Genomic DNA, 135,987 nt, shown 5'->3' on the forward strand with positions numbered 1-135,987 from the left:
ACTTACACTTGGTTTTGACTTTAATAGTTAATCCAAAAATAATGGTTTTTGTGTACTATAGTGTCATATCTGACAATGTTTTAAGTCCTTATACTTTTTCTTTCAGGTTGGGGCGCACATAAAATAAATTATCCCTGCCCATATATCACTGCAGGTGCATCAATAGGAATTACAAAATCTGACATTGACTTTTTTGTACAAAAGTTAGATAAAGTAATTTCCAGATTAAAAAAAACACCAATTTCTAATATAGAAACTCCATCGTCTTCTGAAGGAAACGATTCTACTTCGATACGGCGAAAGGCCACAATTGCATCTAGTTACCGTAGTGCTGTGAATGGAGTCAATTCGATAGAAGACGGTAGCTCGTCCACATCTCGCACGTCTAGTGTTGACAATTTACGTAAATAACACTGAAGTTTTTGTTAAGACACCATTTTAATTTAACTATATAAGTTTGTAAAGTAAGTTAATAAATTTATTTCTAGTCAATTTTTGCTTGTAGGGCATAAAAAAAAGATCTCGAGTAGGTAATTTGTATTATTTTCATTATTGAACTGTTTATAGACTGTTAACTTATTAATATCCAACTATAATAATACAATTTCTCCTCGAACTTTGGTAAAACGTATTATAATTTTGTTTTTATACTTTAAGACTATTAATGAAAAACCGTGATTAAAAATTAAAGTTGTGAAGTTTTTTTCGCTAAAGCCTAACCAGACATTTTTACTAATGAGAACCTAGTTTACAAAGCTTCAAAATAGTAAATTTTGAGATTTTTTTTATACAAAATATTTTTCTATATTTTTGAAAATTTCATAGAAGTATGAAGCACAAATTGTATACATACAATTTGTAGTCGAACATTTTTTGTTTTAAATAATCATTTTCATTAAAGTTCTAGGTATATAAATATAAGTATTATAATCATCTATTTTGCTAAGTGTAGATATTATGTAACAGCTTCCAATTTTTGAATGAAAAATTAAATATGTGTTTTTTTTCTTTTAAGTTATAACATATTTTATTAGGTAAACTGGAAAACAAATTAAGTATATATAAGATTCTGACAAAGAAAAATAAATGTTAACACATTTATTTAAAAAAAATAATAATTAAATATTACCAATATAAAAATTAAAAAATAATATTATAAACTTCATTTTTCCATTTTTTTAATGCAGATTTTTACACTTTTAAAAAAAATACCAAAAACGGATTGAATGTTCTATGGTGCAATAATAAAAATAAAAACAAATTGAAAATGTAGACTTTGTAAACGAGGTTCCTTCCTATGTCCAGTTGCATTATTAAGACGAAAGCAATAGAAGTAATTTTTTTAGAGTGTTTTTTCCCTACAATTTGTATGAAATGACATTACATTCTAGGTTATAATTTCAATGTAATATGATATAATCATATTGTGTAATATCTTTTAAAAGTGTAAAGGATAGAAAATATGAAAGGGAAAGAAACTCATTTTATCTTTGATACAAAGAGAAGATACTTTTGGTAAATTTTTCAAAACACCTCTAAGCTTAAATCACAATATGTTTTATTATTGTTATTTTGAAACTTAGAATTTATTTATTTCTTCTACTTAGACGATGATCCTCATCAAATAAGTATATGGAGGGGGGGCACATGAATGAACTTTAAAGTATGTACAATTTACATTACTGAATTGTAATAATTCTTTTAAAAGTGTGCTTTTAGTATTATATTTGAATATGAAAGTAATTTTATAATAAAAACAGGGTGACCAAGGCTTAACAGTTGAAATTACTCAGTAAAATTAACATTTTTATGATAGCCATAATACAATGTTGTAATTTCGTCCACGTTGTTAAAAAAACAAATTGATACTTTTCTTTAAGCGTTGTTGTAATAATGACATTAAAACTGATAATATGGTTTTTAAAAATATTGAGATAAACTCCATGTTATAAATATATATTAGCTTTAATGCAATGCATATGGTGTATTTGTTTAATTGAATCTACCAGTTTTAAATGTAGTCGACCTATTTTTAGCCAAAATCAGTGTCTAACATTTATTGTTAAGCCAAGATTTTAAACATTTTTAAAAAATTGTTTATGGACTTAATAACTTTGGTAATATTTGACGCGATAGTATGCTGAAATATTTTTAAAATAATTTACGCATTAATTCAATAATTACTTATGCATTCATTTATTTATTAACTCAAAGTTGCAACAACTCAAAACGTTTAAAAATGTTATGTACTCCTTTCTGGATGCATACATATTATATATGATTATATCGTATTATTAAAATCTCATACACCCCATTCCCTTACCCAAGTATGCAGAGCTTGCCTGTGACAGAAAATAATTTTTTTGAATTTTTTAGAATCGAACTATAACACTAGTACTTCACTAACACACATTAATTTCGAAAAATTTATTTTTAAGTTATGTTGAAATTTATCTTTAACCAATAATAATAACTGAACACTTTTTAGTCTCTATCACTGTATTAAAAATGTTAAAATTTTTGTAGTTTTGAACGGGGAAATAAAAAATTACACATATTTGCGCCTAAGATTAAATTATAAATATGGTTTTTTATAACAATGTGCATAATATTTATTGATATTTTTTGAAATTATTATTATGATATTTGGCATTAAAATGATTTTTGTAATAAAACTTTTCTAATATATAAATAGAAATTCTTAAAAAAGAAAAACATTAAAAAAAATCTAGTTTATTTTAGTGTATAACATGTGAAAATTAATTGATCATATGCAAACAATTTTGTTGTTATAATGCTACAATTACTATATAATTATTAATGGTGCTTTAAGATTTTTTAGAATATTAAGTCTTATTTTTAGAGAATTTTAGTTAACTAATTTATTTTAGTTGATTGCTCAATGATAATAATGTCATCACCTAACTGATTCGGAAACGAAAAGAACTGATTCCAAAAACAATAGTACTTTTTAAATGTTTAAAATAGAGGTCTTTATTTCATGTGAAATTAAAAATACAGTCACTCGCACATACTCGTATGTGTACAGAACACGTGCATCATTGTAATAATATTCGTGCGCCCGTATATTAATATACACATACAATTATTAAAATATTGTATAAAATAACTATTTTTAAAATTTTAAATAAATTGATTAAGTCTGTCCTTAATTATTGTCTAGTTCAATAAACATAACATATATTAAAAAACCATGTTTTCCAAGATCTTAATCCTATTTGGATTAGTATTTAATTTGGTTACATACAATAAAAAACATCAGTTAAATGTTAAAAAAAATTTCAGTTTGTGTTCTTCATACGAGACTTAAATGTGCCACTATGCTATTTTGCTATAGCAGAGTGAGCCGTGGCTAGGAAATAGGCTTCTATCAAATTTTACAATGGTAATTAATAGCTATATAGCTCTGCAGAGTTGGACATAATGAGGATTTTCAGAAATTTGAAAAACTTATACCCGAATGCGTTAAAATAACAGTTTTAGGTTATAATATAAATTTAGGTTTTCAATATCCTCTTTAAAACATTTTAGGATTATTAAAATGTATGAATCCGGATTTTACTCAACTCTGTAGCTTTTCTAAAGTACACATTTTAAAACGCAAGCTATAAATATAAAATATTAAGTTGTCAAAACAAAATTTTTTTGGCTTTTGTATTTTTTATATTAGATTTTGTTAAAATGTTAAAATGATTTTAATAAATCCCTAGTAAGTTTAAGCATTTTTTAGACATGTTCTATCGCCATTTTTCTAATTATCATTTAAGTTGCATAATTTGTAAAAAATTTATGTTTTAATCTTATAAAATATGTACTCGCTGATCAGTAGGTACAATGATCATTGAAATAGAAACCAGGCGGAAAATATTAACTTTCACAATTAGTTTAATCAAGTATTACTTGTTGTAAGTTTTTTTGATGTGATGGAATACTGACTTGTTTCATTTAACTATGTTATTATTATTGTTGTTACTATTAGCACACTTTTTTTTATATATATAAAATATATCATGAAATCCATTACTATGTTGTGTGATACATTTTTGTTAATTAATTATTATAACATAGTAAAATTTAGTTTCTGCGTATTATCAATATTGGCTCAAGTTAATGCTTAATGTGTAACATTATATTAAACAACTATTATTTCCTTTATTATAGTATGTAATTTTTATAAGTTCAATTGGTTTGGACAATCAATGATTTTTATTTTTATGATTTAGGAAAGCAATGTTTTATTAAAACCAACAATTACTAAAATTTAGAGATTGCTTGTAATACATTTTTAATACATAATGTGCATTAATTTGTATTGATATAGTCTTTGTTCATTTATTTACAATTTCTCACTGATTTTTATAAAAAAAATATTATTTTTCTGCTTAAAAACTAAGCATAGAAATAATGTAAAAATTATTTTATGATTGATAATTTATTTACAATAAACAAAATGAGTATAACTAGAAGTAGTATAATCGAATATTATTTCCGGAAGGCGATACAACCTTTAGTCCCCATCTCCAAAAAATGTTGATTAATAACCTATGATGGAATGAGACTCAAAAGTCAGATAAATGGAAAATATTAAAGGATTTTATTTATAAATTAGACACGGCTTAAGCATGATATTAAATTGGTTTATTAAACGAATAATATTTATTTTAAATAATAATTTAATGAATATAAAGCATACATTATGCATTAGATAAATACATAGACATGGTTTTATTTATAATTTAAATATATGAAAATTTCTAGTGATAAATAATAATATATTATAATTGGTTTTTAAATTTATATTACATGCATAAAGTTTTTTTGTAGTTGTTAATTTTTATTTCTACTTACTTTACCATAGGGAGAACTTGGATTTGTATTTAAGAAATAATTACCTTCTTTCCTGTAAACAATTAAACAGTTTATATGGTATAAAAAATTTCATGTAAGTTTCCGTAAACAAACTGTTCTATAATAAAAAAAATTCTATCTATATATACAACATAAGAGGGTAAGTTAATATAATCATTCCTAAAAAATCGCATTTAACAAGGTAATTAAATTTAAATGTAAAATATTTAAATGCATTAAAAAAAAAAATAACGAAAAAGAGACATAAGTGTGCATAATTATTAAAACTAAGTATTATTTAAGCGACTTTTTTTAACTATCAATAAATAATTCAGGTAATACACGAATCACGATGGTAATATTCAAAATATTTCCTATAATAATTTTATATATTATGTCGGTTAAATGATTTATACTTACGACTTATCGTAGGGCGATTTTCCTAACTGAACCGCAAGATCTGTATTGTTTGAACACAACCCTTTATTGTAATCTTCGTAAGAGGCACATGGAATAGCAGTAAACGCATCTCCCTTGTTTATAGCTTCGCTATAGTAATAATAAGCTCTTCGATGACTGCAAACCGCTGTTAAAACGAAAAATAGTAGCATTTGTATATATTTATGAACACCTACAACTAAAATCGTAAGCATTGTACATGCGTAATCAATAACACAGCCAGGTTGAGGCCAATCGCCGCCGTTTGGATAGAAATCTCGGTGTCCTAAATTTTTTTTAAACCCAAGAAACCCTCCAGAGGTATGTACCACTTCAACTAGTTTGGCATGACTATAATCAAGACGTTCGTCGGGACCTGAATTCGAAAATAAAACCTCTGCTGGGTCGAGTCCTAAAAAAAAAAAAAAAATTTGTATTTGTTCATTGCTGATTAATGTTGTGACAATTAAGAATGTTTATTAAGCTACCGGTTATGTGCTTGACTTTTCCATACTTCATTTCATTATTTGTTAGGCTAACAACATGAGCTCCTAGCGAAAATCCAACTAAATGAAAATCTTCTGCGCGAGCACCCGTGGATGATGTCATATGATCAATAAATAAAGCCAAATGTTTAGATACATGTTTGGTATTTTTTGCTGCCGAGTTGTACCACGGAACAGCAGCTAGTTCTGACCAATCCACGGTAAATACATTATAATCGTTGTAACCCAAAAATGCTGCATTAAAACAATTCAACTTCATACGTCATAATATGAATACAGGACACATTAAATTCATTTTTTTTACCAAAAAGTACTTATATGTAATCCCTTAAAAAGTAATGTGTGGTCTTTGAAAGGCAGAAAGGGCTGCTTTGTCAAATATACACGTGCCAGTAAAGTAGTATTTTACTTTGGGGAAGGGGCTGAATATTTATGAATCCAGCAAAGTAAAAACTATAGGTTTTCTTCTCATCAGTTAGTACTTGGGTGTTGGGAATAAAACTAAAAAGTAAATGTAGGTAATTCACATGAATTTCTTTTTTTTTCCTTTCTAATTAACAGTATTTTTCTTATTGATTAATTAATCATACAGTAATGTTTTATAATTTGTTTTTAGTACCACCTGAATAGCTAAAATAACATTTTTTTGTAAAATACATTTAGTGAATAATCTAAAAATACATTTTTTTTCACTGAAAAGAAAAGATCGGTTATAAATTTAACAGTTGTGAGTTGGGTAAATATGTATTGTATCTAAACATTGACTGTCTCGCTCTATCTTCTGACCTATCTTTAAAACGATAGACAAACTTTTTTTTTTAACTTTCGCTATCAATTGTAATAAAATATGAAAATATTGTCTTCGGTCAATAATTAATATATAATCTCCTGACGCTTTCCAATGGCCAACGTATACTCTTCTTAAATAATACGTCTAGTGTAAAAGTAGAAAAAAATATATTATAGTAACATTATCTACTAATTATTTCATACTCATTATCGCCAATCGAAGGTTTTTTTAATAAAATACAGTTCATTATATAATACATGTTTGTTTTATTTAAAATAATGATTACCTATTGTTTTAGGTGAATTAAATACACCAAAATTGGATGTGCAACCCTACTCTCTTTTGTTGGAATGAATGGGGTTTATTTAGTCAATTCATAAATTATAAAAATTATTTTTTGAAACCAAATATGTATAACATATATGTATACATATAACTATTTATGAGACATTATGCATATTTAGATGCATAATCGTATAATCACGTATTTAAATCATTTTTATTTTTTAGATACTTTCTGGAATACCGCATAAATCTGCTATGTTGATTGTATTTGTATCTCAAAACAGTTAACTTGGAAAATATATTTGTTGATATGCTAACATGGTAACACATTCATTCGTATTTAAACAACATTGTATTCAACTTATCATTATTCATATTTACACAATATATTGTTATTTCAGTATTTTTATATACTTGTATGATACAAGTTGTTTCTACTCTAGGTACCTTACTTTACTCAAAATAATTATCTACCGCGGTCTTATGTGTTTCAAAAGGCCTAAAATTAAAACTTAACCGGATGAAATCTCATCAAAGTCAGACTATGAAAATTTAGTGGACATTAGGCCTAACGAGAATAGCTTGAAAACTCGTTGTATCCTAATAGTTGCAGCTGACGACAACGATGAACAGAGCAATCATTTTTCAGTAGTAAATCGAAGATATTGAAAAATCGATTTTAGCGTTACCAGGTATACAAGAGGATTTCCTACAAAAAACCTTGAAACGCCTTGAAGATGGAGCCAAGTTCCAATGGACACAATGGACAGAATTTCGACAAATGTCTGATTGTCGATTAGAGTATATATTATATTTATACATATCTTATTGGTATCGACTACGCTACAAAGTTGTGCTGAGTAGAGTAAAGAGTTATCATAACGACGCCATTGAAAAAGTTAGTAAAAGTTGCTATATTCCTACCAGAATAAGTACGGTTAAAATGTCTTTAATAGCTTTCAACGTAAACCCGATATCGGTATCGAATCTAATTGATTGAAAATATCAATCAACCATTTACCATCTACCATTTTTATGAACTCCAAAGTTTATGAATACATAAAATTGTTACTCCAAATTACAAATGATAATCTAGTAATTTAATATTAGACCACACTTTAACACACGATTTACCTATAGTTTACTGAATTAGTCCTTAAATGATAAGTCAAAATTTAGATCCTTTCAACTCGGTATTAAAAAAAACAAAATCTTTATTTTATATTTTTTTATTTTTTATTTGTGTGTAGAATCTTAAAATAAGCGAATTTTAAGGTTTGCAAATTGTGTAGTTCTTTGTAACACATATCATTTTCAAATTTTTTTAAGCATAATTGAAAAATAGATGTAAAAAAAATGCGTATTTAACTTATAAAAAAAAATAGCTAAAATTTCACAGAGAAGTCGAAAACAGAAAATTATCTTATATTTACACATTATTATTTCAACTGCTTAGATTACCGTGGTCGTTTTTTCGACTTTTCTATGAATTTTACCTCTTTTTTTTTTTTTTTTGTTATTATGGAGAACCCAGTTTGAAATTTGAACATTTTATGTAAAATTTCCTCAGCTTTCAATTCCCTTCATGGGAAAATTTATATTCATTTAAATTTTTTTAGGCATGCCGGTTTGCCAATTTTAGGCTGTAATTTGAAAGTTGTATTTACCGTACATCAGGTACAGTAGTTTTTCCAATGGGGTTAAACTTTAAATTCTTAAAGATAAAAAAGTTTCCCCGCCATTTTTTTAAAGGATTGATTTAAATTGCCCCCTACTGATTCTTATTATTATCGTGGCTTTTCAGTTATTTAAGTAATAGTTATGACATACCATCTCTAAGTAAAGGAAACATAATAGAATCCGTAGCACTGTCGCCAAATCCATGCACCAAAACTTTAGATTTTCTCTCTGGTCGAAAATACTTAAATACTGGTAAACATTTTTTATCCATTAATTGTTCTTCTGCCTTTATTGGATTATCTCTGTACATATAAACATGTATCAATCAAAATAATGTTAGGTACCTATATTTATTTTGGGTTTAAACTGTACCGACGTATATGCTTGAAGTATAATATGTATTATAGTATAACATATCTACTATGTCCTTACTATTGTGTACTATATAGATCAAGTTAACTGTTATTCCAACTATACGTCGTTTTTAATTTTATGTTAAAACATCCAAATATCTAATATAAATACCTCGTATACAAATAAAATTTAATGTTTTCAATTAATGGTTCTTGTTCGGAATTGCGTTCCAACCCAGACAGAATAGCCAATTGTGGATCACCTCGACCATTGGGCAATAACATCCATTTAATATCCTCGTTGTCTTTATCATCAACTTGGTCCTCCGTTACCAAATACTTTTTCTTGTAATTTTTCTACAAACATAAATAAATATACTTTATTAAATATTGTATTTAACAATTACAATTTGATATACCAATTCAACATAATTTGGAAGTAATATCAAACAAATTAAGAAGTACATTTTAATTGACATGTTATTAGTGTTGTATACAAGTTGAAGTTTAAATAAATATAAACCGAAGACATAATGTTCTTAGGAACCGTTTTTTTATTGTATGCAAATTTCCTAAGGAGATATGACAACCCTCTTTTTTTTTACAGGCGTATACATATTTGAATAAAATAAAAATTAGTCTTTGTTGTGAAGAGTTATAGATAATATAATTACTATTTTAAACAGGCTTTGAATTTAATATATACAGTGTCCTATATTATAATATTAATCGTATACTTTATAGTTTATTTCATTAATCACGAAATAAAGTACTTATTCCAACTTATAAGTGTAAAACTCAAACAGATGAGATATATTTTTAAATCAAAATTAACTTCTGTAACAATTAAAACTTTAAGTAAAACATAGCTTAGAGTTATCACAGTAAAATCTAATATGTATTATATATATATATATATATATATATATATATATATATAATAGTTGGATGATGTATAGCTGAGACATAATCGTTTTTACTTTATTTTACATACGAGGAAACATTTTATCGCTTGAATTACAGTTCGCAACTGTTTATTGTTGTATTATCATTGAAGTATACCATTCGCATTTTAATGTTTATTTTTAAATATATAGCTATACTACTAAATACATAATATAATCATTGTATAATCTACATATTTATTTGATGTCCCTTACAAAAAAAACCTTTTGTAAGTTTTTTATGATTACAATTTACATATTTTATGCTATTCTTATAAATTTGTAAAGTTCGGCGCCGCCAGAATTAATATCAATATTTGATAAATTAAGAAATTGGTATTTACCATAACTCACTTTACACAAAATTCCACTTTTCAAACGTTTAGCTATTATTATTTGACTACTACGAATGTAAAGATATTACGAATGCATGTAGTCTGTTTTTAAGGAGTTTTATACAGGTAATGTTTAAGAAAAAAGAGGTTTTTATAAATTTCGACCATGTTAATTAATTTATTATTTTTTTTATTGATACTTCAAATCCATTAATTTGATGTTATTTATTTAAATTGTCAATAGCTATGTATTTAAATATAATAAATATTGTATCGGTTGTAGAAAAACTGCCGTCAAAGCAAAGTGAATTCTATTTGTCGGAAATACGGAAATCTTGTATATAATCAAGCTGCAGAGAATGCGGCATGTAAAACTGCTGCAACTGTAGTCTGTATCGGCACTATCTACAGCTGCTATAATACCTTCGGCGATCATTAAAATTATTTTCGCCATCGGATATCAATTAATTTATTTAGCCAACGCCAGATAATTTCTATAACTGGGTATGTCATGCACTAATGTCTAATACATATAAAGACTATAATATTTTATAGGTGTTCGGCCTGTTCCCTATATCGCCTGCATTCCACATGGCACATTGTGTCGAACAAAGTTGCAATTTTCAGTTCGACCGACGACCATAGCCATAAAAAACAAACTGTACGTTTAAAAATTATGTTTTGACAACCTGCTTCCATAATTTAAATGTGATATTACTCTATATATTCATCACATTAAAAATGTATTTTTCCGTTTGTTATCATTGCATAAATTACATGTATAATATATAGATAAGACTGTGACATAGATAACATTGCAATTGATAGAGTGAATAATATTTCATTGGTAAATAGGTACCTAGCAGTAATTAGATATTAATTTGATTTTGGTATGATCGTCATTACGTAGTGCATAGGTCAATTAATCAATGAAGGGTTTTCTATGCTAGATATTTTGCTCTATTGCCGATCCATCTACATTAAATAACGAAGGATTATCAATTAAATTTGTAAAAATGGTTAAATATTTTGAGAATCAAAGTCTATTTCCTTTTAAATGGGAACAAGTGGTTCACGGTTTTTGGCAGAGGTACCCAAATCCTGAAAGGTAATATATTTTTTTGAATAAAATAGAGCATAATTAAATAACACTGACTTTGCTGTATTTAATTTTTTAGCAAGCATGTACTGTCAGAAGATGTGTTGCATAGGGAGGTCAAAGACAAAAAGTTACATTCAATAAGAATGTTCACAAAAACAAACAAATTACCAAAATGGGGTGAACGGTTTATACACAGCAATGTAGTTCGAATCGTGGAAGAATCGATAGTCGATCCAGCAAAAAAGACTTTAGTAACGTACACAAGGAATATAGGTTATACCAGTGTTATGGTGTGTTCTGTTTTGTCCAAATAACTGTGGTACTCCGTACTTTAATTAATATTTGTAATAACACATGCTTTGTTAGGGTGTCACTGAAAAAGTTATATATAAAGTAAATGAAGAAAATCCTAGTACAACAGTTGCCGAACGATCGGTATGGATTGAATCCAATGTGTTTGGCATGTCAAAAGCAATTAAAGCATTTGGCCTACAAAGGTTTAAAGTAAATAGTGCCAAAGCAGTCAAGGGATTTAATTATGTGCTCAATAGTATGTATGGAACAAATGTTGCCAATCCTACTGCTGGTGGATTAATGCATCAGAAAGAAAAGTTTAAGGACGCTTTGAAGCAAACTAATTACAAACCAGGATCTTATTATGTTCAGTAAGTTAAATATTATTTTTAAATTAACCATTTTTTTTTTACATTTCTGCAGTATGTACAAGTAGAAGTGTACATTTGCATGATTTCAATGAGTAACGATGAGCAGTGGTTCTGATGTTCCAACGTTAAGGTAACCTTATGACTAAATTTGTCGAAACATCAACAATTGTATAATTTTTCTTATTAAGTGGTTGTTACTTATGCTATATTGCCTAAGTAGTAGTTATCCAGCACATAAGCACCACTGATAACTCCATATTGGCTATTCATATTTTTTGTCACAGGATTCTAAAATTATTTCTCGCTGATTATCAAATTTGCCTGGCCCAAATTACCAATAAATACTTCACTCATACTTAAATATTATACTATATCTTTATGTAACCCAATTTACAAAATGTATAATAAATAAAAATGTTTTATTGTGGTAATGCCTCAATATGTGATGGTAAATTAAGTTATACATTTGTAATGAACATTTTTTTTAAAATTTATTTGTTTCAGTTGAGTATCTGATCAGATTCTTCCTTAAGACTTTCAACGTAGTTTATGATCAACATTAAAAGGTAGACAATTAAGTAATTTTAAGCTGATACTTGTTGTATGTAGTATAAGTGTTATTGTGGTATACATTTTTTTCATAATTTATTATTTTAATTTGTGTACAGTTTTTAAATAATAATTTTTGTGATCGCCTCTATTAACTTGTCACTACTTGTTTTGGGTAAGAGTGTATACCAGTTACATTGTGATTAGGGTAATAAATGCACGCCAATCACACTTTAATCAAGTGTGACCAAACATAACGTGAATAGTAACAGATTAATCTTAAGCTGTTTGAAGACATTAGGCGTTTAATGACAAACTTCTCAATTTAAATGCTTTAATTAAGAGGACGCTAGCTAAACAAACTTAATTTTAAGTGTATAACTAATTGTTTTTTAAACCATTTTATTTTTTTTGCAGTAGGTTTAAATTTTTGAAATTTTGCAAACATAGAAAACAATATTATACATTTTATGCATTGGTTAGGTTATGTTATTTCTAATAGCTTCATCTTTATCCATTGCTTAAAATTCACCTTTTTCCTGTCTTTAATTTATTTTAATTAAAACTTATTTAATTGCAGGATCAAATAAAGACCTACGATGTACATTGTAAATTATTGTTTTCAAGTGTTATAAAATGTTTGGGATTCTATGACCACTATGGACTAAATATGATGGTTTATAACTAATTATAATGAAGAAACACAATCATTCGATTTTATAATGGTTTTTACTCTAAAACCATCATGCACCGAATAAAACACAATCTGCTTAGCTATGTTCTAGTACAAAAAAAAATTAAAACTGTGGCAATAAATATGGTGAAGGTGTCATAAAATAAAATAACTAACAATAAAGAATCCTAATTATACTGTAGAATTATTTTACAGTAGTATTAATTTTTACTTAAAATTTCTCGAAAAATTGCTTATGCCAAACACTAAAAATTAAAGCAAAGAAATGATATAATGTACTATTTAAATAAACCCTTAACCATAAAATATAATAATACACTTTAGCGCGTCTCATTTCTTAGTATGTTGTATGTGCTGATTGGTGGTAACTTAGCTGCCGAAATACGTATACGCTTTAGAGTATTATTTTTGTTATGGATTTATTTAAATGTTTTATTATTTTATTTCTTTACTATATATTCCACAAGTGTACTTAAGTTTTTCTCTTAAAAATTGTTGGTTTAACGTCCTTTCTTAACAAATACAATTAAATATTAAAACTAAAGTATTTATTACTGATTTATCAATAAAAATTTAAAACTGCTTATCAGTTAACTCCAATTTAATAGTATTTTAAGCTTATATTAATTAATATTAATCTAATGCAATTTGTTGATAAGTGGTATTAGACAAGTTATACTTTTAATAGAACATTATCATTTTATTGAGAAAATTAAATATGTTTAGAATATTTACATATTTTTCTTTTAAATTTATAAAGACAAAAATATTGGATAGTTCTATAGTAGAAAGTTTGTTTTGTAGGAAACTAGTTTTATGTTAAATTGGCTAGCATAATTTGTATTATTAATTTTGTAATTCTATTATATGGTTTTTATGTTTGTAGACCTCAAGTTAAATCAAGAACGAACATCCATCGTTTTCAAATGTAATTTTTTTAGTTTAGTGTATATACATTTTGTTTATTTGGTTTAATTTCTGTTGGATAAACATTTGTTGTATAATTTATTAATTAATGTATGTTTATATTTATTAATATGTTTTCCATTTTCATTGTATTTCAATTAAGTATAATAATTTGAAACATTACAACTTGTTTTTTAAGATAAGTACAATTTAATTAAATGGTTATGAAAGCCATTATTTTGTTTTAATGTATATTTTTTTTGTATGCATACATTTGTATGGAAAACTAAATACATTTCCTGTCAACATTTCTGCCAGAAAATTATATGTAGAAAACATTGTCGTTAAATAAACTGTTATCATTATGTTTGAATTATATTAGTTTAAATAAATTTAAAACAATTCTGCACCTACAATGCTTCCAAAAAACCAGTGTATAATTGTTGAAAAAAATTATGTATAGCAAATTCAAAATAATATATTAATCTCTAAAAAGTCTTAATCAAGTCATTATATATATAAGATTTAAATTTTCAGATTTTGTTTTATAGGGTACCTACTATTCCACAATCAACATTAGGACATGCATACAAATTGTTGTACATGAGATCTTTTCAAAGTATTTAATCGTTTTATTTGTAATATTTTCGTCTAAACCAAAAAAATATCTCTTAATTGTAATGTGGTATTTAATGTGCACTTATCCTGTTTAAGTGTTGAGCTGTGTGCTTATATTGTATACATATATTCATATAAATAGATAAATTATTTACCGTTAACTATTTTATAACGAAAAATTATTTATATAGGTGCTTGTAAAATCAAACGAGTAGTGCGCTTATACAATATACAGCGTGATCAACTATCGTGAACCACTCAATATCTCGGTGGGTTTAATACTATGCGTTACCGTTTAAGTTTCAAAAGTTGCTATCGAAAAAACTTAACTAAGTTGGAAGGGGGGTAAAAACAAAAGAATTGTGAACAATTGAGATCACATTGCATAAAAACACTATGTATTGTATGTAAAGACAAAATTTAATTTCTCATCAAACCCAGTGAGATATTAAGTGGTTCACGATAAGTTGATCACCTTGTATACAAATATTATCTCGTAACATTATTTATTTTTTAAAAAACAGTCAACTGTTTTGTCTTCTCTATAAATAAAAGTGTTTTTAGTAGTAAATAGTTATAGAACAATAATATATACTTAGCATAGCATAAACACCATATCTACTAGCTGGTATTTTATCACGAGAAAAAAACCTTGACATTTTTAAAGGAATTACCATTTTTTTAATGTTAAGATATATTGTTTATTATATATATTTTAATTTTTTATGCATGCATTAAGTGTTTGAAATGAGGTTTATACCGAAGTGCTCGTTTTGATTATAAAATCATTAAAAACCACGAAAACATACATATTTAAACTTTTACGGACTAATAATTTAATATAATGTAACTTATTAGTTATTTGTTTTTAAGTACCTACGTAAAACCCGTATTGTTTTCTGTATTCTGTTTTGGAGTATAGTTTTTGTCAATTGAACTAGGTTATTTGTAATCGTTATTTTTAACTTTGTACGAGGAAAGTGAAAATATTCTTAGTTGGTAAATATTTTTTCTTTCAGAATTCATTCGCAGAATAAATCACTATAACGTTCATTATTGCGACGTAATTTTTTTTTTTTACCGTTAACTCAAAACGTATTAAATACTTGTCTTTGTCATAATACGCAAAGATTATCCTCTTGACAATAATAGCATTCGTCGCAAGTTCAAAATTCTATGTACCGCAAAAACTATGTTGACACAGTTCCAAATTTAAGGCTATTTATAAATTACTTTTTTTTCCTGTTCATCATCACATTCAATCGCAACTGTTTAAGTCTAGAGCTACTACTTATATATCATTTGTAAACAAATCGAACGTGTATGATGTTCTAAGCAGCGAGGTAGTTTTAAAATCAGCGGTACTTAATATAAAATCTTCCTAAATCCAAGTTCTAAAAAAAAGGAAAATAATGTGTTTATTAATGGTTTGAAAATTATAAACCAATTATATCGGAAAGTTCAAAAAGACAAAATTAATAACATTAAGATTAGAACAATTGAATTGGTCATTAATAATATGGTAAATTACCTTAGAATGTTTTTTTTACATATTATTACTAGATGATAGACTCAATAATACTATTATTAATGAATGTAATTGACGCCGAATAAATCAGTGACTACAGAAAAATGAATGATATAAATTTTTAAATAAATTTATATAAATATTTATGAAGATACTAATTATTATCTTTATACCTATTATCATAAACTAACATTTAATCTCTGGTCTATGAATAAAATTTATATAAAATTGATTTTGGTTAACTATCTTTAATAAAACAACTCTAAATTACTCCGATTTGGAAAACCGTCAGAATACTTTTAGAAACAACCAACAGACCAAACAAACAAAATAGTCACTCGAAATTTCCACAATAAACATATTTTTAGTAGGTAAATTAGAAAATAAAGTATAATATATGTGTATTGTATTTCAATTATTTCATTACGCCGCTTTAGAATCTAGATAATTAATTGTAAATTAACGTTGTGCGCGTTATCGCACAAAGTTAATTGGTGTATTAAAATTTAAGAAAATCGGAGAACGAATTAAAATTACAAAAGAGGTCAATCCGACTATCAGACAAGTGAACATAATTTTCAATTCTTCGCAACTGTATTGTTCTGAAGAACTTTCTCAATAACTAGTAGTACCTACCTACAAGTATAATTTAGTATGGCGAATTCTTAAATACCCCTTTTCAAAGTTAACGGTTAATAAATATTATTTGTTTGTTAGTGATTGGAAGTCATAAGGTCATAGTATTTATACATTTTCACCATATAACATATTGTTTAAACTTTAACGTAACTGACGTCAGATTATTCGTTATTACCGTCGTCATTCAAAATATATAATGTGTTTTATCTGCTGTCAATAACATTCAAACATTTAATAAAAATGTTCCATTGCACGAACAATTATTGCATAATGTGTGTTAACTATATTATAATGGTCAAGTATATTATTAAATAGGTATGTTGAGGGCACAACATACGTACATACTATGTACGTACATACTGTTATTCCGATATTTAATGGTCTCTACAAAATTATAAACAGTTTATGAAAATAATATACTTATTATCTGCATTTAGATTCTATATTAAATATAATAAAAATTGAAAAAATATATACGCGTCTCGTTATAAATAAAAAAGAATTTGACATACTGGATTTTTTGCAAGTTCCACTTATTACAAATTCATGTTTTATACTTTATACGTTTCTTTAATCAAGTAAATGGGAAAGAGCATTATTTGCTCAATTTTATTGTGTAGGTATGACTTCTGATCTAAATAAATATGTTCTATTTCATAGACCGTACACTGTATTATAATGCTAAGCTAGAGGCATATTTAAGAATAATGGGGCCTGCGGGGGGGGGGGGGGTGAAACAGTGTTCGCCCCCTGTTTTTTTGTTTGAAGAGTAGGACGTTCATAGGTATATATATGTACAGCGTATATTGTATAATATATATATATGTACATACAAATTGTACAAAGCCGTAGCTGGTAGTTATAAATTATTCATAAGGAAAATGTGGCGTGATATTACAGTTAATGTAATAAACACAATTCACAATCTCGGCGTTATTGCAAATCATCGCTAACCTAACTAATACAATTTTTATTAGAGTTCCTATAAGATATAAGTATACATAGGTAATAATATAACTTACACGTACTTGCTGGTAATTATTAATTGATCACATACAAATATACTTGTACTCGGATGCGGGGGTTGGACGTGTAATTTCAAGTTTTATATAGCGGGCAAAATCGAAACGGTTCATATTTTTTTTAAATCATGATTTAAATAAATATTTATAATTTAAACGAATGTTTATGTACAAGAAATAAAAAAGTTCAGTATTAAAATGTATAATAAATAATAAGTAATAATAATAATAAGTTGGTATACTGTCTAAAGAACAGCGGAATATTTAATATTATTACTGTTTGATTTAAAATTGTTGAGGGTTTTTCAAACTAAAACATAAAGATATTACAATTTTATTAATAACTCGTTATACGTTAACACTAAAAAGTAATTCTTAACTCAGTTTTTTTGGAATTTAATATAAATTTTAATCTAAGTTCCAAGCATGACTTTGGGTCATTTATAAAGTATCAAATCAATCCAATATTAACATCATAAGAATTTCAATAAAAGTATTTAATAAATGACGTTTTGGACTGTTGAAGCACCTAACAATATAATAAATACCTATTTTAATTATAATAGGTATTTGTGCCTACGTATTTTTACACATAATTAATAATTATGTGTATCTAATATTTATATACACGAGATTCTCGAGAACCTCAATTGAACGGAGTTCTAATTTTAAATTTACAGTTATAACTGTTCGTTTAAAATCGCGATACAGTTGTGTAAATTAATGTCATTAATAATTAATCTCATATACAGCGCTTTTCTTCATAGATTAATAAATAATTAGACTTAATAGGTATGCTCTTTGTCTAAATGTTATACATTTATACTATGATATATATTACCAATAGAAGCTACGCAACACATTAAGTATAAGAAGATAGGACGTAATTCAGTCTTAAAGAAAATTATTGGAGAAACATTAGCTGCATACTATGGCGTACCTAGGCTTATTTACACAATTATTAGCTGTAAACATTCTAATAATTAAACATGTGTAGGACGTACATCGCTATACCCACGACTTATGAGGTCTAAAACAAATCAGGTAGATAACTTGATAGGCTGAAGTCATATATTGTCATCTATACTTAACTGCTTTATTTTCACAACTGCTAAGTTAGCGGAGTCATAGGCGAACATTTTATAAATCTTAGGCACCCCTTAACATATGTTAATAGTCCTAAAGAAAATGATTATTTAAGTACAATAACTAATTTTAATTTTAGCATTGGTAAGGAGTTGTAGCATGCAGTGGCGGATTTACGGGGGGGTGGGGGGGGGTCCATGGGGTCTGGACCCCCCCCCCCCCCCCGTAAACGCTGATATAATGTTTTATTTGAAATTAAGTATATATTTAATGTAATAAAATAACATGTTGAAGTATAATTTTTTGATATTTTAAAATGTTTTCAATTATCTTATCTATTCTTGTGTAGGCAAACGGAAGAGTACCTACTAACTGCCCCTATCGAAAGCTGGTATGTGTATTAGCCATTCGCATTAAATTGCTGATATTATGTTAAATTATTGACGATTATTATAGCTACAATATCTGTATTTCCAGTAATCGATTATGTTGCGATAGTGAATTTATACGTATTTTTCCTTTTAACAGTTCTTTTAGAAGGGACGATTATATTACTATTTTATACTGAAATACTAGTATTGACATTTGACTGACGCGGACTTACGGTAATGCAATACGAGTAGTCGAACTCGGGAAATTACAAATTGTCTAAGCTTAATTAGTGAAATTCGAGATTTCTTCATATTTCCCAAACGAAAAAACGTTTTATCACAGAAAATCCTAGATTCTTCTTATGACACTACAAAAAAAAACCCTGAAACGTAGTTGTGAAACGAGGTGGATTGAACGATACCACGCAGTGCATGATTTTTATGAGGTTTTCGAATTTGTTGAAGAGTCTTTCGGTGAAATATCGGAATGGAATGATAGTGATACTAGTGGAAAGGCACAACGATTGCAAAAATCCATGTTAGATGGAGAATTCATTATTGCATTATTAATTTAAAAAAAGGATTTGGATTTGGGTTACCTCTATCAAAACAATTGCAAAAAGTAAACATTGATTTGAGATTAGCAACTAAATTAGCTGCTGAAACTCTAGAAGAAATGAAGATATTTAGAAATACTGCTCAAAAAACATTTCAACAAATATATACAGCTGCACTTGATTTAGCTGGAAAATTTCAAGTAGATATAACAATGCCTAGAATTACAGGAAGACAAGTATAGAACGAACATTCAAACAAAATCCACCGAAGAATACTACCGTATATCTATATTTATTCCATACATGTTTATTCTTACATTAATGAACTTGAACAAAGATTTGTCCATCATAAAAGTACACTTTATAATTTTCAGTCATTATTTGAATCCGAAGAAAATGAAGATAACTTCATAAAATTAGCCGATTATTACAAAGATGATTTGGAGTCCATAAACCATTCGTTATTATCAACGGAGTACAAGTTATGGCGAAGAAGATTAAAAAACATGACGGAAAACGCACTCCAAGCTATGACTGTTTGTAACAAAGAAATATACCCAAGTGTCTTGAAATTATTCCAGATCCTTGCTACTTTACCAGTCTCCACTGCATCAAATGAGCGCACCTTTTCAAATTTGAAGCGAATCAAAACGTATCTAAGAAATACCTTGACTTAAGTAAGGATAAATTATTATGTCAAATTTAAAAAAAAATGATTTGTAAAATTAATTAATAAAAATATTATTTTTAATTAAATTTCAGGCTCGATTGAACGGCTTGGCAATGATGTCGATTCACAGGGATGAAAGCTGTTTAACAGTTGATTCAGTATTAACCGAACTTTGTAAAAAAAAAAAAAGAAGAGTCGATTTTGTTTTGTAAAATAAATATAATATAATATTTAACATTAAACTTTATGTGTGAATGACGATATATTTTATAATATATAAATAAAAATACAGGCAACACTTTTTTAATAGAAATAATGTCTTTGAAATATACATCATTTTTCAGGACCCCCCCCAAGAAAATGTTGAAAATCCGCCACTGGTAGTATGCAGGTTGCATATTTTGAGACCTCGACTCTTTGAATTTTCGTTCGAATGGTACCTACTCCATTTTAATTAAAATGGTTTTATAGCGTGTTTCTCGTTAATTAACCGACGGAGGCCACGGTATGTTTGATTTGTATGATAATAGAGTTCGAACGACGTCCTTGGCATTTGCTTCGGGTGTTTGAAATCAAAAGAACAGATAATTATTTTTGGAAACACCACGTGGATGATTGAAAGCACTCAGCCAGTCTACTTTTTGTTTATTGTCTCGTCAATGAAATAATTAAATCTGTTATTTGAACGACATATGGTGAACTCAAGTTTAGTTTAAACTCAAGTCCAACGTCGGGCAATCATTTTGAAGAAGACCGTTCAATATTAGGCACTTTTTTATCGGGGCGCAATTTCAATTTTTAACTCGGGGGAGGGCTGGACATTTTTTTTAAATGTATATATATATATAAGTAAATATATTTTTGTATTTTAAAATTGTATGCATAACCTAATTTTTTTGGTGGGGCTATGTCTAGCATTGGATGGGATAAGCCCACCCTAGCCCCTCCGTATTTGCGCCTATGATTAGGAGAGCATTATCGACGTGAGACGTCTCACATCGGTGACGGCGGACCGCGGACGTCGTGTCGACTGTCGTCATAGGATGGAAATCGCGCCACTGTGCTGTGCCGGTGAACCGTGAAAAGTACAAAAACGTGTTTACCCGGTACCGACAACAACAACAGCGATCGGTGGAAATGGAAAACGCACGATGAATCACGATAAATTAAATTATTATAATATTTTGTTTGTCATGGTTAGTGATCCCCGCCGTCCGTGTGCTGGACGTTAGTTTGTTTCGCGGACCAATGGTAAACGGCAAGCGCAGTCGCACGCGCCGCACACGGACCACCGCCGTCCACCGCACTTGTTTGTGCGCCGAACCCAACAGCTGTTTTGTCAACAACAACAAAGACTCGCGTGCGACTCGGCCGTGCGTATTACACTTGTGTGCGCGTTTATGTGTGTGTGCACGGCACTGTTCGCCGATTGTTGGCTGATGCGGTTGTTGTCTGGTCTCTTTTAACCCGTTCTTGTTGTTGCGGTCGTCGATACACTGCGACTTCTCAATAGCAATTAACACCCGTTAGTTATTCTCTCCGAATCTCATATGCGACGAATAAAGTGTTCGTTTCGTCGTGTTAGCCCTGCCGTAGCGTTTCAGTAGTAGTGTTCCAGCAGTAGAGCGCCTATCCCTTGTGTTAACCCCCGGGAATCGTCGCGGTCGGCACACAATGAACCGCTGCGACAGTGGACGTCCAGTCGACGACGACGACGACGATGACGGCGACGTCCAGCGGTCCCGCGAGTGCTGGTGGTCCAAGAGAATGGTGCTGATGCCCGAAAAACGCGAACAGCAAGACCCCATGGAGCCGTATACCTGTGAGCGAATCGTCGTCATGCTTATCCAACTTAAGGAATATTTAGGCCCATACTGGTTGACTCCTTGGTTTTTGGCCTATATCTATCCCACCATACTGGTGTACGAGTAAGTATTATTATGTTTTCAAATTCTGGATGAATACTCGCCCAATAGAGATATTTATAAATTAATTTAGCCAGGGGTATTGTATCGATAATTAATATCCCTTTTGGAAAAATGTTATCTAAAGATTCATTGCAAAAGTAATCATAAACCTATTAAGCTTAACTAACATTTATAAATAAGTGGTTAATTAAATTCAAATTAAACATTATTCTGCAAATAAACATGTATATAACAAGTTGCAATAACTAGTTTAAAAATAAAAACATTATTTGCATTAAAATAGTCTGTTTTAAATTATTTTTTACAACTTCATTTACATAAATTATTAAAAAATACAAATTGTTACGAGTTAGTCATGTTGTTATCTAGTTTGCTTAATTACCATAATTTTGAATTAAACATTTTTAATTTTAGGTAGATAGTTAAATTTGATAAATTCTCAAAAACATTATCAACATCCGATATTGTGTCGTATAGTTTGTTCTAGTTTGTACACCGTATATACCTAAGAAATAAAACATAAAAATAATTGGAAAAAACTGTTTGAAAAATAATTATATAATTTGTACTTTTTTTAAGCAAATCAATTTAAAATTATTAAATGTCAACTGATTTTTTGTTTGTTAATAAAATAACTTATGTTGTTTATACATATAAAGGTATCATGTGGGACAATAATTTAAGCCCAATATTTGGTCAAGGTCATAGGCCGAATGTTGGCATTAGTTAATAACACAGCATGGCTATTGTTTTTTAATTTTTTTTTGAAAAAATTATTTTATTTTAAATAAACATTTAATAGCGGCAATTAAAAACTAAAAATTAAAATTTTAAACAGACATTACTATTAAAAGTTCAAACTTTAAATAGGAAAAAAAGATGACGCAACAATTAGATTTATCCCTATATTTATATTTGGCCAAGATAAGACTATGATAAAATGTTCAATCATTGCGAGACATGTAAATAAATCTATAAGAAATAAAAATATCAATAAAAGCATTGTAATGACAATAATATGTTAAAAAATGTATTTTTAGTATTAAGGGTATCCATCTCGATTAAGGTTGATTTTCTGTCTATAACGATGGATTGCCATAGTTCCCCATATATCATAATTAACAATACAATAAAAGTATTTTCAAATACATATTCATTAATGATTCACACCTAGCCATCTAGAAATGTACTACAGTAAAAGTGTAGTTTTCTCTTATTTTTTGGGTTTTTCTTAATAAAAAAAAATAGTTACAGATTTTTAAAAAAATTGGCACTAAAAGTGTACTACAGGATAAACTATAATAAAAAAACAGCTTCTCATGAGAAAAGGGTTAATGATATTTTTTTGGTTTGTGAAAGTTTATCAATATTAAAAATTTGGAACTAATTTAACTGTATTTAGAAAATTAATAGAGCGACGTAATTTTAATTTGAAAAATATGTAAATCTGTTAGGTATTTTCTCGATATTAAAATGGAAGTGGTGAACTTTTTAAATTATTGGCCCAATAAAGTATCTGAGGTACGAATTCTGATCTATAGAGTAGCTACACGAAAAATTTGGTTCATGGTATAAAAAGGTATTATGGGTCCAGAGAAAAACCCTAGCTATTTTTTTTTTGTTCCATGAAAACGCATTGAATCATGGATATTTTTTTGAAAAGTGAGTCACCATATCCAGATAAAATTCTCCCCTCCATATGTCACATTTTACAAAGTTGTCGATTTTTTTATATTACATATTGTCTTATTTGGTATCGCAGTCAAATTTTTTAATGTGACCAGACAGCGTTGCATATTTGATGATAGGACACTAATTTGGAATGACTTGACCCCCCAGCCCAAAATAAATTGTTTAAAAAATGCAAAAGGTTTAGGTTCACAGCCGTGGATTGAACTGTAGAGTGGTCGCGCAAAACACACCACATTCAGCCAATGAACCTGTGTCAATGACTCGATTTTATCCCTGGAAATAATCGTTGTACCCACCACAAAACATATTCATGTAAAAAAAAACACATCGTAAAACAATACAATACCTATAAAATAATAATAATAAATAATATATCTAAATAAAAATAATAATTTATTTTTGAAAACTTGACTGGAGCCTAAAGAATGTACTTAATCTTTACTGCAATTTTCAGATCTCATGGTATTTCTGGAGCTTTTGTGTATTGTAATATTATGCAAATAATATTTTTTGTTGGCTTTGAGTTTTGGGATGAAAGTTTTAAATGGACACCTTTACATTACACGTAATTATCTTTTTGCTATTAATTAATATTGTTTTTTATGTATAATTTTAGTTTTTTTTTTTTTTTTTAGTATAAGGTCATATATTTTGCACGTTTTGGATCTACAACAACTAACAAAGAATATTGATGAATTGGTAATTGTTACAACTCAGATTTTTTAAATAACCCTACATAATTAATATTGTTATTTATATGATTTAGATAATGTTCTGTTTTTGGGTTCTTTCTTGGGCTGCAGTCCCTATTGTATGTTTCCTATGTGGACATATAGTTGAACTACCTTCAGGACGTCTTGAACGGATGACTTCATACACAACAATGATGACTGTTACATTTGTAATAGGTAATATCAGTTGTAAATACTTGATAATCAAGAAATAAGTATAAACTATAATTCTTAACCTATGTAGTAATGAAACTTTTAGGGAAAAAATATTTTTCAACTTGAAAATTTTACCCTTGATGTTACCAACTTGGATGACAATCGTGGTTTTTTTTTTGGTTCTATTTAGCTTTACCGATTTTCCGTGCTTTCCAAACATTTACCCTTTCCTTTTTCAATACAATTTTTACAAATTGTTTCAAGAAATATAAAAAAATAAGTATAATTTTTTTCAGCTTACATTGTTCTGATGTTGTGGGTCGAAAAAAATTTGATGGAAATTGAAACAGATATAATTATGCCGTCATCATTACAACGAGATCATATTGAAGATTCTATGTTACCCGGTAATTTGAAATTAGCATTAATACATGATTACAATTATTGTAGGCATAACATTTTGATATTACATTTTAGATATACCCGATTTGGAAACGGTTTACGAAGATATTTCTATACCTAAAGAATTTAAAATAGATCACATTTGGCAAGGGTTATTGGAACATGAATGCAACAGAAGTATTTAAAACATTTTCAAACTAAACATTGCTAGAATATGTATAATATGTAAATTATTGTTTCATTTTAGGTGATACTGTAAAAGAAGTATCATTAAACCAAATTGAACAAGGAGAAGAGGCTAAAGAACTAGAAATGGATGTGATATCTTTATCGTCCAGCACACTAAGTGATTTTGACATAATATCTGACGAGGAAATTAATCTTCTACAATAAACATTTTATCAACATAAAAATACTGCTAGTTTTAATGTGCAAAAAAAAAATGATTTGTAGTTTGTCAACTATTTAAGAAACTTTCGTCTTTTTACACTTATGTTTGTTTAATGTAAAATGTGAACTTTCAATTAGCTGTATCTTTATGTAGATTTATTTGTCAGGATTAGTTGTTTTTATTATAAATTGTTAAAATTGTTAAATTATAGGTACCCAATACAATTAAATATTTTAAAGTTTACATTTAAAAATGAGATACGATAAAATGTTGTATAATATTGTTTTGAATATTATGTTAGGTTTTACTTTTCAGAAAATTGTTTGCAACTAATTATGTTAGAAATTACAGAACATCGCCGTACATTTTTATTATGATCTCATGTACACAAATAATAATAGTGCCATTTTTTAACATTTTTTTTTTTTTTTGATTGACCTAATTGATGACAGAACACAAGTCTAGATTCGGTGTTGACATTTTAAAGATATAAACATTTCTCTGATACAAAATTTTATATTATACTGTAGAATATATATTATTGTCTTAAATTATCTTTACATGGTTTATAAACAATCATAACGCTAAATTTACTTTTATAACTCGCTAAAATGTATTGCACTTGTATTTTTTTTTTATAGTTTAAAAACTATAACATAAAATCATACTATTTGTTCATAAATAATAACTGTTATTAGTATTATCATCTATATTAATGATTAAAAGTAATGTTTTAACTTAACAAGTAATCTGGCATTTTGAAATTTGGCATTTTTATTATTTTATTTTACTGTGATCTAAAAATTTCTGAACACTTGCTTCTGTCTTGGTTACATTTGAGTATATATTTTTTTTTTTTTTTGGAAATTACTAAAATTATTTTTATAGAAGAAAAAAGTACATTTTAATATTGTAGTAAAGATTTTAGGTTACTTAAAAAACAATTCATGTGCAGTCTTCCTATGTCTGCCTGATTAAGTATTTGTGTTATGGTGCTTTTAAAGTATTATTATTATTATTATTATTATTATAATTACAGTTATTATTTTGTAGTGAAAAATTCTAATATCAAGTGTGATTATTATCTTTATTACATAATTGTAGCTTCCTGTGTTTTAGGATGAAAAAGAGCTTTTTTGTGAATATATATATATACATACATACTATTGTTTTTATAGAATTTTGTTTTTCCTATTTCAAACAAGCATACACTTAATAATTATAGTCTTAATTTTAACATTAAGATTGTTAAACCATCATGAAAAACAACTGAATAACTTTTGGCCCATTTGGGAAGTAATGTATTTAATAATCTTCAATACTTGCATAATATTTTCTATTAAAATCAAGCTAAATAAGCCAGAGTATTTGCTCAGTTTGTAATATATAGTGTATGGTTTTTGATAAATGTATCCACATAATGTGAAATCCTGTGCAATATCTGAAAGTGAAGGGACTTTGACGGCATAAAAGTAAGTATTAAATCGAGCAAAAGCCACTTTCCGAAAAAACCATCCTGTTTAATGATGGTAGAAAAAATCCCATCTGTGATTCGAAAATTCAAAATAATAAATTTCACTGTTAATTCACAAAACTCGATTACTAATTAATTTAAATTACCCCCGACTCGTATTTAAATGAATTGAAATAAGTTTACTAAAAAAAATATGTTTAAAAACAGAAGAAAAAGTTTTTTTTCGATCAAATACTGTTTATACTATTTTCGGTGCCATGTAGATTTATTATGTATACAATTTGATATTACTAAAACATTTATAAAACAAACATACACGGCGCGTTCATAATGAAAATTTGAAATCATATATGGACGGAAAAGTGTTTATACAATATATACCGTACATAGTACTAGGTCATATAAACAAATTCGATGTGTTATTTTTTACTTCTTCGAATACAAAGCTACAGTTCTTTAGAAATTTTATTTTTGCGTCCCTGGACAGAAGTAAGACCAATATGTGTTCTTACTGAAAATAATCCGACCTGGCAGTTAATGTCAAGCATATTGTGTGTTTTCGTCTGTTATACTACGTGTCTATTTAATTATTAATTTATATTTAACATAAATAATAATCAAATTATGGTTTATAGAAATACTCTACAAGTTGTAACGAAACTAATATAACAGGGTTGAAACGTATAATACGGTAAAGTATAAAACACATAATTATAAACGTTTTATACCGTATAAAAACAAAATTTTAAGTACATTTATATTTTATATATTATGATATTATATCTTATCTTATCGCGGTAGTATTATTCATTGTACTCGTGATATTTATAACATTTTTAGTGTATACTGTGTAGTGTACAGTATACAATATACTTAAAACAAATGACAACTGTACATGAGTATATTATGTTTATAATTTTTTAAATATAATTAATTAAATATATATAATTTATGACTACCTAATTATATTTGTACTAAGTATAAAAAATAAAAATCTAAATAATATCTGAAGTAAGAAGTATTTTTAATTTTTTTAGAAAGAATTTCAAAACAAAAACATATTCTACGTTATATACGTTTTATACGTGTATATTATAAACCCTGTAATATAATGTTTTAACAAAAAAATGAAAAAATTAAATAACCATTATTCAATTATTGATTATCACAAATATATTATATAATATATAGATCTATGTTGATTATTTATCTAATCTGTGATATTATCAGTGTCACAAATAATCACACAACACCACGACATCGGTTACAGTGTAGCCAGTCACTTTGAAATAATTAAACGGTTTTCAGTTGGTACGTAGTGTGATAAGCGGCGTAAACAAGTCTCAACTCTTAAGCGAAATCGTTCATTTCCATGCCTTGTGCAAGTAACACTTTATTCAGTTTGATATTAACGTAACAAAACGTTGAAATTAAGAAATTAATTATTAACCCGAAATTGTGAAATGACAATCGTTTATGTGCTAAAATTTTGAAGAAAAATAAAAGTCAGAACGATTATTATTTGTGTAAAAATAAATTAAACAATGGCTGATGCGGCTGCCCGGCAGCTTCAGTATGAATATAAAGCGGTAAGTTGAAAAATGTTTTGTATATACCTCATTACCTAATATTTAAAATAAATATGGTGTGTATTTACTTTAGAATTCCAACTTAGTCCTACAAGCTGATGTACGTCTTATTGATCGGCGTAACAGAGATGAGGCTACGGGTGAAGTATGTTCACTTGTGGGCAAGTTGGATGGTACCAAAATGGGTGATAGATTTCAAAGAACCAAACCAGTAAAAGCCGAAGAAAGAAAAGCCAAGTTAATATCTTTCTTATATTAATTGCTCAGTTATTTTGTATAATGATTATTTTTAATGTTTTTAGGAGACAAAAGCGTGACGAAGCACAGTATGATTTTGCCCGAATGAAAGGCACTACCCTATTGTCAGATGGTGTTGATGATATGGTTGGAATTATGTACAGACCAAAGACTCAAGAAACTAGACAAACATATGAAGTATTATTAAGTTTTATACAAGAAGCACTTGGAGATCAGGTATATAAATGTTTTGTTCCGTATTAATCTGTTAATATTTTTTTATAATTCTTAATAATATACTCCAATTATCTGTCTTAAGCCTCGAGATATTCTTTGTGGAGCAGCCGATGAAGTTTTAGCTGTATTAAAAAATGATCGTCTGAAGGACAAAGAAAAGAAATCGGATACCGAGGGTCTGTTGGGTTCTCTAGCTGATGAACGATTCGCTCTTTTGGTAAATTTGGGGAAAAAAATTACTGATTTTGGAACTGACGACAAAGGATTGGCTAGTACCGGTAAATGACCATACAGATAACTTATTCTATATACTTCACATTCTATATATTACATTTGTATTTTATATTTATTATGTACCTATTGTTAAACAAAATATTGTAAACTATTATTTAATCCATATAAATATGTAACATCTATTGTATATTAAAATATATTTATAATTTTTTAGAAGACAATATTGATGAAACCTATGGTATAAATGTTCAGTTTGAAGAAAGTGAAGAAGAAGACGATGAAGATGTGTACGGAGAAATTAGAGAAGGTGACGATCACGATGATGAAGGTGAAGAATCTAAATTGGATGCTACAATACACGCAGAGAATGTATGTATTTTAATAAAATTTCAATTTATACATAAAAAAATATTCAAGTTGAGTAATTTTCAATTTTAGTTGGACAAACGCACAGTGAAAAAGCCTGTTGAGCAAGCAAAAAAAGAAAAAAGTTTGCATGCATTGGACATTGATGCTTATTGGCTCCAGAGAAGTTTATCTAAATACTATAGTGACGCTATGGCTTCACAGGCCAAAGCAGCGGAAGTATTGGCTGTACTGAAAAACGCCGGTGATGATCGTGATTGTGAAAATCAACTAGTACTCTTACTTGGTTATGATTGTTTTGATTTTATTAAAGTATTGAAAAAAAACCGGCTTATGAGTAAGTAAATAACAATTTAAAAAATATATATAATAATAATCCTTATATTATTATCTGTCAATTTTTTGTTTTAGTACTATTTTGTACACTTTTGGCATCGTCACAAAGTGAAACTGAACGGGCTTCGTTGAGGAAAAAAATGGAAGCTGATCCATTTCTTGCACGTATCTTACGTCAAATGGACACTAAAGAAGTAGACGATGTTAAAGAAAATAGCGCTAGTGCTGGTAACAAAAAAAAGCGGATCGATGATGATTACGATGAAGACATGGATACAGGTGATCCAAAACAGCAAGTTGCGGGCAGTAGAAAAGTTTTGGATTTGGAAGACCTGGTTTTTGCTCAAGGCTCCCATTTTATGTCCAATAAGCGATGTCAGCTACCAGATGGATCTTTTAGAAAACAACGCAAAGGTCAATAAAATAGATAAAAACATATTTTTTTTCTTATTGACCTTGGTGACCGACTTGGGCACAAGTGTTGGTAATCGAATTGTCTGTAAACTGTATACTAATTCTCAGGTTTTTATTCCTCAGGTTACGAAGAAGTACATGTTCCTGCATTAAAACCAAAACCGTTCAATGAAGAAGAAGCGCTAGTGCCGATCGACAAGTTGCCTAAATATGTACAACCAGCTTTTGAAGATTTCAAAACTCTCAACAGGATTCAATCTCGTTTGTATAAAAGTACACTCGATTCCGATGAGAATTTATTAATTTGTGCACCTACGGTAATTGATCATCATTAAAATAAAATTACAACTGGGATATTATAATTTAGTAATAATCTAAACTATGTTTATGAACTAATTTCTTGATTTTACATTAAGGGTGCTGGTAAAACAAATGTAGCCCTATTGTGTATGCTCAGAGAAATCGGAAAACATATTAATAGCGACGGAACTATAAATGCTGACGAATTCAAAATAATTTATATCGCTCCCATGAGGTCTCTCGTACAGGAAATGGTTGGAAGTTTTGGAAAGGTAACATTGTATTAATAGCTGTAGTATAGATTTTTTTAAAACCATTCTTATTACAATTTATTTATTTGTTACTTTTTTTTTAACAGAGATTAAGTAGCTACAATTTAACAGTGTCTGAGTTAACCGGAGACCATCAATTGACACGCGAACAAATACAAGCAACTCAGATTATTGTTTGTACACCAGAAAAATGGGATATTATTACAAGGAAAGGAGGGGAAAAAACGTTTGTGTCACTCGTCCGGCTTATAATTATTGTAATTATTATTATCAGCTTTCAATGATCTAAATTTAATACTATGATAGTGGCAGAGTGGGTAAGGTGGCGGTGTGCAGTACTCATTGTCACCTGTTGTACACTCGGATCACGGAAGACCCTGTTTACTAGATGAGAAATTGTCTAAAGAGGCTTCTTCGGGATGGAATAACAACCCACCCCGGAATAAATTAGTAAAGGCAGCCTTGGGCACCCTACTCATAGGAGGCAGTCAGACTTTAATAATTTGATTTAAAATATATCTATACTTAAAAAAAAAATTATGATTTTTAAAAAGATTAATTTTTCTATCTATTTGTTGTAAAAATGAATCAAAACTTCAACATGTTTTTTAATAATTGATAATTTTTGGTATCCTAACAGGATGAAATACATTTATTGCACGACGAACGTGGTCCAGTACTCGAGGCCTTAGTTGCTAGGACTATTAGAAATATAGAAACAATTCAAGAGGAGGTTAGGTTAGTGGGGCTTAGTGCAACATTGCCTAATTATCAAGATGTAGCAACTCTTCTCAGAGTCAAGCCGGATACTGTGAGTGAAAATTGAAAGCTCTAATATGATTAAATAACCTGACAGGTTTGTTATATTTTAAATTTGTTGTTTCAAGGGTCTTTTTTATTTTGACAACTCGTTCAGACCTGTACCATTAGAGCAGCAATATATTGGTATTACAGAAAAAAAAGCTGTTAAACGTTTTCAAGTCATGAACGAAATTGTTTATGAAAAAATTATGGAACATGCTGGACGTAACCAAATTTTAGTTTTTGTACATTCAAGAAAAGAAACAGGTTTGTTGTATGCCACATAATCAAATATCTGGTGCTTGGCGTAAAGTTTTTTTACATTTTTCCCCAATACAAATTTTAAAGCTTATCGTACATACTATTTTGTCGCCCGTTAAGAATACTAAAGGTGATTCATGTTTTAGGCAAAACGGCTAGAGCAATAAGAGACATGTGTTTGGAAAAAGATACTCTTGGAAATTTCTTACGTGAAGGTTCTGCCTCTATGGAAGTATTACGTACTGAAGCTGAACAAGTAAAAGTAAGTAAAAAGTTTTTGAGTAATACTAAAAGAAACCACAATTTTTTTTTACATTTAATTATTTTATTTGTAGAACAGCGAACTTAGAGATTTACTGCCCTATGGATTTGCTATCCATCACGCTGGAATGACTCGCGTAGACAGAACTCTAGTCGAAGATCTTTTCGCCGATCGTCATATTCAAGTATTAATTTCTACAGCTACCTTAGCTTGGGGTGTAAATTTACCAGCCCATACTGTTATCATCAAAGGTACACAAGTCTATAGTCCGGAAAAAGGCCGTTGGGTAGAACTCGGAGCTTTAGACGTTTTGCAGGTAATTAAAGTTAACTCAATAGGCAAGAATGCATTTTTTTTATGTGGTTCACATACCTTATTATTATTTTACTGTATTAATAAAAGATATATTTAATAAAAGCTTTTTTCTAACTTCTAACCTGTTTGTATTTTCAGATGTTGGGTCGTGCAGGACGACCGCAATATGATACTAAAGGTGAAGGAATACTGATCACAAATCATAGTGAATTGCAGTATTATTTGTCGTTGTTAAACCAACAACTTCCTATCGAGTCACAATTAGTTTCCAAATTACCTGACATGTTGAACGCGGAAATTGTGCTTGGTAAGATTTGTTATGGTATAATTTCAATGACAACGAAGCGACAACAAAAACACATTTTACTTTGTGCAGGTACAATACAAAATGTGAAAGAAGCTGTTACGTGGTTGGGATACACATATTTATACATACGAATGTTACGTGCTCCGTCCTTATATACGATTACTCAAGAGAAGTTGGAAGTCGATCCGTTATTAGAAACGCACCGAGCAGATATCGTTCATACTGCAGCAATCCAGTTGGAGAGAAGTAATCTTATAAAATACGATCGAAAATCAGGATATTTTCAGGTACAATATATATTTATGACGTTTATGTTAATCGACGTTTCATGCATTAATGAACTTTTACTATAAAAGGTAACCGAACTTGGGCGGATCGCTAGTCATTACTATTGTACTCATGACACAATGGCCACATACAATCATTTATTGAAGCCGACCTTGAGCGAAATTGAGCTGTTTAGAGTGTTTTCACTATCTGGAGAATTCCGTCATATTGGAGTTAGAGATGAAGAAAAGTTAGAGCTCCAGAAATTGATGGAGCGAGTCCCGATTCCTATTAAAGAGGGAATTGAAGAACCGAGCGCTAAGGTAAGAGAGAAGTAAAACACGTTATTATATTTAAAATATTTAATTTTTTTTTGTATTTATCAGATAAACATATTGCTTCAAGCGTACATATCTCAGTTGAAGTTGGAAGGATTCGCTCTTATGTCCGATATGGTGTTTGTCACACAATCAGCTGCACGTTTAATGCGTGCTATTTTTGAAATTGTATTGCACCGAGGTTGGGCTCAACTGGCCGATAAAGCACTCAGCCTTTGTAAAATGATTGACAGACGTATGTGGCAAAGCATGTCGCCTCTTAGACAGTTCAAAAAAATGCCAGAGGAAATTGTTAGAAAAATAGAGAAAAAAAATTTCCCGTGGGAACGTTTATACGATCTTGGACCTAGTGAGATTGGTGAACTAATACGTGTTCCAAAACTTGGAAAGACCATTCATAGATATGTACATCAGTTTCCAAAACTGGAATTGGCAACTCACATTCAACCAGTTACAAGGTTATTATAAATATTTGGTTGTCCTTATTTTGTGTTTACTAGAGTTTTATAATAGACACCCACTAAGTTTCAAGGCTTATATTAGATGTTAACACCACATACTGCAAGTCACTTATCTAAAAAAATTGTGTTTTTGCTCATTTTTTTCCATAAATTTATTCTGTTAACAAAAAGGTATTTTCTTTATTGTATAAATTTCAAAACGGTTTTAATTTGGTACCTCCGTAGTAATGTAAAGTTTGTGGCTGGCAGTATGTGTTATCATAAAAATGAAAACATTTTTGTAGTCTATTTAATCTATTTCAGACTTTTTAAGAAAGGGGGTACTAATAAAAATTTCATTAAACACAAAATAAGGACCCTCTTAATTCAATGTAATGCATTTTACATTAGTTAATTCAATGTTTATTTAATTTCAGATCTACTTTAAGAGTTGAATTGACAATTACACCAGATTTTCAGTGGGATGAAAAACTACATGGTAATTCTGAAGGTTTTTGGGTGTTAGTAGAAGATGTCGACTCTGAAGTTATTTTACATCACGAGTTCTTTTTATTAAAAGCAAAGTATGCTACTGATGAGCATTTGCTTAAATTTTTCGTGCCCGTCTTCGAGCCTTTACCACCACAATATTTCCTCAGGTAAATAAATACATTCATTAAATTATAATTATTCATTTTATCCAATAACTAATGACATATTTCTTAACATATTTTATATAAATATAATATTTTGCTCGTTTTAGAATTGTGTCCGATCGCTGGATCGGTTCTGAAACTCAACTGCCAGTATCATTTAGGCACTTGCTGTTACCAGAAAAAAATGTACCTCCTACAGAACTTTTGGATTTGCAGCCATTGCCTGTAATTTCTTTACTGATTACAAAATGTATAGTAATATATTTAACTACTGTATATTTAATGTTTCAGGTGTCAGCTTTACGGAATAAAGTTTTTGAGGAACTATATGCCGAAAGATTTCATCAGTTCAATCCAATTCAAACTCAGGTTTTTAACGCTGTCTACAATAGTGATGAAAATGTGTTTATTGGTGCTCCGACTGGATCAGGGAAAACTACCATTGCTGAATTTGCACTATATCGTCTTCTCAGTCAAAACCCCGACAATCGTTGTGTGTACTTAGTGGCTAAAGAATCACAAGCCGAACTTATATATTCTAGTTGGCACGTAATATTCGGAATCGGTCTTGCTAGAAAAGTAGTGTTGTTGACCGGAGAAATCGGAACAGATTTAAAGGTTTGAAAAAATTCTCTATTCACAAAGTGTGTAATATATAAAATGTAAAATTTCGATTGGCATATAGTTGCTGGCTAAAGGACAGATTATCGTGACAACAGCAGAGAAATGGGACGTACTTTCTAGGAGATGGAAACAGAGAAAAAACGTTCAAAACATTAATCTTTTTATTGTTGACGAACTTCAGGTATACTCAATTCAAGCGCGTCGTGTGAAACGATTAATAATATTTTTGTGCTTCTTCCAGCTTATTGGAGGTGAAGACGGACCGGTACTAGAAGTTGTATGCTCGAGAATGCGGTATATTGCTTCTCAAACTGAAAAGCAAATGCGTGTAGTAGCTCTTTCAGCTCCGTTAGCAGATGCTAGAGATGTAGCCTTATGGTTGGGCGCTCCTGCAACGACTACATTTAATTTCCACCCTAGTGTCAGACCAGTTCCGTTAGAACTTCATGTGCAAGTAATACTTATTTTTGTTAAAATGAATTACGAGTCCGGGGTTAAGTTTAAAAATGTCATTAAGAGCACTTAAAAATGTTTAAATATGTATATAAGACAATTTCTTTTAAACAAATTGAGAAATTTAAATAAATAGGGTATAACTTCAAAAACTTAAATTTTTTTATTATTTTTTGGTATACATTATAATTGTACTGAAATTAAATATTTTTTTTGGGGATTTTTCCATTTTATGGGTGTTAAACGGGTATAAAGTAAGCCAAAAATGTAACATGCTTAAAAAAAATGGGAATTATTTAAAATCACGGACCTAGAATTTTTCATCGATAAATATTGATAATTTCTACTCAAAAAATTAAGAAATGAAATTTATTTTAGGGTTATAACATCACTCATAACGCAACTCGATTAGTGGCCATGGGAAAACCGATATACAATGCAATTCTTAAGTATAGTTTAGAAAAGCCGGTGATAATATTTGTTCCATCGAGAAAACAAGCTCGACTTACAGCTATTGATCTTTTGACGTACACTGCAGCCGATAACCAGCCCAATCGTTTTATACATGCCGAAGAAGAAGATATTAAGCCTTTTGTAGAAAAAATTACAGATAAAGTAATTTTCATTTTTGTTTGTAAAATATAAAACAATTACCTTAATCACTTGCTAAATATGTGGGCTACCATTGTTGTGTTTAGACTTTAAAAGAAACCCTGCTTCAAGGAGTAGCTTATTTACACGAAGGAGTTAGCGCTCAAGATCAACGGTGGGTACAACAACTTTTCTTTACCGGAGCTATTCAAGTCGTAGTCGTTACGAGAAGCCTTTGCTGGGCTCTTAGCATAAATTCTCACTTAGTAATAATAATGGACACTCAATTTTACGATGGAAAAACACACACGTAAGTAATAAGTGAACATTGGTGGAAACATAATGTTACTATTAAATAGTAATTTTGATTGATATTTTGTTTACTATTTTCATCGTAGATACGAAGATTATCCTATCACTGATGTTATTCAAATGGTGGGCAGAGCTAACAGGCCATTGGACGACGACGACTCTAAGTGTGTGTTAATGTGTCAGTCATCTAAGAAAGACTTTTTCAAAAAGTTCCTTAACGAACCGTTACCAGTTGAAGTAAATTGTCATTTATTATTTATAAATAAATTCAACATTGTATTACCTTTATAACTAAATGTTTTATTATTCGTTTACTAATAGAGCCATTTGGACCATCGACTCCATGATCATTTCAACGCCGAAATTGTAACCAAAACGGTTGAAAACAAACAAGACGCAGTTGACTATATGACCTGGACGTTCCTTTATAGACGATTAACGCAAAATCCAAATTACTTCAACTTACAGGGTGTTTCTCACAGGCATTTATCTGATTATTTATCAGAGCTGGTAGAGACCACATTAACTGATTTGAATCAGTCAAAAGTATGTTGAAACGTTTTTTTACAGACAACATAATGTAGTATTTTCATTTAAAATGGATTGCATACTTATTGTCATAACTTACGTATCATCGACCTTTCTAAGTTTTATAAAATAAGAGCTAGACTTTTGTATTTAAGGGACCTTTACACTAGCATTTCTAAAGGTGCATTGGTACAGACAATTTTTCTAGCTGTCTTGCAGGGAAAACATTCTTTTAGATAGGACGGGTGGTTATTTCATTGCTGGAGAGAGGGATGTTGAGGGTTCCTTTTTGTCAGGCAATTACATGCGCAGTAGACGAGGCACCTGTAGCGTAGAACAGCATTAATGAGTGCCAAACATTAAATATAAAATTTAAGCTATACAAAATAATTATTTCTCTAAATAAAATGAATAAACTAACTACTCTTTATTTGACTAATAATTTTTTTTTAATTTTTTTTTAGTGTATAAGTATTGAAGATGAGATCGATTGCATACCATTAAATTTGGGTATGATTGCTGCTTACTATTACATAAACTATACGACTATTGGTGAGTAATAGAATTTGTAACTATTTATCAAATTTTATGTATTTGATTAAAATTTACATTTAAAATAAATGTTTATTGTTATTTTTATTTAGAATTGTTTTCGTTGTCATTAAATAACAAGACCAAAATCCGAGGCTTGTTGGAAATTATTAGTTCGGCCGCGGAATATGAAAAAATTCCCGTAAGACATCGTGAAGACACTCTGTTAAAAAGTCTTGCTCAACGTTTGCCCAATAAACCCCAACCAGCCACGGGACAAGCTTCTGTTCGTTATAATGACCCGCACGTGAAAGTTAATTTGTTACTTCAAGCTCATCTATCACGTTTGCAACTCGGTGCCGAACTTCAAGGAGATACAGAAGTCATTTTGGCAAAAGTAATATATAATAAAATATTATATTATATTATATAAAAAAATTTAACAGTTTATTATTTTATTTTAAGGCCATACGATTAATTCAAGCATGTGTCGATGTTTTAAGTTCAAATGGCTGGTTGTCACCAGCTGTGGCCGCTATGGAATTAGCACAAATGATTACCCAAGCGATGTGGGCTAAAGACTCATATCTTAAGCAATTACCACATTTTACATCGGATATTATTAAGAGATGCACAGAAAAAGTAATTTTGGTTTTTTCCTGTAGTATGTAGACTAGAGTATGCTATAATGTAATGTCAGTGGGTCAGTAACAAAATTTAAATAGAATAATAAATTCAAATTATTATTCAGATTATAATATTATAAAACAATTTGTTTTATTTATTGCTTCATTTGTATAAAAATTAATACAAATAAGGCCCAATTTTGATTGTAATATATTTTATTTTTTAGGGCTTAGAAACCGTGTTTGACATTATGGAGTTGGAAGACGAAGACCGTACAAAACTATTACAACTCAACGACAGTGAGATGGCGGATGTGGCCAAATTTTGTAATCGTTATCCTAATATCGAGTTGAACTACGAAGTGGCAAACAAAAACCGTATATCTGCTGGGTCTAGTGTAAACGTTACGGTTAATCTAGAAAGAGAAGACGAAGTTGTTGGACCTGTTATTGCACCGTTTTTCCCACAAGTGAGTTTTACAATCTCGAGCTGATCCCGGCTCTATTTGGCCAACGTTGGCCACTTGTGATACTACGCTGTTTGTGCTACAGAGCTGTTCTGTACTGGTCGATTGTTGGTAAATTCGTCACATTTATGGCGATAGTAATGATTGGTATATACTAAAACTATATTAATTTCTTGTTTTTACCTAGAAACGCGAAGAAGGTTGGTGGCTTGTCATCGGTGATCCGAAAAATAATTCTTTGCTATCCATCAAAAGATTGACATTACAACAAAAAGCAAAAGTCAAGTTAGACTTTGTTGCGCCTAACCCGGGTAAGTTATTTGAGATGAAATTATTATATTTTGTAGAACTTTTAATTGTTTTATATATTAATAAAACACAATTTTTGCTTTGTAAAAATTTTAGGAAATTATTCATACACCTTATATTTTATGAGTGATGCCTACATGGGTTGCGATCAGGAGTACAAAATGAACATCGAAGTCGGTGATTACGAATCTGCAGGTAGTGAGTCGGATTAATTATATTTTTATTCATAACATTGACGGAGTAAGTTTTAGTGTAATTTCGAACTTTTGTGTTCAAAATGAAAACCTGTGTTTTGTATGTAATTTTGATAAGACATTATTTTTACTAATTTACTTATTATTATGTTAGAATATAATATATACACTGATGTTCTAATTATTATAATTCATTGTTTTCTACTTTGTACATTTTATTTTATAGAATAGAAAACAATATTGTACATTTACGTCTTGTTTATTTATTTACACAATTTTCTTTAGATTTTGAACAAATACACATAAAAAAAACATTAGTTATAAAAATTATAATATTTAATAAAACTATACTCGTTAGTCCTAAATGATGTAAACAAGAATACATTTTTTTCCGGTAATATACATATATTGCTGGACTTAAACATTTCCATTTGTTTGTTTCCATTAACAATAAAATCTGTAATAAGACTTGTTATGAATTGCATATATTTTATGTTAAAGCTTTTTATTTCTACCAAAATTCATTGTCCATCGGTTTTTGGTTTTCCATATCAGAAAACTAACAACCATAAACTTTTATGAAATAATTGAATTGTCTCTTTAATGCTCTTATATTATACTTATTGGTAGAATTTTGATTTTTGAGCTTATGCTTTACCCACCGGGCCATTGCTTAGTTATATAGTTTATTTATTGTTGACGTTTCATAATGCCGTACGGAAGTAAAAAAAAAAGTATACTAAATTATTTTAATATTTCTCGAGAAGCTGAAAACTGGCATTTTTATATTGTATTCACTATCTAGTTCTTTATAAATCTAGTTGACACAAATAGCAGCCATATGTTATCCTTTATATTATGTTACATTAAGTACAATAATTAGTGTTAAAAAAAATTACTTGCTATTGGTTTGTCATAGTTACGTATTCAATAACGCGATTTTCTATTTTATAATCCCACAAAAAATTAAAAACATATATACGATAAAGAATAAGGTTTAAAAACAAACTTGTATATTTATATAAAAAATATTAAACTATAGCAGTTCTTGAAATTTTATTGTATGAATACGCAGTTTGTATTTCAATAATTACTGTGTTTATTTTTTACAATGGGACATTTACATAGGTAATATTTGTTGCTTATAAATAAATAATATTCTCAATTAGTCGTAGATTGAAAACTTACAGCACCTTTTCCAAGAATGGCCGACTCTTTAAAACTGGATTTTGAAGATTGCCTATGCAAAATAATTACACACGAGTATTAAAAATAAGGTGGTGTATTGATAAGTGGAAATAGTTAAAGGTTTTTAACCTTGCTTTTGCCTAACATTTTATTCAAATATTTGAGGAGACTACCTTATCTATCTAGGTATGATATATTATATTATATGTTTTTTATTTTAATTTAGAATTTATTGACAGTTACAGGTTCAGCTGCGAAACTAAGTTTAAATAACTTGCGTATGAGATTCAAGTATTTTTAGGGGTACTCGACTTACGATTTACTGTAAAGCCTTTCGGCTGTTCCAGGTTTTTGGTCGTCCGGTGGATCTATTTCTGGTTCCATTGGTCTGTGACTTAATGGTTTGGCTATGATTCGTTTGAAACGGTTTATTCGGTCCACGTCTTCCCAAAGAATAACATTGGTGTATAACTCCACTGTCTGCAGAATATTCGTATGTAATAAATTACTGTGATTATCGCGAAACTCGATCAGAATCCGAAAAGGTATTTGTTATTGTCATATTTAACAGTGGTGCCTAGTTAGGTAAGTGAAGGTAGTAGGTACTCTTTTGATTTATGGATAATATTTATAAGTACCTACAAGTTTTTCCTAATTATGTAAAACTTATTTATTAAGATTAAACAAATAGATAGATATTGTTCTCAGAAAATAAACCATGTACTCATTAATGAAACCTAAAAATATCTATCGAGGAGTCGCAACGGAAAGTAGCATTGTCTTTCTGGGAAAATTGGAATTGTTTTATTTCTGAAAACTACCCTCTGATACCTACGCACGTGTACTAAAAATGTTAAATATAGCCAAAAACCATTTTTGAAAAGTAATCCTTTGGCCGGCACAAGCGGGCTGCGGGGGCTCGATTTCCAAGAAACAAGTGGGACGTGCTCGAGACACTGGGCATATTAGAAAGTACCATTCTATCTTTACTACAGGGTTATACAGGGTGGTCGCGTTACTGACTTTTTCGTATTCGGCCGTCACCACGCTGTTGACGATAACTGCGTACACGTTCAATACGCCGTGTGGCCATTCGAAAAACGCTTCGCAAGAACAGGCGTCGTCGAGCGGGCACACCTTTTTGCCGGGCGGCGCCATCGCGTAGAACAAACGATGCTTCCTGACCTTGAGCACGTCCAGGCTGTTCGCCAGTTGTCTGCCCAACAGTCTGGGCTGCGTTACGCTCAACCGTTGCGTGCAGTGCACATGGATCGCGTCGATGCCGTTTAACAGTTCTAAAACCGTGACTTGCACGTCTCTGGACTTCATTTTTGTTGGCAGCAGCAGTTCCTTATTGTTACAATAATATATAAAAAATGTTATAAAAAATTAAGACCATTATGTCTGTTTAGTATCTATGAACACAAACATATTATAATATTATAATGTTTTTTGAACCGTGTAAAAAAAAAATGAAAAATTCAATTGAACAACAACTGAAACAAACTGAAATAATAATATTATTCCAATAAAAAATCGATTATTTTTTTTTCAATCGAATAATGCTCTTTAACTCGGATTGTAAATCTAAAAAACCAATATTGTTTTCATTTTTCGCCAAAGCGGTCATTCGAAATTGAACTGTCAAACTGTAATAACGTGTTTGTTAAAAAATAAAATATATATTATATTATGCAGTGGTGTATTCGTGAACACGGCACGTAAGTGGGTAGAATATATGTGTTTTAATAGAAAACAAAATGTAAGTAAAAATAAATGGATATTTTTTGTTTAAACTATTTTCTATAGTCGATTGTCGAAATACTTTATTTTAAGTTATTTCCATAATATTTTACCAATGACATTTTGTCAATTTTTTCAGTACAAAATAAAATATGTAGTTGGCGTATAATTTATGACTTGAAAATTAGAATAATTCTCAAACGAATATATTTTTTTAGGTGTACACGCGAGAAGTGTGCTGAAACTGTTTCAATTATTATAAAATACAACAAGACATATTTAATTGCATAGTTAAATAAGGCTTGATTTGCCTTGTTTGTTTGTCTGCTGGATAATAAGTTAAACGTTTCGAATTACACGAGATAAAAAACGTCTCTGTGATCAAAATCTCAAAGATCTCATTATTTATATTTCCCTCCCAAAACAAAACCCTATATGAGACAGCTCTCCGAATTATACCGCTTTTGATTGCAAAACGCATGCATACATTCTTTTAAATAAAACAGTCCCCATTTCGGATACACGATAGCATTGTGAACAATATACATATAATATCTTTTTGTTGTAATAAAAAATAGACAATATATTATATAATAATAAAAGCTGTCCAGACCCGGCGTTGCCTGAGATTTAGTCTGCCGGGGCTGAGTACAAAAATTCCCATTCCCCCATTCCCACCCCCATCCCCACTTTCATCTCCATTCGTCATCTCTAATCTCTTATCTCTTATCAGATAACAGCGTGACTGTGTTTTTGTGACACTTTTCCAGTTATTATGTCCTCCTCTCATTCAAGGGTCTCAGTCCCAGATCCCGTTCCAACAGTTAAAAGCTTGCCCGGGAATCGTGGTACATAGAATCGGCCAGTTCCTTTAATCATCACCTACCATTTGCTCGAGTACCGTGGTTACTATGGTTACAAACCAAGTGTTTATTTTGGGTTACCATGGATACAAACATTTAATTTATTTACATTTCGTATTTAAAGTACAAAGTTCATGTTTGAGGCCACACTTAGGGGTGGAATTTTCGAAAAGTACTATGTCAGTTAGGTTCGCGGGTGTGTACTCAACAACTTCCCCAAGTTTCATGGCGATCGGATGAATGGTGTACTAATGCATAAAGGACAGACAAACAGACAGTATTCATTTTTATATATATATTTTATACTACAGTTTACAATTCTGTCGTTGTCAGGTTCATTAAAATAACAGCAGACTATACCGTAGCGTATCAGCTAAAAAAATTAATAGGTAGGTAAGATGATCTCTAAAGATATTCACTATTCTTATACAATAAGATTTGTATTTATACCAACCCTGTAAGAGGAATAAAATCGAACAACGATAAAAGCAAGGCTGTGCCAAAACCAATGCGTTGCTTTACTGTGTGTTTAGCGTGTGCGGATAAGCGTAAGATTTAAGTCTTAACAACAACATGTTCCTTTATTCTTTAACTTTCTTTTCACTCTCAGCCGCATTTCTCGATCTTTTGTTAAAATATAGTTCCTTCTATAACAATATGTTATACTGTATTATTTCCCCCCTTTTCTTCAATATTAATATTGTGTTTTTTTTATGTATTCAAATCTTAATGGAAAAAAATTTAAACGAATATTAATTTTCACTCCAGATTGCCCCAAAATACCACGGACACTTAAAACAGAATTTGACGCAGCTTTTAAAATTACTTCTCACGATCTGACAATGCTGGAGATCGTCCAGTAGATTATTTGGTGTTATAATTGAACCAATTTAAAAAAAAAATTGTCAATAACTGTTGAACTTCTATTAAGTAAGTTGACGTGAAATTTCCCGGTTGGAGAGCCCAATTTCCTTGAACGCCATAATTTTTTTCATCAGCCTTTCTTCATGTGTTATTGGTTTTCCTCGACCCATAGTAATTTTTTCACAAGAAAATTATATTATTATTTATTATATGTTTCCAGTATTTTACAGAATAATATTTTATTATTATATGTATATACTTTATTTTATATATATTTTATCTTTTTGTCGTGCATTGCACCTTTGCCCGTATCATTTTCAGTAAATAAAAGTAAAACCAGACGTTTTAATATAAATTGATGTATTTCTTTTAATAACTTAAACACCGTACATTTATAATATCATTGGATTTAAAATTGTCTTCTTCCGTAAATCACAATACTTATGTTGTAATATTTATTATTTGTAACCAGGCAACGTTCAATAAAACATTACCATTATTTGGTTTTCTATTTAAAAGTAAACATATTATATTTCATATTCATTATGATGGACAACTCTAAAGAAGTAATCAATGCACCTGGGAATTCGGATACTCGGGTAACGGCAGGGAAGAGTGCGGACGCAGGCTCAACCCGGTCGACATTCAGCGACTGCAGCGTAACCTTCGGGGTGGAGAAACAGGCTTCGGAGGCTAGCAATGCTACTGGTGATGGGTGTGAAAAGCAGGCACCCACTAGTGGTCATATGGCCATTGATACTACTGCACTTAGTGGGATAAGGGAGGAGATAGAAGTGGTCGAATCAAATGACTGGTATGTCAAGCAAGAGCCAACCATTGAACATCCATGGCCCGGTTTTCAGGACACGTTGGAACCCAGTGTTCTTGATGGGATTAAGGAGGAGATAGAAGTGGTCGAATCAAAAGACTGGTATGTAAAGCAAGAGCCAACCATTGAACATCCATGGACCGGTTTTCAGGACACGTTGGAACCCAGTGTTCTTGATGGGATTAAGGAGGAGATAGAAGTGGTCGAATCACAAGACTGGTATGTAAAGCAAGAGCCAACCATTGAACATCCATGGTCCGGTTTTCAGGACACGTTGGAACCCAGTGTTCTTAATGGGATTAAGGAGGAGATAGAAGTGGTCGAATCAAAAGACTGGTATGTCAAGCAAGAGCCAACCATTGAACATCCATGGCCCGGTTTTCAGGACACGTTGGAACCTAGTGTTCTTGATGGGATTAAGGAGGAGATAGAAGTGGTTGAATCAAAAGACTGGTATGTAAAGCAAGAGCCAACCATTGAACATCCATGGCCCGGTTATCAAGACACGTTGGAACTCAGTGTCCTTGATGGGATTAAGGAGGAGATAGAAGTGGTCGAATCACAAGACTGGTATGTAAAGCAAGAGCCAACCATTGAACATCCATGGTCCGGTTTTCAGGACACGTTGGAACCCAGTGTTCTTAATGGGATTAAGGAGGAGATAGAAGTGGTCGAATCAAAAGACTGGTATGTCAAGCAAGAGCCAACCATTGAACATCCATGGCCCGGTTTTCAGGACACGTTGGAACCCAGTGTTCTTGATGGGATTAAGGAGGAGATAGAAGTGGTCGAATCAAAAGACTGGTATGTAAAGCAAGAGCCAACCATTGAACATCCATGGCCCGGTTATCAAGACACGTTGGAACTCAGTGTCCTTGGTGAGATTAAGGAGGAGATAGAAGTGGTCGAATCAAAAGACTGGTATGTTAAGCAAGAGCCAACCATTGAACATCCATGGCCCGGTTATCAAGACACGTTGGAACTCAGTGTCCTTGGTGAGATTAAGAAGGAGATAGAAGTGATCGAATCAAAAGACTGGTATGTCAAGCAAGAGCCAACCATAGACACGCCGAAACCCAGTGTTTGGTCAACTGGCTATTCTAAAACTGAAGGTCAAATCAAATATTGCCTTCGAGACATGGGGCTTGTGAGCGTTAAAAGACCTCCAAGAGACGATCATTTCGACCAGCCACCGATGAAAAAATCCAAGTAAACAAACAACTACAAAAAAAAAAAAAAAACCAAAAAAATAGTATGCATTATTTATATATTAAAACAATTGCATAATTTTATAGAAAGCCCTCCAAAAATCCCGTCGGACTCGAAGGCTTTGACTACGTCGGTTTTGATGTTCCGGACTTAGATGGTGACTCAACGTTCATTATGCACAACCAATCTGATCTATCAACTTGTTCATGTGGATATTGCCGGTTTAGGTACGTTTATTTCTATAATTACTTCCTAAAAATTAAAACTATAACGGATGTATCGGTTTAAAAAAAACGAAGCTAGTGTGATCTCATTAAACAGTTTATCTCTGCGTTGTTTTTAATGAACTCATACTGCTCTATTATCTAATATTTACAAATTTACTAGGATCCTCCAAACTAGAGCTATCGCTTCTTTTTTGGTTTCTCTTACTCATTTTGTAATGTGGAAAATTCGCTGTAGTACAACTTTCACATTAAAAAAATAATAATAAATAAAGCCGTAAATTCAACACATATTCTGAATTCTGTGTGTTCTTTTAGCGTTTTTTAAATATTCTATATATGTTGCTCAGTAATTAAATATTTCCATTTTAAGTACATTTAATTACAACAAAAACAAATATATTTCACGTCTTATTAGACGTTTTTACTTCTAGTGAAGAATTTAATTAATTTTTAAGTGTAGTTAAAATTTAAACATCTATTATAATTAACATTTCATTTATTGGACAATACTTTTATTTAAATATTGTTTTGTAATATTAATTTCTAACGATTTTTTTAAAAAATATGTTCTTATAGTTTAACAGACGAAGAGGAAGATGAGGGGAAAATTCAAAATACCACGAGCACTTAAAACAGAATTTGACGCAGCTCTTAAAATTACTCTTTTCTCACGATCTGAAAATATGTGTATTTTATCTGAAATATTACCAAAGTTTCAACGACGGTGTAGAACAGTATTTTTCTACGATTTATTTTTATATTCCAACAGTAGCGCTATAAATTATTATTTTATTACGCACTTATTAAGTACAAAGGAACTCCGAACTACGAACTAAAGTGTTGGGATTGTAATAAAAACCATTTTCTCGAATTACATTTTTAAACTTTCAAAACTAATTTTTGGATTAATTGTGTTTACAGTCTGTATACTATGAATTTCACTATAGAGAACATTGTTTTTACCGTTGGGAAAATATGATAAAAATCTTTAACTAGCAAAATCGTTTATAAAACGGAGTTTGTAGTTAAATAGGTCAAAACCGCAGTTATCAAGCAAAAACGAGGATTAATCGTTTCTTAATATATGGTAAATTATCAAGTTTTTTGGTGTTATAGAAAGCTTATTTAATTTTTTATTTTTTTTCAATTGGGGTTTTAAAACTATGAAATATTTAAATATAAAATTATTAAGCTACATGAAAAAATTAAAAAAAACGCATTCAGGCTTTTAGGGTTACGGCACAATGTCATTTTACAAATAAAATTATTATTTAAAAAAAAACCCCTTATTTGATGAGAAGATTTAAACTTTTAAATAAGTGTTAAAACTTGTCCTTAGCTCGTTTTGGTGTTATTAGTGCTTTTCAATATTTTCCTTTTCTGGATTTTGGGTAAGTTATATATAAATTTATAAATGCATGTTTTTTATTGCTTTCGATGGAGAGGGGGTACAGATGCAATAACCTAGTATGTTTAAGCCATAGATGTAACTATTTTTGTAACCATCTGTTCAATGATAATCAGTTGATGTTAGGATCTAACAACCCTAAAATGTTTACACAACAGTAGGTCTTAACAGTGGGCCATAACTGAAAGATACCAGTTTAATTAGTTTGCATTAAATCATAGTCGTAATCTTCTACTTCAGAAAGAGACAGTATAGTTAATTACCTTGGAAATAGTAATATTATCTCCTAAGTTTCCTATAAACTTGCAACTATTTACGAAAAAAAAAAACTTGAATGTCTCGATTTGTCCTTTCCAGTTTATGTGGCGCCTCTTAAATTTAATTGTAATTTCGGTTCCGGTTTAGGGTAATAATATATCTATCGCCACACACTAAATTGTATATTACTACACAGACAAACATGAAGTTTATTTGTTTTATGATTCATAACTCGGAATTCAACTAAGACCTACATAAGACAGTAGAGGTTTTTCTTTCCTGGCTCACCTCTGGTTTAAATTCGTTTAGCATACTGATCATGTAAAATTTTCACGGTCTTGTATTGTATTAGCATATTATTAATTTGAATGTAAAGTGAGTGTGCTGGGCTACATAATTATTCGGTTCGGACGTTGTCCCAGGTTAATTGATAATTAAATGAAAATAAGCTAGAGGACTGATATATTCGTAGGTTTAACAATTAACTTACATTTAGGAATTCCTGTAGATATCTTCTGGGAATTAATTTATCTTACTACAGTTTTGGACTCTTAAACTCGAGTAGAATTTGCTGTTTTAACACTTGCGACTGATGATGCTTTTAGAATTTAAGTGGAAGATATTATATAGAATATTAATTTTTGTTTGTTTGTGTGGATTTTTAAAATAAGCACAGCTACCATCAGAAATCATGTGCAAGTGGTCAAATCATATCATGTATTTATAAGAATTTTTCAGTCGAAAAAGTTCAAGTCTACATTGTGCAAATATGATATATTTATTTTGAAATTCGTGAATGATTAAAAAAAGAAGTTTTCATGTTTAATCCAAGACTATAGCAATATAATTTTACATAATGACAATCACATAAAAGTATATTCTTCATTGATAATTCTCTTTGAAAAATATGATATGTTTGATGTGGTTTAAATTTTAATTAAGAAAATGAATTAGCAGACGAAAGCCATTTGCTGTCTTTTGCTGAACTTTACACACTAACAAATAAAGGTATCTTTATTAAATATTTAGGACTTCCGTATTGTGTAACTTCAAAAACACTCAAATAACTGAAATAAACATTGAAATATAATACTTGATACAATTTATAAAAGAAGATATTATAATAAATCTTAACACCGTTTTTACTTGTATAGCGGTGCTATTTTAAATCATTAATATGAATTAAATTACTTCAAAGTTGCAAAGAAAAAAGGATATAAGAAAACCTATTTGAAAATTTCAAAAGAAGACTTAAAGATTAAGAACTTTGCAGTGTCTGATATGACAGGATTTGTATGCAATTATTGAATACTTATGTAAATTAGTTTTTTAAACTTATTTTATTTAGAACTCATTTATATTAAGTAATAAATATAATGCAACAGCAAACGAGATGTTTTTTAGAACTATGTAAACGGAATTTCCCGGCTTGAAATGTCCAATCCTAATCTAAGGGATTTGTATTATATACATTATTGTCTTTTCAATCATGGCAATTTATAGGTAATATGTGCGTAAAGCATTAGCTAAGAGAAGCCTAGAAATCACTACACGTAGCTTATAACAACTCACAAATTGACAAAGATGTGGTTAACTAAAAAATATATAACATATTTATATTCTTTATTGTTTAAAAACATTGTTAAAATAAAACAATTATTCTAACATCTGAACTATCTGTGTATGTTTTTTAAATCTCAAAATGAATTACTTTCACAACTGGCATACTCTCGTCCTTTTCATTTACGTGATCAATAATTAATTTTATGGGACATTTAAACTTTACAATTAAGTTGACAAAACGTAGTTGTAATTATATATTTCTTTTTATTAAGGAAAAACATAAGGGTAGAATATACTTAGGTTTGTTTTGACCGTAGTCAATTTCAAGGTTGCCATAGATTTTATTGAAGTTAATCAACAGGTATCCGAAAATAGTTTCATTATGTTGTTGATAAAAGATATAATAATGAACAACGGCAACAAATTGTCGAAAGTCGATCAACGTTAATACAATTGAAAAATACAATTTTAAGCAAATTTTTCAATTATTTTATTACCTCCTTTTTTCCCTCTACCATCTACGGATACGCATCGAAGTGCGTTTGTTCGTCAATGATTTTATCACGTCAGTTATGATGCCTATTTGCCGGAAACCCGTAACATCCCCAGTCCATTATGCTCCGTCCCCACTGTGTTTCCAACTCATCGTGCTGGCTTTTTTATTTTTATTGTTCAACAGAGCGTAAATTTGTTTAAAAGTACATTAAAGGATCATCGTCAAATATTACACAGCGGCGCGAGGATATCGCCGGTGGTGTAACGTCGTCGTGTACAGAATAATGTTTTAAAAAGGCTTTTTTACCACTGAGGTTTAATACTTCTAATCTCGATGCAAAAATATACATACATATACACGTGGGGCTGTTTCGAGGACTTCTGGCCTTGTGCTTTTGTTTGGGGTTCGCTTTTAAGATCACGGATGTACAACGAGACAGCGCTATACACGTCGGGATATAACCGATCCGGCTGGCGGTGTTTAAGGGCGGTGCGTGGTGGTAGTCTTCCGGCAGTCGGCACAGCACAACTGTTGTTGGCAGCGCATCGTTCGTACCGCGTTTATAAGTGGCGGCCACCGGGCGTGTGCGTTTTTCGGTTAAATTATAACGTTGTAAAAATTCAAATAAAAAATAGTTAAAAAATTGCATTGTGCACGTACGACTATAGGTAAGTGTTATCATCCGGAGTGAAAAAAAAATATAGTTTAAAAATTGTATTTATCATAATACACATTATTACATGTTCATGTGTATAAAATTATATATATATATATATATATATTATAATTTATATATAAATATAGCAATAGGATATACCTGGAAATTATTAAAAGAAAAGCCAGCTATAAAATTATGATTAAGGGGAACGAAAATCGCCGATTTTTTTACAAATAAAGACTATAACGAGAAGTGACTACCGAACAGGTTTCAAAACATTTTTGTTTTTTTGTAATTAAATTTAACATCTTCTCTATAGGGGGCGATTATTTATTTTTGTTTTCAACATTTTATTATAAGCGTTTATATTTTTACTTTTTTAGAGTTTTTTTACTCCGATATATCTAACTAATTTCCTAAGAACTAAATAAAAAATCAGCTTTTTAGCTCTCATGGAGAAAATAGTAAGCTTCACATACAAAAAAAAAAATTGAAATCCGTCCAATAGTTACGCCAGAAAATGTTTTCTATGTAAGTCATTTTTTTATTAAACTTTCGCCATAACTCGAAGAAAAACTTGAAATGGTTTAACTAGAAATTTTTAATATTTTTTTCTTCTTAAAATTAGTAGGCATATTTGAAATGGCTACTAGATCAATTTGTACGAATTGCTAAAATGTGTCTACTTCTTATTGCGAAATAACGACGGTACGTCATTTTAGACGGTAAAAGTGAAAAATAAAAAATTAACAATAAGTTTAAATAAATTAAAAAAATCGTTATTTTAACAAGAATGTTTGATAATTAAATTGATAAAACGATTCTTCGTTGTTATCATAGTTAAAAAAAACTGACTGTTTTCAATATACTTCAATACTGTTAATATTCTTATTTTCATTGCGGTACAAAAAGATTAAAGAACGACCATTTTTGTTTAAGACTTACACTAGCGGTTAGTTTTAATTTATATGAAAAATAGTTAATATATATCATGTTGCTACTATTTAAACAGATTCTGAACAATTCCAACATTATAATTAATAGTTAAACTCAGACGGCACTTGGGTTATGCAATTTTGATACACAAAATTATGGTTGCATGCAATATAATTTATTTGTAATGAATCAACAATTTTCAATAAATTTTGGCACTATCATTTTACAAATTAGTTAAAAACCAAATTGAAACCGATTCGTTAGTTATTACTTATTACCAAACTGATGGAAGATTATAAATAATAATTTAAAATTTTATATATAATATGGATACTGCAAGTCTTTTTTTGCTTGAACTAGTAAAATTTAATAACGTTCATCACTGCGTCAGAGTTAAAAAGAGTGTCAAAAAAATTATGTAAATTGAAAAAAAATGCAAAAATTACATGCGATGGCCGGGAATCGAACCCGGATCAACTGCTTGGAAGGCAACTATGCTGACCATTACACCACCATCGCAGATGGTAACACTGCATCTTTTCGATTTCATTTTAACTCAATCTTATTTTCTAGAAAAAAAAATCGTCAAAATATAATAGTATATTTTGTAAACTTCGGGTATTATTTTAAGAAAATCAAAGATTTTGAAATTTCTTGAAATTCTAAGAGTACAAAATAATATAATCATTGTAAAACATTTTTGGTTGAAAATTACTTCTGAGAAACCACCCGAGCAAGTTTAAACAATTGCATCTCATAGACCATTAACCCTTTATTTTTTAGTATTAGAATTAAGATACTTAAAAAAATGAATAGAAAAGGCGACAGCCTCTTCACTTCTCCGTGTCTCCACGCCTTTGTGATCTTTTGAGAACATAAAGAAAGTGTTGTAATTGCCTGTATAAACACACTGTTTCGTTTTAGTAGCAACGAACAAGGCTTGTAAGGGAGACCCAGGTGAAGAGCAACAGCTGTTTTTGGGGATAGTCCGTTGGATAGGTATATTTAATTTAGGTACCTTTTCTGTTCTCGGCGATGGGCATGACAGTAATTTTACGGTATTTTAGTGTATGCTAAAAAAAGAAAAAGAAAGATTTACAACCGTTGAAATAATTCGATTAATCGTGTACTTTTGTAGACGTGATTAATGGAACATTAATTTTGTACAACTACAAAAAAAAAAAAAACGCTATAAAAACTCTTTTAGTGTTTTTTTTAAAACACGAAATTGTTAAATAAAAACTACAAATTGTTTTAACGCAACATATAAATATATAATATATTAAACCTAAATTATAAACGTATCTTCGTTCTCGTAGATCTAAGGGATTTAATCTTTAATTTCTTTTGTAAAAAATGTACAAAAGAAACACATTTGTTTTACACTTCATTATTCAAACCGCTATACTTGTAATTATGATTTATAAAATATATTGTTACTGTTAGGGAAGCATACTTTCTTTTGAAAAATGTAAGTATAAATAATAGCATTTCAGTTATTATGACTTTATTATGTTTTCTTAATTCTTACGCTCAGTTACTTTTTTGAACGACGTCGTCCGTGTACTGTGTTTAATTTGTTTTGCTCACAACTTACAAGTCAAACTCAACAAATACAATAAAAAGTTAAGACTTATAATAAATAATTTACAATGTTGTAGTAAATAAAATCAATTTTTACAAGTTGGGAAATGTAGAAACAAAGATTGGATTGTTAGAATCGTACTGAGAAGAAGCAAACGAGATAAAAAAAAAACAACAACAGAATAACGGGTGTGACGTGTTGGGATATGAAAGTTTATTAGGGATAAAAGAGTAGGGAAGTTAATCCTGTCGGTTAGCACGTTGAAAAAGAGGAAACGTTCCATGATTAGAAAAAGTACTAAGAAAAAAGGCTGGGTGTAATCGTGCAAGGGACAAGGGATTTTTTTTTTTGTGTGTAGAGATGAATGAATTTCCTCAAGATACTTTCAACCATAGTACTGTCAGCATCAGTGAGATGGTCCCCGAGGACCATGGTATATTTAAGCAAAGGGCAAAAGGAGGGTACAGTCACTTGATTGGGTTGACTACACGAAATACGTTGGATAAGTCCGTAAGGATTTTCCAGACTTACAACACGTGCTTGTTTGGACACATCCTACGAGTCAAGTCATTGTGAAAGCGACGGTCGTGAAAAATCTCCTGCAAAGACAACGGGGAGACTGTTAATACTTAATGTGGTATGAGGAGCAAGTCGGACATCGTTGTCGTGAACACAACATTTAAGCTAAAGCCAAGGGATTTACCTCGCACGTCATTTTGGTGTAGTAACAATCGTTAATAATACACACAGCACTGTAATTGTTATTTATGCTTAATATTTTACTAACAATTATTTATAGAAATAAAAGGCGAGTTTACATTCAGTATATCCAGTTGTAGCCAATTGCACAAATATCTGTTTTATTCCAAAACTTTTTGGGATTTGGGGGTCGTCTCAAATCCATGTTATATTTCTAATTTAATCCAAACAACATTGGTATTATATTTTGTTGTAATATCTTCTCTTATCTGTCTGTAAAATCTTCTTCAAATAAAAGGTTCATGGTAATTTTGCTTTTTATCCATCTTCATTTGTATATTGCAAATAGTACCCACAAAATTTCAAATATTTTGTCGGCTTTTTTTAAAATTTATTATAGCTAGTAAACAATAAATAACATAGTATACATAGCTGAAATGTGGTTTTTCTTTTACCACAATAGAATCATTTCCACTCGTATGCTGTATAATTTTCGATCGGTGTGTTATACTAAAAGGTTTTTGAGCTCCACGAAAATCGATTCGGATCGCTGGTCGTCGCGTTTATTTTACCCCAAAAGAGGATTACCGAAATTATACTATTTCTCAGACTTCAGGTGGCGAGAATCGAATAAAATACTAGTCCCTATTACAAGGACTTGCATCGGTGCACGGACACACGTACTTTATTTTAACCCTATCGTTTTTCCTGATCTGCGTAGTACATTCCATTAACTTTCTAAACCGATAATCGTATTAGAGGTATTTGATTTTTGGTAAGGTGTACCAATTGTTGTAAAATAAATTTAAGTTGTACAATTGATAACCCCCCCCCCCCGCCACACACACACATAAAAATTATGGTTTTATTAAATTATTGTACATTTTTTTTTCAGTTTAGTGCAAACCTTTTTAATATATTAGAACATTCATCACATAATATAATACCTTAAAACGTATAATATTTTTATCTCGGCCAATGGTATACAAATGACTATGCAACTGTAATAAAATTACAAGTATAAACATTTCTAATATGGAATATTAACATTTTGACATAATATATTGTAAGTATATATTTTTGCATGTGTAGACACTTGTATATTATTATATTTGATGTAATATTGAAGTTACGGGATTTCGTTTACGAAATGCTAACTAAATGTGAAAATAAAAATAAACATGGGTAGTAATTGTATTTAAAGAAAATAGGTATGCACCTACGTGATATCAACTGAGTATTGAAAGTTACAACATATTTTACCGGGTAGTTTTAAATTGCTTTCTCGACAACAACTGAATAAAATCGGTAAAGCTAAAAATGTATGATTGGGGTTTCAATAACACAATTTATTAGCATCCACAGGGAGCTCAAAAAGGTTTCATTGGCATATTCGGGGAGGAGAGAAGGAAATAGGGCAAAAACCCACAACCAATACTCTCATAAGCCGCACTTTCGAATTACTATACCGTGAAAAACACATTATTAAATAATATGTACACGTAATTTATTGTTTTCATTCAACGCTCTTCCATAAATGCAACCATACACCACCAACAGGTATCATTAAACATCATAAAAACTAATATTTCTATGTATTTTATACTTTTTACAAATTATTTGTATATTATTTATATTTATATGTTATTGATTACCAAAGTGTGAAAATAATATTTGACGAAACTTATTTTAGTGAACATTTTAACTATGTCGACTTGTTTAAGAGTAAATCAAAGGATTTTGTTATAAAAAAATAAACAAAATGTGAAACAAATTATTCCATCAGCGCCATTACATAAAATGGTAGGATTTGTTTTGTTAAATTATGAAATCCTAAACCGGGTCAGTTTGAGCTCCAATTTACATTGAATACCGTATTGGGACCGTTAAAAAAAAAGAAATTTATTGAAGTATCAGCACTATAAAATATAAAAAATATTAGGAAAACGAGTTTATATGAAATAGTAATAATTAAACAATTAAATAAACATGCATTGCATTAATTATTATTATTATTTCATATGGTGTTTATGGCCGGGAATATGCCTATTCTTTGGTGTATTAAATATCAGATTTATATAAAAAAAATGTATATTTGTTCCTCTTCTCTTTTCACTGCAATAAATTGTGTCGGATGCTACAGTCTCCACTAGAAGATTTATCGTGTCATTACGGCTGATATCATTATTCAGTTGTTATAATCTCTGAACCAAACTTATTCATCATAGTTTATGACATAAAATGAAGTTAAAATTGTTTTTATTTTTAATAACTCAACCGCCACATATGGGCTTTACAGTTGGATTATTAATGAAAGCGAAAGCGTACGATCGGGGTCTTCTTCTATCCTCTGCGTTTTTAAATATTATAATACTACAACGCTTCAAAATGAATTTTATATCTTTGTCCCGAGGAAAAAAATCCATCGGGGTAAAATCTATACACTATGAAAATTGTTTATGAACGGATTGATCCGCCGGGAAATCCCAAAATTCTCAATAAGCCGATGGTTTATGATGCCGGTTATGTTATTGCTTTACAGGATATTATTTAGCATTACAGATCACGCATACATTTAATTTTGATTCGGATCTAATAGCAAAAATTGATCTTATTAAGCGTTAATTAATGTCAAAAATATAGTACTCAACTATACATATTATTTATTAATTATCATACAATTTAATTCTGTTATTGAAAAAACAAAATATGAATTTGTTACAGAAGGTTATTTGGAATGGAAAAAAATGTTTAAGTATGGAAAAAAGTGAATGTTGAAGAATTACTTTACACGAAATAAAAAACAGGTAAAGATCATAATGTTTAGTTATTGAAAGTAAAACAAACCAGGAAATTAAAAAATTATCAATTTCCGCTTTTCCAATATATATTGTGCATACAAAAATGACGATTATATTACAGTAGTTGTAATTGCGATTGGAAAATATTATTACAGATGATGAATACATACTTTATTGAGTAGATAATAACAATAGCCTATAGGGTATCCAGATGTTATCCAAAGGAGAGTAAAATTTAAAAAAACGTCTTAAATCAGATATCCGTCAATAGTGGAAAAAGTAAAAACATGTTAATTAAATAGATTTTTTCATTCGTTATTCTTGGTTATCGAGAGGTTTATGAAAAATAATACTTTTTGACAAGATTTTTAAATATTTTAAGTTTCTTGATTGTTTAGGTTTAGGCTTTTTCTATATATTCCGGAATCCGACGTTTAACCGACCTTGACCCCACAGAGAAATCTCGAATCTTTTTACAATTTATATCAATGTTCTAAAAAGTGTAATTTTGCATTTTAGACAATATTCAACAGAATTCATAATATGTTTGACAAACAGGCTATCTATTTTTGAATTAAAGTCCAAACTGGTTAACAAGAAAATCATTTTCTTTTATGCAAAGATACCTAGTATTTTTTAGCTTCAAAAAATCAATACTTCCTAAGATTTGCATCGAATCTTCACAAAAATATGATTAATATCATATTTTATAAACGGCCAATTTTATATTTATCAGTTTATGATATAAATTTAATTATGTACAGTTTATTTATTTAACAAAAGGTTATAACTGTAAATCGGTAGAATACTTGAATGTTTTACGGTATAAAATAATGATTGACAAGCTCTTATAATCAAAAACCGTTACAATAACCTAACGAAATATTACTGACATTGATGTACTAGCCGTCTACTAAAAAGTTAAAAGCAACGTTTAGAAATAAAACTTCTTATATGTATTTATTAACGGTTTTTCTCGTCACTATTCTTTAATCGTTTACAATTAATAGTTATGAAGTTACTAATTATGTTTATTACATTATTTACGACACAAAAAAAACCATGTCTTTTAATGAAATTATTATGACTTTTCAAACATGACGTTTTAAAGTACATGCATACGTCCTACATCATTACCACCAGTGTTAATTTGATGAGCCTAAGAAGGTGCGGTTTGGGCAAAGTTAATTTTAGGGGAATTAACTGAATTCAAAACCTTTTTAGTACTAAAGCTAATTCGAATACACATATTATATAGGACTAGTTAATTACCATTATTTAGTAGGTTGCTATATTTTACTGAATAGTGGCAGATTATATTATTAAAAACATTTAAGTAGTTTAGATTTTTTTGTTTTAATACGATATTAAATTGTTAAAGTCATGTGTTCTTAAACTTTAGAAATTCGTATATATATATTGTTTTACTCTCTACCCTTAAAGGTGTTTAAAATTTAAAATAAACAAAGAAGAATATTAATATTTAATGAATGTATTTGCTCCGTTTACCTACTCTCCGAAATAACATTGTTTATTGGTATTAACAAAGAGGGGATACATATTTTAATAATAATTTGAAAACATTACTCCGGGTATTTTAAATATGTTTTTATATATTATTTATTTGCATTTTGATATATTTAGCAGTTTATTGCTTCAAGTTATAACCTATATTTTATTTTATAGTGTAAGTTTCGCTTTTTGAGCTCAAGGCGGTTAACGCAATATTTTGATTGTATAAAGAGCGACCATTTTACTGACGGGAAAATGTATCCCATTAATTGGTTTTTGCTACTATAGTTAATTGTAAACGGTTATTAAACGTCAGTCTCACATAAACCAGTAAACAAAATATTCGACAGCCAATACATAGTCATATTTATAAATTATTATCAATATAAAATTATAAGTCGGTCAATTTTAGATAGGTCGATGGTTGTGAGCAATAAAAAAGTTTACACATCAAAAATAGTTATTAAAATTATTTGTGTTTGCCACAGATGTTTCCCAGTTCGGCGAATACAATTAAAAGCTATGAATAAAATGTATGCTGATTTGTTTTTAATATTTCTTTTGGATAAAGACGAGTACTATATGGATACAACCAGATATGGATGGTCAGTATAATAACTATACTAACTACAGTGATTGAGTTTAACAACAGTGTAGTTTTCCCTCCTATACTATATCGTATTCAATGAACACTAACACCCATAAATCGGCCTGCAATATATTATTATTATTTAACCATTCTATTTCCTCTATTTGGTATATAAACCGAAGAATTCTAGCTGAGTCAACAAAATTCTAAGTTTAACGACCCAAAGATTTAGCGTTTGAGCCGATAAAATATATATTTGGATTTCTGTGGTGGTAAAATGACAAAAGATGATAAATCATTATTTGTTGCTGTTACATTTTTTGGTTTATCGTGTAAAATTGGTATCAAACTTTTTCCAGTACCCACATAACGACACAATAATCTGAAAAGTGTCAATGTTTGCCATTTGTAAATATAAGTCAATTCGGCAAATCATATTTCATTATTCTGATTTTTAACCAATTCTGCTTTAATACGGGAATTTATATTTTTGATTTACAAACTGTGGGTATTGAAATAATAATACAATGACTTATTGACATTGTTATTGAACCAACATAGAGATGTATTTTACTTTTAACAACATTTGTTAGTTTTACACTTGTAGTTTGTCGTCCTAAGTAAACACGAATGGCAGGGGTCGATCAGCGTCAATTTATCCTGTTACACGAAATAGTCGCCGATGTTCAATATATTATTTATAATAAGTAAATATCGGCCAGACGGATTGTCTGATGAGTGTGAACAACTAATATCGATTCGACTAGTAAATTGTTCGGATTTCCAACTCGGCGTAGACGTACACGGGCTCTAAACAAATAGGGGTAGCTTACAATACAATAAAATAATATATTATACGAATGAATGTAAAACATTATAATTTTACATTTAACCACTGTTACCATTTGGGTCGGAGACAATCAAATGTCCTTTGCGGATTGATAAAACGTTTAATCGCAGCTCAGTCGCTAATTAATGGTAGGAATTTCGGTAATTACGGACCCGTGAGATCAACTATCGCCCAGTTTGATAAATCACATTGATAATAGTTGGTTGGATTTGAAATTACTACGGGTAAGTACGGTGACAAGCACGATTTAGAAGCATTGGACAAAAATTATAGTGTGTGTGACCAATAATGTATTACACTTTTAACTCATAAATATGAATGTGTAAAAAAACATTGTCCTACAATTACAGAAACGGGGTGATCCGTTTGACGGAAAACACTTGATATCTCTGGAGATAAAAATAATACTACACTCGTGTTTTGAATTTGAAACTTCAATAATTATTCAGAACTGATTATCGCAACAGTCATATTTTTTGGTAAATTATTCTAAATTAAAAAGTTAATCAAATATATACTTTACCATTTATCTCCAACACCCCCCCCCCCGTTTGTTCATATATTTTTTTTAAATAATTTTTCTTAGATTTATTTTTAAGTTAAATATATAGACTACTTATTTGCACCAAGGATTAGTTTTTTTTACATTCACAATGCTAAATAATCGTTTTTTTTTTTAAGTTAATTTTAAACGGTGTTGAATAATAAGATCACCGTGGTTGAGGTTTTTTTTAAATACTTAATTTTTTACTCCTTACTATATACAACAACAACTGTTGCTTAAGTTTTATTGAGATCAAACTGAGTAATTTGTAATACGCTTTGAATTTTTTATTTATTTTTCCTAGATTTTTAAAATATTTTTTTGTCATTTAAGCTAATACATTAAATCTATAATAATTTTAAAAACATTAAAACAATTATCGTGTGATTTATTACTATAAATAATTATAATAACCGTAAATAAATTGCATACACGATATTAATGTACGTGTTTTTTTCGAATGAGCGAACCATTTATCTCTTTTGTTATTTGGTTCTGTCTTCGAGAACATATTAATATATATACAGCTTAGGCTACGGGGATTTGATAGATTTATATACAATGCATGTATGCAAATCTGTCAAATCCTCGTGACCCACGCTGTGTTATGTAATAAATAACGTATGCAATGAAGTGAATGGTTTATAATACCTATTATCCGTAGATTCGCATCGAAGTGTTGTCACGAAAGTAAATTTACCACTTTCAAGTTTTGTAACTCGGTATTATAGTTATATATTAAATGTTGTAATGTAAAGAAAACGTGGTTAACAATTTTGACAGCTTCTCAGTCTTGAATTATTATTATTATTATTATATTTTATAGTGTTACTATTTTTGAAATAAAAACCATCTTTACTTAGCGTCTTAATGAGTAGTCTGTTCGTTTTAAATATTAAAACAACGATAAAATTGTTAACAATTTTTTATGTTCCTATACCTATACATAGAAAACCTAAGTAGATAGCAACATTATAATACTACTACCTTATATTATAATATACGAGTACGGGTTCTACCTTAATAAAGCAAACTATAAAAACATTTTTATATTATAATTATAACTTTTTCATCACTATTATAATATGTTTAGATTGGGTTGGTAAAAAAAAAAATTCTTGTATATTTTCCTTCGGAATTACAATCCTGTACGTATCTCCATTTGAAAATAAATCTTGTTTGTGCTACTGCTAGACAGTTTTTTTGCTTGGGTTTAAGAGAATAATATTCATACTCCCATATAGATATAAAAAGGATGCGATTGCAAAACTGATAAAATAGGAATTGCTAAACTGAACATTATTTTTCTGAGAAGTTGTGTTATTAAGTTAGAGTTATATTAAGGTCTGAGTAAAATGGAACTTTTCAATTTTAAGTTAGTTGTAATACTAGGGGAAAACAACTTTTGAATTATATATGGTAATGAGTTACGTCTCAAGGTGACATATATTTTTTTTCAAACGTGCATGTAAATTTTAAATTAAAATATAAGTTCTTAACTTTTATGGTACACAGCAATTACAATAAAGACCATTAAAACTAATCTAAGTAGACAAAAAGTTAATTAAATTGGAAAATATTTAGAAAAAAATTGTTTTCCTGTAAAAAAAGTAATAAAACATTATGAATAGGTGTATAAGTAATAGAAAGAAGTATACAAAATGCTTATAGGATTAAATGTTTATGATTTTTATTTAACACAAGAAAATGTTTTAAAGTTTCTTTTGTTTGATTTGTTAAAGTTATGAAATCGTGAAATACTTCTGTAACATTTTTAGTTTAGCTTTTAATCAACTAGTATTAACCATTGAAATTAATGACGGCAGTTTGCAAAAACTCTACTTAAAATTTAGCTAGAGTTAAATTTATAGTTCGAGTAGTCTTAAACTACTCTTAAAATTGTAAGTATATGTATATTTTATGGAAATCGTACTTATGGTGGGGTCAGAATTTAAGTTTTAACTGGGTTTGTAAATTATACAATTTCAGATTTGTTGGTATTCATTTTTTATTACATAGGTATGCGAATTAAAAAAACAATAAAATATACTTCCTAAACGATAGTCCGTGTTCAACGGTGCTAAATAATAGTTTAAAAAGAAACGTTAGCTTCTGATAACTTTGAAAATAATATATTAAAAAATATATAACTAAATATTTTCGTAGGTTTACTATATTATGTTATCAATTAAAAACAAATATTTCAGTAAACATTATTAAGAAAGTTGTTGTTATAGTAGGCACACGAAAAAACTGTTTTCACAAGATTTGTAGTTTTACTTTTAAAAAAAAAAACCCTTTTTTTCACGGAAAATAATTAATGCTGTTCACGTTTTTCACTATACTACCTCGACTTGTGTACGGTGTGGCATTAAATTATATCAGAACGTGTCTACACTAGCGAAATAAATGATACCAGTACATGTTATCCATTCATATATAAAACAAATAGTACCTATACAGCATATGAAATAACGCTGAGCAAAATTATATCGCTAATAACTTAATAAAGTACTTAGTAGTAATTGCAAGTCCTACCAAATATTCTCATACTTAATTAATGTATAATCTGAGCGTACGATTTTGCATTGGGTCGAATAGGGCAAATGTATTATATGAATGTAAAAACAAATAAGTGCAATTTCTTATTTACAAAAAAAAAACGACAACGTTTGTGTTTTTGTACGGTATCATGTAATTAGTTAAAAGCAGTTATTTGGAACTAAAACAGCCAAGATCTTTAGAACCATAGTAATATGTTTACTTAAATAATTGAAAAGCGCAACGGCACCGCTTACATTATGGAATCTGGTAACAAGTTGGAGAAGTACTTACGGTTTCAAAATTCGTCTGGTAGCTTAATTTGTACTGCGTCTTAACGCAAGTTGTTAGTTTATGCTAGAGGTGGTAGTTGTGTTGTGCTTAAGCTCATGTCCGGCTATCGAATATCTTTGCGTTCAGTGGAAAATATATACTCGGGGGTAAAGGTTGTTAGCAGGTAGTTATAACCTCTACTAATCAAGGAATTCGGTATTGACAACGTTTCGCACAAACTTAATTTACTACTAAAATTATTGCCTACAGTACTTAAAAGTCTTTCTTAGGTAATTCTTACCTAAGGTAGCACTATCTTTACTTTTTAGCTTCGATGCAAAGCGAGAAGGTATTGGTTTTACTCTGATGTATGTTTTTTTTTTATCTGTATACACTGTAACTTCTTTAATACTGGACCAATTCCTTCGAATAGCAACTCTATAAATCGCAATTTTCATCTAGTTGGTACTTTGGGGGGTAAAAGTTGAAAAAGTTTAACTCTTCACAGGCGAAAGTTGAAAAAACAAAAAAAAAAACCGTACGAGTTTTTAAGTTAGAACTTTTACTGGCTATAGCTTCGAGAAAAAGAGTCGGATCGAGTTGAAATTTATAAGAAATATTTATTTAGTATGCCCGCGCACGTCAGTTATATCAAATTTGAATTTAACCCAATGCCCACCCCCCTAGGGGGGGTACAGGTTTTTTTATTTTTCGGGGTTTTTAGCCGTAATTTTAAGACCTTTGGGTTGAAAATTTGCCAGTAGTTGGAACTCATATGTATCCATAACATATTAAACGGAAAAATAATTCGGCACTACAGTTTTTTTTTAATAGCCGGAAAACTGTGTTTTCGCAGATTGCGTATATTTTAACAAAAAACACTTAAAATCTTAAAAAAATTGTTATCAAATCATTAAAACAATTTTATGTAGATCTATGCAGAATGATACTATTGAGTTTTGTGCTCAAGTAACACTTTTGACTTTAAGTTGACACAAAGTTCAATTTTTTTTTTTTTTTACTTAAGTTCTTTCTGGCTGATTAAAATTGAGAACTGATAACAAATTCGTAATCACCGACCCCAAAAACATATAATTTGACCCCTTTTAATGCCTTTTTCACAAAAATCCAGAAAAATGTTTTAGCTTCGATGCAAAGCGAGAAGGTATTGGTTTTACTCTGATGTATGTTTTTTTTTTATCTGTATACACTGTAACTTCTTTAATACTGGACCAATTCTTTCGAATAGCAACTCGAAAATCGCTTTCAAATAAACGCTTTGATGCTTCTATTTTGTAATTTTATCAGTCATTTAAAAAACGACACAAGTCACAAATTTGAAATATTACACTAGCCACAAGAAACTTCATAAATATATTTTGCAGTGATTCAAATTTCTTGTACTCAATATTTGTATTAAATATGAGTCTGACAAATTGAGTTTTCACACAGAATACGTAGCTAAGTATATAATTATTACATTTGATAAAAAGACAGTTTTGAAAAATCGGTGACCTAAGTCGTTTTTGAAATGGCCGATTCAATTTATTACTTTCTAACTTTCCTAGCTTACACTGTGCTTGGTTTAGATTGTACTGCCTTGAAAATACTAACTACCGATTTGCATCGAAGCGTTTTTTCGAAAGTGATTTTATCACTTTCAGATTTGAAAATTCCTATAAACCTGTGACCTCCCCGTCCCCACTATGCCCCGACCCCACTGTACTGGTTTTTTTATATATAACTACGGGCATACGTAAACTGCGCCCCAATTATAACTTGGTTCAAAAAGGGTATATGTAAACTGCGCCTGAGTTTTTATCAAATGGAAAAAGGTTACATGTAAACTGCGCCCAGCTTCTTATCATCGATATGAAATGCAAACAGCGCCCGAATCAATAAAATTACAGAAATATTAATATTTTGAAGTTGCTACCACTCTTACCAAATTGCATAAATTATCAATGTCCATGCTGTTTAGCCTTAAAGAAACTAAAGACACACGGATGTCGCTTTCATCTAACACAATCGTGGAATAGAAATATCCAACAAAATGGCTTGAGTATTGACTATAAAAATAAGATCAGTGATATTAGAAGGGTGTTAGTTCATGCTACGGTATACTATTTTTAAGCCCAGAAAGTTTATCTGAGTATTTTGTAAATTATTTAATGAAATCTAAGCCCGACGATGAAAGAGTGACACGATTTGCGGATTATTTAGTAGATATATGTATAAGTGAAGAGCTCAGTATCCACCTGAAATATAGGCTCAAACATCAGCAGAGCCAACTTAAACCACCAATGCATGCGAGTCATTCCATTCCCACTTTAACTCTAGCTTTTATACAACTCATCCAAATATTTTTATGCTTATAGAAAAGTTAAAAGAAATTCAAATAGAAACGTACATTAAATTAAATAATTTAAATGAACCTTTTTAATTTTAAAGTTCTAAAACAAAACAAGAACATGAAAAATTACAAAGTTTTCATATCACCTTTTTCCACTTAATAAAAACTCGGGCGCAGTTTACATATATGATTTTGTGTTTACCTGTGCCTTGGGCGCAGTTTACAATCGCCGATAACTACGGTCGGTTATCAATCGCCTAACCATGTTCGTAGTGGTCATGTTGATGGTACCTATTTGACAACAATGAGGTTGGCGAATGGGGGTTGGCACTTGTTTAATTCTATGCTGGTCCATGGCTAGATAAGGATACCAAACTCAGTAACGGCCGAGACGGCCAGTTAAGGAAGATAGAATTTACTATTACCTTTGACGAAGCCGAACATTTTAAGTGCTTTTGCTGCGCAGTTAAGTCAACATCACGATAAAACTAAGCCATTTAGAAGAGTAATAGATGCCAAAGGCATCTTTATCTTAGTTACACGAGTCAAAGGTAAGTTATTAAGGATTTATTAGCTCTATAATAGAACACTATTGTCCATACTAGTCGGATACAGCGTAATCACACATCCATACTGAAGTGACACTTGACAGGATCTCCGATCAAGGATAGTAGGGCTCAGTTGGCCGTCCACCTACTAATGATGTGATTAATGTTATCGCATAAACCTCCCACGTTTGTCAGATGCTGTCGACGAACTTAATTTCCGTTCAATTGTCATTTCCTACCATATTTTTTTTAAGTTGTGTATAAAGAATTTTCCCCGTCTTCGTGCAGAAAGAATTAACGACGTGAAGAATTGTACAAACTTCTAACTTACAATATAAAGCTTTTGACTTCGTTTATTTGACTAATTTATGAAAATGTCCAAAATTTAACTATTGTTTTATTAGACCTTATAAATATTAATAATAATATATAATGAGTAGCGTCCCTAAAATAATGTACGCTTTAAGAATAATTATGGTAATTCCATTCCAGACTTCCGCTAAACTACATAAAGGTACCGTCCCAACATCTAATGATTAAATACCCTCATAAAACTACTATTGTTACACGGCACATACCTACGTAATTATATAACAGTGCACATACTACCTAATGTTGGAATACTTGTATTATACCTATGTGTAGTAATTACATTGGGGGGGTGTATAAATATTTTTATTCGGGTCCCCTTCGTAAATTCGCTAAAATAAGTAGGGGTGGAGTTTAAAAATTAGAAATATTATAAATGATCTCATTTATAATACATCAATTTTGTTGGGTGCAGCAACCCCGGGTGCTTTTTTCAAATTAGCATTTACTAATTTTAAAGTGAGAACTGCTGGCAAATTAAAATATTTTTGGCTAAAATGTGTTTATTGTAAGTATAATTTAGTGAAAAATAGAGAGAGGTTTTTTTTTGCTGTAAAAAAAATGGTAAATAAAAAAGTTCATATTATTTTAACAGCTAGAAAGCGTAAAAAACGCGTTAAGTACTGTAAATAAACTTTAAAGTGCTCTTCTATGTAAAATTATAATCTTATTCAAACAACATTTTGTATCGATCAAATGTGCGCACATGTTGTATTTTATAATGCGTTTTTATTGTTTTAACAATTTGTATGGGCTTCCTCGATAAATACAAAAAAAAAGACTACATTTTTAATAGATTTTTTCGTCATAGATTTATTAACTTATCTTTAATCTAGTTTTTAGTTCCTGAACTGCGTCTAATTTCATCTTTTTTAAATTTTAGATGTTTTATTTTTAAAATGTACAAACTTTTTGCTATACTTATAATCTATATGGCAAATTAGGAATAACATGAGATCATTAGGTTTTTTTAAAAAGCATGTCGCTTGGCTCTAACGTAATACTTTATTATGAAGTGCACGCATGATACATCGTTATGTTTTTGATGATATTTGTATTCAATTCGGTCAGGAAATATTATTGTTTATTATTTGGTAGCGCTTGATCAAAATACGTGTGTCATGTGTGTGTTAACATGTAGTTGCTTTAATACTTAGTGTATCTGTTATCTTAGTATATCTTACTTCTTAGTGTATATCTTTAAATCAGAAACACATGTGGCATTGTTAATTAGGTAATAGTCTTAGATGAAGTAGAATAGTAAAGGTCAACGATGGGTAATATCATTGCTCAGCTTGATGTAGTATCAGTATCACAAGTTTATGGCGCTAAAACAATAAACAATAAAAATAAATGATGCGAATGCTTTTTATGTTATTGTTTTTAATATTTTTTTATAGTTTTGTTTTTACACGAAGCAAAGCGATGGGTTTTGTTGTCTCTTGTGTTGCAGCTTTCCCGTTACATTGGAACAACGCGAGTGTTATGTCATACGTTATCGTGAGAAGGCTACATTTGAGTTTATTAGGAAATCGAAACCACTCAACTCTTAGTCTTCGACAAAAATTGAGGTGTACAATTCGTGAGGTATATATTCATTTATGGGTAACACGTCATTTGAACCGGTAAATAATATACGGTGTTAATTGATCCGTGTCCAAATAATATGGTATCAAAATTTCCCGTGGCACAAACATCCGGAATCCAGGATATCGTCTGTATCGATGTAACATATTTATTGTTTATAATGGAAAGTCAATCGGCAGCGTTTTAACAGGCAGTTCATTAAAAAAAAAAAATAATAACATACACATTTGCATGCTAAGCCAACCCGGAACTGTAGATGTAAATCAGTGATGATAAAATTCGTACGACTTGTATAAGCCAACACATTGAACTCTAATTGAACATTTCCGTATTTTCGTTTAATATTTGTGCGGTTTTTATATAGTAAATAATTACAATTACGCCAAATGGAAAAGCAAATAAACTTTCGAAAATACGAATATGTGACTTGGTACTTAATAATTTTGATAAAAATGTATTATATGCAACATTTTGATAATTATGATTTTGATTTCAAAAATCTGAAAGGAAATCGAAGAATTAGCATTTATAAAAAAAAAAAAATTCAATAATCACATAATTGGTTTTTCAAGTAAATGCTGTTTGATAACTAATTTTAAAAGCCAAAACGCTCTCTCTTTTCTCTGCTTTTATAGGAAGGCTGTAGATAATTCAACAAATAAAATAACGTTTATTTTATGTTCAGGTTAAAAATATATATGTATATTAATATATATCTTTAATAACTCATTATTAATATAAGTACCCGTAAAAACTCATTAGGGATTGTTCATCGTGAACCGTACATTATTATTTATATTACGATTAATTTTTATTTGGTATGATAACTTTATAATCGAAATTAAAGTAAAAAATGAGAAAACAATTCCTTTAAAATACATATTATATTTTCGATACAAATAATATGTTTGGGTCATCTAATTCAAAACTATATTTTGTTTTGCATTATACAAGTCAGTTGGATTTATTTTCTAATGAGCTCATTATTCATTTCCATAAACGATAACTTTCCAGTTTCCAAGTGTAACAAATTTCATGCCATACATAATTACCTTTGTTTAAAGTGTGAACATATTATCAATTTTAACTTTTGAGTATGTGTCGTTACAAATATTTTATCGTTTTAAAGTTTTGTTTACATACGGTTTGTCCTAAGTTAGGGTACCGCGTCATTACTTCGTTCCATAAGTGTAACACGTATACTGTATAGTTTTGGGGTTAGTGCGGTGTAGTGAAGTATGGTGAATAATATTTTGTTCAAATTTCAAATTTATTTTGTTTATTAAAAGTCTACTTTTGCTGATTTTTAAACATATCTCACCGGGAAATGAACTGAAAAAACAAAACTGTATTTTTTCGATTGTATTTTAGAAAGTTTTAAAAGTTTTGTAGTCAAAATTATATTATAAAAAATGTTGTTAACTTTTGATTGGTTTTTCATACTTTGTAACTAATATTTCAAACAAATAAAATGACATCAGATCATTAAAAAAAAAACCAAAAGACTTGGAATTCTACCCGAATAAAAGAAAAATAATAAAAACCTTAAGAAATGTTTTCAAAAATTACATGCGATGGCCGGGAATCGAACCCGGATCAACTGCTTGGAAGGCAACTATGCTGACCATTACACCACCAACGCAGTTGGAGAAGAGGAAGAAAAACAACTTTGAAATGGTTAAACTAGAAATTCTTAATATTTTTTTTCTTCTTAAAACTTGTTGGCATATTTGAAATGACTACTAGATAAATTTGTACGTCGAGTCGAACCTCCTAGTCAGAACTTAGCGAGACTAGTAATTATTTTCATATACTTTAAAATGTGTATACTATTTATATTTACCTAACGCACATTAGCGTGTGACATTAATGTTTTCTAAAAAAAATATATGTTTGTATTATAGAAAATTCTCTCAATTAGTATTTAAAAAAGGAATAAACTCTTAAGCTTATTATTAGCTAAAAACTTCACTGTGATTAAAAATTAACGAAATTTTAGTTGCATGCAATAAAACTTGTTTGTAATGAATCAACAATTTTCAATAAACTTTGGCACTATCATTTTACAAATTAGTTAAAAACCAAATTGAAACCGATTCGTTAATTATTAGTTATTACCAATCTGACGGCAGATTATAAATAATAATCGTAAATTTTATAATATAGATACTACATGTCTATTTTTGTTTGAATAAATAAATAGTAAAATTTAATAACGTTCATCTCTGCGTCAGAGTTAATAAGAGCGACATAAAAATTATGTAAATTGGAAAAAAAAATGCAAAAATTACATGCGATGGCCGGGAATCGAACCCGGATCAACTGCTTGGAAGGCAACTATGCTGACCATTACACCACCAACGCAGTTGGAGAGAGGGTAGATTTAAAGGTTATTTGATTGCAATATTTTAAAAAATGGTTTACAGAACTACCATCACATTATAACGCTGCTCTCCTAAATAACAGCTACCTGCGAAGTTAATTATTATTTATTTAAATTACATAATTCTTAATATTATTTTGTCTTTTCCCGCCTAAACAATATTTAACCTTTTATTCGTTAAAAACCAACCAATTTACTATACAATTTTTTTAGATGTTTAATTTAATATATTTAAAATCATACTATTTGAAATTTATGTACTTACCTGATTGTTGTTATACTGTACATATTGGGTAACCCGTATAATTTACATTTTATAATTTTTTTTTCTTTTATTTTAGTTATTGTGTACCATTAAAATTTATGTAGTGAGACTTTTATTAATTGATGCGTTGTTCAACGCTGTATTTCCGCAAGTATACAATATTCCAAGTCGAGGAATATGGATGAAATCACACAGGTATAAGACACAAACCTACAGTTCGAGCATTATTTTTATTATTATTTGATAATTTTAGTGCACAATAAACAATCGTAACGTATACATTATGAGCCCGGAGGTTTTGTGGAATAATACAGTGGTAGGTAGAAAAGCAAAATATTCAATAATATAAACATTATATTTAGTTGATTAATATTCAACGCTTTTGAGAATTTCTCGATAATTATGGTAGGTACCAAATAATTATACCCAATTATGATCAATGAAGATGCATTTTAAAATCCAGGAATTCTGAACAATAAATCTCATCAACTTGGATGGTTATTTCAAATTATAAGTTTTTGGTTTACATGGTATCGTCGTCATTAGCATCGTCGAATGCAGATCGTGATCATTTCCTAGTGTTGATCAAACGCGCGCAGTGTATGTGTACAAAGGTTGTGACTTATGTATGTAGGTATGTTCCATACTTTTGGCATAAATAAGATTTTTTTTTTGGTTCTAATCACATTATTCAGTAAAACTGTATGGAATATGAACAGTTTTTTATTTTATGTCTTGCGATATTGCTAAATGAGGGGAGTAAAGAAAGAGGGGAGGGGAGGGAGTGGATATCTTTTAAATTGAAGCTGGTTTGATTACGCGTGTGGTGGAGTAATAAGCCACATTTTAAATTATGAACGACTATTTTATTTTTGGCTGTAGGTGAGTTGCGGCGCGGCAGTTTTCGATAGACGTATGAGTTGCGGCCCGTGCAACCTTTTTTATCTTAAAACTTTTATCGCCAATTTAGTGTTACAGATGATTTTTTTAAAGAGATCCACTCAATATCTAATAGGATTTAATTAGTTTAACCACATTTCACCAGACACGACGTTCCCCCCAACATTTGGGCATAGTTTACTGCCAGCTACAACCGTACCACAAACAGCTGTGAAAGTTTTCATTCAAAATTAAACGGTTCATTCTATATTAGCCATCCAAATATTTATAACTTCGTTGATGTGCTACTTGAAATTCAATCTGAAACGTATATAAAATTTAGAAGTAAATTATTAAGAAAATGTGCGAGAAAGAAGCGTTTATTAGAAAACAAATGACAAAACTAGAAAACAAAGAGATCGGACAGTTTGAATAAGTCAAAATTTTAAGTTTAAAATTCTCTTAATAATATAAAAAAAAACTAAAATGACAACGACGGAACGCTCATTGGCAAATAAAATGACCAAACTTGACCAAAAAACCAATTTTTGGGAGACAACTCAGCCAACCTCCCCGTGGTGTCTCCCGAGTAACGCTAATAGGCTAATATAAAGTGGTAATTATTATGTGGCCGCAACTCATACGTCTCTCTCCTAAACCCGGGCCGCAACTCATACGTTTGTCTCATAAACCCGGGCCGCAACTCGTACTTGATTTAGGGATTGGGCCGCAACTCACCAACACCGTTATTTTTAACGCCATTCATTATTATAGTATTCTTATTTTAATTTGTAGTTAATTTAACATATTTTTTTAAATTTATATTTACACATAAAACGTATGTATTTGAATAATTACCTAGTTTAAAATATCGTCAATTTTTCATAGCACGTTTTGATGTTGTATAATATTCATTTTTCGATGTGTACCGAAAAAAAAATTACATCTGGATCCCTACATTAGTATAACCATTGAAACCATTAGTATAACATTAGTATATATGCCTACAATGTATAATATCATTTCTTATACACTAATGCACCTAATTTAAAAATACAGGTACAATAAAACGTAGCGTATGTAAATGTTTTCCTATATACTGTATACAGAATATCCTACTAAGACATTTCTGGAGTTAAATACGATTTCGCTGAAATGTTCAAAAAAATATATAATATGATTTTATTTTATTTTGTCGTACAACGTTATGTAGTATGTAGTTGTCAGTAGACTGACGTTGAAGGGTTTGACAGAGATTTTATCACTTATAAATTTATTACCAAAATCCAAACCCAGTGGTCGCCATAAACAGCTCTGTGGTAACTTTTTGCGAATTAATAATTTTATCAATATAATATGATGCTGACAAAAACGGCTCGGCCCGCGGTAGTAGAATAAAATATACCTACCTATCGAACAAACTAATTTTGATGTTAATGGAATCGTGGAAACTAAGCGACAGTTTTTGATTAATTACCTATACTTAACGTCCAAACATAATGAAGCTCTTAACAACGCGTCTTACTTGGTTTGTATATAAGAATAAAAATCATGTTATTATAAAAATTCATCGACTATGTCCTTTAACGATCGGCGCCGCCTCATTCAATGGGTTTTCTCTCGATGTTTTCTTCGAGACTGAAAAGTACAGTTACGTCGAGTGCACGATTGAGGCACTGCGTCTCTCTTGAAAAGTCTTCTTAATAATAATAAAAAAAAACAATAATTTAAGCAATTTAAAATGTATGTATTTACGTTTAAAAATCATCGTATAGTTCATAACAATAAGGAATTGGTTTTATTGTAATACAGCTTTTGATTATTTTAACCGCTTGTGGCCCATTTTTTTTATGTGGACAAAATATATATATTTTATCGCGTGCATGACAATTGAATGCTGATGTGAGATGTCTTATAATATTATTATGTACATGTACTATTCAAAGATCTTTTTTAGAAAGCCCGGGCTTTTTTCATATTTCCTACAATTGGCAGGGTACAACAATATAAAACTTGAAAATATATATTATAATAATTCAATTATTTAAATGCGTAATATAAATTCGTAAATCGTTATTTATTCGACCAACGTAAATCATTGTGCAAATACATTTTTTGATGAGAAAATAGTATGTAATTTAACTGATTGAGAAAATATCTTTTTTCTTTTTAATCTATAAAATTATCCTGGAAAGAACTATTTTGAAAGCATATTTTTCTGAATTTCCTTTTTGCGTTTAAAGATACAACCTTTTTGGTTTACAACGCGCTAACTTGAAAATAAATTAAAACTTGGTAAATTAAAATTTGCATATGAAATCTGACGGCAGGGTCAGAGACAACAGGGGCAAGCCGTGTTTAAAAACAAATTAATATTTATTGACGGTTTATGTACAAAATAAATTAAAACAAATGGGATTTTAAGTATCAGCTACTAAAACTATGTGTATGGTAACCTAACTAGAACGACGTACTTTTTGCAATACAATAAGTCAATGTGTGGCGAGTGCAGTAGGTATATTCATTGTGTATGAAAAAGCTAGGCCGTAGAAACATTCTTTTTAAATTATTCCAATTTTTCTTGGTATAAATTTATAGTTTTAAACTTTTACTTGATAAAAAATACACATATAATGAATCATCTCTGATCTAAAAAAATGTGTATACTCTACAGAAAACGGACCGATGATTAAAACAATTCTCGTGGGTCTAACTATACAAATAAATCACAACATTGTAGATCCATAACCTACTCCCGCCGCTCCTCAATGGAGCCAACATATAATAATATACAGCAAAAAATGTAACAGTACGTATAATGGAAGTTGGAAATAAATATTTATCAATAAACTTGCTTTCTAGACGGACCACGGGGTAGGGGGTCTAGCAGAGACACCCTCGGGACTGGTTGTAGGATATTTTTCCAGTGTGTAGCACAAAAAAAATTATATTTTTTTTTACTAACCATTGAAATATAAAATACAAACGTATTTACATTAATAATTATTGTACTTTTTCAAATAATATATGTAGTCAAAGTTTATTAGATTCCTTGGGTCGTTCATAATAAGGTTTATGATTTTATGTAACTATCGATTTGGCTGAAATAGGTTGAAAATATTAATTTATTAAAAAAAACTCTGTACGTGAGAAATTTATCGCATTGATTCGAAAATCATAATTATCAACTCTCTCTCTCTCTGCTGATTTCAGTCGGATAAATAAATGAAAGATTGATTCTGGCAAATCAACAAAATAGTTCATAAAATAAAATTATACCATCCACAGCCGGATTTCCGTAGTCTTATCCGAAACTAAAATTGTTGAAAGTCGTTGAAACAAAAATCGATTACTTTTCTCTGATTATTTGCACCAAGAATTATTTTAATTGAAAGATTCAATGTTAAAATAAAACAAGGCACGCGTAACGCGTTTAACACCAAACTCCTGTTCGCACATACAACTGCATTCGAGATTAGGATATTAATGGTTTTTGTGGGGGGCTATAAAAAAGCCGAAAATATTTTAGCCGACAGTATTTTAGCCGAAAATATTTGGTCCGACCATAATTTTACCGAAAACTATTATAGCCGAAAATAATAATTCCGAAAATATTTACGCCGACCGTATTTTAGCCGACACTTCTGTTATCGGATTCATTGTGTCTGCGCAGGCGCTGAGTAACTCATTTTGGTTTCTGCGCATTCGCGCTATTTTGCCGCCTGGTGTCCGACACTCAGTACCCGTTGCAGGCTGCGGTCGGCGCCCGGCGGTACTTTTGGATTTTTAACGTATAAAAAACTTAAAACACGTTAAAAATCTAAAAAGTACTGTTAATAGAATCGAAAATTTAGTAAGGTTATGGTGAACAATTATATTGTTTACTTTTTTTTATCAAATTGTAAAAAAGGTTCTAAAAAACATGTGATGCCCGAAATAATATTTTATTTTTATTTGGGTTACGTTACCTATGGTTAGGTTATTAATGGTGGGAGAGTCTATCAACTAATCGGGATATTAAAAAACAAAAACGTCTTGATATGTTCGTTTATTGAAAATGCTCTGATATGTTTTTTCTTGTCTTATCTTTTGCAAATAGAGTAGATCAGCTAAATTCCTAACAAATCATTATTGACTTTACATTCATATTTGTTAATGGTTATTTACTATAAATCAAATTTCAAAATTTTAAACATCGGTGTTCTCTAGAGCAAAATCAGTTTTTAAAAAATAAATTATATAAACATAAGATACATAAAATATATCGATTTCTTAAAATTAAAAATAATACTTTAGATTTTAAACTATGGTTCTATTGATTCCTTTGAACTAATTTATCTTTATGATATTTTTATTCTTAACTGTCGAATATTGTCATTATATTTATTTAATTATTGTATTGTGTATCCTAACTGTGTAAAAATTGTCTCTAGTTAATTGTGATATGTTATTTTAAATTGATGTCTTAAGTATTTTAATATTGATTATTAATTATTATGCTGTATTGATTGGCAACCCAAATTGTGGGCTAAAAAAGTTAGTATCTCTCTATACTTGTAAAATGTAATCGAGTAATGAGTTATACAGCGATACGAATTCTTTATCAGTTTATTTTTAAATACATTTTTCCCCGTTAAATTAATTGTAAGCAAATCTAACCCGTGTCTAGGAATTATTGTAAAATAACCTTATTTTCACAGTAAATATAGTCTTGCTATAATCTGTGCTTAAGAGTTTTTCAATTTGCAATAATTAATTTCACTAAATGTCTATACAAATTTGGTGAATTTAGTATTAAATCACTGTATGTATTCACGCAAATCCGGTTTTTACGTTACAAATTACAGGGCAGTAGCAATACTATATGATGTAGACAACCCATAATACAACAACAAAAAAAATGATTATACCAACACATTACATACAGAACATTATAACCCTATAGTTGAAAATAGTAACGTAATATTCCAAAAATACATATTTCTATAAAATTCTATGACCAAATTTCATTATTTTTCAAAGGGCAAATCATTGTAAAACTTACACCTACTAACTACCCCTTCAGCTTTGTATCAAAGCTACAATATGAAAACTTTTTTTGGTGTTTATATTATATATTTTGCCAGGTAGGTATCATTATACTTTGTGTATATACATTAACAAGGCTAACATCGTGACAAATTTATTTAAGTACCAATAACAAATGACAACTCTGTTGTGGTTTGTTAATACTAATAAAATATATTACAATTTTTATAAGACATTTTCAGTGTTGAGTGATGAGGGGATGGGTGTAAACTACAATTACTAATAATTCAAAATATCATGTTGCATAATTTTATTTATGAATATAAATAATATTTATAATCATGTCAAATTGAAATAATTAAATTATAGGTATATACTAATTTATATTATAAAATCAGTCACTAGTTATCATTGCAACGGTCAACTTGTTTATCCTCTTCATCCATACATAACTTTTTGTCTTAGATTTTTCGTTTGCAAAAGGTCGGATAATATCTACGAAGTCTAATGATTTTAAAAATTCACTTACGATGCTCAAAGTTCCAAGATTTTAGTATTTTAGTTTGGAGGTTATATTTTATTGATCTAAATATAATTGCAACACTATCATTATGTGGCATTAGGCATTGTTGGCAACTTTAATATGATTTTTATCTTTTTAACAATACTTTATTTTCTGCAAAGGTATTAAAATCGGAAACTGAATAGATATAACATAAAACTGGAATGCCGTTATTTAAGACCTTAACCTAGTCATGGTAGCCTTAAATACCGGTCTAGTAATTTGAACAGAATTTAATAAAGCAACATCTATTTTTAAAAGTTGCGTGTTTTCAATAAAGAAGTCACATTTAAAAATCATTTTCTTCGCTTTTTTTTTGCATGAAATAACTTGAGGCGGAGTCCAATACACTTGTTATGGCCCTTTTTTTATTTTTATAGTTTTGTTTAGTTGAATATTATCATTAAAAGTCAACACTAACTAAAAAAAAAAATGTTCTGTAACTTCTATTACTGTGATCTCCAATCTCTTGGTTTGATACCAAATTAATCATGAAATTTCTATTCAATATAGTAGAGGATTTTATTAAATATTTATTAAGATATATTCATTAAAAATTATATATTATATTATGTAGTATGACAATTGAATCGGTAGCAATAATTAATATTTCATAATATAAAATATTGGCTATACTGTAACGGACTAAGCTCACTGAGCACATGCGTGATTGACCTTCTGAAGTACTTGAGCTCGTGACATCTATTATTTCTAGATAATCTAACCAAAATGGCCTTTTTTTATGAATTTAGAGGGATTCATTGATATCTGAATCGATATTATATGCCAGTGGATACAAACTAATGCAGCGTACATAAACAGTGTTAATTAAATTAAAAAACAATGTTTTGCAATATCAGTTTTAGGTATTAGGTATATAGTTTATCAGATAATGATTAAAAAACTGATAAAAAAAATATGTGTCGGCTAAAATATTTTCGGCCGATTTATTTTCGACTTAAATATTGTCGGCTACAATACTGTTCTGTTAATTTATAGTTCGGTAGAAATACAGTTCTGTTAGTTTGTGTTTCTGATCATTTATTTTTCGGCAAAAATACGGTTCTGCCGATTTATTTTCGGTGTTTTTACGCGCCCCCGTTTTTGTAACATATTTATTTTCTTATTAGACACTGCCTCGAATGTGTCAATTGGACGGCACTTTATATTTCAATACTGCGTGACTAAATTTGTTTGTTTGCCGTATAAATTATTACCCTTCACGTAGATTTCACTGCGGTCCCTTTTGTTTAAGCATAAATTATTACGTTTTATAACTAAAAGTTTGTTGTGTATACTGTATAGTTCCTGTATACAGCCTCCCTCGAGTTCTCCAGCTAAGCACATGAAAAAAAAACACAAACACCGAGAATAGAAATAAAATAAATACCTACTATGTGTACATTCCGTTTAGCGTAAAATCAAATTAAGAACAATGAAATTTCTTGTATTTTGTCCTTTAGCCAATGTTCTGTATCATGGCTTACATAAAATTACACTTTTAATCACTGCACAATTTTAACGAATACTTGTAAGTAAAATAAAACTAAAATGGGAAATTGGTTTCCAGCTACGCGACCAAGCTAAAATACAGTGATAATTTGTTATGAATAAAGTGGTAATTTACGATAATACGGATTGTCGACATTTGCATACTGTTCACACTGTTTTTTTTTGGTTAAATATTTGATTTCTTTTGGAGGATTCAGAAATTGGAACGAACCAGGCACCAGCTGCGTGGCTTACATGTAAAATTGTATGCAAATATATTTTTGCAGCGTGGAGTGATAAATATACGACTATAACACTACAACAAGCCCTTAAAAAACACTATAAATTAAAAACGTCATCTACATTCAGCATCGAAAAAAAAAAAAAATAAACCCGCATGTTAAGTTGTCGCGGTTGTGTTCGGTGTGAAAACCATCACAACCGCATTGCACATTCATATTTTATTTTTTTGTCACAACATATAAAATGAGTATATTCGACCTGTGTTGTGCGAAAATGTTGTGTTGTTAATAATTAACAAATAGTTATTAAGTTAACAGTTTCAATTATGCCTAACGATTAATGCGTGTAATTTTACTAATTTAATCACTTTATTCAATTAGTAGTCTATATTATAATTGGCGATAACCAGTTTTGAAAAATTACTTTTAACTTTAAATTTGGTTAAAAATTTAGAGTAGGTGTACAATTTAGGATGGGAAGTCCTGAAAATATTTGATATAAGACAACAAATTATTTATGCTGGTCAATACCGTTTTGGGTACATAGTAATTTAACTGTTTGTAGTTACTATTATGTATATCTGTATAAACCATTTCAAACCAAAACAATATATTTGTATATAATTATTCACAAATTTGTACGCTAATGTGTTTTTAAAAAAACTATTTTCTATTGACTAATTATTAAAATGTCTTACCCGACTGCGGTTTTCTTATTCGCCATTTATTCAATCATTATCAATACAACTTGTCTACCAATACCAGCTGAGAACCTTTGTGATTCGAACACTCCTGCTGGAGTGGTCGACTCGCGCAACGACATCAAAGGGCTACATGTGTTGGATTATTTATTATATGGAATTTATGGATTTTTTATGATATACAACTTATACTACGTAATATGGTATATGTTTATCGTTGCTAAAAAATACCTATCCGGTGTGACTCCGAGTGCAAATCAAGAGCCAATTATCGCCCCGGAAAATGCGTTAGAACAAACAACCGATGTCGGCAAATGTCCAGAAACCCACATTAATATGGACCTGAAATGCGAGTCAGATAGCCCTTATCTACATGTCTAAGGTAGGCAAACAACTGTTAACAAACTGCTCACAGAAATTCACATTTTTTTTTTTACAGTTTGCAACAAAAACTATTAAAATATAAAATACCGGCGTGAAGTTCTTGATGACGCTTAAAAAAAATGTTGCTTACTAGGACTTAAAAAAAAAAAATACTATAGTTATTTGTTACATATTTTGATTGCTGTATTATTAAAATGCATTTAACAGGTTATTGGGACCAATGCTGTTTTTCCGGGTTGTATGCAAGACAATTTAGTTCGTCCAATATGCCAAATGTTGTTGTGTCAGAAAAAATTACAAAAATTAATTATTTGATTATTATTAACTGATAATTTATTATATTTAAATATATTGCAATTGCTGTATAAAAACAGTATTATGTATTATTAAATATTATGATAATTATACAATTTTTTTCGACGTTATTTTTTTAAGCTTTATTAAAGTTTAAACTTGTTACAACATTACTTGCATAATATTATGTATTTTAATCGTATGAGCTGTTATCAATATCTATTTGATTGTTATCGGAACCGATGTCTACCATAATACCAGAATTTGGACATGGGAATAAGCGACATGGCCTTGAATCATAATTATTCAAATAGAGGTATATCAAACATTTTGTTTTACTTTTAAAAAAAATATATTATTTATGATTAATTATGCATAAAACTTTCAGCTTGTATGATTGTAACTTTTTTGTTTCTATGGTTACCACAGTGTTCTGAATTGTAATTTTGTAATCTAATCAGGACTAAAATCTTAGTCTGTGATTCGTGTAGTAGTATTATAAAAATAGGCTAGACATAAACAATTACCAACTAACTACTGTTTTTTAAATAGAACAGTGTAATTATCACTTTAGTAGTCAAATATTTTTCGCTATATAGATCAGGTACCTGGCACTATGTCATTCGAATAAATTGAATTAATGCTCTATTCGTATTTGGAATTCTATACAGATTCACGGGTCATAGAAAATGTTGAAAGTATAAAATCAAAATTTATTACAATGAAGATTTTTTCCATACATGAAGCAATATAAATTTATAAAATATTTTAATACTATGTACTATTATTGTGAATTCAATTCAATTGGCACCTATATCAACACATCCTATTTTCATATCTTTCCTCATGTGTATCAATATAAATTGCATGTAATATAATTCCTCTGATTTATTCCTTTTTATAGTTATAAGTTAATAATATAAAAAATAAATAATATCAATAAACTTAAAGAAGGCTTAGGACAAGGGTGGCTGGCCCCAAATAGTTAGGATGGAAGTGAAGGACAAAAAGATAAATGAACAGCTGTAATATGATTTAATATGTAGATACTCAACAGTTTGTGACTTGAGTTAATCTTTAATTGCGATTCCAATTAAAGATTTGTATTTTATTTTTTAGTCGGTGATTAAATTTAATCAATTTAAATAGAAATCAAATATTTACATTATTTAAGTCTTCTTGACTTTAAGCTAAGATCGTTTTATAATGATGCGTTTTTTTTTTACAATTATTATTGTAATTTTTGTGCTTGTCCTAACTTCCTAACACCAAACCGATTTCTTTGATCAGTGTCCCAATTGACTTTCCTTAATTGTCTTCTCTTTATAAATCAGAAAACCACAAAAACTGAATGACTTTCCAAGTTTTAACATGGTTTGCACGACCAAATCCAAATGTTTTCGAATACTTGAAAATAAGACAAGACAAATTAACATAACATGTGCGTGTGTATATTTAATTTATTTATACATAAACTTATTTATTTCGCAAAACAGAAACAAATCGTTTAACAGGTAATTTACTAAATTATAAAATATCACCCCCATGCAGTATAAATTATTATGATTTATGATACATATGCAAATAAATTATGAGGTTTTATGAGATAGTAATAAATTAAGCAGTGATACTCTATTAGGTACCTACGATACTAATATTAGACTGTTGGTTTCCTTTTTAACTGTATATTTTTTTATTATATTAAAATTTGAGCTATAACTTATCACCCTTCAGAGCCAAGAGCCCAATGCCTAAAATCACAATAGTTAATAATAATTGTACTTTTGCGCTTAAAATGTAACTGTTTAGTTTTTAATGAATGTTTTTTGTACTTGATTAATAAGGAAGGATTTTATAACCGACATAATGTGTATAATATTATGATAATTTTTTTTTTTAATAAAAAAAAATATTAATATTACGAGTTTTTTGTTTTGGTTTAAATTATTTTTCAAGTGTTCAACGTATTTTAATTTATAAAAAAAAATGAGCTAAAACTTAAAACCATAAAGTCGGATTAGGAAACCCTATTTATTTCTGCTGCAACAGTGAGATTTTCTGTAAAAATATACTCTTGTTAATATTATTATCATTTATCTACATCACATTTAGTCGTAAAAACTGAAATGTTTATTTTGAAGTGTGTAGTTAAATAAACAATGATTGTAGTTAGTCTAATAGCATGCGGTTTATGATTTAATATTAAGTTGAATAAAACTATATGAATTTGTTATATATAAATTACTCCTAACATTTTTTCTCGTGTTTTGACTAATAAAATATTATATTCCAAACAAATTTCAAATTTGTCCGACCGTTTTTTTTAATCAAATGCATACCTGCCAAAAATACATTAAGATTAATGTAAGATTTTTTGTCGGTATTTCTGTTTGAATAATGACCGATGTGCTGCTCGAGAGAATTGGTTTCGACTTTATCGGGTTGAAAAGTTACAATGTAAACAGACAAACGCAAAAAAATCATCTTTGTAAAATCAATTTGTATCGAAACGAAAAGTGGAAAAGTTGTTTCTAAGAAGAGTCGATGTATTATAATGATTTAATTTAAATATACGTTTAGATAAAAATATTTGTAAATAATATGAAACCATTTTATTTTTTTGTTATTGTAAAAGGTATAATAAAAATTGAAGTTACATATTTTAAACATTACATTTGAATCATAAACATAATTCAATAACTTTGGGTAGTTTTATAATCGCATAAATACACAGTTGTACGAGTATGTTTTTTTAGTACTTAAATATTAAAACACGAGAGACTATGTAATATTAAAATGTTTTTTACATTAGGTACATTGTTTTTTTTCTGGAACATATTGTAATATTAAATTTGACTTGTAAGCAGGATAATAGATAACATTCTGGGTAAAAGTATTTTTATGTTCTGTTTTAAGATGTTTTATAGCTCGATACGTCCTGTTGTTTCCCTGGATAATCGTTTAATAATTATCAGCTTACAGTTTACTCATGTTAAGTCGGGCAATAAAAAAAACATATACATGTATATATTATGTATACCTACATCTTATAAAGGTCCATTGTTTTGAAATATTAATTTAGTAAATTAATACAAATAGCTGTCATCAGATCCATATAAAGGTAAAATCAAAATTATATACATGAGTTAGGTCATTAATATAATTACCTAACTTATTATTATATTTTGTGATGATATACGATTTAATCAGGATTTTATATAATAATATTTAATCGTAAAACGGTAGGCATATAGGCGCCGACACATCTAATACAATTGCGATTATAGTTCAAACATAACTACACATAATCGAATGATTTACATTTCATATTATTTAACTAGATGAAATAAAAAAAACCATATTTGGTTTTGTATTTTAACTTGTTGTTGCTTAAATAACCCCTTAATACACATGTCGTGCATCTGCGATGGTGGTGTAATGGTCAGCATAGTTGCCTTCCAAGCAGTTGATCCGGGTTCGATTCCCGGCCATCGCATGTAATTTTTGCATTTTTTTTTAAAGGTTTTTATAATTTTGTATTATATTGGATAGAATTCCAAAACAATATTTTATTTTTGGATGTATTTTTTTTTAAATATTAGTTACAAAGTACTAATCCAGTCAAAACTTAACAGCATTTTTTTATACTATATTTTGACTACAAAACTTTTAAAACTTTCTGTAATATAACCAAAATTCTAGTTTTTTTTTTTTTTGAAGGGGGTTTTCAGTTCATTTCCTGGTGGAATATGTTTAAAAATCAGCAAAAGTAGACTTTTAATAAACAAAATAAATTTGAAATTTGAACAAAATATTTTTCACTATACCTATATAGGTACACCACACGTCTTATCCCAAAACTATATTATGTTATATTTATGAAATGAAGTAATGACGCGGTACTCTAACTTAGGACTAACCGTATGATTATTTACAAAATAAAAGAAGTTTTTTTCAAAAGGTAGGCGTGGCTGTGTGGAATAAGTTATTAGTTTCTTTTGTGCATGGTTTAGACGGCTTAGGTTAGGTTAGGTTTTTACTGATACCGAAGGGTGGAAAACTAAGGATAGGTTAGGTTAGATTAGGTTTTAACTGGGACTAAAAGGTAAAAACTAAGGATAGGTTAGGTTAGGTGAGAATGTAGACTACAACCTAACCTAACTACAACTTGTAGTTGTATAATTATATTATTAATATAATTATACATAAATATTATATATTAAATGTTAAATATTTATGCAATGTTATATGCATTGTTGGGTATATTATTTAATAAAGCCTACTAAAAAAAAAAAAAAATACAAATATTAATTATAAATTGGTTGAAGTTTGTAAAGGGTAAATATGTTTTTAAAATAGTACAATATACTTATTATTTATGAATATATATTTTTTTTATTCGCCATATACATATTATGTATTAATTACTATTTGTCCGAATGACTAAAAAATAGTAATAATAATAATGATACAATTGTTGATTTTATCTTAACTCGAAAAAACGTATTTAAGTTGAACCAAACTAAATGTTTTAGATCATTATTGTACACCATTGATTTAATATTCTTCACGGCCAAAGTTGAAATGCCATTGAAGTCGCAATAAATATTCATCAACCTGCGCCACAACATTGTTCAAACTTAAAAACGTGTGATATATTGTAACTGATCACAAGAAACCGTTGTGTGTCTTGTGTAAGACATGAATAATAATAATTGTTAACGCAATAAATATTCAAAATTAATACCCAGAAGTTATGTTTAATACGCAGTTGAACGAATTTTGAGAAATGCTGAAATCGATTAATCACAGCATTTAGCAAAACGTCGTTGTTTTAACAAACGAAATTTAATAATAGTAATTAGTCAAGTAATTATTATTTAATAAGTATTTATTACTATTGAATCTCGAACCAATTATTACTACTTTTTTTTTGTACAAATTGTCGAACTCGTTTGTCTTTATTTCGTTTTATGTTAGTAAAACATCTTCAATATGTGTGTTTTTTTATTATTATTTTTGAAGATGTGCCCGCGAGCGTCGTGGAGTAGTCTTATGGTCCAATAGGCGGTGTACTTAGCTTTCGGGGTGGTACCATATAAACAATTCAATACAACTCGGTGGTTGTTTTGCGAAAAAAAAAAAGAAAAACGTAACATTTGTAAGACAAAAAAAAAGCAGAAAAATGTCGAAACAACAGATGCTTTTCACACTATATACAATGCACTAGGCAACGTCGTGGTGGCGATAATCGACGTACAGAGCACACGTTTCGGATGACGTCATTGGTCAGAAGCTGGTAAACGCTCTCATCCAAAAGAAACGCTGTGCCCGGCCGTCGCCATTAAACGGTAACAGGAAATGACAGATTAAACGATAAATAATAGACTTACTGAGCCGAGTTGATCGCCCGAGTTGCGAACAAACCTATTATACAGCTTTGGATAATGTTTTGCACGGTCGACGGTTGTACATAATATAGTACAATAATTAAAATAATATACATATACATACTATAATATATACGACATATTGATATTCTGCAAAAGTCTAATAGCAATAATTGCAAGTGTTTGAAGAAAAAGTAAGTGTCTTATCCGCAATGAATCAATCTGTACGTATCCTGTACATACGATTTCATATCAACGCGAACCGTCAGCCAAAGAAAAATGTGAAGAAACGCGATTTCCTTATTTATATTATAAATAGTATAGTATAGACTATCGCGTGCTCGGACGATCAATCACACAATATAATAGGTATCATGTGTGCAGTGTGAATAGTCCTAGATTATTTCATAATATATTATATCATTGGTAGGATTTTGGATTGGATCTTTACCGTTCTAACCTGATGAACCGTGTATAGATATTTTTTTATAATTTGTTTGAACATCATAAAATGGTACATTGCAACCGACCAAATGGAATGACTACTATCTAGATTGGCCACGGAAGTATAAATATTATTTGCTTCTATAATAACCCCCCCGCCCCCACGCGCATTTCTGTATTTTAATAAAGCTCACAATAAATTTGAAAAGGTAAAAGCAAGATAAAAAAAAAAATCACTACATACTAGATTATGTTAACCGAGTTTTGGCCAATTCGATATAGTTGGGTGACATGGTAATATTGTTTTATGAGTAGACAAGTAGACGCTGTTGTTTCGAAAAATGTATGCGTTTGTGAACTATATTATAATATGTCTAATGTCGGATACCAACTTATAAAGTATAAGCTTGTCACTTTGATAAATTAATAAAAACAAATGTTGTCGCGTAAAATTTTATACCAAAAAACTTGTTTCTTCGATAATAATTTCGGGGCAATTAATCAACGTACTTGCTCTCATAGTAATTTTTTCGACTTTTTTTTTGCTTGCAATAGTTTTCAGACGTTAGGCAAAGTTGTTGTTGTTTTTATTTTCAAATAAAACAATCAACAAAAAAAAATGTAGTATATTATGAATTATGATTAATGCATCTTGAATTTAGGACTACTCGCACTTAATTATATTACTAGACCAGTAAGAATAAACTTTAAGCGAAAACAAAGGGTAGTGATAAAAGTTAAAATACAAAAATCAATTATGAACGCTTAAGACTTTTCACCGTCTAACGTCGGTCGTCCATCTTAATTCTCTCTTTCCATTCTTCTCTGTCTAATAGTATCGCTACCTCTCTAATTTAAACTTCTTCGTTTTTCTCTCTTTTCTCGCATTGTTTCTAAACCGCCTTGGTGTGTTTTTTCTACTATATTGGCGCAATTCTTGAACTATTTTTCACCATATTATACTCATACCATTCTCTAATACCAACTCTAATACACAGTAATACTAGAACCGTTTTACAAAAATATAAAGCGCAATACTTGTCCAAAGCACAACAGTTCTGGTTGTGTCATTTGCAGTTAATAATAATAATAATAATAATAATTTATATGGTACGTCACGTGTGCAATAAAGCCGTCGTTTTCATTTATTGCGTTGCGAGCCGACTTTGTTGAAAACTAATTGATTTCATATCATGCTTTTCACAATAAATGATTAGAATGTCATTCTGATAATATAGAACATTTCGATAATTTTTCAGATTGTTTTCCCCAGATCTTAATCACAGCTTTCTAAATTCTTTACATTTTTTTTTGTTCTTAGACTCTAAGCCTGACATTAGTTGGTTGTTTACAATATACGAGTTATTTGGAATCAATTTTAAGTTAGTTTACTGTTAATCTTTTTTTAAATAATAACATATTTTATGTATATTATTTTCGGTAGATAAGATGGTTGAACAGCTTCAAACTGAGCTAATAGTGTTAATCCGTTGCTCTAGTTAGAGGACAAACCGGTTAATAATTATGCGTTGTTGTTATTTTTGTTTTCAGCATGTAACCGAATCATATGCACGGAGCTGCCTAAATCGTTCAGATCCACTCTAATGGCGTACCTGCGCACACTTAACCTGACGCAGGATGAGTTCCAGTACCTGCTGAACATAACGTCGTTCACCGCTGAACACAACATAACGTCGTTCACAGCCGGGCATAACGTAACGCTGTTTCAGGCGGACAAGCCCGAGACGGGCTGCTATTGCGGCGAACAGGTCAAGAAGTACGCGGTGCAGTTCCGCGTGCTCCACGGCTACGTCAGCCTGTTCCTGTGCGTGTTTGGCGCGCTGGCCAATTTGCTCAACATAGCCGTGCTCACCCGCAAAGACCTGGTGGGCTCGCCAATCAACCGCATACTGTGCGGCCTGGCCGTGGCCGACCTGGCCCTGATGGTCGAGTACATGCCGTTCACGTGCTACATGTACTTGTCGACGTCCAAGAAAGAAGAATTTTCCCACCTGGGCGCGGTGTACGTGCTGCTCCACACGTACGTGTCGCAAGTACTGCACACCACCTCGATAGCGCTGACGCTCATACTGGCCATGTGGAGATACATCGTCGTCAAGTAAGTGTAATATCTTACATATAGGTACTCTATCCGTTATGCCAAATACCAGATTTCATATTGCGTCTGATCTGCATCCGGAGAAAAATCATAACTGCAATACGGCCTCTAACGGTAGTTATTTTAAGCAAACCCGAATGGCTTTATAATTTATTATATTAGATAAGTCATATATACTATAGTTACACAATTAGTTAGTAAATAACTACAGTCACTTTCAGCATAAAAATTAGATTGTATTCAGTCACCAGAAAAATATACCATTTTGAAGTAAAAAGGTAAAAAAAAATGGGTTGACGCACAAAAATAAGTGTAGGTATATAAAATAGAAAAAAAAAAGAATGATTTGTTAACCTAATAAAAAAAAGTAGTCTGGCGTCAGTACAGTGAGTTTAGCCGCAAGGTCTTAGCAGGTATTATATTAAATTATGACTGAAACGATAAATTCACTCTCGAAAAAATGCTTTCATTCGAATACCTTCAGTCAGGTCAGGTTAAGTTAATTTTAAGTCCTTAAATTCTAGAAATTTATGCAAAAATAAGGAAATAAAGTTTCCACCCTCCTTTGGGGAATACCGGAAAGGGTTAATTGTGTTTCCTTAGCTGTTGACTTTAGATCGGTGCCAGCGCTGGCTGCATCAGAATTTCGTGCGAAACTCATAATTTTAATTTATGCTGAATTGGGTAAGTCCGAGTTGCAGTCTTTAAGATAAGCAACCGAGAATATCATTCCGGGAATTTAATTCTTCCTAAACTGTAACACTTCCCTTTACACTTCAGATAATATACCTAGTAATTATGACTATCATTATTGTCTTAGTATTGCAACACTGGTGTAGCTAAAAAATTGTACATTTTTTCATATTTTAACAACACTTATAAAAAAGCTAAAAAAAATACAGCGCACATGTACACTCGGTGGGTATATCTACACTTCCCGGTGAACAATTAAAGTAGGTCAAGTATGTTAGATAATATGAATAATTTCTATTTAGTGTATCCGAGTAACTCCAAGACTGTTTTCTATAACGCGCATTAATGTGATTTTACTTAGCTTTTGACACCAAGTACGTTTTAATTAAAACGTCTGTAATTAAAATGACTTGATCGATGAAGACATTTTGACGTAACCTATTAAATTTAGTTTTCAATAAAATCTATTAAAAATTCTATCAAAGTATAATTTGGCACTCGTAAAATGACACAACAATATGAACAACAAATTTCTAAAACACTCTAAAAATTGTGTAAGCTTACTTCTAGATCCGACAAAAATCAGGGCGTACTTTTAAACAAGCAGATATGAGTTGACACTATTTGCGTGTGGTAAGCTTATAATTTATGGTATTTGATAATAGTTTATAAAGCTAAAAAACTGATATCCCTTTGTTTCGCTGAACTTTTGTTGGTATACACCGTTGTATATTATATTTGTCTACTACCGTCCAAATACTTCACTTCCTCACAATAATTATTCTACCTAGCTTGTAGAACGGTTTTTAAAAAAAATAAATTTGTACACAGACAATATAAATTATATACATATATACTTTACACGGGTACTCAATTCGGCACGTTTACTCTTTAAGTCATAATGTAGCTTAGTTAAAAAATATACTAACATAAATGAGTAGAACATTGAACGCTTTCCTTTTCTTATATTTAAATAAGAATAATTAACTTGTAGTTACCGAATTTGCATACAAATTGCAATAATAAATTATTTTGCTCAAAATCGCTTTAAATGTCTCTCCTGTTTTTTATATTTACAAATCTGAGTGTAGATAGTTTTATTAAATCTCTTAATGGTTGAAGCTGAAAAAAATAGAATTATTTCAATTACAGTATAAAGTATTACTAATGTCGATTTCTAATGGTTTTATGTATGTTATCAAATTGGAGTAACCGTTGAACACGAACATCGTTAACACTATGAAAGTAAGGGATGTTTACATCTCGGGGTGCAAATAACAGCTATACCATGTATCTTGAACCTAACGAACGGAAACTTAAGTTCAAGTTAATTATAACGATATACTTACCACTGCCGCGACCCCAACAGATGTTTACTTATGTAACGGATTGTACATAAGACTATATAGATATTATTATGTAACAATACGGTATATATGATTGAGAACATTGTGATGTAATACTTACTTTACGCTGCGGAGATAAACTGATACATCCAAAACTTATAAACAACAAAAAAAAAACCCTCGAATCCCATTACAGCACACGTGTTGATGTATGTTGTTAAAGGCGTGACGCTTGATTTTATTTTATACATTTTAAATCAGCAGCGTTCGTTGCGTTATTCTGTATTAAAACATGTTACTCAAAGTGGCTTGAATTCGTTCGTTTTCTTAACCGGGAAAGAGAAAAACTTAAATTTGGACCCTAGTGCTGTCCATGTAGCTTGACAAACCAAACAAATATCATGAACCCTTTAGCCCAGAAAAGTTGGGAACTTTTATTTTATTTCACTCTTTTAGGTGTAGTTTTAGGACTTTAAATCTCATATAAATGTTTTATTACAGACAAACAATCGACCCCCCAATCTTGTAAGTACCATTTACTAAAAAATACAATTTCAAGCACATTATAATAGAGTTGTTCAGCACTCAAAGTCATGTGCGGCATTGAATTAGTTTTATATCGTTGTTTTTTTAATTACATAATATTATAAGCATTTGGGCGGATCGGTGGCTATTGAGTATCGTTTTCGGATAAAACAGTATCTCATCCGGTATCCTCTCTATTATATATTTATATAAATATTATAAATATTATACAAATAATTTTCACTGTCTACATATACATAACTACAGTCCGCTTATCCGAAGCTGTTTTCGACACCGCGAAATTATCAATAAATTATTTTTAATAAATAGAACGCCGTTTATCATTCGCGAAGTGTACTCTATACAAAATACTATGTATATATATATATATATATATATTAGTTTTTTCTTTCTCTTAATAGTATAATAATATTTAAAAATAAAAATATATAGCTCTAACTACCCGGCCCGCCCAGGATAACAATTTGTCAGCCGATACATTTTTCCCACATGATTTCACTGCATCAATTTGTCGGACGGAGTCAAGTATTATTCGACGATTAATCAATAAGAGACGTAACCGAAGACTCATTATTGTTAATGAAAAAAATAATATATATAATAGTATTATGGTCGATGGTTTTCAAAAAAAATAAAAAAATACGTAGAAAAATGTAAAAAAAAATCTTCTTTTAAACATATCAATTGCGCTTAAGAAAACGGATATCCCGTTTCACTGTGAATTAACGAGTTAGTGAAATATGAATAATTATTTAAGTACATGTCTGCATCTTGGTGTTCTAAAGGGACTAATCTCATATCTACAAACTTTTGACTGCAATCATTAAAGTTTGCATTTTCCATAAGAGCGCTGGCGTTGAATACCTTTTTAAATAATTAAATTAACATAGCTATAGAATTTTGTAGAGAATGACTTTGAACGACGCAACGGTGTAAATAAGGTGTACACGTACTTTGGCCAAACATTTAGATTGGCTCTTTTAGCATTCAAATTATGTGTTTACATACATATTATACTCAAGTGGGCTTAAAAATTCACCGACCCAAACCGTCTCTTAGTTGTGTTTGTTTTGCGAGTCATCCCAAACATGTATATACAGGGTATGCTGTATACATATTTATACTATTTGGATAAAAGTAATGCTGACATTACTTTTTATACACCGGAGATAGATTAACCAATACAAAAAGCATTGTTCGATTTTACCAAATATGTTGTACCGCACATGGGTTCTTTTTTTATAGACACGTGTAAACACATTTTATTCGATTTTAGGTACATACAATAAACAATGTCGAAAATTTAATATCATGTCTTGAGTACTGAGAAGGTTCTGAAATATTACATAAGAACAATTTATGCAATCGAATCACGACATCACGACATTAAAATCACATGCTACACATTGAGCAGATGTCCACAGAACAAAAATTGGATATTACGGTTTCAATAGAATTAGTATTTATTGTTATTAAACATTTTCATGTTGACCTAATTTCAAATTATTAACGTTTGAGTTTTCTGGTAGAAATTCGGAAACCCATTGTTTGTTTTACAATATTTAGACAAACATATGTTACATTCAATATGAACAAGACTAGAGTGGTTCGGATTAGCCTTTAGAGACCTAAGTCTGTCGTCGAATACGGTGGTCCAAACTAAAAAAATAAAACCCCATATGTTCGTTTCCTGGTCAATAAAGATATTATGAAACATGTTGTGTACAAATAAAATATGTGCATCCAATACACTATTGAAACATTGTTATTATAATAATTATAACTATAGAACTATGTATGCAGTTATAGTTGAGCATCAAAAGCTAATAACTACGTTATTTTTGTTTAATTTGTACATATTTTAGCATTGGCTCTAAAAATGTAATCGTACTGCTTCAATGGAATAATGCGATTTGGTCAGTTTAGTTTTCGTGGACGATTGATGAATTTAATTAAATATTTAATACAGAAAAGGGGTAATTACGGAATATTAATTAAAACGCAGTTTATACCCGGAAACGTTTTATAATGTCTTTGTATTTGGGTTTTTTTGCAGTACAACTAATTTATACTTAAGAATGGGGCAAATAGATAGATTCCAGGACTGCTATGTTGATTATTACAATTATTTATTACGACATCAATTTTTGTTTTAGTCATATCTACTTTAACGTTTAATAATAATAATTGTTTAATTTAATTTAATTTATTTACTTTTAAAGTGCGGCTCATGATGTCGTGTACTTTTGATTTAAAGGAACATTCTTCGAAGAGAAAGATATCTCGAGGAAAGCGTGGTCTTGAGTCTCCATTGCGGTGCTTTTAAGTTTTCGGTAGAAGTTTTTAAATTGGGTTTTAATCCAATCAGACAAGGGCGCAATTCCATTGTCATTGTGTGTTTGGATATTTCGCATGAACCGCGGAGTTTCAAAGACATATTCTTGGACATTTCTTTTTGAAGGTTTGTAGTTTCTTAATTTTTATCCAAGCTGCAGATAACCAGACCGACAGACATGGATGATTAAGGGTCGAATTATCGAAGTACATTGAAGAGCGGTGACCATTTTATTTGGAATGTTGATTTATTATGGTTGAATAGATATGGCGAAGAATTCTCGTTCTAGTGGTAACCTTAAGTGAGTTTTTTGTTTGTATATAAGTTTTCCGTGTTAGGTTATCGTCCAAAGGAACGCCGATTTATTTAACCGAGTCGTCGTCTATGTTGTACCAATCAATTTGCTCATTTCCAATTCGGATATGTTCGGGATTAGTATACCTTCTTAGAAGAAAGATTTGTACTGTGATTTTGCTGTAGGATTAAAGTCCCATCTTGGGTAAGAATTGTCGTGTGTTGAACATTGCCAATTGAGTGTGTGGAGTTGTTTGAACGCCGAACAGTATAAATTAAAGAGGACGGGTCTTAAAACCGACCGACGTGTTACAAATAAACATTTGTTTCAATATTATAACAATTTCTTTAGAGCTTCACAGTCACCGAGGTATGTTTTAAAAATAAAATCCTCGTTGACAACATGTATTCCGATTGCAATTTGCTTAGAACTATTAAATGCCGCTAGTATTGTATTTTTAAAGTAGGTATTTAAAGTTTCCTATTTCTTCATAAATTTGTTGGCACGATTTAAACTGTCTGCCGGAAAATTTAGTTACACAGTAACTGTTTAATGGCGAACGTTTGTAACGTCATAATAAACAATATAAATTATAATTAGCAGAGTTATTTTTACAAACTGTGACAAGATGGGGGGGGGGGAAGAAAATGTTCCAAAATTATGTAATAAACCGAGTACGCAATACGTAGGTAGGTACATGAAAAATATTCGAGGCGCTGTACATACTTTATTTTAAAATTATCATAGTTAGTCTGAAGTTTTATTAGGGTAGGTGGTACATGTACACGGTGTGCATATGAAAGTAATAAAATTACTTCCACGAAAAAGGACTCTCAAAGCTGATCTGTAGTTGGGATAAAAAATTAAATTCAAACTTCAAGGCAACCAACAACAGATACTTTGATGTGGAAGCAACTGTATTTTATATTTTTACGAAGGCGTCAAAGGAAATGACATAATTTCAACAACGATTTTCAAATTTACAATAGAGTTTCAGACACAAAACACCGAAACCTATAATTTATAGGATTGGATAAAGTAGTTTAATAATATATGAGCACAACAGTTATTACAATAGGCTCAAGTAAAATACACCAAAAAAATATAAGAGTTCTCCTACTTACATTAAAAATACTAATTACACCAAAAATACAAAACAATTTTCAACTTCAAAAGATTTTAACGTTCAACCATTTACTAATATCAACTAAATGTCGCAAATATTACCTAAATATGGTTTATCACTGACCAGAATCACCTTTCATAACATCATAAATCATACTTTAAGGGATTTAGCGGACAATGTCTCCGAAATAGCTTAGGCCCCAATCGTAGTGAGTTCTGATTCAAGTTTGCATTTCTGCTTATACTATTTTGTTGTAATTGATTTTACAGTTGCCGAAAAATATATAACAATTATAGGCATGAAAGTTATATTGTAGAAAATTACTTGCCCTGTCATCGTTTTTCTGTCACATATTTTACATATTTTGTTCATCATAAAACAATTCAGAATAGGTGTAAAATTATAAATAAAGTTTTACCGTAGAAACTTTGGCGTTTTCCGTTGCCTTTTAGTATTAAGTGACACGAAGTTTCAAAACTACCCACTTATTGCTTAACGTACATAAGTTATCGAAAATATCATTTTAACAGAGTCAAAATTAATATGTGCACAAGCCAAAAATAATCACCAATAACTTCTCAACTTTGCACAAAATGACATGTTTGTATATAAGTATACAAGTTATGTATTTCGTCCCCACTACACTATGTATAGTTGCGTTTGAAGCATATATCCCCTTAATTTTAATATATATATACACACAGGATGATCATTTTAGCGTAAATCACTCAATATCTCATAGGGTTTAATAAGAAATTACATTTTTTTTTATAATATTTTTATTAAAGTTTCAAGTTTAAGACAAGAGGAAAGGTGGAGTGTATTATTATTATCTGCGCACATTTTCCAACCGCACTCCCCCCCCCCCATCCTAACTCTTATAACCTTAAAAATTGTTGTTCAAAAGTTTCAAAAGTTACTATCAAAAAAAAAAAAACTAAGTTGGGAGGGGGGTAAATGGACTATGGTTTTAATTATAATATAATATAATGTAATAACTGTAGTAGTATTAATAAACTGGATCGAATGTATGTGGTTAATGAAACTTACTCGGACGAAATGATAACGAAAATGTTGTACTAATTTATGGCGTGCCAAAGATTACTTGAGATACAATATATAATCGCAGTTGTAAATTACCTAAATTATTTTCCGTTATGCCGTATCCGCGATGGAGGAATTGGGAAGGCTGTACATTTAAGCGCCAGCGAGCTCAGCCAACAACGAGCGAGGGTAGTAAAATTAATGACACGCTGCTCTTAACGCCATATCTTTATAATGCGGCAATACCTACGGCTACGATTATTTAGCATAAAATTAATAATAACTAAAACCGTTAAAAAATTATTTCAAACTCTTCCAAAAATTATCGCTCAATATTCGCAAACGACAGCGCTAATCCCATGGTATTTTTTAAAATATATTTCTCCCCTAGCCTTAACGTTTTAAAAAAAAATTATCGTTCAAAATTAAATTTACAATGGTACTTTTTTTTTTTACTCTTCCGACACTTTACAGTTACGTTCACAGCGAACCACAATTATTTCAAGCATAACGAAATATAATATATGTATTCAAATGCACAACGACCGAGCAGCAAAAAACACATGACAATATTATATCCGACCATCATCATCTGTCTCTGCTGTTGCTGTGTTCAATTGAAATCTAGGTATGACGTACATATTAGGTGTGCTATAAATATTTCAAACCTTTCAATGTTCTAAACCCACCCCACGCTTGTGTGGAATTTACATAAAATGTAATAATAGTTCCCAAAAATCATCCTCCATCGACTATTATAGATAATATTACTATGATTAATTATATGCATTTGTGTCCATTGCTTCCTATTATGTAATGACGGTTTTCCGAAACAATAGTTTTTGTTTTCGCATAGACCAACCTATGTATAGGTTTGGTATGTTGGTAAAATTTTTGGCGATTAGGGCGACGTTGGTCGTTTATCAAAAAAGACAAACGGGCAAAATAAAAACTGAAGGCGAGCTAGATAACCTAAGATGGATGTCGCCGAGGAATCTTATTTTTTTTTTATTTCATTGTTCATTTGAAAAATAGTTACGGATCTTAATTTGAAATTCCACTTAAACAAACACTCAAACAATAATTTCCGACTCAACTGATATGTTGGTATGAATGTTTACAGAATGATTCGACCGAATCCATCGAGTCACTTGATCAAGAAAAACCGTCAAATACCTTTTAGATTTTTCAACACCCGACTTAGGCCAAAAAAAAAAAAAAGGTCGGACCAAGTAACCCTTTTGGGGGGGGGGGAATCCATTAGCTAGATATATGCCCTTATCAAACTAAAGCCATTAATTCAAAATCCATTATAAACCCTCTCGCACACTCGGGAGAAAAGTTTTTCTTTTTTACAGTGTGACTATATGAATTAAGAACTGAATATAATTATAGGTAAGAGTTCATACCATGATGTACGATACAACTACATGACAGTACATATCGCTAAATACATGTATAGTACTGTTTTAGCTTTTCCTAATGCGGAGCTAAAATTCAGAAACACTGGAATACGGTTGTTCCTGAAAGTTATTGTTATGTGTGCCCGCTCTATGACTTTTTAACAACTAGGATGATTTCTTCGGGTCTGAGTCAATAAAATATCCATTTTATTATGTCTAGTTTACAAAAAGTCCAACCACAATTAGTTTGGCAATTTCAAATGCAAACCACGTCCAAATTTAACTAGTGAACGAGAAAATTTAAAGCTAAATATATTTTTTTTAAATATGACCGAACTACTAGTTAATTTATATATTTTCTTCATTTTCATCATGCTCATATTATGATGACTTTAAATGTTAAGCGATGGTTTTATGATTTACTTTAATTCCAACTATTTCCTTATAAAGCATCATGTACCAAGATTTCAATCCTAGTTTGATTGGTCTTTTACTGTCGATTTTTTGGATGTTGTACTCGTATACCCAACTTTTTATTTGACTTATTTAGTACCTCAGAATTTCTTTGTTATACTTAATTTGGGGGTGAAAATCCAAAGTTAGTAGATGGAAGTTAAACGACGGGTACGTCGATAAAGCGAATGGCCAGTAAAGACTACAATATACTCGTAGTTGAAATAGGGTTTTATTTTTCATGCAGAAAGTGTTGCGTGTAAAGGAATCGACTGCGGGTAGTAAAAGTTTACAGTGCAGTTTGACATTATCATGTGTGAGCTGAAGAATATAGTTTTATCTAGTTTAAGTAGATAAAAAGTAGTTTAAGTAGTTTAAGTTGTACATAAACATTCATGGAGAAGTTAAACAATTTCGGTGGTACAAAATTGGCGAATCGTACACTGCAAAGGGTGTTAGGAGACAGGAATTACAATAGACATCTGATGTAGGACGGCAAGTATGGTTGAATTAATAATAAAATATGGCTTATTAATATTAACCGGTAAGCCGGTAATAAATCAACAGGAAACGGTAAAACGGGTTGTGAAACCAACGATGCTGTATAATACAGGTACTATAAACAGTGCACGAGAACTGTCACAAAGGTGGACGTGAGAGATTAGTTTTAATACAATGTAAGGACTCGAATTTAAGTGGTCGACCCAAATTACACGTTAGAATGAATAAAAAAAATTAATCAGCTTAAAAATAATAGCTTAAATAATTACAATAATTAAATTTGAAGTGTAAATTGCGCCAAAATGAAAAAATGGTTTTTTTTTTTACATAATTTTGCATAATAAACAATTACTTATTATATACGCATATCCGTATAATGTAATTTATTTTTAACAATCAAATCAACTCGAAACGCCTAAATCGACTTTTTTTTTGGTTATTAAATGTAAATCCGGATTTTTTGGGCCTTTTATGTAATGAATAGCGCGACGTATAAATACCTATTCAATCTAATTTTTAGTTCTTAACACTTAAAAAACTGCGATTAACAATTACAGAAAAAAAAAATGTTCAACCCTTTCGGACCCTCATTTAATGTGAGAACACTCTTAATGACATCGATTCATTTTCTATACACCAAATTTTAAGTTCACTAACCTACATAACATAGAGTGTACGCGAAACCGTTTTTTTTTTGGGGGGGGGGGGGTAGGTACCTACCTTTTTTAAATATAATTTCCCTGCAATAAGGTTTGACGTCTCCGCATTTAAAATCCCAACTAAAAATTGATTAGTAAAAATAAATAAAACGTCGTGAAATTAAATAAGGTTTTTTTAATTAAATTTTTTTTATAAGTGCGCGTTTTAATGAAACCCGGTCATTGGGGTTGGAACGGGCAAGGATTTGTAAATAGGAAATTAAGAAGGTACCTATATATATACATACCGCACGCTTTCCGAGTGGCTTCTCAATACACTTTCTGCACTTGCGGCTTTTGTAAACGTTTGTTCATATTTTTCTGCAAAGGTTTTAAATTAGCTTTTTTCGCTTGTAGATTTCTTAAACGTTTTTTTTCATATTTTTCAAATTTAAGTTTTGCGTGTTACGTTCAGCATTTTTGATTAATTTTTTTACTGCGTCAATATGTGTCGGCCAAGGTCGGGCTAATGCGAGTAGGTATACATCCTTACCAGAAACATTGTCCCTATAACATTGTCCCTAGGTATATAATTTAGTTTCAATGATAATATTACGTGTTAGCGACTTGCGCGATTATTGATTTATCCGCGAGAGATATTCAGTTTTAGACAAAATTTTCCATCTAAGTTTCCAGAGGCAATTTACACAGACAAATTTTAATTAGCACTCGATAAAGCAATTTTCGACGAAGGGAAAGCGTCAACAAACGACGGTGGTGCTATTGACTTCACAGTGGGTGTACTTTATCTGGGAAGTAATTACCGGAGGGCTCGAAACGCGACATACTATGTGTAATATCTAATAATATTATATACCCTGAAGAAGTTAATTTATTACAATTTTAACCATTTCAGCGTTAAAATATACAACGTTAAATATAACAAGCGAAAACCTCGAAAGATGGTGTAAAACTGAGAAGGTATTCAATTTTTAATTAATCTTTTAATATTTTATGAAACAAAAGGAACCTGAAATATGGAGAACATATTACGGGAAAATAATCAAAATTAAACTTATTGTACTGTTACTGTCACGGCCATACAGACATAAGAACCCAACTTCAAGTCACAAACAACATTGTCTGACAAGCTGATATCTTAGGTCCATTCGAAGAAAATATTAAAAACATATTTACAAACAAATTAAAACGTTCAACTTGTGTGTGCCGTTTATATTTTACACTTGTTGTGTTCAGCCGTTTGACTGGCTTCTAAAATCAGCTTAAGCTATAAAAGAAAATAATGTCATTGTCATACATACGACGCTTATGTGAATTTAGCAAAACTAAGGTTATTTCAGGCAACGCAAATAGGGTTAACACTGCCAGGATTAATTTTTAAACGGGGTTAAAACGTTTGAAGTAGTTATAGTTCTACCCCTCGATGAATACAGATGAGATACATGGTTGTTGTTACTTTAATAATTTCTCATACTCCCAAACCCATTGTCGTTTATAATTTTTAATGTTCCTGATGACTACTGCGCTGATAAACGAAGAGAATTTGTCAAACGTTTTGAGTGCCAAAATATGAAAAATTAGTTTTAATATTCGTTTCATATTTTATGTACCAACAATATGCATACATATATATATATATATATATATATATATATATATATAAAACCTGATATCTATGGTAGGATGACATAAGTTGATATGCCACTTTTTGCACATTTTTGTGTATACTTATACGTTTCAAAATAGGTATTGCACAAAATGGCGAAGTACGGTATGTCTGGATGCTTTTATTATCAAGCTATGGAACTAATTTACAAAATCACATTTTGCTGATGTGTCAAAAAAAAAAAAATAAGTTTGATTCGATATTGAAAAATGTTGGTCTGTGTAAAGAAGGGAGACAAAATGACTTTTAAATATTCGTCAGTTTGGAAAAGGTATTGGAAAACCAAAGTTTAGCTACAGAAAACTCGATTTAATGTGTTCATCATAGTAAAATTATTAGTTTGGAAACTGAATTCTTTTATACATTACCCAAACGAGAAACATTTCCGAACCTAATTAACATATTTCATATTTTCGTACGGTACCTACATTGAGGATTTTTAATGAAACTATACATCTTTCATTTCCTGTTAATTATATTTTTTGGGTAGGTACATTTTGAAAGTCAACAAATGGGTTGTTTATTAACACGGTGTGCGTCATTGTTGATTAGTGATGGACTGTTTACCTTTAATAATAATAAGAATGAGTTTACTGGCATGTAAAATATTTGTGATGTACACTGTATGCATAATATAAACCGAACGCGTCGAACTGAACCCTTTACCGTCCCTGATTAATGTGTTTATCATATATTATAATACCAAACACCAAAACATGGACAACATACAACAGTTACCTATGTTCACCTTATTTATATTTTCCATTCACAGCATAGGAACAGATGCCTCGTTAAAGTATAAAATATTACATTGGCTGGCTACCGTTATCGACCAAGACTTCATTAAACCAATTTTAATTTTTAACAGATTTATGTCGGTTAATTTGTGTCTTAAAAATTGTTTTCTGTCACCATGGTTGTATAACACATGATATAATAATACCCTATAGTAGTATTTATTGTAGTTGATATATTATGTGAGGCAAAAAAAGGGAAAAGGGACCTCATGTCGCAAAAATAAAATGTTGAGTTATTGGTTATTCCTAATCCTGCTATAAATTCTGAACATTTCGAGCCCAAATCGTTGTCCTATCTTAAAAATTGACCGAGTTATATTTGTTTACGGAAAACGGGTTTTTTTTTTTTGAAAAAAAACGCTTTAAAGTTTTGATACGTTGCCAACTTTTTATTTTGCATAAATCTTAAGGAATGGAATTTAACCAAAAATTAAAATAAAGTGCCCTTAAGCAGATAAGATAATCATTTTTTTTTCTTAAATATGACGTTTCCAACCCCGAATGAAGAACCCTTGGACGCTATACCTATAGTAAAATTTGGCCAGTAGGTTTTTATTCATTTGTCCATTTGCATGTGTCAATACACTCTCGATAGTAGATTAAAAAGATAAAAATCTTCGTCCAATTTGAATCGAACGCCACCAGCTATGCGACGGAACAGTTTATAAATTGCTTTTTCCTACAGACGGATTTTATTGGCGTTTCGTTTTTCCTTTATTACCTTTGCCCCTCTATACATCAATGGCGACACCGTCGAGTCAAATAACGCATATCGATAAACGTGTAGCTCGACTCCCACGTACATTCCGCATTATAATTTATGCACATAGAATACATACACACACATTTATATATAGCGCCTATTATTGTTTTTTATTAGTAGGTATACTATTATATGTATGTTACATTTTTACTATAAATACTAAATAGGTGTACATCGAAGAAAACCTGAAAGGAAATTACTTTTAATTCGCATACAAGGTGATTATTTTATCGTGAACCACTCAATATCTCATTGGGTATAATTAATAGTTGCATTTTTTTCTCATAGTGTTTTCATATAATGTGATTATCCTAACCGCCAGCTATATAGTCAAGCGTAAACTCTCAATGACCAAATCCTACAATCATAATAATATACGTGCATTAGGTATGTATAATAAAACACTAATTTATACCAAGAGTAATGTATTAGTTAACTGCATGTTTCGGCTTATGCGGAAAGAGTATTATAATAATACATTATACTTGGCCTAATTTTGTGTTTTATTATAGAGTCGAGTAGTGTGGTTGTAACTTATAAGCAAATGAGGCTAATATAAATGCAATTTGTCATAAGAAAATTTAAAAGTTTAATGTTTTTGTTGTGTGTATCACAAAAAAAAACTTATAAATAAAATGTTTAAAAAATCAATTAATTAGTTTTATAAATCAAATTTAACTACAAACATAATGTCCATTAGGTAACCCTTACATATTGATGGTTATGAACGTGCACTATAAATAAGGTGTTTTAAACTAATTTGCACGCCCTAAATACAAAAACCGTATCTGTTTATTTGGTAATAATTTACTGTGTTTATTTGAAGAATATTTGGTTATATTATAACTTACTATATGAATAAGTATCGGCCAAACGCTCAAGTTCACTTAACATATGCAAAATGAATCACTGGTTGAAATACAAATAAGATGTATAGGCATTTTAAATACAAACGGAGCCTCCTGGTTTGAATATTTTTACATAATATATACTAACTGCATGTGAGACGTATGTTCTATATTTCATCTATAAGTGTTTTTACTAGACCCATCTCATAGGTAATAAGGTTATAAGACCCGATCGTGTTACATAAGACATTCTAAAAAAATTTTTCTGAAAAATATGTTTAATGTTCGAGTTGTATAAAAAGCACTATATATTATCTTATCTGTAGTATAATAATGGTAGCCTTAATGGTAGCTTCAGCATAAGTACACCTATCTCTAAACATATACCCTAGTGGTCAATTTTTTAAAATGCACATTAAACATGTGTTATCTAGTTTGAATATACATACAAAAGGAATAGATTTAAAGGGAAAATACATTTATTAAGCAAACCATAGAACAATATTTTATGGAATTTGCAAAATAAGACGGCACATTTTTTTTTTTGTAATAATAGAATATGTAGAAATAAATTTACTTTTCCAGCTTATGTCCTATTAACACGATTAGGAATTCATGAAGAAAAACTTAATTAAAATTCGCGATTGGAAAATCAATAAGTTTTCAGCTCCTCGTCGAAGGTACAAACAATTTTCTTTGTAACGGTATATATTATTAGTACTTCGACACAAGCCTCAGATACGGCATGACCTTAACTAATTGCACTTCCTTTGTACGCCGAGTTAATCGTTTTGAAATACAGACGGATTGTGTACAGCCAATATATATTATACTGCTGACTAGCTCTTGATGTACTAATCCCAACTCTTGATTATCTGCGGTGACAAAGTGACGGTAGAAATTCAAATCCTGTTTGAATAAATTAAGCCATGCGAAAACTACACCAATCGCTATTATTACACTTATATCAGGTGGATGTACAACGTTCATATTAATTATTAGGATAACAAATGTACAACTATGTATATTATATAGTATAGAATAAGATTGAATAAGCCAACGAAATATAGCCCGTAAATTGAGGCTAGCACAATATTATGTTGAGTGGCAGTAAACAGAACGTCCACGTTAAGTTGGTGGTATGTGGGTTTTCTTAAAAACGTTTGTATCAATATGGGGACCTCAATATCCATTGTGCATCTTTCTTCGTGACTCTGGGGAGTTGTGTGTCACAATTTGTCCTATTTTCGGTTGTTCTGGCACATTTTGATGGGATTTAGCCATTAACCTAGCCTGTCCTTGCATGCCCTGTGTGGAATCTATTTTATATCACTTCCCTTGCATTTAAGATTGGGTTACATTTGGTAGGATGTGAGGATTTGCTGGTCTTCCATTCGCCGTTCCGTTTCGACTCTGTGTTGAAGTTTTCTGAAACGAGTTTCTTTTTTGGCCACTTTCCGAGTAGGCTTTCGAGATGGTGGTCTTCGATTAAATTCGTCATTCGTATCATTCTGCGTGTTGAAAGTATGGTGTTCGCAATACAATTACCGTAACTGAGAGTCCTGTTGAGAGGTGGAAACTATAAACATTTGAAAAACTAAGACTTTCTAACTCTTTTGTATAAATAATTATGTTTTAAAAAATACAATGCACACTTGGTCACTTAACAATATTATTTACCTAAGAAATCCTCAATAATAATGGTACACAATAAAGTTTAGCATTAATAGTTCAATATAACTTTATTGTTTGGAAATCACATTTTTTAAATCAAGTAAAACATGGTATAATAAATATTCGACATATCCTCTAAAAGAAGTTTTATTTGTTTTTCCCCTATCTATAACTAGACCCGGGAGAGCGTTCAAGTTCGAAACAATTTACCACCCCCATATTTTATGCAAGATAAAAAGTTCGAGCTCATTTTTTCCCAGTTTTTCAGTTGTAGAATTGAAATCGGTTTAATATACATTTTCTAAGCAAATGGTTCGCTGATGGAATAGCCATAAATTGACCAGTCCGTTTTCCACATCTAACACGACAGTGGATTTATTAAACATTTTTCGTTTGAGCTGACTTATTTTTGGTGGGTCCGCCTCGAAAATGCTGTATATCCATTACAGTGTCTACCGAAGATAAACCGTAGACAGGGGCACTCATGTACTTCATTTATATGTTAGGTGCATTACATGGACCTTCCCATAGGAGGCGAACTAACCATATAGTAGTTAGGGACAGCTGTTAAGGGGACCCATATATTAAGAAACAGAAATATCCAAATAATTATTAAAACTAAAAATATATATTTAAATAAAAACTCAAATGATACATACAGTTTTATTTTAACAAATATCTACCAAAAATTCCTCAATTTTAAAATATACATTTTCATTTGAACGTTTTCATTTAAAGAACAAAGAAAAAACTATTTCGATGTATTTTCATCTAAATAATTTTGTACGTTTGAATAAAAATGGAAATATATAATAGTTCAAATGAAATAAAAATTCAATTAAATATAATAAATATTTATTTATAACGTATATTAAAATAAAAAAGTATTTCAAACTATTATTTTTTGTTATACTTTTACTCCGCCTCACTTACTAGCTTGTAATACAAATTATAATATACGTCTCATGCTTAACAGAACATTTTTTGGCTGTGCACCAGCAACTATTTCGTTAATTCCAATCCGCCTTAGGCCTTAACTAGATGTAATCGCAAAATTGACATTAATCGTCAAGATGGTTTATCTTTGTTTTCTCAATGTTCCCACTAATTTATTATAGTTGTAAGAGTATGTCAGTAGAATTAAATACATCACTATCTGATAAGTCTTTTGCAATATTTTGGAAGTATTTTTCTGATAGATTATAAAACGGGGGTGATTTTTTTTCGATTAATTAACGGGACCAAAAATAAATAAAATCCGATTTAAAAAATGTCTGGGTACATTATTGAGAGTGCAACAATAAGTCTGCTTGTAATTTCTTAACACAAGATTAATGTTACATAAAAATATTATAATCAGAATCAGATTGGCCTACAGGGAATTTGTAAGTTTTTCCAACGGACCGCTTAAACCGATTGGCCGATAAAATATTATAACACGAGACGTTTATAATTTTTGAACAATGTACTATCTCGATAATAGGATTGTGTCTATGTGTATTTACTATTCAGATAGTTTGTGCAAAATCGGTTTGAGTTACTTACATACAATACTTGGGTGTGGAGGGGTGGCTATCATAGTTTTGCTTACAAATAAAGATGAAAATAGCTAAAAATATGAAGAGTAACAAATAGCTATTACCTATTATACATTTAACAATCACAAAAATATTAGGTACGAATAATCAATGCAATTGTCTTAAGAATACTTAAAGCGGTAGAATATAATATCTATGGAAAACCGATAGCCGTTTTCATGCGGAAAAATAATTAGCTTCTGATTCTTGAGCCCGAATATTTTTATTATTGATTCTAAATTATCATTTATCTTTTATATATTTTATACTTGTGTTTTTACATGCAATATTCGTATTACTTTAGACAAGCTTCAGCCTTCAGGTATAATGTTTTTTCGTCTGGTATTATGGTTGTGAAAAAAAAGTGGAAGCGATTACTTTGATGGATGGTAAACAAATTGTCCTCGGTGGCTATTCATACACTATTCAGTATTCAGCGCGTTCTCGTTTCTTCTATGCGATAAAAACGTTGGCAAACCAAAATATATCCAGTTATTTTATTGAAACCCATTCTGGCGAATAAGTTCAAACTTTAAAACGTGCACATTTTTCACACTCCATTGTAGGCGATGGTAAGTATTGAATACAAAAAAATAATAAATAAATGTAAAAGTAAATACGTGCTCATCTTTTTTTCATTGTACACTTGTAAATATTTGTCCACCATTTTTGTATTTTAATTATCCTGCAAAGAATATAATATAGAAGTACCGCTGTTAGCTTCCAACTAAGTCAGCATCCGTTATTCTGTTTTGCTTGGGATACCTTCACGAATCATGCCATAAGTACAAGAGTGGCGTTTCATCTATCAAAATATTTTCAATAAAAGTAATAACATGTTAGCGTATCGATTATTATTTGATAAATTACCCTTAACCCCAACCAGCAGCACCGTTGGCCATTTACTGTGTTCTTTATCAGTATACATTTCGTTTTATATTTTACGACCGTTTTAAGTTATTTTCCAGTAAGATTCCATTAAGCTTTACTATAATTAATATGCATAACAATAATTTAATGACACATGGTCGAAAATGGACAAATTTGTGATAACAGTGAAACAAATGTTAATTGTATATTATCATCAGCTCTAAATTTTGAATACACATGATTTGAGTATATTTTGTGGCAGTTAAACATTTTTTTTTTTAGTAAGCGTTTTCTTGAGAGCGATACAATTACTCTTAAGAGAAAAAAAACCTTATTGTTGCCTACACGTACACACTTGAAGAAGTTTTCAGCACTTGAAAACCTTTTATTTTTTTTTATCTTCTTGTTTTGACATTTTTGTTGTTGTTGTTGTTATACGTGTATTTAAATGGTTTTCCGCATCTTTACTAGCAATCCTTATACCAATATTTTGGTTTATATTTTATTACAATTTTAATGGTAAACATTACAATAAATAATAGTAATTTTCTGTAAGGAAAATAACAATTTATTATTATTTATATGTTTTTAATAATTGCATCAATATATAGACCAACGTACGTTTTGAGAGGTTACAACAATAGTGCAACTCATATACACTATTAATATTACCTATTATTTGAATCTACAGTTTGCCACTATATTTTAATTAACATTTTTAAATTAAAATTAAAAGTGAACTTGTATTATTAGATAGTAACATCGTACAAGATTGATTTGACTATACATAGTGTAGTTTACAGAAAATGGTTTGTCATAAAACGGACGGAGGCTTTTAAATACAGGAACTTTAAAGTTGATTTATTTTAAAAGCTCGAGAACTGTCTATTGTATTATTTAAAAGATCATAAAACGTTACTTCATAAAATTACTTCTGGGGTTTAGTAGACAACGAAGATAAACTATGCCTTTAAATATTTCGGCCAAAACTTTGTTGTGTGTATTTTGAAAAGCGAGAACTCTGGTTTGAATTTTCTCTAAGTATCTATCAAACATATACTTTCCAAGAATTTTAAACCTTAGAGCTGTACTCTAACCGACTCTTAAAAAGGCTTAAACCCACGACACACGTCTAACAGTTTGTTTTATTTAACCATTTACTTGAATTATTAGTTTAATTTGTTGTTTTCGTTATTTGTATTCGACACGTGCATTAAAATAAATATCAGTAATTTATCGTTTGCTTTGTGTATAGAATAATCATAGGGTTGAATAAGTATTTTAAAAATGTAGTTTATCCTTACATGATGTCCTTACATCATTGTGAGAAGCGGGATGAATCACAAAGGACCCCATACAGCTGTCGGGGTGACTAATCACTTTAAATGTCTCAATATCGTCAGAAAACAAAATTTAGTTACAATGATAAGAAAAAACATAATTTATATCATAATTGTATAGCAAAAATAAAACCGGAGACAGGTAGCCTTATTAATTTGTTTTTGTCAGTAATGCTGTAAGCACAAAGTAAAATAACAACTGCTAACGATGTATTTTTCATCTATAGTTTCATACTTGTTGGTAATAACTAATAAAAAAAAATGTCATGATCCACAGAATTCAAAGGCCTTTGACAAATGACACTATGAAAATACACGTTAAATGTACTTGTTGATTCTGTGAAATAATTCTAAAATAGTAATTTCCTGATGTCTGTAGATTTAATATTCCTGTTACGACATACCGATGGGTACCTATTCGAGATTAAAACTTGAGTTTAACGCAGTTCCATAGCCAGGGATGGGTAAACAAGGGGTACGTAACCAACCCCCCCCCCCAACAAACAAAAAAATTATATTCTATACATAATTTAACAGTATAATATGTGGGTTAGCCACGCAAACTGTTGACTGTTGCAAAATAAACGTACATTAACCCTTAGGCCTTAAGTTATTAATGGATAACTTGTCTCCACCCCCCGAATAAATATTTAGCTACGATACTGCTTTAGTACGTTATTAGGTAGTATAAGTTAAACATTATATATAATAATATTATTTTATTTGATCCTTATGTAACCAGTGTTGAATAAATCGTGGCCGCTAGAGATAGTAGAAGGGTTTAAGACCATTCGACGAAGGATATTTTGATTAGTCAATTCGGCGAAAAGATTTTCCAGCAAAAGGAATTTCTATGTTTCTATTATAATACATAAAGTATTTGAATAATAGTGACTCTCTAAAGAAGCAAAGCTTGTAGTTGATTTTTTTTCGTTGAAGTTATTTTTATTTAACTCAATCTTTGTTATTACAATTTTAAGTCGTTTGTATTGCCCCAAGTGGATGAAAATACTTAATAAAACGAATGGAAAATAATTTTAACTATTTGTTATATTTTTAGCTTCGATAAGCAGCTTGAAAGGTATTGGTTTTACAATGATGTGTATAGCTAGCATGTCTATATAGATCCGAAATCATAACAATTGGTACTTTGGTGGGTCAAAAGTTTAAAAAGTCAATTTCTTACCGCCTAAACCGGGAAAAACACAGGCTGGTTTACACTATGCTTGGTTTGGACTGTAATAGTTTAGACTGAACTTGATTTGTATTCTAATGATTTATACTGTGATTGGGGTGTACAGTGATTTGATCACTTTCAAATGCATTCAAGAAATATAACACATTATGACAAATATATTATATATGGTTTTAAAAACTGTTACTCTATTTTGATTTTAAAATTTATTATCGATCACGGTCCTCAATTATGACGACAACTATTATTTTTTAATTAAAAATCATTCCTGTCTTTTGGTCAGCTACTTTTAACACCGAACACGAGCACGTACTTAAGAACCCACTCTTTTCACGAGACGGAGATTCATAATAACTTAATGGTTTTAACCTTATTCGCAGCACATAAGAGTATATTTATTTTCCAGGAAGTTTCTGTATCACGTATCACGTACTTTAATAAATATGATTGAAAATAATATTTCAAAGGGTTAAAGATATTTATAAAAAAAAATCACCACAATAGACTTGAGTGTAATAACTATTTTTGTAATATAAGTCTGATTATCAAAGCTTCGGCGTACGTTGCTATGGTTACTGTTGGTAGCCCGTTCGATCTCGTTTTTGTCAGTGACGGCCATAGCACCGTCTTACAACCGGCCAACAAGTGAGCAGAGTAAAGAATATAATGTTGTACTCCACCGGTCCTGTAAATCACTAACTATCACGAGCAATTATTACATCCGCAAAACCGAATATGTGGGGAAAAAAAGATGCTCTACAAAATGTCTAGAAGGAAGGTGAATTATTAAAGAATACAAAATCCTGAAACCGTAATTAAAAGAACAATTTAATGTGAATAGAGAAAAATATAATAAATATTGTTAGGCTGCAGTGTTAAAAATTGTTTATATATATATAGTAAAAAAAACCCTTATTCGTGTCCTCCTAGCGTGCGATGTAGCGTTGAACATAAATAAGAAAGCTGAGGTGTAAGGATGCATGTAGAATTATAGAATTATATTTTCTTTTCATAAGTGTTCTGCAAAAATGAAATACTCGTTATTTAATTAAACCGTACACCCGTTCTAGACGTATTTTACTCAATGCGTTGTCTTAGAATACATTTATCATTAAAACAGCTCACGTTGTATATATATATATAGGGATCAGTAGATGATTATAATGTAACAATGCCATTATGTTGTAGTGAAATTGAAACTATACAAAAATGTTTTTTATCCAAATTCGCTCAGTTCCCATGTTCATTCGAGCGTGAACCATATTAGATTAGAATATATGTGTTTCAAAAAGCAATCAAAATCAGGTTCAAACGCTAAACACTGTAAGTGGCCATCGAACACATTTCTTTTTTTTTTGTTCAAACAATCAGAAGTCGACCTCCGCATTGACTTTGGTACCAAGCTGTTTACTTCTCAGACGGAGTTTTGGTTTAGTGGGCTATCTGACCTTCTTAGTTAGAGACCCAAAGACAAGGTGGCCATCGTTTCGTTGTTTTAACTGCGAACTACTATCTCGGGCCATGTCAAATTTAACGGCATAGATATTGGAATTTATAGACTTTTAAAACTAAGACGGATGTAAAAAACACATTACAGTTGTAAGCCGACCACTTGAGTGTCAGTGAAGTGAAAATATAGCGGCAGTGGGACTGCGGTCACTGTGGCACGTGGGTAGTAATCAATTTTAAAAGCTAAAAATGATAAAAATCACACTTTCGTTATAAACGTGCACCTCGGGCCTAAAAGAGTCAATCAAATAATGTCGCCAAAATGTATAAGACCCATTCCTTATCGCTTATGCATTGTTATTCACTTCATTATGTTCTTTGTTTATTATTTCAAAATGTTACGCATGTTAGCAGTAAATTTAAAACCACAAGGCCTTCTAAAATATGAACGTTAATGATCATTTACCAAAAACTTTTTAAATGAAAGTACGGCCCTTTTAAACCCGAAATACAAAGGACTATTATACATGTATAATGACTGGTTATAATAATAATTTACAAGCTGATGAATTCTGTATACTTTTCCTTCCAAAAACTTTACATGATTAAACGTTTGTTTATGAAACTATGTCGGTGTTTATTATAGTTTCATTTTGATGGGCGAATTGTGTGCATTCAAATAAACTAGACAATTTTATACTAAGTACATAATTTGGTATGATATATATATTTTTTTATAAATTATAACCAAGTATGAAGTAACTATACTAATTATTACTTGTTCAATAACGTGTTCTCGAGTACTTGTTTCTAAAAAAAAAAAAAAAATAATTTCGCTGATTGGCTATAATCTTTCATTATCTCTTATAAAGCCCTCTCCCATATCCTTTGTCATCACTCCTTATCAAGCTTCATTTTTTCTAAGCATTTTTGTATCCCTTGTCCCTATTACCTAATTATTATTATTTTAAACTATCAGGTGAATCGTGTGCGGTGTGAATGTTCAGTTAAGATTAGTAGTGGTTGGGTGCCATAGAACATATTCATGGTACATATATCTCTACATGGAGGGGAGGAAATTTCTTTCTTTATTATTTTGATAGTTGCAGTAGAGTATAGAAGTTATAACATTTAAAACTCTATCGTTCGCAATGATTATATTATAGTATACTCTCGAAACACACGTTGTAAAGTTTTTCATCACGTTTGCGTCCACGATAGTGCTCTACCGCAGAAGGGCTGAGACGGGGTTAGGTTACAGGTGGGGCTGCCACAACGTTACACTTACAGCACAAGTTTGAACCTCTGGCCGAAGTGGCGGTTATTTATTTCTCTAAACAGTCACATTTCCCTGACCAGCAAAATAACTGCTACTGACAGAGATAGCCTAACCGGAGTCCATGTTTAACAGCTACTACATCGGCCGTTCTCCAACGTTTGACGGATAAATCAATTAATTGAAACAATGACTTTGGGTTTTCCTTATCGCGCCCTATAGGTTGTGTTACATTTAAAAAAAAACTGCTCTTTTAGTAAAAAAAAAACAAAGCCAGTACAGTGAGGTTGGAGGAAATTGGGACGGGGAGGTTACTGGTCTTAGTTATAAAATCTCTTTCATATAAACACTTCCATGAGAATCTCTAGATGACAATGAATATTATACATTTAGGTAAGGTTTGTTATGGCAATAAAGCATCTGCGTGACTGAATTAAATGTGTGAAAGGAAAGTGGTGAGCTTTTTGTATTTTTTGCCCAAAAGTACCTTTTGGATAAGATTTCTTTTGACACTAAAAATTGGTCATGTACCAGTAGGTAGCGCACATATAAAAAAAGACAATATATTTTTTTTTTAGATTGCCAAACTCAATGCGCAGTATATGTTCGGACGAGCGGTGCGGTACAGCCATCAAACTATCGTACTTGCTGCCGTTTCTGGTGTGCAGCCCAACGTTCCTGGTGTTTGAAATCTTGGAGACTAAAGTCGAAGAAAACGGCCAAACGACCACGTTGTATCACCTGGGAATCAGCTCACTGGCCAAAGTCAACCAAGAACTATTGTACATGGTCCATCTATGGACGTACGCCGTGATCATTAAATTACTGCCTTGTTGTATACTCACGGCCGTTACTATATCTCTGGTAAGTGAAATTGCATAATTATTTTCCATACTTGTTAAAAAATGTTATGAAACTTTGACAAAGGACTAGAAAAAAAAAAAACGACAAAAGTTCTTTAAAAAAAACATTTCTTTTTTTTACTTTTTCAAATAGTTGTGACCTAATTATTTATCAAGAGTATCACTGGAAAGTCGAGCACAAAGATAGAATAAATTATAAATCAGTCTAATATAATATTAAAAAAAAAAATTTTAATGAAATTCGACAACCAAATTAGCCTTACAAACTATCCCATACCACAATATTAGAAAATGACAATACTTTCCAAATTATTAAGAGAAAATAATTGAACATCATAACTTGTTATTTGGAGGTCTATATTGATTAATTGATTATTTTCCGCTGTACGGGACATTACCCAATAAGAATTTATATTAAAAAATCAAGCCGTATTCTCTGTTTATTAACATTTCAAAATTGAAAGACGGAAAAACTTCAGAATTAAAACGCCGAAACTTTTATTAAACTTCCTCAAGAAAAGTCTGAAAACTACTATGGTTCAAAGTTCAAACCCTACATAATGAGAACCATATTCAAAACGAAGCGAGCTTCAGTCATGTAAGAACTTTAGAGAATCTGTATTACAAAAATCATTGCAGCTTTGACTGGTGAGCCTTAGTCAAATTTTTTATATTGTCTTTAAACCTTGCGTGTTATAATATAAGATGTGAGAATTTAATATAAACTTTTGGTTAAGTAATAAATTCTCAAGTGTTGAACAGGAAAAGATTCTTAAACAGCTCTTTTGTACTTGAATTAAACGTGTACAATCTTTTCTTAATTTCTTCTAATGGCCGTTAGCTGTTTGGCCTACATCAAGTAGAATAGAGTTTAGCCCATAATTTTAATATTGTTAACTATATACTTAGTTTTCAACCTTAGCCTGTGAGAATGGTGATTAGGGTTTTCTTTGCTGTAAATAGCATAATAAGCAGTCAAGAAAAGCTAATTACTTTTTGTACAACACAACACAATTTGTTTTTAATTTACATTTTATCTTTTCCACTTAACATTATTTTGTAAGACTTTCTGTTGTAAAACTGATACCTCGCAAAGGCACTCAGTTTGTGAAATCAAGATGAGTTCATTTTTTGTTTATAGTTATACATATTTATTAAATAACTGTATTCGTTTCTTAGGGAAATCTGTGGGGAGACTGTATATTATCTAATCTATGATAAGCCGAATTTCCCAATCCTTTAGCTACGTTTAAATATTATGCCATCGACATACTGTATATTAATTATTAAATTAATATACACAGGCACTTCCGACTGTCTTCTATTGTGTAATTAAAACAGCCCATACATCTCAGTATAGTAATGTTTTAACCGTGAATTGCTGATGCCGGTATATATACACACTATTCATATAGATAACCGAAATTTAATCTCTCTCTATATATATACCTGTATACTGTATAGTGGCCGGAACTATGTACAATATACATTGAATAACAATAAATTAACAGCTGATCAGATTAGTTTATTATAATAGGTACCAATAAAAATTTAAACCTAAAAAATATAAATTCAGCACTAAAAATAAGTAGTTTTAATGGCAATGAATATTTCTCTCCTGAAAATATCTCCTGAATCCTGAATTTTCTCTCCTGAAAATGACGAGGACACTAGCCTGAAAAATAATGTTCAGAGAGTCGTTATTGCAAAACAATGTTCTCATTTCATTGAAGAAGACACATTCAAACACCAAAAATTGCGTCGTACAGTGTATTTAAAAACACATTGAATTTTTGACAATATCATACTTAATTTAATCACTCCCTCTCTCTCTCTCTCTCTCTATATATATATATATAAAATGTACTCCTCTCCAAGGAGAAACAAATGAATTATGAATCTATTTTTTACATCCACTGTTTATGTTCAGTGAACATTTTCTACAAATGTTTTTTTTTCTTTATTGAGAACCGAGTAAACATATTTAAAGCCTAGAATAGTGTACTCGCAACACTCTCAGTATAATTGGTACAGTGTTATTGTGATAGTAATTATTTATCGTGTCCAACTGTAAGTGAAACGATAGTCTTAGTAGTAATAGATGAGGAATTTCCATTAAGTAATGAAACTCAAGCATAACGTCTAATGAACAATAGACGATTTTTGACCATACTGTGTTCACTTAACTTCTGTCTTGCATTGATTAATAGTATTAAGCACATTTTATTTGCTTTTTATGCGCTATAATATCTAAAAAAAACCATTAATTTTTGTTTACATCAATGTTTTAATCATTATTTTCCTTACAATAAATTTAGTATATTAATGAGTTTATAGTGTCCTGGTCACAAACTAATGTATTTATTTTAAAGAAACATGAAAACCGAAGAAACCCCTTTTCAGGTCGGTTTAACTTGTCAATCTCAGCGAGTACTCCTCGACGGCATAATTTAATTATTTTGTTGAAATGAAATAACGAACACCAATAATCGACATGATATATTTTTATTTTTTTTATAAAAACCATTCACTCGACTTTTATAAATGAGATAAACCCCTCAAAGCCTTTTATGAAATTATTTTAACCGTTTGGTATATTTTTGTTTTTTTTTACAGTAAAAATGTTCATTTTTTAGCTTCGATGCAGAGCAGAGATGCTATTTTTTTATGCGACTCCTATTTATGTTAGAAATGAAAGATAATTAAGATTAAACGAAATACAACCTTCAAAAATATATATTTATGTTGGTGGACCATTTTATCAGTTTCATATATAGCTAAACAAATATAGCATTTATAGAAACAAAAGAGGCTTAGCGACTTGCGCTTAAAACAACTTTTCAGACAAATCTCGGATTAGCATTAAAAATCAATAAGTTTATATCAGCTAAAAAAAACAAAACATCTTAAATTGTAGGCAATTGATTTTTCAGTTATCTTTTTGGGGCAGCATCTCTGTTACCTTAAAAATATTATCCCTTTTAGCGATATTGTCTGGACTCACGATACATGTTAAACTACTAAACCAAGAAACATAATATAAATCTTATTTATATATATAGTATATACAGGCCATTTGTCTGAAGTTGGCCATAGGTACCTTACAAGAATAAAAGTATAATTCAAACCAATAAAAACACACTGTAAATTGAAATGTTTGTATCTAAATCGATACGCAATCGATTTTTAAAAAATAATCGAAACATTTCCACTTGATTTAAGGCATTCTTTAAATGTGGGTAGATTATAACGCGACTGATGTATACAGTCAAATCCCAAGAATACATCACTGGCTCTTTTCATCGGAAACGATAAAAACTTCCTCTTTGTGTCCATTTTCAAAGGCAGTTTTTTAATTAAAAGTCTGAAAATAGCACCGAAAGTAGGTCTTGACTTTACTGTGTGCTTACACGCATGCAAATATGATACAAGTGACGGCAAAATAAAAATTTAGTTGGTTTTAGTAACTTTTTACTATCAATACTTTAAATTCCAATTATTATTTAATTTTCCTCGTTGGTAGTAAAACGTTGAATGTCTTTTCAGCTTGGTATTTTATTATCTGGTCAAGTATTACAAGTTTATAGTTCTTACAGAGGCTGTCATGTATTTTATGTGTGCAACTATAACACACCAAATCGTTTGACTAACATAGATATACAAATTATAGTGCATAATTTATTGTTTAAGTGCATTATTGCAAGTACCCTTTTGCAGTCTGCTTGACGTTTCAACGTTCACCAGAGTTAAACGATTAAAATAAAAATTGCATTAATCATTTTCGTTTTTCGACCATCGGCCGCTTTGAACATTACCATCATTTCCATTCCAAATGTAAGTCTTTTTTTTTTTAAACGCCCAATACATATGCCATATACATATTTGTATTTGGTAAATAAGCGAACCGCGAAGGCAAAGTAAAGTTTACTACATTACTACTTTATTTTTTCAAGGAATTTTATACACTATAAAAAATAAACTATGAGCGCTAAATAAATATTTTCTTGACAACCATCAAAGTTTTATGTACACACTGCAACTAAACTTTATATATGACAACATATAAGCTGATGTAAAAAATTAAGAGAACATTTTTTTATGTTGTGCAGTCTATATACCTTATAAAAACCTGTAGGAAAACAAGAAAAAGAGATTGCAAGTGTGCAATCGAGCTTGAGGAATACCATAGAATTATTAACAATGAGTGATTTTGTATGTTATATTTTTTATAAAAGCTAAGAAAATATATTAATACTTAAAAATATGAACAAAATCTTAAGTAATAGACTATTAACAAGTACTGATTTAGTCTAATTTTTAATATTTTTAAATAGATTATAAAGGCATAGTTAATTAATAGTATTGTCAATCCTAATTATTAACTGTTATATTATGTGACATCGCTTATTTTTTTGCAATTAAATACAATTATTTATTAGATCGTTAAATTATAACATAAATATTTGCAAAAAACTAAAAAAACAAATAATTTTTAATTCGCAATACAACCAGTACTAAAGTGAAACTCGAATAAAAGTAGTATTACGTCTAACATTAGCTGTTGTGGTTGTTCCAAGTTCTTTCTAAGCGAGTAAAAAATATTTTTCAATCAGGATTAATCTTATTAAACAGTAAATAAAATGATTAACATTTTCGTGAAAAATACATTTAAAAAAGGCAAGGCAGAGAAACAAAATTTCTCCATTATTAACGTTTTTCAATACACTTAATTTGAATTATTACTAATACGAGTAGGCGCCCGTCAAAGACAATTTTAACGTCTTTTATGCTTTTAATACATTTATAATTGAACATTTTAGCTTTTTTATGTCTTCGCATTCATAATATTACTACTTATTTTTTAAAAGAAAAAAGTCATTCGATTCAAACTCAAAAACGTTCACTAATTATATAAGACGCAGTAGTCTGAGAATAAAACTACATTATAAAGTATTAACTCATTTTTTGCAAGACATTTTTGGCATCATGCGTAGCTTTGCTACTACGTTTACAAGATATTAAATGACAAATGGTATTAATAAATAATACCGTAATCTCATTTTATTTTTACTCATTTACTCGAAGTGCTCACTCATTTACTCGTAGACTAGATGTATTTAACCAAGCCTTAAAACCATTATTAGGCTTTCACCTGTTGTTTCGTTTGTCCGCAGATAACCGCACTGAGCGAGGCTTCCGAGCGGAAGGCCAAAAGACTTCCGACCCAACAGCAGATGGCTCGCTTGAGGAACATGAAGCTCAAGCGGAGAATGGACAGGACCAGTCGGATCATGATCGCCGTGCTGCTGCTGTTCCTGGCCACCGAGTTTCCGCAGGGCATCCTCGGTCTGCTCAGCGGCATACTGGGCAAACGGTTTTTCCAAACTTGTTACCACCTGTTCGGCGAACTCATGGACATGCTGGCTCTGTTGAACGCGTCGTTGAACTTTGTGTTCTATTGTTGCATGAGCAAACAGTTCCGAGTGGGGTTCGGACAGTTGTTCAAAGCACAATCGAGCTCGATCTGTAAGCCCAGCAATATACTGGAGACTTTCGTATAGGCCGGACAGCATGGCCTACGGGTACGGCGAGAATAAATTACACGCATAAGTATAGACATAAGTACGCGCGGGGGTCGTTAGAGTATTAATTTTACCGCCTCGGCACATTGAAAGTCGATTAGGGGATATTTATTGCGTCTTCCACGGCACAATGCTGGCAACGAACGAGACGGTCGTTACGACCGTTTGTATCCACTCGGCACGTTCGCTCGCGCACAGCTCAGCCGAATAATAAGCTATTTACCATTCTTATTACGGCCATTGTGGCCCGCGCCCGTTATTTGTGTATCCACCAGCCTTTGTGTTGTATTTGCCACGTACCTTTTTTTGTTATTTTGTTAAGACTAAGGTAAAACTTGTGTTTCGATGCGAAACTGAGAAGGTAATGTTTTTACAATATTATGTGCTTTGTGTGTGTGTTATCCTTAACCGCAAAACCGACTTGTTCATGTAGCAATCTTATAAATCAGAAATCGTACCTGAAAGGATCAACAAATAAAACAGTTCATCACTTCTTTGCAAAATCCAGAAAGACACCCCAAAAACTGTACAGATATTTCAACTTAAAATCACTACCTATAACTTTATTGAAAATAAATAAATGTGTAAGGAATACATCTAAAATGTAGTACTATTGATATACCATAACAAACTAATAAAATATCAAAAACCCAAATGGGGTGGAATCTTTTTTCCGTTATTCACTTTTTCGAGCATAGTTTCAGGACTGAATATCATCTGAGAATACATATAAAATATGTAGTACGATTTTTTTTTTATATAAATAAAAACACAAAAAAGGAGAAAAACTACACATTACCGTATTCAATTTGCAAGTTACTAGATGTAAATGTATCAACAGGTATCCGAAAATGATTTTAAAATATATACTTTTTTTTTTACAAATATTAATAATTGTTTGTATTTATATTAACATATTATAACATGTTTTTTCTTACCAACAATTTTAATTTTTATTTTATATTATATTTTGGTAAAATAGTGGCCCTAATTTGAAACTGGGCCCTATACTTGGTCTTATATAATTGTCTCGAGTTTTATCGATATTAGTACCGTCTACAGATTCGCACCGAAGCGTTTCTTTTAGTGGTTTCTTCACACTTAGTTGTCAGCTATTCCTTCGTTCTTGTGACTACTCCGACCTCACTATGCTCCGTCACCTCTGTGTTGGCTTTTTTAAATCAATTTCTCATCATTATATAATTTCTATTTATTTAAATACCAAGTACACAATACACACGCTATTGGTTTTATACACTCTTATTTAGTGGCGCAAAAAACAACTTTAAACTACCAACCCCCCCCCCCACAACTTTCAACTCTTCTCTAGTGTGTAACCACTGGGTAAGTATTTAAATCAAATATACAACAACAGGGTTAAAAAAAAAAATGTTGGACGCCTCATATACTTGCAAATCGCTATTATTACACGCATTACTTTAATATAATAAAACGAAGGAGCGCTCGCTTGTTGTATACGCGCGTTTTACATTATATTATACTGATTTTTCTTGTATATTATTATTATGATCATCGTCATTATGTTCTTTGTTGGACTAAATTTAAGTTTATAATGAGCTCACATTTGTCATGGTTGTGTACCGATAAAACCTAATAACATTATAACATAGCATATTAATATTATGTGATAAATACTACTCAAACGTCGTTTATAATATTCAGGAAAGTAGTTTATACAATAGAGTCGTATGAATCGATTAGTTCTAAAATACGAACTAGCTTAATTATTTTTTTTTTTTTTTAATATTATTTTTAACTAATATTATTAATATCCTTATATATCTATATATATATATATATATATATATATAAATAGTTTATTTTGCGCAAAATAAACGGGCTAAATCTGACCCTTTGCGAATTACGGTGACTCTCTTGTTAAAACGTTTGCAGGTGAACGAGTGGGCGATTAACTTGGGATTTAGTGCTTGGATTTAGCGCGTTCAAAGGGCTTCCGCGGTGTACTTTGTGTTCACGTTTGTTAAAAGCGCCTTGAAAAATTAACCAGTACTTATAGTCCACCCTCGAACTGTCCGGCAATAGTTTCCCAGATCTACTATTTCGCAGTAAATTACTTAGGTTGTTACACGCTTGTTCGACAGTCGAAAGTAAGTACGGCGAATACGGTCCGACGATGCTATAATATTATTTTTGCCTTTAACACGAGTTCTACTTAGCTTTTAGTTTGGAAAGAAATAAACGTACAAAAAATCCGTACAAATGTTCGGTAATACCATCCATTCTGGATTATTGACAGTGCTTTTTTTTTTGTCATTTTTGTAGTCAGCGACTTGAAACTATGTTGTATGACAGAGAAATGCCAGTTATGTAAATGAGTGTTCAGAGTAGACAATTGATGATAGGATCAACGGAGTTGCTTATAGATGTGTGTGTGGAGTTAAAATCCATTAGAAATCAGTATATACGCTTTGCATCAATCGCAGGAAAAACAAAATAGAATAAACGGTTTGGTCATGTTAATTTAGCTAACGACTCGTTCTTTACTTAAAATTATTTATATTGGCTAAATTTTTATTTTGAATAACATAACATATTTACTATTGTATAACGTTACCGTAAAGAAATAGGTGTAATTTAAATTACAATCGATTAATTGTGTTAGTTTAGTTTATATAGCATTACAAAAAAAGTGTAATTATATTTAGTTAAAAAAATTGGTAGACTAGATACGATTGTGGTAAGCTGTATATTATACCATACAACAGTATTGTAAAAGTCGTTGAGTTCATTTTTAATGTTAACTCAATACAATAATATTTTTTTAACACATTGAACTCCAACATTATAATTAATTAGAGGTTGAATACAGTGTCGATTTTCTTAAAAATTGTTTTGTAAATGTATTTTTAAATGTTACCCATTTATATTACATTGTAATAAGATAACTATTGTCCCTTCATTTTTAAATCATACATTATAGCCGCTTTAAGTATACATTTTTTTTAAATATTTAAAATCAATTTTATGAAATTTTATACTTGTATACAATAATTATAAAATATATAAAATGTACCTATTTTTATTTATACAACATTACCTATGTGTTCATATTATTTAAAAAAATACATTAAAACATCGAATATTATTATTTCAATATGTTTAATTATATTCATATCCAGATTTTACGGATTATCGGGTTCAATATTTGTTATCCAAGTTTAAAATTTGAATAACATAAAACTAATAAAAACACATAGAGTATAAAATTCAACTGCAAAGTAAGTAATATCCAAAATATCAATATTAATAATGTATAACAATTTTATGAAATCAACGGGGCTACTAACATACAGTTAATAATGTTGTGAATCAAATTAGCACCTGTTTCAAATTTAAGAGTGCCATAAGTTCAATATGAAGATGATGGACAATATTTATAGCTACAATTGTTGAGAAGATGTAATATACTCTTTGTAATTACAAGCTCAGTAATTAGGACTTTTTTTGTTAATTAAATTTTTTTTAGACTATTATATCTTCCTTTAGAGAAAATTCAAATATTATTTTCATCTAAACATAGCCACTCAGAATGCGTTCTACTCTGTCCATGATGGTTTTTGAGCAAAAAACCCTGTTATAAAATCTAAAGATGATAAATTTTAGACATATCCTTGTTAACATGGCTATGTTTTCGGGCTAGGAGTCTATCTGAATAGCTTAACTTTAAAATTTTCGAAAATCAATTCATAGCTAGATTTTTTTTTAAATGAAATAACGCATTACAATAATAAATCACAGTATTTAATTATTATTATCGATTATACATACATTTTCAATGCAAATGCGTCCATCTGTTGAGTACTTGTTTTGAATAATTGCTTTTCTAGTTATTGGTATTTAAAAGGGTAGGAGAGGATGAAAATTGTGGTTAAGAGAAGCGACCAAAGACGCAGCAAAAAATAAAACTCCTCCACTAACACTTTTATGTATGATAATTACTTTGAAAGTTTTTTTACAAAAACCCGTTAACTTTTTCAGTAGATAGTTAAAGTTTTTTTTTTTTGACAACAACATGGTGATCAAAAGGATAGGTACTCTTTAATGTTTGAATGCAAATCAAATTATTTAAAATAAAGGATTACTCGATCATTTTTTAATTAAAATTTTTAAAAATAAATTAAAATATTAATATTCCAGACAGCATTTGCTTTTACTTTAAACATGATTTTGACATCTGAAGTTAAGCGGGACTACTACATCCTATTGTACTAATATATTCAATAGATGAATTTCGATTTTTATCATAGAAAATTTGCTAGATTGTGAGTTTTATTAAATATAAATTTTATTAAAGACTAAACGAAAATTAATAAATTTATTCCGACATGACTGGTGTATTCATAAAAGTCTAAGCTGTTCCTGGCAGTACATACAATATCTTTTTTAATCTTTTCACTAGTTATTTTCTATAATCTCATTTATACCAGTTCGACGTAAATCTATTTTTTATTATTCAGTCTCTTTCGATTAGATGCATTCTGATATTTTATTGAAAAATATAACTCGTTTTTACATTATATAATATTATTCATGTACCTTAAAGGCAATAATAAGGAACAAAAAAATTCAAGTTTTTTTCATAATAATATTTGTATTGTATTGCAATAGTAAAGTTTCATTTCACATTTACTGCGAGATGATAGTATATGTGTTTTTATGTATATGTGATAAATATAAAGTCATATTTTATGACTTTTTATTGCACTTTGAGCGCAAATTCCAAAAATGTTTGTATGATGTATTGAGTACAAAAAAAATTGTTTGATCTAAGTACAACGTTTTTCTTGCGATATCCATCACGGCGAAAAAGTGTTTGGGTGCGTTAAAATTCACTACACCTAATAACTAATGTTTGTTACGATTTGCTTGTTGCTTTATTTGCCTAACTTTTTTCAAATGCAATGCAGATATTATTTAACTTTGTACATTACTTGGTTACTGCGTTAGTACTTATTATGCAAACACAAATTGTTAGAGAAAATTGTATTTTTGTTGCCGACTGTGTAGTGTTACTACTATGGCCTTTATTTTTGCACAAACCTTGTAAACATAAAACATAACCGGAGTAGATATTTAGAACACCTAATAATAATAATAAAATAAGCGGTTGTGAATTAATTATTATCATTTAAAAAACATGTATATATATTTATATTTGTATCCCATCTTCTTTCCTTTTATACCACGTCTTGCTGCAAAGACAACATAATATTATAATTGATATGTCATATCGTTTGACAAGAAAAAAAAATTGGATAAAACTATGTAAATATTGGACGTTATGTGTCAGCGAGGCAATTTCCCGTAAGTAAGTACATGTAAATCATACCAGACCCTTTCGTTCGAAGGAATGGCGATAGAGCAAATGGAAAACTACTCGAATTGTACTTACATTCAACGGGATTTGCGACGGTCCTTTATTTCAGTGTATCGAAACGAAACAAATAGAAACAAAAGACCCGTTGTACCGACCATCAAAAACTGCACAGTTGTCAAAATAAAAAAGAGTAAATTATTCACTAGCCGTGGTAAACAAATATTTGTTGTAGATTTCTTTAACGAAAAAAGAAAAAGAGCTGCCTGCGAAAAGTGTCAATAATGATGTCATTCAGAGTACGACGAGGTATATGTTAAAAGTTTTTTTACCTAAGCTATGTGTGTGTAATAAAAAAAAACGCTCTTCGAGAAAATTACACTCTCGCTGTTAGCTACTCGCCAAATTTTATTTGTCCATTCCCTTTTTTCCATTATCCGAGTAGAGGATTGTTTTAGGGGTTTGTATCGTTATCATGATCGTCGTCTATACCGCCTCGAGGTTAATCCGTAACGGTGAAGTCTTTTATGGATCACAACAGGACGAAACCCCAACGGGGACTAAGTCGAATAATGAATCAAACCGTAGTAAATTCAAATTTAGGTTTATAATAAATTATTAGTTATTTTTGCATGTGTATCCAGAAGTAGTTGTTTTAAAACAATAAAAAACAACACTAGTTAAGTACAGGTATCGGAATTGATTCCTGCGAAAATTAAAATAAACCAGAATAAGAATGTCTTTTTAAAAAGTTAAAACTAAATTATTCTTGTTTACATTTTAAATAAAAAATAGTTTACCCCTTTGGCAAGTGATTTATTTGGCCTTGAAGTGTTAAATCTACTTATCGAGAAAAATATAATTTTAAACTGATTTAAATCACAAATACTAATGAATTATTTTTCTGAACAAAAATTCTCTACTAAACATTTATTTTTTCAAATACTTGTAACGAACTAAAATAATAATCAATGGAATAATTTTAACTTAGGTTTTCTATAGGTAGTTTGTGCGATTTTCGAACGTTGAAATTACTTTTCCTTTAAACGGGATAGTTGAAAAAATGTAAAATAATACAATATATTTTACTAAATGTACTAATCAAAGTACCGTTTGTTGACAGATATCGTATTTCATCGTCATAAACAAAACAATCACTAAAAATGAGTTACATAACTTGTTTTTTATTTATACATATACTCAATCAGAAAATCGATAAAAATTAATTTGGATTTATTAAATAGCATTATTAATTTATATATATATATAAATTAATGGTAGTGTTTTTGATTTTGTTTTTGCCTGTCTTGCCTCTTCGTACTACAATGTATATATGAATTCCTGCCCTCCGCCTATAGCTATTAACTCTCCATTATTTTGCAAAATTGCCTTAATTTGACCCAAAAACCGAGATAACATATCAATTGTTATTAAAAAATATTCGATCGATAATAAAATCATTCTTAAATTTCTTTTAAATTAGCGCTGTATGTTATTGTATTTCTTACCAAGAATACTGGGCCTCGTTGATGACTGTAATTAATTATTTAATTATCACTATACAGATGTATAGTACTTACAATGGTATAGAATATCGATAATAGCTGTTCATAAGATATGTAACGACTAATGTTTTCTGACACTGTGACCGAGATCAATTTGTTTCCATAAAAAACATAACCGGCCAAAAACAATTAGTAAACTATTAGTATGTTAAAGTATTTAATTGTCTGAACACACAAACCCCTTCGGTATGATTATAATATACGTAGACGAGCTTGGAGGCGTGTACAGTGTCATTCCTTAAGTGCTAACCGTAAGCGATTTTCCGGAAAACATTGTTTCTTAACAACTTTCCCGGTTCTGACTGTTATAAATTATTTACACTATATACCACCACACTGATTTGTACTTACCTGCAATAATGCGATTGCGGTCTAATGATTTTCTATAAGGGGAACTTATAACAGCTCTATATACCCACGGGGTTAAATTCCCTACCATTTTGGTCAATTTATCAGCTGTGCAATATTGTTAATTGCACGCCAACTTGAGCGAAGTTGCCCTCGAAACGGCTGGACTGAATAATCCAAGTAAAGTTAACGTAAAGCGCAAGTTTGTGTACTTTAGTGATTCGTCGAGTGAAAGTTCTAGGTAAGTGTCGCATCATTTGGCCAAAGGTGAATACACCGATTTAGCCATTTTAATTATAATTTCCGCCACTAAAGCTTTCGGCAAGATTTGTCTCTAAGCTCACAGAGACGTCATAATTGATGCTGCAACTTAACGAGTAACACTGTGACCGTAACCGTGTTACAACACAAACTCTTGCCATGCATATTTAACAATAGACAAGGGGAAATGTAAATTCGAATTTATCGACGATTAACAAAAAATCATGTTCAACAGATAATATTTTCGGTTGACCCACAGCCTAAAAACATGATCACGTATTTTAAAAATGTAATTAAATAATCAGAGCAGATATAATATTGAACGATCCCTATAATACCGACAGGAAATTGAGAAGATGATGACGGAAGTTCCCGTTTGCTCGGTATCCTGCAGGAAGTCAACCACAGGAATTCCCCACGGATGTCGAATGTGTTCAAACGATAATAGTTCTGTGATATGAGTTGGCCAAAGCAACCATTTATTCCGACTAGAGAATTTTCTTTTTTGCATATACCAAAAGATATATTTTAACATATGAGTATTTTGAAAGGCCCCCAAGTGGTATGTAAAAGATCATATCCTTGGCTGCGTACATAATATAAAGTATATAATATACTACTATATACTTTTCCATAGGCCAAAAATAGCGTTACGCCACTGACAAAACAACTTTCTGCATGATAAATAATTGTAATATTAACTTATAATAAACTATCTATAATAATCACAGGTGTCTGTTAAACATGTATAATAATTTTTAAAAATTTCACATTTAAACAACTTGTTAATGGTTCACGATTCTCGGCGTGTTTAATGTTCAAAAGAGCATAATAAATAATCATAAGGTACATGTGTAGTTATTTATACCTCCGTTAAAGATCAATGTAGTGTGAATCTGCCCTTGGTGGTATTTTAGATCCCTTTCACGCTGGGAATTATATTAAACTCTAATATTGCGCTGCCACTAGTTGGAGTTGACCTAACGCGTGCAAGTTTGCAAAATACACATAGCTCACATATTGAGAGTTCCATTTGCGACCAAATATATTACCTAAGAAATCTCATTACGTTTATTAATGTCCTTTAAAAAACTGTACATTTAAATTAATTAGTATTTTAAATTGTTCAGTAGACCAGACAAATTACAATAAATAAAAGTACACAAATATATGTTTGAAATAAAAAAAAAAAAGTCTTTTTGATTATAATTATTTTGCGAGTCACTGTTTGAGACGTGTTTATAAATCCTTTAATTAAATAGGTATTATTTACCTAATAGCTAGCAATAAAAAAAAAGTAGGTACGATAACTTCAATTTAGATCCTTTTTAACTAAAGTTAAAAATATGACAATAGTACTTAAAAATGTATTGCTTAATTGTACTTAGTATGAGTATAATATTCATTGTTATAAATATTAAAATAATAACCAAATTCCTTTTAAAAAAAAACCCTCGGAATTAGAACGGTTTTTGTAACTTGATATAATGTTGTCATATTGTCATGAAAAAAAAAGCTATAAAACAATTAAAATTTTTAACGGAATTATTTAACATAAATTAAATACTTTTATTACCCGGTCTGTTAATGAATGAGACCGCTGTGATCGCTTTAATTCGATACAATAAAAGGTATAGGCTTAAACCATTTTATTACATAAAATTGACACTTTTTTTAGGGGCTCAATTTTAATGAATAATGTAATTGTTTTGAAGGCCTTCCTCCATCTTTCCAGTAGCAACCGTTTAACTAATTTGATTATACTAAGTGCTACGGAGGTCGTCCAGTAGATTTTTTAGTGTTATAATTTGAACCAAGTTTAATACAATTGTCAATAACTGTTGAACTTCTATTAAGTTGACGGGGAATTTTCCGCTTGAAGAGTCCAATTTCCTTGAAAGCCATAATTTTACCCCTTTCTTCATATTTTAGTGGTTTTCCTCAAACCATAGCAATTTTTTTACATATTATTTTATATTATTATATATTTTTACAAAACACCCTGCCTTTATCTTTTTGGTCATGCATTGTACTTTTGCCCGTATCATTTTCAAAAAATACAAATAAAACCAGACGTTTTAACATAAATCGATGTATTTGTTTTAAAAACTTAAACACAGTACATTTTAAAATATCATTGGATTTAAAATTGTCTTCTACCGTAAATCACAATACTTATGTTGTAATATTTATTATTTGTAACCAGGCAACGTTCAAAAAAACATTACCATTGTTTGATTGCTATTTAAAAGTAAACATATTATATTTTATATTTATTATGATGGACAACTCTAAAGAAGACATCAATGCACCTGGGAATTCGGATACTCGGGTAACGGCAGGGAAGAGTGCGGACGCAGGCTCAACTCGGTCGACATTCAGCGACTGCAGCGTAACCTTCGGGGTGGAGAAACAGGCTTCGGAGGCTAGCAATGCTACTGGTGATGGGTGTGAAAAGCAGGCACCCACTAGTGGTCATATGGCCATTGATACTACTGCACTTAGTGGGATAAGGGAGGAGATAGAAGTGGTCGAATCAAATGACTGGTATGTCAAGCAAGAGCCAACCATTGAACATCCATGGCCCGGTTTTCAGGACACGTTGGAACCCAGTGTTCTTGATGGGATTAAGGAGGAGATAGAAGTGGTCGAATCAAAAGACTGGTATGTAAAGCAAGAGCCAACCATTGAACATCCATGGCCCGGTTTTCAGGACACGTTGGAACCCAGTGTTCTTAATGGGATTAAGGAGGAGATAGAAGTGGTCGAATCAAAAGACTGGTATGTCAAGCAAGAGCCAACCATTGAACATCCATGGCCCGGTTTTCAGGACACGTTGGAACCCAGTGTTTTTGGTGGGATTAAGGAGGAGATAGAAGTGGTCGAATCAAAAGACTGGTATGTAAAGCAAGAGCCAACCATTGAACATCCATGGACCGGTTTTCAGGACACGTTGGAACCCAGTGTTCTTGATGGGATTAAGGAGGAGATAGAAGTGGTCGAATCACAAGACTGGTATGTAAAGCAAGAGCCAACCATTGAACATCCATGGCCCGGTTTTCAGGACACGTTGGAACCCAGTGTTCTTAATGGGATTAAGGAGGAGATAGAAGTGGTCGAATCAAAAGACTGGTATGTCAAGCAAGAGCCAACCATTGAACATCCATGGCCCGGTTTTCAGGACACGTTGGAACCCAGTGTTTTTGGTGGGATTAAGGAGGAGATAGAAGTGGTCGAATCAAAAGACTGGTATGTAAAGCAAGAGCCAACCATTGAACATCCATGGACCGGTTTTCAGGACACGTTGGAACCCAGTGTTCTTGATGGGATTAAGGAGGAGATAGAAGTGGTCGAATCAAAAGACTGGTATGTAAAGCAAGAGCCAACCATTGAACATCCATGGTCCGGTTTTCAGGACACGTTGGAACCCAGTGTCCTTGGTGAGATTAAGGAGGAGATAGAAGTGGTCGAATCAAATGACTGGTATGTCAAGCAAGAGCCAACCATTGAACATCCATGGCCCGGTTTTCAGGACACGTTGGAACCCAGTGTTCTTGATGGGTTTAAGGAGGAGATAGAAGTGGTCGAATCAAAAGACTGGTATGTAAAGCAAGAGCCAACCATTGAACATCCATGGTCCGGTTTTCAGGACACGTTGGAACCCAGTGTTCTTAATGGGATTAAGGAGGAGATAGAAGTGGTCGAATCAAAAGACTGGTATGTCAAGCAAGAGCCAACCATTGAGCATCCATGGCCCGGTTTTCAGGACACGTTGGAACCCAGTGTTTTTGGTGGGATTAAGGAGGAGATAGAAGTGGTCGAATCAAAAGACTGGTATGTTAAGCAAGAGCCAACCATTGAACATCCATGGCCCGGTTATCAAGACACGTTGGAACTCAGTGTCCTTGGTGAGATTAAGGAGGAGATAGAAGTGGTCGAATCAAAAGACTGGTATGTCAAGCAAGAACCAACCATAGACAAACTGGAACCCAGTGATTGGTCAACTGGCTATTCTAAAACTGAAGGTCAAATCAAACATTGCCTTCGAGACATAGGGCGTGTGAGCGTAAAAAGACCTCCAAGAAACGATCATTTCGACCAGCCACCGATGAAAAAATTCAAGTAAACAAACAACTAAAAAAAAAATCCCCAAAAAATAGTATGCATCATTTTTATACATAAAACAATTGCATAATTTTATAGAAAGCCCTCCAAAAATCCTGTCGGACTCGAAGGCTTTGACTACGTCGGTTTTGATGTTCCGGACTTAGATGGTGACTCAACGTTCATTATGCACAACCAATCTGATCTATCAACTTGTTCATGTGGATATTGCCGGTTTAGGTACGTTTATTTCTATAATTACTTCCTAAAAATTAAAACTATAACGGATGTATCGGTTTAAAAAAAACGAAGCTAGTGTGATCTCATTAAACAGTTTATCTCTGCGTTGTTTTTAATAAACTCATACTGCTCTATTATCTAATATTTACAAATTTACTAGGATCCTCCAAACTAGAGCTATCGCTTCTTTTTTGGTTTCTCTTACTCATTTGAAATGTGGAAAATTCGCTGTAGTACAACTTTCACATTAAAAAAATAATAATAAATAAAGCCGTAAATTCAACACATATTCTGAATTCTGTGTGTTCTTTTAGCGTTTTTTAAATATTCTATATATGTTGCTCAGTAATTAAATATTTCCATTTTAAGTACATTTAATTACAATAAAAACAAATATATTTCACGTCTTATTAGACGTTTTTACTTCTAGTGAAGAATTTAATTAATTTTTAAGTGTAGTTAAAATTTAAACATCTATTATAATTAACATTTCATTTATTGGACAATACTTTTATTTAAATATTGTTTTGTAATATTAATTTCTAACGATTTTTTTAAAAAATATGTTCTTATAGTTTAACAGACGAAGAGGAAGATGAGGGGAAAATTCAAAATACCACGAGCACTTAAAACAGAATTTGACGCAGCTCATAAAATATTACTCTTTTCTCACGATCTGACAATATGTGTATTTTATCTGAAATATTTAGAGGAAGATGAGGAGAATTTGGAGAATTTGGAAAAAGGAAAGGAATAATAGACTTAGTTATATACTATAGTCGTAGATGAAGTTTTTTTTAATTCCACATATTATTTATTTATTTCATAATTTTTTTTATTTTTTTTATTCTAAAGTATTTTTACTTTTTGCTTATATGTTGGTTTATATTATTTATACACTTTTCTTTATAGTTTTTACATTATTTTATATTTTTATACAGTTCTATATTAGTTATGTTATGTTATAAGTGTATTACAGGATTTACACATTTTTTATATATCTTTTTTTTTTATTATACATAGTTTATTATATTTTTTAAAAATATGTTCTTAAAACAATCATTATTTAACACTTCAGATTATATTGTCCCTTTTCAAAAAAAAAAAACAACACAGCTTGTCGAAGTATGGATGCATAAATAATAATTTTCCCTTCGAACGTTTTACTTAACCTGAGGGTCAATGTAAAATTTGTGTGGACATTCACATCACGAAATCTGTATTATATTTACTCGATTTCATAGCACAGACATTATTCAAAATAGTTGTATTGCCCGCTTGACAGACATTATTAAATTAATTAGCTATATTTTATTTTTTATGGTCTTTATGTCTGTAATAAAAACCGCAATGGAAAATGTAGGTAGAAAAGTTTGGGTAGTAAAAATATGTTGTCAATTTTTTTTTTTTTTTTTCGTTTCCAATGTGATAGACGTGTCTTGCCAATTGTCACCCCCGTGAATCAACCGCGGCCTAAAGGACTTCTGTCGTGGACGTATACGGTATATCCATTGCTGCAGAGCAAACTAAAAATAAAAATGATGTCTATATATCTTTACCTATACCTTGTTCACAGCAATATATATCTACTTATTCCAATGTAGTAAATATGTTTTCCGCTTCGGGGTTCAATATGTCCTCTTAAATAAGGTTTCTTGCGAATATTACTTACATAAAACGGCACAGTGCACATGTCATAGCAAATAATAATTGCAATACCGTCGACGTGTCATGCTATTGGAGAAATAATGGAAACAATGGAAACGGAGCAGCCCTGAGAAACCGCTGGAAATTGTTTAGACTTTTTTGTTTTTTTAACACTAGTTAAATCACCACCTGTAAATAATATAATGCAATAAGTATTGGAGCTAACAAGAAAAATAAACCGGAAACTTCCAGCCAGCCCTTTCAACGAAAATTGTTAAAATATTTTCCTTGTTTTTTTACAATGGTCCGACAAAGCGACATTTAAAAAATACCTCGCCAGAACGACTTGGAAATTTATACTATTACATTTTGCACAATGTTAAAACGTGTAAAGTTGAATGTTAAAAAAAACTCAAGTGGGTTTTTCTCGATTTTGATGGATGCGCTTTTTTCAAATTCTGACTCTAAATAGTACATTCGGTATACGATAAGATATCTGGCCTTTAGGCTATATATATGAATATTATTTAAAAAGTTTAAAAATGTCGTCGTGGGTCTATACAACACATCAGTATAAACCTTTCACAACTCTATATGGTTACATCATCAAAAATACAAAACCTCTAAATGTCTTTTTGTAGGTGTATCGATTGTATTCCTAAATTAACTTATTTTCTTTTATTTACAAAGGACTTCGACAGCAGGGTGCACCTATTAAAATTGTTTAGCTAACTAAATATTCCGTACTACCATAATCATTATTAGATATGATAATTTTTTCTTTATTTAGATAAATTACCATTTGCGTTCAAATGTAAGTACATTTAAGTAGGGAAGTCGAAATAACATAAAATATTGTCAAAATATAACCGCGACGGTAGGTTAAATCAACATAATTAATTAATCTACAGCTGTTGTAGACATTATTCACAAATCACAATTTTTGCAAAGCCATTAAGTAAACATTGAAGATTTAAATGATACTGTTTATTGAACAAACCGCTATGATTAAAGAATGTATGAATATATAAAATTAAATAAGAAAAATCATAAAACCAACTAAATAAAATACTGAACTAAATACTCGTTTTTATATTTAAATAAAACACCAGCAATAGCAAATAAACACATTACTTATAACCATTTTTTAACTATAAAAAAATGATTATGTGTAAGTATATTATTATACTGTATTTATGTGTAAGAACTACACTACATATTATGTAGTAAAATAGTAGATACACATATGACTTTATTATGAATTCAAATATGGTTACAAAATTCATATAGGACCACCCGATCTGACATTACCAACGAAACTACTTACTTTATCTCACAAAAAACACACTTGATATAAGACTGGTTATAATAATAAGTATATATTTTTATTTTTTTAAGTTTATGTGTGAAATGATATAATTTTAACCGGAGTCGACTTCGGACCCTCGTAGTAAACCCTTTACTTTGTGGTTAAATGTGAAAACATGCCTACTCCACCTTGATCCGGGGTTTGTCAAACAGCACAGACACTCGTGGGTCCTTTTGTTCCCAAGTATAGGTGTATTACACCTATCAACTATTCGCGTACCCCGGTCGTTTAAATGATTTACGTGGCTAATAAAAATAAAACGTGTGCCATACCATAAGCAGTAGGCAGGTACTTGAGAATTTTTTGGGTGTCCATAACAAGATAAACACTATGTTTAATATTAAAGTCATACCTCTACAATTTGTAGAGCTGTATAAACTACAAAATATGCCTTCTTACAGAGTATTATTACCTTACTAAAACCACAAAATATACAGCTGCACGCCTGCGGTCTCTATAGTGTACAAACGGACCTGTGCACGATCAAAGTCTAAAACATTATAATGTAGTGCTTTAGAGATACCTAACCTACCTATATATACTAACTCCCGAAAAACCAATATATTTCCGTTTAAAGTCAAAATAATATTTTAGCAATGCCAAACATTTAAAAATCATAAACGGGCGTTTTATATATATATATATATATATATAATACAAAAATCATGTATAATTAAAGCTTTTGATTAATATAAACTACAATAATTATCAAATCTCAAGGTAGGTAATGTAATCAATACAGATGTGTAAAAAGCGACCGACAGTTAGGATAAATCGAATATTTCTGCACTTGAAGAAAATCGGACCTTGACATTTTATCAACGATCCACAAAGATAATAATAATACAATATACCAATCAAAGTTCATCACAGACTAACAATCTCATCAATATGAAAAATGTTACCTACATCTACATGTCAAAGAGTTGATCATATATTATATTATTATTATAGTATATCCCCTTGTTCGACTATATATTGTACATAATTTTTCATCCGTGGGCAACAATAGCAACCCTTACGGTGGGACTCTTGACTTGGGGCGACTTAATCGACTAACCGTCGTTGCTTTTTCAGATTAATATCCCCATTATACTTGCCGGCCTCATACAATATTATGCCTACTTATCCCAACCTTAAGGCTTCAGTCACGCGTAGGTAGCTAATAATATCAACGAAAACCCTTCATTAGAGCTTCGGTATCGTTCAACCGTCTAAGTTTTTAATTGTATTTATTTTGGATTTTTAGAAAATAATTTTACATACTACACCCCCATGTCTAGACAAACCAGTCACATAAATCAAAGGTACCTATTTTTTTTCTTTTTTAGGATTGTGCTAACTCGTCTGTATATGATGCAAAATGTATATTATATATTTATATACTTTTTACGTTATGCCACAATCGTGGTTGGAAAAATATATCATATTCTATAATAACACTTGTATATTTACCTAAACTATCGGTTTGACAGTCTTCTCTCATGATTGCATTACAAGACCGAAGACGTATCCGTGTTACGTAAATTACATTTTTATAGATCTGTCATTCAAACCTTTTAGATAAATTATCAACACTAGGCGGAGACCCGAAACACAACCATGCTCAAAAACAAAAACCGTTTTTCTTTTGAAGGAAATACATTAGATCACGGTTGGCCCTGTATACAATTTAGATTATACACTACTCAACCCCTCACTCCTACGCCTAAGATTCTATTATATAGATTATCGCATTTGAATATAGGGAATAGCAAGAGCCATTAAGTAAATGAAGTATAATGTAGTAATAAGTAGGCAGTGGTTTTAAATAGGTAGCTGCGGTGGAACAAAAATAATTACCGATTATTTAATAACTATATTTTTACAACAATATCAGATAAGATTAGATTTACTTGTTATAAAAAAAAACTATCATATAATTCAACGGAATGCTGCGGTGTAAAGTTTATTCAGATAAATACATATGTAATAGGCACTATTATTTGCGGTACGTTTATCTCGAAGATGATTTAAATATGTTATGAATTGGTATTTTACACCAGTTTTGTATCAATAATTGTTTAAATCAGTCGTGCCGCGTACCACCTCATAGTTTTATTTTGTCAATTGTAATGCATTGAAGTTTAGGCTTTAGCTATTCAATATTCTAGAACATATTAATTATTATAGCGCGATTACTAATAGGTAGGTAATACCTACCTATGCACTTACATAATGCATTCAATATTAATAGCAGTTCACTGTACAGTTAAAAAACAGGTCACTATAATATGTAAAGGTTAACAGATTAATAAACCTAATCGAGGTCCTGCGGTTTATATAATAAAAGGTGATTTATATATACATATATGATATTAAATACTATTATACAGGAATGTATTATTATTATTGTTCTAACTTCTTAACAACTGCGTCAACAGAAAAATGCTAATTTCCAAAACGTTGAGTTTACTCCTAATTGTTTGTTCAG

At 30.3% G+C, this 135,987-nt stretch overlaps 7 protein-coding genes and 4 non-coding genes across 12 annotated transcripts in view; 6 read left to right on the top strand and 5 right to left on the bottom strand.

Moving 5' to 3' along the window:
• LOC126833329 (O-phosphoseryl-tRNA(Sec) selenium transferase) overlaps nt 1–757 on the top strand; it is a 4,081-nt gene extending 3,324 nt beyond the window's left edge. The window contains exon 9 of the mRNA XM_050564595.1: nt 107–757. Coding sequence (XP_050420552.1) covers nt 107–411 — 305 coding nt within the window. The 3' untranslated portion in view covers nt 412–757. The remainder of the gene's footprint in view (nt 1–106) is intronic.
• Nucleotides 758–4,714: 3,957 nt separating this feature from the next.
• LOC126833357 (lipase member H-like) lies at nt 4,715–9,436 on the bottom strand. Its single transcript, XM_050564641.1, has 7 exons — nt 9,341–9,436; nt 9,094–9,278; nt 8,719–8,870; nt 5,796–6,047; nt 5,528–5,719; nt 5,290–5,455; nt 4,715–4,921 (listed from the first exon to the last, which is right to left on the bottom strand). Exons 1-7 carry the CDS (start codon nt 9,398–9,400, stop codon nt 4,849–4,851), a joined length of 1,080 nt encoding a protein of 359 aa, XP_050420598.1. The 5' UTR covers nt 9,401–9,436; the 3' UTR covers nt 4,715–4,848.
• Nucleotides 9,437–11,022: 1,586 nt separating this feature from the next.
• Nucleotides 11,023–14,347, top strand: LOC126833338 (PRELI domain-containing protein 1, mitochondrial). Of its 2 annotated transcripts, none has more exons than XM_050564606.1 (5): nt 11,023–11,308; nt 11,379–11,592; nt 11,669–11,967; nt 12,472–12,533; nt 13,097–13,749. In XM_050564606.1, the coding sequence occupies exons 1-4, from the start codon at nt 11,217–11,219 to the stop codon at nt 12,473–12,475; spliced, it is 609 nt and encodes a 202-aa protein (XP_050420563.1). In that variant the 5' UTR covers nt 11,023–11,216; the 3' UTR covers nt 12,476–12,533; nt 13,097–13,749. The 2 variants fall into 2 exon arrangements, with proteins under 2 accessions (XP_050420563.1, XP_050420562.1); XM_050564605.1 differs by lacking the exon at nt 13,097–13,749 and adding an exon at nt 14,097–14,347 and having other exon boundaries at nt 11,024–11,308.
• Nucleotides 14,348–21,829: 7,482 nt separating this feature from the next.
• LOC126833739 (uncharacterized) lies at nt 21,830–26,695 on the top strand. Its single transcript, XM_050565245.1, has 7 exons — nt 21,830–22,535; nt 24,682–24,792; nt 24,863–24,926; nt 24,994–25,135; nt 25,411–25,521; nt 25,592–25,693; nt 25,764–26,695. Exons 1-7 carry the CDS (start codon nt 22,282–22,284, stop codon nt 25,907–25,909), a joined length of 930 nt encoding a protein of 309 aa, XP_050421202.1. The 5' UTR covers nt 21,830–22,281; the 3' UTR covers nt 25,910–26,695.
• A 2,043-nt stretch (nt 26,696–28,738) lies between these two features.
• Nucleotides 28,739–39,899, top strand: LOC126833376 (putative U5 small nuclear ribonucleoprotein 200 kDa helicase). The gene is made up of 33 exons (XM_050564673.1): nt 28,739–28,970; nt 29,044–29,207; nt 29,273–29,444; nt 29,527–29,722; nt 29,893–30,047; nt 30,117–30,381; nt 30,456–30,794; nt 30,918–31,111; nt 31,211–31,366; nt 31,453–31,623; nt 32,007–32,177; nt 32,254–32,434; nt 32,575–32,690; nt 32,764–33,006; nt 33,144–33,312; nt 33,382–33,599; nt 33,669–33,902; nt 33,966–34,375; nt 34,795–35,016; nt 35,121–35,238; nt 35,305–35,631; nt 35,699–35,818; nt 35,879–36,091; nt 36,469–36,705; nt 36,789–36,991; nt 37,080–37,230; nt 37,315–37,539; nt 37,986–38,073; nt 38,166–38,449; nt 38,518–38,694; nt 38,906–39,148; nt 39,333–39,456; nt 39,551–39,899. The coding sequence occupies exons 1-33, from the start codon at nt 28,926–28,928 to the stop codon at nt 39,664–39,666; spliced, it is 6,447 nt and encodes a 2,148-aa protein (XP_050420630.1). The 5' UTR covers nt 28,739–28,925; the 3' UTR covers nt 39,667–39,899.
• An 879-nt stretch (nt 39,900–40,778) lies between these two features.
• On the bottom strand, nt 40,779–78,732 carry LOC126833862 (uncharacterized). Its single transcript, XM_050565420.1, has 4 exons — nt 78,653–78,732; nt 41,860–42,186; nt 41,153–41,316; nt 40,779–40,888 (listed from the first exon to the last, which is right to left on the bottom strand). The coding sequence occupies exons 2-4, from the start codon at nt 42,163–42,165 to the stop codon at nt 40,810–40,812; spliced, it is 549 nt and encodes a 182-aa protein (XP_050421377.1). The 5' UTR covers nt 42,166–42,186; nt 78,653–78,732; the 3' UTR covers nt 40,779–40,809.
• On the top strand, nt 50,821–120,336 carry LOC126833398 (G-protein coupled receptor dmsr-1-like). Its single transcript, XM_050564712.1, has 5 exons — nt 50,821–50,964; nt 56,899–56,981; nt 87,756–88,323; nt 112,758–113,043; nt 118,217–120,336. Exons 3-5 carry the CDS (start codon nt 87,809–87,811, stop codon nt 118,601–118,603), a joined length of 1,188 nt encoding a protein of 395 aa, XP_050420669.1. The 5' UTR covers nt 50,821–50,964; nt 56,899–56,981; nt 87,756–87,808; the 3' UTR covers nt 118,604–120,336.
• On the bottom strand, nt 52,338–52,409 carry Trnag-ucc (transfer RNA glycine (anticodon UCC)). The gene has a single exon. It is a non-coding gene; the product is annotated as a tRNA-Gly (tRNA).
• Nucleotides 69,712–69,783, bottom strand: Trnag-ucc (transfer RNA glycine (anticodon UCC)). Its single transcript has one exon. It is a non-coding gene; the product is annotated as a tRNA-Gly (tRNA).
• Nucleotides 70,434–70,505, bottom strand: Trnag-ucc (transfer RNA glycine (anticodon UCC)). The gene has a single exon. It is a non-coding gene; the product is annotated as a tRNA-Gly (tRNA).
• Trnag-ucc (transfer RNA glycine (anticodon UCC)) lies at nt 83,795–83,866 on the top strand. The gene has a single exon. It is a non-coding gene; the product is annotated as a tRNA-Gly (tRNA).
• Nucleotides 120,337–135,987: the final 15,651 nt, after the last annotated feature.

The sequence above is a fragment of the Adelges cooleyi genome, unplaced genomic scaffold (assembly GCF_023614345.1).
Source record: "Adelges cooleyi isolate 19-005CV unplaced genomic scaffold, UGA_ACOO_1.1 ACOO_flye_CR_arks_rails_tigmint_CR_PRNA_2, whole genome shotgun sequence".
NCBI lineage: Eukaryota > Metazoa > Arthropoda > Insecta > Hemiptera > Adelgidae > Adelges > Adelges cooleyi.

Excerpts from the sequence above, each read along its gene's own strand:
- LOC126833338 (XM_050564606.1), top strand. The coding sequence starts at position 11,217 with ATGGTTAAATATTTTGAGAATCAAAGTCTATTTCCTTTTAAATGGGAA. Across the intron at positions 11,309-11,378 it reads AGGTACCCAAATCCTGAAAG|CAAGCATGTACTGTCAGAAG; the intron begins GTAATATATTTT and ends TTAATTTTTTAG. Across the intron at positions 11,593-11,668 it reads TAGGTTATACCAGTGTTATG|GGTGTCACTGAAAAAGTTAT; the intron begins GTGTGTTCTGTT and ends ATGCTTTGTTAG.
- LOC126833357 (XM_050564641.1), bottom strand. The coding sequence starts at position 9,400 with ATGTCAATTAAAATGTACTTCTTAATTTGTTTGATATTACTTCCAAAT. Across the intron at positions 9,279-9,340 it reads TTCCAAATTATGTTGAATTG|AAAAATTACAAGAAAAAGTA; the intron begins GTATATCAAATT and ends TTATGTTTGTAG. Across the intron at positions 5,720-5,795 it reads AAAAGTCAAGCACATAACCG|GACTCGACCCAGCAGAGGTT; the intron begins GTAGCTTAATAA and ends TTTTTTTTTTAG.
- LOC126833739 (XM_050565245.1), top strand. The coding sequence starts at position 22,282 with ATGAACCGCTGCGACAGTGGACGTCCAGTCGACGACGACGACGACGAT. Across the intron at positions 24,927-24,993 it reads CAAAGAATATTGATGAATTG|ATAATGTTCTGTTTTTGGGT; the intron begins GTAATTGTTACA and ends TATATGATTTAG. Across the intron at positions 25,522-25,591 it reads TGAAGATTCTATGTTACCCG|ATATACCCGATTTGGAAACG; the intron begins GTAATTTGAAAT and ends ATTACATTTTAG.
- LOC126833398 (XM_050564712.1), top strand. The coding sequence starts at position 87,809 with ATGGCGTACCTGCGCACACTTAACCTGACGCAGGATGAGTTCCAGTAC. Across the intron at positions 88,324-112,757 it reads TGGAGATACATCGTCGTCAA|ATTGCCAAACTCAATGCGCA; the intron begins GTAAGTGTAATA and ends TTTTTTTTTTAG. Across the intron at positions 113,044-118,216 it reads CGGCCGTTACTATATCTCTG|ATAACCGCACTGAGCGAGGC; the intron begins GTAAGTGAAATT and ends GTTTGTCCGCAG.
- LOC126833376 (XM_050564673.1), top strand. The coding sequence starts at position 28,926 with ATGGCTGATGCGGCTGCCCGGCAGCTTCAGTATGAATATAAAGCG. Across the intron at positions 33,903-33,965 it reads TTGAAGAACCGAGCGCTAAG|ATAAACATATTGCTTCAAGC; the intron begins GTAAGAGAGAAG and ends TGTATTTATCAG. Across the intron at positions 34,376-34,794 it reads CACATTCAACCAGTTACAAG|ATCTACTTTAAGAGTTGAAT; the intron begins GTTATTATAAAT and ends ATTTAATTTCAG.
- LOC126833862 (XM_050565420.1), bottom strand. The coding sequence starts at position 42,165 with ATGAAGTCCAGAGACGTGCAAGTCACGGTTTTAGAACTGTTAAACGGC. Across the intron at positions 41,317-41,859 it reads TGACGGCCGAATACGAAAAA|ACAGTGGAGTTATACACCAA; the intron begins GTCAGTAACGCG and ends AATATTCTGCAG. Across the intron at positions 40,889-41,152 it reads GAAAGGCTTTACAGTAAATC|GCAATCTTCAAAATCCAGTT; the intron begins GTAAGTCGAGTA and ends TATTTTGCATAG.